Source organism: Peromyscus californicus, unplaced genomic scaffold (assembly GCF_007827085.1).
Source record: "Peromyscus californicus insignis strain IS unplaced genomic scaffold, ASM782708v3 Scaffold_21__1_contigs__length_65335640, whole genome shotgun sequence".
Taxonomy (NCBI): domain Eukaryota; kingdom Metazoa; phylum Chordata; class Mammalia; order Rodentia; family Cricetidae; genus Peromyscus; species Peromyscus californicus.
Genome location: NW_026294514.1, coordinates 8,973,503 through 9,117,190, shown reverse-complemented (window position 1 = coordinate 9,117,190; position 143,688 = coordinate 8,973,503). Strand labels below are relative to the sequence as shown.

The 143,688-nt window shown below is 44.9% G+C and overlaps 5 protein-coding genes across 9 annotated transcripts in view; 2 read left to right on the top strand and 3 right to left on the bottom strand.

The window, feature by feature from the left end:
* Rftn2 (raftlin family member 2) overlaps positions 1-52,911 on the top strand; it is a 58,185-nt gene extending 5,274 nt beyond the window's left edge. Inside the window, exons 2-9 of the mRNA XM_052749476.1 lie at positions 9,947-10,130; positions 11,989-12,103; positions 16,771-17,047; positions 19,433-19,636; positions 28,566-28,687; positions 29,842-29,945; positions 39,515-39,593; positions 50,930-52,911. Of these exons, the coding sequence (XP_052605436.1) occupies positions 9,947-10,130; positions 11,989-12,103; positions 16,771-17,047; positions 19,433-19,636; positions 28,566-28,687; positions 29,842-29,945; positions 39,515-39,593; positions 50,930-51,208 (1,364 nt within the window). The 3' untranslated portion in view covers positions 51,209-52,911. The remainder of the gene's footprint in view (positions 1-9,946; positions 10,131-11,988; positions 12,104-16,770; positions 17,048-19,432; positions 19,637-28,565; positions 28,688-29,841; positions 29,946-39,514; positions 39,594-50,929) is intronic.
* Positions 52,912-70,380: 17,469 nt separating this feature from the next.
* LOC128117522 (MOB-like protein phocein) lies at positions 70,381-118,340 on the bottom strand. 3 transcript variants are annotated; one of them, XM_052749475.1, is made up of 9 exons: positions 118,208-118,340; positions 117,405-117,569; positions 91,132-91,194; positions 82,591-82,691; positions 77,218-77,260; positions 76,944-77,030; positions 75,325-75,404; positions 73,143-73,254; positions 70,381-72,360 (listed from the first exon to the last, which is right to left on the bottom strand). In XM_052749475.1, the coding sequence occupies exons 1-9, from the start codon at positions 118,208-118,210 to the stop codon at positions 72,229-72,231; spliced, it is 786 nt and encodes a 261-aa protein (XP_052605435.1). In that variant the 5' UTR covers positions 118,211-118,340; the 3' UTR covers positions 70,381-72,228. The 3 variants fall into 3 exon arrangements, with proteins under 3 accessions (XP_052605435.1, XP_052605433.1, XP_052605434.1); XM_052749473.1 differs by lacking the exons at positions 117,405-117,569; positions 118,208-118,340 and adding an exon at positions 98,757-98,888; XM_052749474.1 differs by lacking the exons at positions 70,381-72,360; positions 73,143-73,254; positions 75,325-75,404; ... (2 more) ...; positions 82,591-82,691; positions 91,132-91,194 and adding exons at positions 111,658-115,978; positions 116,184-116,273 and having other exon boundaries at positions 118,208-118,339.
* Positions 104,173-105,105, bottom strand: LOC128117641 (MICOS complex subunit Mic10-like). Its single transcript, XM_052749768.1, has one exon. The coding sequence runs from the start codon at positions 104,473-104,475 to the stop codon at positions 104,173-104,175; it is 303 nt and encodes a 100-aa protein (XP_052605728.1). The 5' UTR covers positions 104,476-105,105.
* Positions 118,341-118,351: 11 nt separating the features above from the next.
* On the top strand, positions 118,352-128,032 carry Hspd1 (heat shock protein family D (Hsp60) member 1). Of its 2 annotated transcripts, none has more exons than XM_052749472.1 (12): positions 118,352-118,471; positions 119,893-120,068; positions 121,265-121,517; positions 122,302-122,384; positions 123,095-123,190; positions 123,712-123,805; positions 124,018-124,186; positions 124,587-124,686; positions 125,266-125,511; positions 126,366-126,540; positions 126,970-127,148; positions 127,423-128,032. In XM_052749472.1, exons 2-12 carry the CDS (start codon positions 119,895-119,897, stop codon positions 127,573-127,575), a joined length of 1,722 nt encoding a protein of 573 aa, XP_052605432.1. In that variant the 5' UTR covers positions 118,352-118,471; positions 119,893-119,894; the 3' UTR covers positions 127,576-128,032. The 2 variants fall into 2 exon arrangements, with proteins under 2 accessions (XP_052605432.1, XP_052605431.1); XM_052749471.1 differs by lacking the exon at positions 118,352-118,471 and adding an exon at positions 118,830-118,959.
* A 10,194-nt stretch (positions 128,033-138,226) lies between these two features.
* Coq10b (coenzyme Q10B) overlaps positions 138,227-143,688 on the bottom strand; it is a 19,002-nt gene continuing 13,540 nt past the window's right edge. For both annotated transcript variants that reach the window (XM_052749468.1, XM_052749469.1), the window contains exon 5: positions 138,227-139,275. In XM_052749468.1, the coding sequence (XP_052605428.1) occupies positions 139,108-139,275 (168 nt within the window). In that variant the 3' untranslated portion in view covers positions 138,227-139,107. The remainder of the gene's footprint in view (positions 139,276-143,688) is intronic.

Here is a 143,688-nt window from a genome sequence, read left to right as displayed (position 1 = left end):
TGCTACATGAGACCCTGACTCACAAACAAAGCAAAAACCAGTCAGTGTTAGGAGACAACGCATTTACATTCCTGCCAACTCTATGGGCTTTCTCTGGGGCTTCCTTTCCTACCTGTGTTCCTTATATCAAGTGAGAAGCACTCTGAGAACCTCTGTGCTAAAAAGCTGGGGTACACTATAGAAAAGCCTGGCTCACCCCTGTGCTAAAAGCTGAGGTACACTATAGAAAACCCTGGTTCACCCCTGTGCTAAAAGCTGGGGTACACTATAGAAAACCCTGATTCACCCCTGTTCTAGAAGCTAGGTACACTGTAGAAAAGCCTGGTTCATCCCCTGTGCTAAAAGCTGAGGCACGCTGTAGAAAAGCCTGGTTCTGTGCACTGGAGCAGACTACATCTGCTTGAGCACCCTGTGGCAGGGAAGGAAGCATTCAGCCACGTGTACCACTGTGCCCTGTGATGCAGCCTAGGGCTGCAAAGGCTATGGAAGAAGGGCCTCTTGACCTGAGTGGGCAGGTCCAGAAGGGCCCTTCAGAAGTGCCATCTCATCTGAGAGGTAAAGAATGAATGAGACTCTTGACAAAGGCTTCTGTCCAGAACATTTAAATCACCACTACAAGACAATAAGGAAAAGACAGCCCAGTTTGGAAGAGGAAAAAAAAAAAAAGACAAGAATCTGGACATGTTGAGGGATATTCGATCACACTATGAACCTCGCATTTGCATATGCATCGATCAAATAAAATTAACCTTAGGTCAGGAGGCTGAGTTAGCAACTGGTAGACAGGAAGTAAACATAGAGCATCAGAGGGCATCCGGGAGAGGTAGAGAGACACGGGAAGTAGTTGGGTGGGATTTGGAGAGACACAGGTTTTTCGGGTTTGGTGTAGCAGAAGCACAGGCTTTTCGGAGACACCAGCAAGGAGAGAGTAGTTTTTTGCTACTCAGCCTCTCTGAGCTTGCAGGTTTTCACCCCAGCCTTTGAATCTCGAGACTTATTTATAAATGGAACGACAGAGATTTAGTTAAAGCTACCTTTAGTGGTAGCAACAGAGCCGGTACCTTCTGGAACAGAATTCTCCCCCAGGCTGTGGCCTGAGTGGCCAGGCCGCTGCTAGAGAAGCAGGCCGGTAACTGCAGAGACGCAACTGCCAGCTGAAATAGATTGAGGAGCAGCCACTGTGCCGAAGTTAAAACAGCATGAACAGACAAAATCGGAAATCCAAGTGGCCAAAAGACGTGAAACTATCCAGTCATTGGTGATCAGGAACATGCATGTTTAAACCACTACTGTAAAACACTCAGAACAGCTAAAATTCTGAGACCGTCAATGACAGGTCCCAGTAAAGTGTAATAACCATTTGAAAAAAAAAATGGAATTTTCTACTTAACTGAAGATACACCCAGGGCTCACATATACCGTGTGGTGTACAAGGATGTCCAAGTCAAGCAACTGGGAATTCCCAAGCCAAGAGCATGCTCACACAAGGGACCAGGGGACTGACTGCAGACATCCACTAACAGTTTTTGCAAAGGGCCAGATATAAACATGGTAGGCTTTATGAGCCAGGTGGCCTCGGTCACGCCTGCTCAACTCCGCAGCCGCAGGGGACACACAGCTAAACACCATGGCCGTCCCTTGCTGACTCCTGTTATCCTGCAATGAAAGCAGAACTCCAGAAACACAGCTCACAGGCAAGTCCAGCACTGCGTGTGAGGTGAAGACACACCCTGAGTGAGCACTGTAGGGTTCCATTTTCATAAGGCTCAAAACGTCCACCAGTCAGCCTGGCAGTATAGCCCAGGGGCAGACCACTTTTTTTTTTTTATTATTTTTATTTTTTACATACCAACCACAGTTTCCCCTCCCCTCCTCCCATTCCCCCCCCCCCATCTTCCCCACATCCCACCCTCCATCCATTCCTCAGAGGAGGTAAGGCCTCCCATGGAGTGTCAACAAGTCTGGCATATCAAGTTGAAGCAGCACCAAGCCCCTCCCCACAGCATCAAAGCTGAGCAAGGTATCCCTCCATAGGGAATGGACTCCAAAAAGCCAGTTCATGCACTAGGGATAAATCCTGGTCCCACTGCCAGGGGCCCCACAAACTGCCCAAGCCACACAACTGTCACCCACATTCAGAGGACCTGGTTCAGTCCCCTGCAGGTTCCCCTGCTCTCCATCCAGAGTCCGTGAGCTCTCACGAGCTCAGGTCAGTTGTCTCTGTGGGTTTCCCCATCATGATCTTGACCCCCCTGCTTGTGCAATCCCTCCTCCCTCTCTTCGACTGGACTCCAGGTGCTCGGCCCCTGCCTAGCTGCGGATCTCAGTGGATGAAGGCTCTACGATGTCAGTTAGGGCAGTCACCAATCGGATTACAGGGGACGGCCCATTCAGGCACCCTCTCCACTATTGCTAGGAGTCTTAGCTGGGGTCGTCCTTGTGGATTCCTGGGAATTTCCCTAGCACCAGGTTTCTCCCTAAGCCCATAATGGCCCCTCTATCATATCTCTTTCATTGCTCTCCCTCCCCCAGTTTGACAATTCCATTCTCTCATGTTCTCTCTCTCTCTCTCTCTCTCTCTCTCTCTCTCTCTCTCTCTCTCTCTCTCTCTCTCTCTCTCTGTCTCTCTCTCTCTCTCTGTCTCTCTCTGTCTCTCTCTCTCTCTGTCTCTCTCTCTCTCTGTCTCTCTCTCTCTCTCTCTCACACACACACACACACACACACACACACACACACACACACACACACACTCCCAGTTTACCCAGGAGAACTTCTCTCTTTCCCCTTCCTAGAACAATCCATGCATGTTCCTCTTAGGGTCCTCCTTTTTACCTAGCTTCTCTAGGGTTGTGAATTGTAGCCTGGTTATCCTTTGCTTTATGTCTAAAATCCACTTATGCGTGAGTACATACTGTGTTTGTCTTTCTGGGTCTGGGTCATCTCACTCAGGGTGGTTTTTTCTAGTTCCATTCATTTGCCTGTAAATTTCAGGATATCGTTTTTGTTTTTTTTTTAACCACTGAATAATACTCCATTGTGTAAATGTACCATATTTTCTTTATCCATTCTTCAGTTGAGGGGCATCTACGTTGTTTCCAGATTCTGACTATTACAAATAGTGCTGCTATGAACATAGTTGAGCATGTTTCCTTGTGGTATGATTGAGCATCCTTTGGGTATATGCCCAAGAGTGGTATGGCTGGGTCTTGAGGTAGATTGATTTCCAATTTTCTGAGAAACGACCATACTGATTTTCAAAGTGGCTGTATAAGTTTGCATTCCCACCAACAGTGGAGAAGTGTTCCCCTTGCTCCACATCCTCTCCAACATAAGCTGTCTGCAGTGTTTTTGATCTTAGCCATCCTGACAGGTGTAAGATGGTATCTCAGAGTCGTTTTGATTTGCTCTTCCCTGATGGCTAAGGATGTTGAACAATTCCTTAAATGTCTTCTGGTCATTTGAGATTCTTCTGTTGAGAATTATCTGATTAGATCTGTAGCCCATTTTTTAATTGGATTATTTGGTATTTTGATGTCTAATTTCTTTTTCTTTTTCTTTTCTTTTCTTTTTCTCCCCCCTCCCAGACAGGGTTTCTCTGTGTAGCTTTGCGCCTGTCCTGGAACTCACTCTGTAGCCCAGGCTGGACTCGAACTCACAGAGTTCCGCTTGCCTCTGCCTCCCGAGTGCTGGGATTAAAGACCTGCACCATCACGCCCAGCAATGTCTAATTTCTTGAGTTCTTTATGTAGTTTAGAGATCAGCCCTCTGTCAGATGTGAGGTTGGTGAAGATCTTTTCCCATTCTGTAGGCTGCCGTTTTGTCTTATTGACCGTGTCTCTTGCCTTACAGAACCGTCTCTGTTATGGGAGGTCCCATTTATTAATGATTGCTCTCAGTGGCAGACCACTTCTTAGCACAGTCTCTGCTTGACACTGAACTGTAGAGATCGGGGCTGCATTCCCAATCCCTGGCACTAACTAAGGAAGAGCAAGCAGTGGTTACTGGGCAGTCGAGGTTAGGTGTGATGGAAAGAGAGAACCAAGATTGGAAAGAGTGGACTGAGAGGTCTCTGGAGAGCAGGCCGCTTTCTCATTTTTGATTAAATACTGGTCACCAAAGTTTTGGTGGTTTAAAGTTTATTCATTTCGTGCTTATTTTCTTGTGTATGTTATACCCTCCCTCCGGAGGAAAGTTCAAAGAGTAGGAATGGATGGGGATAACACAAACAAGGCTGAAAGACAGAATGAACAAAGGCCAGAAGTGAGAGGAATTCTGTAAGCTGGAGGCTGCATGGTTCATGAAGGAGAAAGCATACAAAGGCAGGTCACAGGATTCCCAAACTGCCATAAGTCTCTCCCACATGTGTCCAGTGCCAAGCAAGGTGGCACACGCCTCTAATCCCAGCACTCAGGAGGTGGACACAGGATAATTGGCCCCATGTTCAAGGCCAGCCTGGGCTCCTGAGACCCTGTCTCAAAATACAAGAAAAAAAGAAAAAGAAAAACTGCCAGAATGTAACTTCATTTAACTATACTGAGTCAATGTTTTTTACATAGTAGCCGTATTTCTCAATTACTCAAGAACCTCTCACTCGCAGAATAAAGCAGATAATCCTAACAGCTACACATTAAATGGCTTAACAATCTAAACCATAGTCTAAACCAGCGTTCTCAACCTGGGGGTCAAATGACCTTTTCACAGGTGTCGCATATCAGATATTTACATTATGACTCATAACAGTAGCAAAATTAGTTATGAAGTAGCAACAAAAATAATTTTATGACTGGGGTCACCGCAGCATGAGGAATTGTATTCAAGGATCGAAGCCTTAGGAAGTTGAGAACCGCTCATATGGCTGACCTCATGCCTGAACTCACAAATCTTCAACAAACATGCTTCAAATCAATGAAGTTTTCTTCCCTGTGGGCACATGGGTGTCCCAGTTCCCATGTGTTGCTGCCTGGGTTCCAGCTCAGCCTCAGAATTTACTAGCAATTTAGATCAATTCCCTAATCTCTCTCCTTGAATTTCCTTATCAGTCAATAAACACCCACCTTGAAGGGTCTGTAGGGATTAAGAACTGGATGTGATCTGTTCACATAGAACTCGGCACATGTTGGAATTCGTTGCTTATTTTCCTGTTCTACAGTTGCTGAGGAGAACATGCATGTTGTTGGACCATCCCCCTTAAAACTGTGGGGGGAACATGCACGTTGCCAGACCATTTTGATTGTCCTTAAAAGAGATTTAGATATATTTTATAAATACAAACCAATCTTCAGAGTTAAATTGGTGGAAATAATTATATATGGTTTGTGCTGTTTCCACAGAATTGTGTTATTAGAGCAAAATTTTTAGTGTTTAACAAGTTCCCAGCTTTAGAGTAGAAAGTGACTCTTTGTATGTTTTTGCTCATTTGGGTTTGGGAGGCTTGTTTGTTTGGGGTGTTTTATTGTTTTTGTTTTGTTTTGTTTGTTTGTTTGAGGCCTCATGCTGTAGCCCAACCTGGCTGAAACTTACTGTGTAACACAGGCTGCTTTAGAACTTGTCATAATCCTCCTGCTTCAGCCTCCTAGATGTAGGGATGACAAGCAGGAGCCACCGTGTCCACTGACTCTCAGTCAAAGGTTCGAGCTTTGTCGTTGAAGCTTTTTAGCGAAGGAGCATGAAAAGCATCCATGAATATTTTAGTTTAGAAGCTTTGAGAAGAAAGAATTTTTTCAACCCTCCACAAGTCTTAAGTGTCACAATACAAACTCACTTAGCATTTGTATAATTTTAAAAGCAATTACGGATTGCTCCCTTCCAGACGCCTCACAACAGCCCTCTAGGATACAGCCACGCTTTTACAGACCTTGTAGCATTAATGTCACAGTCACCGGCCACACCCACCAAGGCTATAAACACCATTTGTTCCTTCTCTCAAAGAATGTGAGCAGCATCAGGCCGGCAAGAAAGCTCACAGCTGCGACTCACTGCCTGTGCTTGCAATCCGCCGAGCCAACCACCACCTCCCCCTTAATTTCCTGTGTTTAAAGGGCAGTAGAGCCTCTGATATTCCTGCCCGCTGTAAGGACGTCAAATCAAAGGGCTGGCAGAGGCTGTGCCTGCCATGGATATGTAATGACCCACTCTTTGAGAGCAGCTGAAAACTTGCCATCTGTAATGAGATCTGGCGCCCTCTCTGTGTACATAATAAAAAAATTTAAAAATAAAAAAGAAGAAAGAAAACTTGCTCAGTGTGTACTACTCACCAGGAAGAGATTTGAATACCTCACAGCCTTAAGTTCAGTTGAAAACATTCAGATAGAGAAATGCCATGAAAAGAAGTTCTCCACAAAACTTGAATTTGAGGTGGAGAACGACAAGACACACATGGACCTTTACATATATGCACACACACATATGCATATGCACACGTACATGCACATATGCACACCTACATGCACAATGCACACCTACATGCACATATGCACACAAATACACACATGCATGTACATACACACCTAGTAATGACTACCAAGCCAGCCAGAAAATCAAGGCCAGCTCGGTAACGCATTTGGATAAAAGTCACACAACTGTGACTTTTCATCAAACCCTGTCCTACTTTGTCATCCTGTTGCCATAGTAAACACCATGACTAGAAACAACTTGGAAAGACGCAGGTTTATTTCATCCTACACTTCCAGTCACGATCCATCATTGAGGACAGTCACAGCAGGAGCTCAAGGCAGGAACAACCGTGGAGAGGAGATGCTGCCTGGCTTGCTCTCTCTGTCTCTGCTCTCTCTCCTCTACCGTACAGGCCCACCCACCACAGGATGGCGCTGCCCACAGGGGGCTGGGTCCTCCCTCCCGCATCAATTGGGTAGCCATCAGCAAAATGCTCCCAGATGTAGTAGTCACAGGCCACTCTGATACAGGCAATTCCTCAGTTGAGATTTCCTCTTCCCAGGAGTGTCAAATCCTTCAGAGGGTACAGCCCAGGCTGGCTTCAAACTCTCCATCGTCCTGACTATGCCTCTCCAGTGCCAGGATCGCAGTCACATGTCAACGCATATGGCATAAATTGTGCTTTTTTTAAATAGTCGTTCATTTTTATTTTAGGTGTGAGTTTTGAGGGCATGTATGCCTGTGCGCGTGTGTGCAGTGCCTGAGGGGGCTAGAAGAGGGAATCAGATACCATGTAGGTGCTGGAAACCAATCCCAGGTCCTCCGGAAGAGCAGCCAATGCTCTTAACTGCTGAGACGTCCCTCCAGGCCATAAACCATTCTTTGATTTTGGTAAAACTTTGTCCCCAAATGTCTCTCCACATTTCACTCCATATTGAAGCCAGTTAAACCAGATGTTGCTTTATCTCATTATCTTTGTTCTTTGTATGTAACGTGGCTTTTCTTGGGTGATACCATTAACATAGTGTGGGGCCTCATGCTAGAGCTTTCTGAAAAGAACATGACTTTCTGCTCTGGATTCTCACAATGTTCTTTTTTGCTTTTTAATAATACTTTATTTTTATTTTATGGGCATGGGTGTTTTGCCTGCATGTGTATCTGCGTGAGGGTATCGGATCCCCTGGAACTGGAGTTACAGACAGATGTGAGGTGCCATGTAGGTGCTGGGTGTGGGGCGTTTACCCAACCACCCCCACAGTTCCCCAGAGTTTTCTTGAGTACGAGCATCAGGAAATATTATATAGAAGGATTTATTGCAGAGAATATCGCGGAGATAAACAGATAGATAATAAAGGATAGCCTCGAGAAGGCCTGGAACCTATTCCAACGGGCCCTGACTGTCTCTGCCCCAGGGTTTTTATAGAGACACCAAGGGGTGGAGCAAAAGACCTCCTCCCCCAGCACAGCCAAGTGCAGACCATCCCAGACACCTGCACTCAGGCCCGTGGTCTAATCATCCTCTATGTGGACCTGCTGGGTAAAGCCACGAGGAACCTGAGAACGGGCTCCCACAGCTGGGAATTGAACCCGGGTCATTTGGAAGAGCAGCCAGTGTTCTTAACTGATGAGCCACCGCTCCAGCCCCTAACAGTGTTCTTGACCACCCTCACTTTTGTGACCAAGAAGATGAAAGGCAGTTCCTCGGCACTGCCAGGGTTGTGCCGCTTTGCCTTTCTCTACTGACCAACCTGACTTTCATTTCCCCTAGCTGGTAGTGATTGTTTTTCCATCTTTGTTCAATAATTTTACCTCTTTACTGTCCTAACCCACAGTAATTCTGTTTAACATGATGACGTAAGGAACATGTGTGGTACAGAAGGATGTAAATAAGATAGGGAATTCCCAGTGGAACAGCCAGGACAAGCATATAAACAAATTACTCTAACCCAGTGCAGAATGGCCAGCAGAGGAAGGAAGGATTAACACGGGGAGGGGAAAAGGGAAGGGATGAAGGCTTACCGTGGTAAAACAGAGTGACAGGTTCGGAACTCAGAGCTGTCACACGTCAAAGTAAGATGCGCGAGTTCGAGGCTAAGAGGGCGTCTGCGGATCATGCTAACCTCTCCACTTCCTGCCCCATGCCATGTAACCCATTAAATGACTTTCGTTTGCTTTAAAATTATGTACAGTTGGCAAAGTTCTAAAGGTAAGTTTACATTGTGTTTTGTTCCTTGGTCTTAAGAGATTGTTCCACATTACTGTATCGTTTCTCAGCTGCTTTATTTGAAAAAGTCAGGGTTTGTAGACCAAATGCTAAGAAAGAGTCAAGCCAAATAATGACGAACCACTTGCCACACAGACAGGCATGGGATGTTTACATGGAGACCAGATGTTTCTTCAAAGTTCAGAACTGTCCTTGTTTTCGCTCCTATTCATAATGGGAAGAAAATGTATTCGACGTAGGATATTAGTTTAAATCCAAAAGGGACTAAAAACCAAAGGAAATGGATTCATGCTGGCCTACATAACTTTCTGTTGAGTGCCTCATTTTCAGTTGAGAAACTGGCGTGAGCGCTCACTGACGGTGGAATTGTTCCGTCACATGAGTTTCAGGGTCAGGGGACAGGGACTTCCCCCTGACCCTTCTTCCTCATCTGCTTCTTAACCTTCTTCCGGTGCTCCGGCATCGGCACAACTCCGTGCTGGACTCCACTGGCCCTGTGAGTGTGAAGCCAGGCCTGCCCATACCTGGAATTAATTTCATATGCTTCCTATTTCAAAAGACAGGCAATTCCAGGTCTACTTCTGGATAATAATCCTTAATTGTCCTCCATAAAATGAGAAATATGACAGATAATGAAGCTATTTAAATTAATATTTCCATAACTTCGAGGACATTTTCCCCAGTTGCGTATCATTCTTCCTTTTTCTCATCTGGTCAACACAGGTTTTCAGAGTTACAATGGATGTGCCCTCCTTCAGCTGCATAGCAGTTTTGCTTTTAAATTTCATATGCATCTAGTTCTTTTTTTTTCTTTCTTCTTCCTTTTTTTTGAATTTCCATCTAGCAAATACAGTGTCTCCCCTTTTTAGTTTTTAAACTTACATGAACTGTATTTTAAGAAATCATGCATCTTATCTTGCTATTGGCTTTTTGAATTATTATTTTGATGTATGCCTTTATCATCTTTTAAAGACAATATAGTCACTTCAATAAAAACCTGAGTAGTAAAGCCCTTCCATTGGAAAAAAAGGAACTTATAGGGCACTCACTCTAGTTGTGCTTTAGGATGTATTGGCAACATTATTTATCTATCAGTTGTTTAAACCACCTTTGCTGTTGTCCAAAATAGGTTTCCTTTACGGTCATACCACCCTGAACACATCTACTCTCACCTGAAATAGATAACACATAACACATGTTAGTTGTCTCACCCAAAATTAAGCCATGTGGTTGTCTCTCCTGTTCACTACTATTATCTCATATAGATAGAAATAGCGTAGAATTCAGTATTACCAGTATAAAACCTTCTCTTCACTTTTGATATTTCAGCTTCAACAAACCCAGAAGTCATCAAGATAAATTCAGTTCTGGATATAGTTGCCAAGGTGGAAGACTATTATCTTAAGGGCTATGTTGTCGGGGCCATTCATCCGGTTATACAGCCTGTGGGGCAGCGCAAACACCTCCCAGCAAGTCACCTGTACAGAGTGGTGCTGGCTCGCTTGAAAGTGAGGTAAGCTTGAGGAAGTCACTCAGAGGCCCTTCAGAGGGACGCTTTTCTTTTGTCTTGTTGTCTTGTTGGTGTTTCGTTTTGTTTTGTTGGTTGGTTGGCTTTTGGTGGTTTTGGGGGGGAGTGGTTTGAGACAGGATTTCTCTCTGTTGACCAAGCTGGCCTCAAACTCAGAGACCTACCTGCCTCTGCCTCCTGAGTGTTTGGATTAAAGGTGTGTGCCACCACCATCTGGCAGGTTTTCTTTAATCTAAAAGAAAAGGAATTTCGAAAGAGTGATGGAGAACAAAGGATCCTCGGGGATGATTCAAGGCACATTTTTCACAGCTGAACTGAATTGGAATAAGGAGACTCACACCTTTAAAACTCCTGATTAAGCCAAGTATGATGGTTATGGAGGATGCCCGGCACTCAGGAGGGTGAATGAGGCGTGAGGACCTCAACTTTGACACTGCTCGAGTCCATGACGGGACCGGTCCTGGGGACCATAGGACCGTAGAACCTCCATGACTGGGGCAACAGCAGGACATCTGAGAGGCGCCTCAGTGAGGGTCCAGTGATGATGGTGATGATGATGATGATGATGATGATGATGATGATGATGATGGTGTGCCAGAGGCCTTGAAGCAGACCAACAACTCCTTGCAGTGAACATTTGCATGTAAAGCAGAGTGGACAAAGGGGTGTGCTGTGTGACACTCCACAGCTCCCAGTGCCACTAAGACAAACGAGGAGGTGATGGAGAGGTCGGGAAGACAGAGGTGCCAGGTGGGGTTGTGTTGTTGTTGCTGTTGTTAGTTTTACTTTTTTTTTTCTCTTTCAGGGGGTGCTCCAAGGGTGGAAGGACTGGGAATGAGTGGGATTGGGTTGCATGATGTGAAATTCTCCAAGAATCAATTAAGAAAATCATGTTAATTTTTTAAAATTCCAGATGGTAGGTTGGGAGTGGAGCTCAGTTGGTGGAGAGTGCTTGCCTAGCAGGTGGGAAACCCTGGGCTCATTTCCCAGTGCCACACAGAACAGATATGGGGGCACACACCAGTAAATCCCAGCATTCAGGAGGGTCAAAAGATTAAGTTCATTCTCTACTACATATCAAGTTTGAGGCCTGCTTAAGATACATAAGAACTTACCTAAATTTAAAAAAAAAAAAAAAAAAAAAGAAAGAAAGAAGAAAGTTCGGTGGTTTTTTATTTATTTATTTATTTATTTATTTATTTTCACACTAAGGATCAAATCCAGGATTTTACACATTCTAGGCAGGTACTATACCACTGTCTTGTTTTTAAGGGGCAGTAACTGCTATTCATACATACACACTCATACACACACACACACACACACACACACACAAACACACACGAGTGTATATGGACTTCAGCTTTTACTAGAATACAAATGTTTTCAGCTCAAGCCTTACTAAGCACATGTGACATTTTTTTACACAGTAGTAATGCTATGTCCTGATTACAAATCCCATCAGCTGTGATGACCTTTCCTGCTGTAGGTGTTACATAGGCCCAGAAGTGCTAAAACTTGGCAGAAGTTAAGAGATCAGTAAAGAAAAGGGGGGGGGGGGGGGACAGACATTTATCTGCATTTAAATAGGATTGTTTTTTACTTATGCTCTGTCCAATAACAAAGTCTCTTTCATTCACTTTGAATTGGGAATTAAATCGCTGGAAGGTTAGATTAGGAAACATAACAGAAATCACTGTGCCTGTGGCATTCTGTTTGAGATTAACCATTGGGACTGGAATAACCAAGTGACAGCCTTGACCTTGCTTCTGCGTCGCTCATGGTTTTCACATGGACATAGGTGGGAAGCAGTGGTTTGCCTCTGACCTTGTTCTCCTTGCAGCCCCAAGCACTCAGCAGCGCCCGGGGGACCGAGGCATGCCAGGCTTGTGATGGAGGAGTGTCCGCTCACCTACGAGACACCAGCGAACGACGCAGCAAAGGAACTCATGGAAAAGGTACTAAGAAACAACTCCCTTCCTTACCTGAAAACCATACAGAACCCAGGCATGGTGGCACAGCCTGAAATCCTGGCACTAGGCAAGGGGCGGACCATGAGTGCCTGGTCATCCTCAGCTACATACTGAGTTCAAACCCAGCCTGAACCACATAGTGAGTTTCAAGCAGCCTAAGCTACAGTGTAGGACCCAAAAGATTAGGGAACTGGCGATGGCTTATTCTACAGAATTCAAAACGTAAAGCGTGTGAGCCAAGTGCGTAGAGTCTAAAATTCCACTAGTCAGGATCCTCTGGAGGAGGAACAGAAAGGATGAGCATGTTGAAGGAGTGTGCCGGGTTGCTTTACACAGCACAGCCTAAGCAGGACAGCAGTGGCTACCTTCATACTGAGGCTGAGAACCCAGGAGCTGCTCCTTCCACAAGACCAAATGCCTTAGCAGTCCCGGTCAGGTGCCTAGTGCCTCGAAGATTCTGGAGAGACACTGGTCTTCAGTCCATTTTGGAAGGCTCAAAAGCTGGGTTTTAATGTCAGCCAAAAGCAGCAGCAGTCAGTTGCTGCCAGCATAAATGAATTTAGCATCACATGAAGGCAAGCAAGCAGAGCAAAAGCTTTGTGTCTCCATTTCCTTTCACCTGGGAGGCCACCAGAAGTACCACTCACATTTAGGGTGGGCCCCTCCACTGCAGTTGAACTGAGCAAGAAAATTCCTCACAAGTGTGCCCGTTAGCTTGCCTGTTAATTGATTCCAGATCCAGTTAAGTAAATAACCAAGATTAGCCATCACAAAACCATAAATAAAGGCCAATAAAACAGAATAGAGCGAGAAGAAGTAAGTTCTGAACTGCATATAAGAAGTTTACTAACAGCCAGGAGGCGGTGGTGGCACACGCCTTTAATCCCAACACACGTGAGTCAGAGGCAGGTGGATCTCTGAGTTCCAGGCCAGCCTGGTCTACAGAGTTCCAGAACAGCCAGAGCTGCACAAAGAAACATTGTCTTGAAAAAACAAAACAAAAAAAAAAAAGAAAAGAAAAAGAAGGGAAGGAAGGGAGAAAGAAAAGAAAGAAAGAGAGAGAGAGAGAGAGAGAGAGAGAGAGAGAGAGAGAGAAAGAAAAGAAAGAAAGAAAGAAAGAAAGAAAGAAAGAAAGAAAGAAAGAAAGAAAGAAAAAGAAGTTTAGTAGCAAACATGGTAGCATAAAATACAAGAATAACTGTGACTTAGTCAATACTTAGGGAAGTCGGCACTGTTCCATGGAAAATAGATTCCAGAAGTTTCCAAAGAGACAAAGAGGTAAGTTTTTTAAATATGAAAAAAATCTGAAAGAAAACAAAAATAACCATATTCAGTTGTGAATGGAGGAGTTGGCATTAGAAACAAATTATGTTATTTTTAAGAAAAATTAATTGGAAAGAGATCAAGGGAAATTTTGCAATTAATGGATCCTTTGGAAGCTGCATAAATAAAAAGTTGAACACTAAATATAGATCGACTAAACCAAGAAAAACATATATATCCATAAATACTCTAACCTGATGGATTTTTTTTTGGTGGAAGTTGTCTTAGTCACAGCAACCTACTTATAAGTTCTTAGCTTCTATTTGGTTTTTTTTGTTGTTGTTTTTCATGGGGGTTGTTTGTTTTGTTTTTGAAATGAACTTTCACTTTGTAGCCTTGGCTGCCCTGGACTCTCTTTGTTGACCAGACTGGCCTTGTCTCACAGAGATCAGCCTAGCTCTGCCTCCTGAGTGCTGGGATTAATTGAACAGCACCACACCCAGCTAGCCTTTATTTAATTTAAATATATAGGGTCAAGAACCCAAGGCACTTCCTTTCAGGTAAAATGTGTGAGACTAGAGTGAGATGTGCTGGCTCACAGTTACAATCCTTTGAGCAAGGTGTGGTGGTTTATACCTGTAGTCTTAGCATGTAGGAGGCTGAGGCTGGGAGACGAGTTCCAGACCAGCCTGGGTTACAAAGAAAAGAGAAGAGGAAGAGTATAGTTTGTTTCTGTTGCTGATTTCAAGCCATAAGTAACCACTTGTGGAGAAACGTCTATGGTTTGTGTCTCGCCAGTAACAACCGCTAATGATGTTTCCCACTTAGGTACAAAGTTACCATTCTTCTGCCCCGGGTGGGAAAAGTCCAGGAGACCAGGTTTTACAAGTACACACACTGTTTACTGCCACTATTCTGGGTATTTCTTTTTCTGGGAATAAATCCACTCCAGACGGCTTCTTTTGAAAACAAAAATGTAACTACTAATTGAATCTTGATAGATGACCACGGGGGCGCTTATTTTGAATCTGACTCCTGGGCGCAGTTAAAGACCTACTTACACAGGAAAGCACTGTTGTTTCAGCAATTAGAGTAACCGGGACCCTTCTCTAAGTGAAAAGCTTCAGGAAACATACACCCGAAATATCCCAACTGGGCATGAGCAAGAGCGATTGGCGAATGGGAAGTGTTTTTGAACATCCACTTTGTGTGAAGACTTGACCGTTGAACAGCTAGTTTTCAAGTCAAGCTTTAACTGTTAATGTCTTGTCTATTTTTAGTTGGTACTGAGGACCGAACACTCGGCCTCCTGAACGCAGGCATCCACTCTGAGCTGGATCCCCACCCCTGTCCATTCTATTTTTAATATTCAGTTTGCATTTTTCTTCTCTCGGGGTTTTAAAATACCGCATTTAAAAATATCAGAAGCAACCCAACAAGCAAAGGTATGGCTACCGAAGCTGAGACCTGAGTTCAATCCCTGGAACCCACGTGGTAAAAGAGAACCAACTCCTACAAGTTGTCCCCTATGGCACATGCGTGTGCATGTACACACACACACACACACACACACACACACACACACACACACACACAACACACACACCAATAAATAAGCCTAATTAAAATTATTCATCCTCCAAGTTAAAATGGGAAAGACATCAATATAGCTGATCCTAGACTTTTCCTGAAGAAGAAAGGAAGTGCCTGCTATAGTACCAGAGAGTTTTCCTGAATATCTCCACTCAACTCTAACTCCTAGAAAGGACACTGACAAGAAATTTACACCTTTCTACTCGCAGAATGCAGAGCCCTCTCTCTCTCCCTCTTCTCTCCCAGGACACCTGGGAGATGGAAACCGTGTGGGTCTGTCCAAGTCTCCACACAGTGTTAAATCTCAGAATGGAGCTCAGAGGAACAAGGCTGCACTGGCCGTGGTCCAGAGTTCCGGCTCCCCAAGCTCTCCATCCTCCGAGCTGGGTGAAGTGGCCCCTTCGACCACATTGCTCCCGATTTCTCAAGTTCTTCCTGCCTTTGAAAATCTCACCTCATCTGTCGGTGTTCCCATCTTCAACCCCTATCATAACTCTCTCCCGGGTAACACTTAAAATGTTTAGTTTAGAGGTTTGAAACAGTGACCATGAAAAATAATCAACACTGCTGAGCCAGGCATGGTGGCAGACACCTTTAATCCCAGCACTTGGGAGGCAGAGGCAGGGGGATCTCTGTGAGTTGGAGGCCAGCCTGGTCTACAGTGAGTTTCAGGACAGCCAGGGCTGCACAATGTGGCTGTTCAAAAATATTTGGCATATGTCGCCTGTATATTTCCTGTCTGGGGAAAAAAAAGGCATTTCTACTTCTGCATTTATTTAATGAATGTTTATAGTGCACCTATCAACTGATACAATTCCAAGACAGATAAGATACAGCAATTCCCTGGGAAGTATAGCCTGCCGAACCCAGGAGAAGGACACTGTCACAAGTACAGCGGAGAAGAAAACCCTTAGATCTTTGGCACTGTGTGCTTAGAGGAAATAAGATGATAGTCTCACAAGTATTCAGATAGAAACAGCACCAACCGTGAAAATCACGACTGCTAAATCCCAAATGATTTCACTGACTTCTGTCAGATACTTCAGAGCCTATGCACTGACTGAAGGATCAAATCTGAGTCTGTGCATTTGGCCCAGGTCAGACAGAGACATTCACAACTGCGCCATAACCCGGGCTCATGTTTCCTAAGTGCATATTTATAAGAATGGGCCTCTTAACCTCTGGCTTAATCAACACCAAATAGTGCTGCTGTAGCTTTTTGTCTTAAACTAACATCTCCTTTAATAATGGTGTTGTAGCCAGGTGGTGGTGGCGCACACCTTTATTCCCAGCACTGGGGAGGCAGAGGCAGGTGGATCTCTGTGAGTTTGAGGCCAGCCTGGGCTACAGAGTGAGTTCCAGGAAAGGTGCAAAGGTGCAAAGCTACACAGAGAAACCCTGTCTCGAAAAACCAAAAAAAAAAAAAAAAAAAAAAGAATGAGGTTGAATTTGCTTCAGCTATTTTGGGGAGTGCCCTGGAACAGTCTTTACTTTTGCTCCAACTGGAAAGATTATTGTTAACCATCTCCAAAAATCATGCTATAAAATTACTAGTTCTTGCCAAATATGGCGGAATTTCAGAGAAAAAAAATGTGGTCCCATCTTTATAACTTCTAAAGCATTAGTTCTGTTTGATAAATCATGCCGATACTGAGACATGCTCTTGGAGGCGGTGTTCTTTAGAGGTTGTAAGTGTGGCTTATTCCATCTCCGAATGGCCTCCCCTCGGACTGAAGGTTGGTTGGCTGAGTCACACATGGGGTTTACCGTGGTCCTGCCATCTCTTTAAACCTCAGGTTAATGCTGCTGCTAAAAGAGGAATGAAGTTTGTTGGGTTCGTGTCACAGTATCACTTGCCGTCCAAACACTGCAACGGAACCAGTCACGACGGAGATGCAGAATCGGGACTACACAGGAGACACGGTTCTCAGGACAGCCACAGAAGCTGGAGTGAAGGAGACGTCAGTGGACAGTTGTCTGACAGCAGAACGGAGGAGGAACCTCAGCGCGAAAGTGGACGGAAGACAGAAGAAAACAGCAGCCCCAGCTATTCGAAACCAGAGCGGGGAGGAGGTAATGGCATGGATAGAAAGAGAATGTACTCTATGTTCCCCAAACTCTGCCTCTATTTTAAAGAAATAGAAGTCAACTTTAATTTCTGCAGGTTATGCGGACAGTGAACTAATCTAATTTTTGTGGGGTTGTTTTTAAGTCATCATAGCCAGGAATAAGGCAGGGTAATATTTCAAATGTCAGTTCTACTGACCCTGCAAGCCAGTCACATAATGCAGTCACCTAGCCCTCTTCTAAAAGGAAAGGTTTACCTGTGTGCGCCTTTAATCCCAGCACTCGGGAGGCAGAGGCAGGCGGATCTCTGTGAGTTCGAGGCCAGCTTGGTCTACAGATAGAAACAGCCAAGCTACACATAGAAACCTTGTCTTGAAAAACCAAAAAACCAACCAAACAAAAAAGAGACTTGACTGAGAAAGTAGCTTGGTTTACAACTGTCTGGTAAAGAGTGTGTGAGAATCTCAGTGCAGGCCTTTCCCACCTCACGCATGCTCTTCACCTCTGAAATTGATGGACTTGCTTTGATCATCCCTAGAATAAGACAATGGAATGTCATGGTGACTCAGTTATTATAACAATAGTGCCCACAGCCAGAAATAACTGTAGACAATAGTTTTGTTCTTCTCTGCCAAGTCTCAAGTTTTCCCAAGAAACTGAGAGTATTTTTCTCCTTTATTTTTTAACTGTGCAAAGTTTCCTGACATCTTTGCAGGAATGTTTTTTTAAAAGCAACATCAAAGAAAATTAAAGACTCTGTAAACTGGAGTAAACATGGCCTCTGGAGACAAATGCCTGAATTTCTTTCTCGAAAGGGACAATTGCAGAGCCCCCCTCAAGGGGTTGGAAACAGCCCAGTGCCTGGCCCAGCAGAAGCTGTAACAGGCTCACAGCGGCTCCAAACCTTGATCAGCACTGGCCCTGGAGGGCGCAGTGGAGTCCAGGCCTTCGGGGTCCGCACTCAGCATCCTGTGTGTAGCAGAGATCCATTTGAGCACAATCTTCTAGAGAAAGAACCAGGAGATTAAAATATGGAACAGTATACTGTTAAAGTTGTGTTGGTTTTGGGGTTTTATTGTTGTTGTTGGGTTTGTTTGGTTTTGTTTTGTTTTGTTTTTTCCTTTGAGCTCAGGACCAAACCCAAGACCTTGCACTTGCTAGGCAAGGAGGTCTCTCCCCTGAGCTAAATCTTCAACCCTTGTTTAAGCATTTTTTAAATAGTAAAGTAAATGGTAAATAACTGTATATTTAAAAACTAAAAGCTTTCTTGAGAACAATAAATACCAAATGCATTCTAGCGGTTATTTTCAGAGAGCGAAATTGGTAACTGTATGCTGCTAGGTGCACACCATGTAGTAGCGGAATTGGTAACTGTATGCTGCTAGGTGCACACCATGTAGTAGCGGAATTGGTAACTGTATGCGGCTAGGTGCACACCATGTAGTAGCGGAATTGGTAACTGTATGCGGCTAGGTGCACACCATGTAGTAGTGGAATTGGTAACTGTATGCTGCTAGGTGCACACCATGTAGTAGCGGAATTGGTAACTGTATGCGGCTAGGTGCACACCATGTAGTAGCGGAATTGGTAACTGTATGCTGCTAGGTGCACACCATGTAGTAGCCCCCTTTGTGTCCTTTGTCTTATCTCTGTAAAGAAATAATTCAAAGCTAATGTGGCATATGTTAACATTTGATTAAACTGAGTTGGGGGTCGGGAGGGCATAAAGGTAGCTCAGTCAGTACAGCACTTGTCCCACAAACATTGAGTCTTGAGTTTGATGCCCAGTCCCCCCCAGAAAAGGCAGATGTGAAGGGCATGCTTGTAACCCAGTGCTAGACAGGTAGACAAGATGGCCAGATCATGAGCTCTGGATTCAGTTAGAGACCTTAACTCAAAACCTGAGATAAAGAAGGGCTGGGAGCCGGGCGGTGGTGGCGCACGCCTTTAATCCCAGCACTCGGGAGGCAGAGCCAGGCGGATCTCTGTGAGTTCGAGGCCAGCCTGGGCTACCAAGTGAGTTCCAGGAAAGGCGCAAAGCTACACAGAGAAACCCTGTCTCGAAAAACCAAAAAAAAAAAAAAAAAAAAAAAAAAAAAAAAAAAAAAAAAAAAAGAAGGGCTGGGAAAGACACCCAGCATCAACCTCTGATCTCTCTATATGTACGCACACACCCATGTTACATGCATTCACCCAAACACAGGCACACAACACAAACATGTACACAGATATACACACATAAATTTTTTAATTGAGTGGTGGGTAGTTTTATTATTTTCTATATTTATTTGTATGTTTGTAATGTCTCGTGAAGAACAAATTGATTAAGAATTTTGACTGGTAAGATTATGACTGTCCTCCCCCTCCCTTTTCCTGAATGCCTATGCCCAGATCACAAGCTGTACATGGTCTTCAATGCTTTTGACGAGGATTCAGCCTGCTGGACCTACCAGGAAGGTGTCCTGTCCATGAAAGTGACAAGGAAAGGAGCTGTCATCAACACCCTTGAGGCCAACTGGCTAGAATTAACTACGTTTTATTATAAGCAAGGCTTGTCTTTAGTTGACTCTTTTGTATGCTGGGAGACACCCAAAGGTGAGTTTTACATTTATATGTAAATAATCTGCATGTGTGTCAAAACTTCTGAAAGTATTTTTGCCTTTCAAGTTTTGTGGCCATAAGGATGGGTATAACTCTTTAAAAAAAAAAAAAAAAAAACAACGTATCTGAGTCATTGCACAGCTCTGTAGCTTTAATTTAAAAGTGTTGGCCAGTGAGATGATGCAGCCAAACCCAACAACCTGAGTACAATCCCCAGGACCCCAGGTAGAAGTAGACCCGAACTTCCCAAGCTGAGCTCTAACCTCCACATGGATGCAGAGGCGTGCACATGGCACATGTGTGCCCACACACACAGCAAACATACATAGAGATAAATGAAGTATAAATCCTTAACTGGTGTAGAACTGTAATGTAACGTTTGCTATTGTGTAGGAACCCTCAGGAGCAGACACACCATGGGGGGATTGGCCAGTAGAAATTTCCAAGAACAGTGCACTTCACAGCCCAGCAGGAAGCTCAGGGTAGCATCCCATAGTTAATATCTACATTTGATATATTATCCCAATTTGTGGCAGTAGGTACAGTGTATATAGAGAGTGTGTTTCTGGCCCTTTCTATGATTTGTGCAGAAAAGAAATCAGAGGTATGGACCCATTCTCTGTTTGTCTCTCTCTAATCTTTGTTATTGAGTTACAATGTAGTACAAAACCAGTCTTATCTATCACAAAAACAAACAGAAGACTTCCCCAAAAATGAATTTAAGAGAGAACTGTGTTCAAAGAAACAAAGAAAGAGTGGGCAGATGGAAGAGAATGCATCGGGAAGGTGGGGGTTGGGATTACTACAGGACTTGAAGCTCCATGAGGTTGGAGCCAAGAGTGAAGGAGACATCAGACACAATGTCGTGAGACCACCCTGGAGCTCACTTTGTAGACCAGACTGGCTTCGAACTCACAGAGATCCGCCTGCCTCTGCCCCACCCACCCCCCAAGTGCTGGAATTAAAGGCCGCGCCACAGCTACCCGGCTGAGACCACCCTGTTCTTTTTTTTTTTTTTTTTTTTTTTTTTGGTTTTTCGAGACAGGGTTTCTCTGTGTAGCTTTGCGCCTTTTCTGGAACTCACTTGGTAGTCCAGGCTGGCCTCGAACTCACAGAGATCCGCCTGGCTCTGCCTCCCGAGTGCTGGGATTAAAGGCGTGCGCCACCACCGCCCGGCGAGACCACCCTGTTCTTAAAGCAGCTTTCTAACACCTCCCTTGATATGACAGATGGCTGGGTGGAGCGTACTGGGTCCAGGAGTCACATTCCAGAAGATATCCTTTTACCTGGAGCCAAGCCCAAGGCGTGCCTCAAACACCGCTTTTTCTTGCAGAGATGACTGGCACACAGCAGGTGCTCAGCAAACACTCAGTGCTTTCCGGTTACTGGAAACTTCTTCCACTTTGGTCTTGTTTGGAAATAGCAAGGTTTAATGAGAAGGAAGAGGCCTTTAGAGTCTGATGGAGCAGGGTTTAAGTGCTGCTTGTACTTACTAGCTCTGTGATTTGGGGAAATCGGGTGGGCTGGCAGAAGCTGCTTCCTAAAAGGGTATGAAACTCACTCTTGGCCGCCGTGAGAACCGTGCAGGTCAGATGCCAGCACCGTGGCTACAGCGCGGTTCATTTTCTGGTGTGTCTTCCGTCCTGGCACATGTCACGTCACGTCACGTCACATGCAGCGTCCGACGTTCCGTGCGGACCATCATCTGTTTGGAGACTGGTTTTGGGTTCCCCTTGCCTCTCTCCCTCTCTTCCCCTTCTCCCTCTCCTCTTTGCAGGAGTGTCTAAGTTGGAGACTTAACACATTTTGGTTAGCGACAAACGGCCTAAGGAGAAGCGGAACTGCTCTTTTGTCTCTCTCAGGCATTCCTGCCTTGGGCTGGAATAAAATGAGCTGCAGCAGTTGCTCAGCAGACGCCACGTGCGGGCGGCGTTAGTTCTCAGAGCCCCAGGGAGGTCCCCCTCCTTCCGCAGCTCTGGAATGTCCCTTCAGACACGGATTCACACAACCTTTGTGGAACCTCTACTCATCCACCTCAGTCTTTGGGGTCTGGACACCGGTGTGTCGCTAAGACTTTCCCAGGACTGACCAGTGTCTGTCATGGTAAGAAGTCAGTGGGAAGAAGCGGGACTGAATTGGGCTCTCTGTTCTGAATGTGTGATGCCTGGCATCCCAAGCACACAGGGAAACAATGAGTATTTCCTGTGTCTTGCTTTTTTCCTCATCCCAAACACTGTCAGAAATCAGTTCACTATAGAGAGCATAGGACTAGGAATCCAGACACTGCCCAGAAACTTAGGAGCTCCCAAATCACACTGGAGAAAATGCTCCAGAAACAAAGGGGAGGCGACATACTGAAAAGTTACCCACCTTAGCAGGGTGTGACAGTACAGTCTGTGGGATTCCTCTACAGGGTCCTTCCACATGATCTCAGCCTTCTCTGTTTGGAACATTCTCCTGGGGATGCACACACACACACACACACACACACACACACACACACACACACACACAATTTCAAAAGTAAGAAAAATATTCAGAGTACACCCAACAGAATGTTGTGACAAGAGAATCAGGAAAGAATCCACAAGGGACCAGCAAGATGGCTCAAAGGTAAAGGGGAAGCCCGGCCACCTGAGTTCAGCTATCCAGGACCCACATGACAGAGAACTGACTCCTACCAGCTGCCCCTCTGATCTGCACACACCTGCCGTAGCATGCACCCACTCACACATGTGTACACACACCAACACAAACACACAAGCAGGAAGGTGATAACCGCAGCACAACTAGGGAGCTATAGGATGCAGGCAGGTGGGAGCCAGGGTAGATGATCCGGGACAAAGAGCCCAGAGCAATCAAGGAGAACCTGAGAGGTCTGTGTGTCTGGAGCAGGGTATGTAGGGAAAGCTGGCTCTAGCCGAGGTGGGCGAGGTGGGCAGGAGCCATCCAGGCAGAGTCCTGTACATTTAGAAAGCAGTGGCAAAGCTGGCGTGTGTGTCTGACTTTTTCTCTGCCATCATCATCCTAAACTGTGCGTGGAATAACTCGTTTCATCCACACGAGTAATCCTGTGAGAACCCGAGGCGTACAGCCACTAAATCACGTGCCCGCATTGGCACAACGAAGAAGCAGTGTGGCCAACGAGGTGGAGTGTGTGTGCTCGTGTTTTAATTAGTTAATTAATTCTGTGAGTGTGAGGGGTGTGCTTGCCACTGTGCCCCTGTGGAGGTCAAAGGACAGCTTACAGGGATAACAGTTTTCTCCTTCTACGATATGAGTTTTAGGGACTCATATCCTGACGTTCACCAGCGACGCCTTTGTCAATCTCCCAAACCAGAGTGAGTGATCTTCACCAGCATGCAGGATATTTATTTCAATTCATTAGTTGAAAAATTTTAAAAGGACTTCATGATCCGACCTGCAATTTATGTGCATTGGTGTTTGACCTGCATGTCTGTGTGAGGGGTGTCGGGTCCACTGGAACTGGAGTTACAGACAGCTGTGAGTTGCCATGTGGGTGCTGAGAATTGAACCCGGGTCCTCTGGAAGAGCAGCCAGTGCTCTTAACCTCCGAGCCATCTCTCCAGCCCCTGATCCACAATTTAAAAGGACTTCTCTGGCCTTGTGTTGGGACATGGACCACAAAAGGCAGGAGTAGAGAGGCTGGTGTCTTTCTTACTTACCTTTCTGTCACCATGACAGAACACAATGACTGAGACAATCCGTGAATTTTTTTTTTAATTTGGGGCTCACAGTTGCAGGGGTTAGAGGCTGTGACCATCATGGCAGACAGCTAGGCAGCAGGCAGGCATGGCACTGGATCAGTAGCTGAGAGCTTACATCCTTATCCTCAAGTAGGAGGCAGAAAGAGAGCACTACCTGGGAATGCTGTCAATGCCCACCCCCAGTGATACACCCCCTCCAACAAAGCCACACCCCCCTCATCCTTCCCAAACAGTTCTACCAACTGGAGACCAAGTATTCAAATAGATGAATCTTTGGAGGCCATTTTCATTCAAACTCCACAGCTGATGTCTCTAGCAGTCTCTAAAGAGACTCATTTTGATAAGACATACATGATAGAGACACAGACTAGCAATGACCATGCACACCTGCCCTCCACTTCACAAATGGTCCTGGGTCTGCCTTTGGACAGCTAAATAAGAAATAGGACATGTAGACCAAAAATTCCAGAAGTGGAGTGTTGGTGTTCCTCACGTTTACATTAATATCGTTGTCATGTCTAGCTGAAAGGAATATGTGAGATCACATGTCCAGACAGGTAACCCATTCTCAAGGGATCCTTCAACCTCACGCTTTTTGATCCACACATAAGTACCCTTAGGACCTTCCCTCCTGTGCCAGGGAGTATAGCGTTCACAAGGGCACATGTTCACAGGATAAATCTTCCTGGAACTTTAAGAAAGGGGGAAAGATAAAATCAAGTTGGTTTTATTTTTAAGGAAAGGGAGGGGTGGACAAACATGTTATTTTTTAGATACAATGAATGTATTTGTTTCTGTTTTGCGGTGCTGGAGTCAAATCCGGGACCTCACCAATGAGCGGCAAGCACTCTATAACTAAGCTAGTTCCCAGCCTTTTGGGGTTCCTTCAGGGGAGGTTATGTTTCACTCTGAGAAAGGGTATCATCAAGGCACCCAGGCTGGCCTCAAATTCACAATCCTCCTGCCTCAGCCTCCCAAGTAACTGAGATTATAAGTGTGTACCACCCGTAACCAGTCAAGATGAATATATTTAATTTAAGAGACTTTTTTGATGAGGATTGTTGTTTGTTTTTGAGACAGGGTCTCATTGTGCAGCCCTAGCTAGCCTGGGGCTCACTATGTTGACTAGACCGGCCTGGAATTCACAGAGCTCCACCCGCCTCTGCCTCCCCAGTGCTGGGATTAAATTGGTGTGCCACCACACCCAGATAAGATGAATATATTTCAAAGGAATGCAAAAATTGCATTTAAGACAGAACATTGACTTTAAAGAAGCTGAGACTCACTTCCATCCCTACCCAGAAGTAGGACACAAATGCATTTGGCTGGTGTTGGTTGGTATTCAGCAGAAGGAGGAAGACAGACAGACAGACAGACAGACACACACACACACACACACACACACACACACACACACGCACGCGCACACACACAAAGTGAGTGAGAGAGAGAGAGAGAGAGAGAGAGAGAGAGAGAGAGAGAGAGAGAGAGAGAGCGCTGAGGGGCAGTTCTGCAGGCAGAACAAAGATGAGAAAGCTGTTCGCAGTGATCCCTCCTTCCGTTCCCTGGAAGCTGAGTCCTTCCCCACAGCGCCTTCCCAGACACTCACCCTCGCTGCCCCCTCTGTTGGGAGAATGCTTCAAAAACTGAGAACTCCCTCCCAGAACTGAGACTGGGCATCGATGGCCCCAGCTAGTGTGAGCACTGAGAGAGCCAGCTAGGGATTCTAAAGCAAGGACTTCGGATTTAACTGAAGTCCATCGTACAGAGTCAAATGCGTCTGTCCGATGGATGTGTGACTAAAGAGAATATACAGATGCAAGATCCAAACATTCATAGGATTCCAGAAGGCTTCCCATGACCCTTCCCAGGCAAGGTCACATCAACTCAGATAAGCACCCGTCTGTCTCCTCACCACTTGCTCCTGGGATCCTCTTTTGGACTCTACAAAGATAGAATTATTCTACATATTGCACCTCTTTGCCCCACTTGGTTTTTTGAGACAGAGTCTCATTCTGTAGCCCAGACTGGCCTTGAACTCAGCAAAATCCTGCAACCTTAGCCTCACAAATGCTGAGATTACAGGCGTTAGCTCCCGCACACGGCCAGGCTGTATCTATTGTCTGTCTTCCTTTGTACAGCACAGTTTCTCTGAAATTCACTAACAATACTGCATTGCAATGAGCTCAAGTTTTATTTCTGTGTTGTCTGGATTGTACTGCCAAACTTTCTTTTAAACCAGTGGGTTTAGAAGTGGGTCAGTGAGATGGTTGATGAGTAAAACTGTCTGCAGCCATGACTGAGTTCTGGGATCCACAGAGGGAAGAACAGAGTGCTGACTCCCCAAGTTGTCCTGTGAACCCCACAAACACCACGGGCTAGACACACACACACACTACATCACATACACATACACTACACTACACACACACACACACAAGATAGATGATAGATAGATAGACAGATGATAGATAGATAGATAGATAGATAGATAGATAGATAGATAGATAGATAAATGTAATTCTTTTGTTTTTAAAGTTCAGGGCTGAGCGTGGTGGAACACACCTTTAATCTCAGAGGCAGACAAATCTCTGAGTTTGAGGTCAGCCTGGTTTATTCAGCAAGTTCCAGACTACCCTGTCTCAAAAAAAAAAAAAAAAAAAAAAAAAAAACCCACAAAAGTTACAAGTGCCTGTGCTTCCAATATTGAAAGCAGGAAAATTATTTTCACACTGTAAAATCCAAAAGGAAACAGAGGGTACATTGTAACTATAATTACTGCAATATAGAATTATTTCAAAGTCCACATCCCTGTTCTAAAAACAACCTATGAGATCTGTAGCCCTAATTCTCAGCTCTGGCTCTGCCAGTGACTGTGGTCCAACAGCGGGGACCCCAGCCAAAGGAAGTGAAGTGTGTATTGCAAGTAGAAAGCCATTTCAACTGGTCAGTTAAACTTTACTTGTTTCTAGGAACCACCTAAAAACAAACAAACAAAAAAAAAAAAAAAAAAAAAAAAAAACAGGCATTCTCTGTTGCATTCTGCCCTAAATGTAAAGAGTGTTTCAATAAAAGCAAGACAGGCAGGCGTGGTGAAGCACGCCTTTGATCCCAGCACTTGGGAGGCAGAGACAAGCAGATCTCTGAGTTCCAGGCCTTCTTGATCTACAAAACAAGTCCTAGGACAGCCAGAGCTACACACAGAGATCTTGTCACCAAAAAAAAATTAGAAAAAAAAAGCAAGAACCAATTTGCTCTCAAATTTAGTCTCTTAATAAATATTAAACTAAAAATGACATTAAAATTAGTTTTGTCTTTATCTTTAAGCTTAATCATATGAAAACCTTGCCTTTGCCAGCCTTTATTATTCAGAAAACTATCAAACAGGAATTTGTTGTAAGACGAATCCTGTTTAATTGAGGTGGTGACAATAAAATAGACTGTGCTGATAAACTAGAAAATACGTTCCTTATTAAGATACAAACATAAGGTACAGATTACACTTGGATCATAGTAATCAGTGTATTCACCATTCACCCAAGGGGGACTGACTATGAGTACATCATGATGTGAGTTAATTGGAATATCTATTTTAAAATGACAATATTTATTAAAGCTTCTGATGTATGACCACATATTTATAGGCAAAGATAAATTTCTTCATTTTAATTCATTATGATATAATTACAATATATACATATTATAACTGTAACAAAAAAAGATCTGTTTTCTATGACAAACAGGGAAATCTGATGTGACATGCGCTATAAACCCACAATGTTTACCCAGCACATGACCATGAGAAAAAAAATGTCTTCTATTGCAAAATAGGAGACAAAAGAATTTCCATTAAATCCTTTACTTTAGGCCAGATGGTTAATGTCAACTATTCAAGAAAAAAAATCAGAGAGGCCTTCTCTTAAAACTTCCTTCCGGGCAGGAATTCTTGGACAATGACTTCTGTTACAGTCTTCCTGTCGCTGTTGTGGGGGACTTGGGATTTTTTTTTAGTGCACTGAGGTAAAGAATTGTGTTTATGATTCTGTATATGTGATACATGTGTGCACTTGTCCAAGCCTGTGCATGTGGAGGTCAACATCCCATTATCTTTCTCTATCACTCTTTACCCACCCTGTATTGGGGAGCAGGGTCTCTCACTGAACCTGGAGCTTGTCATTTTGTCCAGGCCAGAGGTCAGCACACCCTGGGTCTGCCCGTCCCTGCCTCCCCAGAGCCGGCTTTTATGTGATGCTGGGGACCAGGTCCCTCCCTATGCCTGCACATCAAGCATTTTAACCACTGAGCCTTCCTAGCCCTGTGGTGATCATTCTTAAAGCTGATTTTAATATTATACCTGTAACTTCAAGAATTAACATTTTTTCATGCTTCCATTGGTGGTATAATACAGACCAGAAACAAAAGTTTGGTTTGAAGGTGAAGGTCGTTTCCATATGCTTCTGGGATTGACATTCCATCCGTGCTCATAGTATTTAATCTTGTTTCGGCTATGGTAGTTTCATGTATATGTTTGACTTCATTTCGGTGAAATCCAAAACTGTCTTTACCTATGGGGAAAAGGAAATCTTAAACAAAAGGACTCAACAAAAAATAAATTTTGTTTTGTTTAAGTGGGTTTTCTCGTAAAGCTTCTTTTTTATTTATGTGTATGTGTATGTGTCTGTGTGTGTGCACGCATGTGCTCTCATGTCCTCATATGTGCAAGTGCCCATGGAGTCCAGAAGAGAGTAGGGGATCCCCTGGAGCTGAAGCTATAGATGATTGTGAGCCACTCAGTGGGGTGCTGGGAACTGAACTCCATCCTCTGGAAGAGCCACAGGCACACTTAACCGCTAAGTCACCTCTCCAGCACATTGTGATGTTGTAAACAGCATCTCACATAGCCCAGGCTGGCCTCAAACTTGTTATGTAGCTGAGGATGACCTTAAACTCCTTATCCTCCTACCTCTGCTCACCAGTCCTGGGATTACATGTCTGAGCCACCTCACCCAGCCTCAGCTACCGTGTGAGGCTCGGATGGACCCTGCCCTGGTGCTGCACACACATGAGGAAATAGCTTCCAATCAACCAGCTCTTCTCCCAGCTCACGACAGTTGTCACCCTAAGGATCTTGGTGATGCTTAGAAACCAGTGTCATTTACTTATGACTCTTCTGAATTGTGTCCTTTCCCTGACAGGGGACCATTTGCCTAAATCTCTGGAAGGATTTTTTATCTATGAAGAAGAAGGTTCTGGAGTTCCAGGTTCTAGCAGGAAAGGAAACGACGCCATTGTGGTGGAGCAGTGGACCGTCATTGAGGTGAGCTGCAGTTTCAGAGAACTGCTTTCCTTCTGTGTTTGATTTTACATCCTAAAGATCAGCATTGCCTGGAACACACAGTGTCCCTCAACCCAGATAGTCCAATGTCATCAAAAAAGAATGGACAAAATTCTCCCATACGCTTTACCCGTGTTTTCAAGCATTTCAGTAAAATAACAACAACAACAAAAAAATTGTCCACACCAAAATAAAAGTGGGGCCCCCAAAATCTGAGATGCTAACAACCCCTGAGGCTGAAATCCTTGCTACAAAAATGCCTTGATGATTGGAAATAATAATTCAGTCACAGCTAGTCTTTAACCTCACAGCAATCAACATGATGCACGGTTTTTAACCTTATGAATTGGTTTCTGAAATAAAAACATCCACAGGTTTTCTCACACATGCCAAGCCAGACATGTGCACCCAGCACTGTCCTTTATAATCAGAGATGGCATTGTTGCTGGGGTTGTGCGTTTATGAATTCAGATGTCACGGACCACTGCCCTTGAGGTGGCCAGATACCTTCAGGTCTATCTACTGCGTGTATGAGGCCCTCACGGACAGGGTCTTTCAAGGAAATGCTTTGACTTTCTGGCCTTACAAAGGCCACAGAGGACAGAACTCGTTTGCATGGAAATTGGAAACCCTACTGAAGGGGTTGTGGAAAGGTATGGGTGATAAGTAAAGCTGCAAGTGAGAACCAGTTCCAGTGAGGCAAGAACAGAGACCACACATCCAGGCCCGGTCAGCTTCCCTGCCCTCTCCTGAGACCCCAAGTCCAGGTCCAGTCAGCTTCCCTGCCCTCTCTCATCCTCAAATCCCAGTCCCTAGACTACTATTGCTGAACTTACTTTGTAAGCTTCGTGGAACTGATGCCCTAAGGTGCTTTTTAAAAAATCGCAGTTTCCCAAGCTCCCCACATTAGAATCTGAGAACCATGGCTTTCCCAGGCACAAAGAATGACTGAATAGCCACTGTCCAGCTGCAAGAAGGCGGCAGTTGCAGATGAAGCCCTGGAGGCTGCAGCCCCGGGACACTGTACCACTGGACGGAGAACCACTGCATCTCCCATCCCCCCTCACCCTAGCTCCTGTGTGGCCTGCTCTCTTTGCCATTAGACTGGCAGCTCTCGTGCTTGCTTATTCACACAGGGCTGCGAAATCAAAACGGACTATGGCCCTCTGCTGCACACTCTGGCTGAATTCGGGTGGCTCCTGACCAGCGTGCTACCCACACCGATACTGAAACACGACAGGTAATGCCCACCTATCCTCGCTCACACATTTCATCCTAAAATCCATTCAGCTGTGGCGTAAACAGCCAAGGCTTGTGGAAAGCCTGTGAGAAACACTTCTGGGAGGTCAGCAGACCCAGTCCCTTCGTGACACAGATGTGTACACGGCTGATCTCTTCTCTCTGTGCAGAACCGTCCCCACCACCAGCCAGGCTTCCGGCTGATGGGCTGGGCAGGCAGGAAGAGGAGCTTAGCTGCCTTGCTGTTCCACCAGCCCCAGTGTGGCCGGTTAGCTGTCCCCTGCACCCGTGATTTTGCTTGAATGCCTACATTTTTTTGTTTTGGTTTGGGTTTTTTTGGTTTTCCGAGACAGGGTTTCTCTGTGTAGCTTTGCGCCTTTTCTGGAACTTACTTGGTAGCCCAGGCTGGCCTCGAACTCACAGAGATCCGCCTGGCTCTGCCTCCCGAGTGCTGGGATTAAAGGTGTGCGCCACCACTGCCCGGCCAAATGCCTACATTGAAACCAGAATGCCAGTAGCTCCCAAGTGAGCACTTCCCTTCTTCCCATCCCGTGCTCACTGGCTTGCTTAGGGAAGGTTTGAGTCGCCATACTTTATCGGTTAATTTTTTTCAAGAGGCCGACTGATTCTTGCGTATAAGATGCTTCCTTCACTGTGTATAAGATGCACTTCCCTCTGCCCTCACTGCTGTCCTGAACATGACTGCCCTGGCTGGCTGGGCCAGTGACTACTTACCTCAGGTGGCACAGTGACCCCGGGGGCCTTGTCATCACGGCTTCATGTTCCAAGTGACCAGCGTGTGTGACTAAGAACAGGTGTGGGGACCCCCTGGTCCCTGGTCTCCCTCATCTCCTCCGGTCCTCCTTTTTCCCCTTAGCAGACTGTGATTGACATGGCTTTAGGAAAAACCACACTTTTTTTCAAGTGGATAGAGGTATCAGGGACATAATGAGACACTCAGGCTTAAAGACCACATGAGGAGTGGGGGAGATAAGCAAACAGCTCATCCGTTTTCCTTCCCTAAGATCTGAAGGAACTGTTCTCACGCTGACTCCCTAAAATATTTCCTAACCTTCTTCACCGGCCACACCTGTCAAATCTCAGTCAGCAGTAGCCCTGTGTCAGTTACCAGGAGAGCCCACAGACACAAAGGCTGCAGGACCACCCAGTAGACAGTCAGCAGCTCAGAGGGCGGGACCCTGGTATGTGCATCAACCCAAGTTCCTCAAATCCGTGGACATTTGAGAGATTCGGGGGCTTCCGAAAGACTAAGGAATTCCTCCGCCCAAGCCACGGGTCTGCAACCGTTGTTCCACAGGCACCTTCTGAACACCCAGTGTGTCTGCAGCCCTCAGCTCAGTGTTTGGTTGATGGCTGATTGACTTTTCTCTTCTTTCTCTCTTTCTTCCTCTCTTTCTTTCTTTCTTGTGTTGTTTATTTGTGTGTTTGTTGTTTGTTTTTAAGATAAGGTTTCTCTGTGTAGCCTTGGCTGTCCAGGAACTCACTCTGTAGACCAGGCTGGCCTTGAACTCACAGAGATCCACCTGCCCGTGCCTCCAGGGTGCTGGGATTAAATGTGTGCGCCATCGCCACGTCTGGCTCTTTTGTCTCTTTCAGATGGTTCCCCTGGTGTCAACTGGATGATACAGTTAGAATTACAGACCTTCCAAAACATGTAAATCCTGACCCTCTCCTCCCCTCTTCCCCTAAGGAAAAGTATAATTATTCCTTCCCATTCATTCCGGGACTCCAGCTGGTCTCACTTCTAAGTATTTCCCACAGCACTCTGAATGAATGGGCCGGACATCTGGCAGCCAGCCCACTTGGGCTGAACCACAGAACATAGGCTCCAGTGGCATTTCCTGTATCCGGTCAGGATCAGTTTCGGAATGACAGGACTGAGCCTAAGGGTGGAACTAAAATATGTTGTGACCCCCAAGTATACCTTGATGTGGGGGTAGGGTGTGAAACATGAAGCCACAGTCAGCCATTTTGTGCCAAACTGCAACCCTGTGCTTTGGAGCAGCTGAATGGTAGTTCTGTAGCAGAGGGAGGGAGAGAGGCACCAAAACTCTATATCAAATCTCTCCTGCACCCCAGATCCTCTAGGCATTATGGAAGCATGGAAGTGTGCCTGACTGCCCCACTCAGGAGGGCTGTTCTTTATATACTGTTAGAATGGCAGGGGGGCTAACTGCTCACTAAATATGCATTATCAAAGAATCTTTTCTGTCATAACTGTTAAGGATTTGGGGGCCTGGAGAAACGGCTCAGTGGTTATGAGTACTGCTACTCTTCCAGAGGAGCCAGGTTTGATTCCTAGCACCCACATCTGTGGCTCCAGTTTCAGAGGATCTGACACCCTCTTCTGGCCTCCGCAGGCACTGCATGCATGTGGTGCATTTCCATACAGACAAAACACCCATATATGTAAAATAAATTTTAGACTTTAATTTGTTATGAGTTTTTTTTTTTTTTTTTTTTTTTTGGTTTTTCGAGACAAGGTTTCTCTGTGTAGCTTTGCGCCTTTCCTGGATCTCGCGCTGTAGACCAGGCTGGCCTCGAACTCACAGAGATCCACCTGGCTCTGCCTCCCGAGTGCTGGGATTAAAGGCGTGCGCCACCACCGCCCGGCTGTTATGAGTTTTTAAGCTAAGTTTTAGAAGTATATTAGAGGATAATCCAAATTTCATAGATTTGGAATGTGCCTAGAAACTTTGGAACAACTTCCCAGTGATTCTAGAATGTATTCAGTTCTTGAGACTATAATAGGGAAAGGGGACTTGGTTGCTTTTATTCAGTTTTTATTTATTTTATGTTTTATAATAAATTGACACTCTCCAGTCATTTTTAAATGAAATTAAGAAAGAAAATGTCAGTCTACCAGTGAGAAGATGCAGCGGATCCATGGTGTCTGGTCCTGAAGTCATGTATATGATGGTCAGTTTACATTTCATGCAGTGTTAACACATAGCCAGGGGATTGCATTCTGGTCAGAGCGGCAAGCTTATGAATTCTGTAATCTAATACAGTCATTCAGCATAAGGTACTGCGGTCCAAGGGTTCCATGGGAGTATTAAAAAGGAGAGAGATGATTATGGATATCAAAAGAAAGCTGGACCCCCAAGTCCTAAGGAGATGAAAGAGCAACCTCGTCATGTAGTGGATCCTTCCCAAGATTCCGCGCTGACCCCGGGCAGAAGCGGGTAGGAAATGTGCTTGAACAGCCGTCGCCCTGTGCGGGAAGGCAAAGTGTAGTGATGTCCGGCCCTTGCCTCCTATATTCATTTGTGACTTGGGTCTGAGAACTCCTTTGTCACCGTGGCAGAAACACCCAAGAGAGCCACCGAGGGAGGGCAGACTAGCTTCGGCTCCTGGCTGTAGACCTTCCGGTCCTCGTCACTGCTCTGGTGTGGTGGGGCAGAGCCGCTCATCTCAGGGACAGTGAGGGGACGAGTGTGCCCCGGGACAAGTCAGCCTTCACCCGCAGGCCAGGCCTTCCTTTCTCCGGCTGTGCCCGCCTCCGGAGAGTCCATTCAGCCATGAAGTCAGTACCTTCAGGATGCAGCCCAGCTCCGGTCCCTCAGGACCACCACCTGGGGACCAAGCTTCAACGTGAGCCTTTTCTGGAGAGACTTCATATCCCAGTCACAACAGATACAACGTGAAGATGAAGTGTGATGTTGTTCACTGGTGATGGGGGTTGTTGAGGAAAACAAGGGCCTGCGCACATTAGGCTAATACATGAGAGTTATTACTTAGGGACCTAGTCCTTTAGCAAGACCGAATTCCTGAGAGGTTGAAATCGGTTGTCCAGGCCTGATAGGTTGGCCTGTCCCAAATCAGAGCGTTCCAGAAGACAGAAGGCCCGACAGTCCACCGTGGACAAGAGTGGTGCCCGGGACTCCAAGGCAACAAGTAATGTCACAAAGATACAAGTTGACATCCAGAGAAAGAAGTGTCACACTCTTCCTTTGGAGGTGTGTGCTCACTCAGAGCCGTTGCCGGTCAGAGTTCCCCTCCTCAGATGCAGTATTTCAACTTCCTCTGCTCTTCTGTTGCTGGCGCTGTCCCTGAGTGGCCCCCACAGGACGTTTCCCCTCATGACGTCACGTAAGCATATGCTCAGTGCTCTGAGGGTCGTTACCGGTTCCTAGGCAGTGTTCCACCACCGAGGTTCAAGGCAGCGGTCCCGTGGAGATGGCATGAGCTGTGACCTACCATCCCTGCTACACCTTTCCGGGGTTTTTACAGCCAGCCTGGAGAAGGGCAGAATGAGGCAGTCCCTTCTTTACTGTCAGGGCGCTATCACGCCAGGAGGCCCGATCCTGTTCCTACTAGAGAAGTCAAGGTGAGAGTTACCAGAAAATTCTTCAAGGAAAATAAACGGTAAAGGACCAGGCTTAAAGGGGAGCTATAGAGACGGCTCAGTGGTTAAGAGAACTTAATGCTCCTAGAGAGGATTTATTTGTTCTTTTGAGACAAGGTGTCCCGTCCGTCCCGTCCCGTCCCCCCCCCCCCACGTGTAGACCATGCTGGGCACTAACTCAGGGTCCTCCTGCCTCAGCCTCCTGGGTCCTGGGGTTACAGAGATGGGCCACCATGCCCAGCTTCTTGGTTTTTTTTCTTTTTGATGTACACATATTAATACCAAAAAGCAAATCAGTATCATATAGGCAAAGGGACCGTGTGACTCAGCATCTAACTACAAAATTACAAGCTACAATTTAATTGTGTAAATTGATTTTGTTTGTTTGATTTTTCTCTTTTTTTCTTTTTTCTTTTTTTTCCGGTTTTTCGAGACAGGGTTTCTCTGTGTAGCTTTGCGCCTTTCCTGGAACTCACCCTATAGCCCAGGCTGGCCTCGAACTCATGGAGATCTGTCTGGCTCTGCCTCCCGAGTGCTGGGATTAAAGGCGTGCGCCACCACCGCCCGGCTGTTCGCTTGATTTTTGAGACAGGATCTCACTATGTAACCTTGGCTGTCCTGGAACTCACTACATTATGTAGCTAGCCCACGTGGATCCCAAATTCCCTGTCTTCTTCCCTCAGCCTCCCAAACGCTGGGATTTACCAGAATGTACCACCACATCCAGCAATGAAACTTTTAGTTTTTCTTATTTTGAGTTTGTTGTTGTTTTGTGTGTGTGTGTGTGTGTGTGTGTTGTTGTTGTTATTGTTGTTGTTTTGTGTCTAGTTGTTTTGTTTGTATATTCATTTGTTTAAGACAAACCCTCGCAGTAGCCCAGGCTGGTGTCAAACTGTGTAGCTGAGGCTGGTTTTGAACCACTGAGCCATCTCTCCAACCTCTTTCATTTATAGTTTTTTTTTTTTTTTTTTTTTTTTTTTTGGTTTTTCGAGACAGGGTTTCTCTGTGTAGCTTTGCGCCTTTCCTGGAACTCACTTGGTAGCCCAGGCTAGCCTCGAACTCACAGAGATCCGCCTGCCTCTGCCTCCCGAGTGCTGGGATTAAAGGCGTGCGCCACCACCGCCCGACTCATTTATAGTTTTAATCATGACTGGGCCACCTGGGTTCTTCGGGCAAGTACCTGTTTGAGTCTTTTGCTCACATTGAAGATTGTTTTTATAAATTATTTAAATATAGTAGGTGTGAGTCCTTTATTAGTTATGTGTTGTAACTTTCACCATGTCCGTAACTTGTCTGTTTACTCCCTATTCTATGGTCTGTCTGTCTGTCTGTCTGTCTGTCTGTCTGTCTATATTCCAGGGTTTCAGGAATACTAAACAAGGGCTGCAGCACCAAATACACCTTCAGTCCCATGATACCCCACAAAAATAATTTCAAAATAAGTGTCCCTGAAGGCATTATCAAGCTGTATTTAGGACTTTTCACTTTGGAGGTCTTATATGTGGTGTTCTGCTTTCAAATATGGACATAAAACATGCTATTTACTTTTGTGCGACTCTGAATTCACTTGAATTTTATTTATTTATTTTTGTTTGTTGTTTGTTTTTAAGACAGGGTCTCTCTGCATAGCCCTGGCTGTCCTGAAATTCACTATACAGACCAGGCTGGCCTTGAACTCACATAGATCTGCCTGCCTCTGCCTCCATCATGCTGGGGTTAAGGCCACCATGCCTTTTAAAGCAAAGCCTCCAGTGACTCATTTTTGATACGGTGTTTAAATGTCAGAGGGCGTGAATTTTCTCCTGTCGCCTCTTCCTGACGTACTAACATCAGGACCTGTAAGTTTCAGCGATCTAATTGCCTTGGGGTGGTGAGGTAGACACTTGCTTTTATTTCCTCATTATTCTCCACTACAATGTACTCTACACGTTATAAACTTAAATCTTAACCAAACCCGATGCTAAATGAGAGCCTGGACTGTTTCAGAATAGCCTAAAGTTACCCACTAATTATAAAGCTTTACAGTCAAAAAGCGTCTCCCTTCTTCAGCCAGAGCCTCACGGGGTCATTCAGCCTTGACCCAAAGAAGTGTTGCGGAGTTGTGGAAAGAGTGAGGAGGAGGAAAAGATAGACTCCTTCATTTCATCCTGTGTTCAGCCTTGTCCCACCCTCTAATGGTCTGGAGAGAACCCATGCTGAAGGACTCACTTCCTGCCTTGACCTGTGCTTCTCATCCAAGCCTGGTTCTCGAGTATTCTCCACCTAGAACATTGTCCAGAAATCTGTCTTCTTCCTCCTATGAACTCTTTTCCTTGAATTTTTTCTCTAAAAGATATTCTTGGTTGATATTCTTTTTTTTATAAAAATTATTTTACACTCCACTCCACATTGTACCAAGTGGATAGAGTGCGTGGAAGTGAACACCTTCCTTCTTTCCTTCCTTCCTTTCTTCCTATTTGTTTCCTGTCATGTGTATGAGTGTTTTACCTGCAAATCCTCCCACAGAGACAAGAAGAGATCAGATCCTCTGGAACTAGACTTACCAACAGCTGTGAGCCACCATGTGGGTGCTGGGAACTGAACTCAGGTCCTCTGCAAGAACAGCCAGTGCTCTTTACCACTGAGCCAGCCCTCAGCTCTCCAGCCCCAGGAGTCACACACTGTGTTTCTTTGAGTAGGTGCACAGAGGGAGACTCTTATCCTTCCCCAGGACTTCAGTAACAGTGGAGAACATCAAGGCCATGAGTCTTGGGTTCTGTGACAGGGCTTGGGTCTGAACCCAGGAACTGTCTGGTTCCCACGTCCTGGTTTTTTCCACTGTACCCTGTAACTCCCAAACACAGACCCAGTCCATTCTATATGTTAACCCCTTCCCAACAGCACCTCACAATTTGTCCCCCATAGTTACATCATACAAAGTGTTCTGTTCTGAAAGGAAACTGGACAATAAGAAGTCTTTTAAAAATAAAATTGTAGGGACTGGAGAGATGGCTCAATGGTTAAGAGCACTGGCTGTTCTTCCAGAGATCCTAGGTTCCATCCTTAGCACCCACACGGCAGCTCACAGCTCTCTTTAACTTCCAGTCTCCTGGAAAAGAGTTGAAAAACACCAATGCACATAAAGTAGAAATAAGCATTTTTTAAATAAATAAATAAAAATGAAAGTGTAGCAATCCTCTCATGACACTTTGGGGGAAGATTTATTTCCCCAGTTTAGTGGCCCCGGCACCGTAGTTTGGTGCTCTGCTAGTGTCTGGTTGCCTGCATGCTGTAGGGCCGCCGAGGCTTCCCACAGAACAGAGAGAGAGCTTGGAATCCATTGCAGCCAATAGTAAGGTTTTGTTGCAGTCCTTTGCATAATAAAAGTTGTCACTGAGTAACTTTAGCGGCAAACCCTCCTCCCCACAAACCCAAGGAGGCTGCAAAGCACATCAGAGGAATACCACCCTGAGTGTCTTTGGTGAGGGCTAATTTGCCATGATGACAGCTAAATAAGGAGACTACTGAGGGCCTGGCTACAAAGAGGCTTCGGAAATGAATGGAACCGCCTGTGGCTGGCCTGTCTCCGTGGAAAACGCATATAAATCCCCCACATGTGGCTCCCAAACTTAGATTCTGATTGGACAGTGCATACCAAGAGACTGAAATCATACTTCCTGACCTAATAATCTCATTCCTGAGAACTTATCTTACGGAAATAATTCATGAGAGGAAGATTATGTGTATTTGTTTATGGTTTAGAACTATCAGGAAACTAATTTTCCAAAGGGAAATAGCACATTCCAGTGCCTTCATTCTTTGAAGATCTTAGACATCCATTAAAAATACCATCACCATACGCAAGGAAATGTAAATATACGGCAGACAGAGACATGCAAAACCTGCAGGTCTGAGAAGCTCGGGAGAGAAAACAAAGAAAGAAAAACTTTGCTAAACTGGTGAGATTATAATCAAAATTAGGTTTGGTTTTTGTAATGACGATGTTAAAGGGTGTTTAGTGTAAATCTTTTATTATTTTATTTATGTGTATGTATATGTCTGTGTGAATGAATGCCACATGTGTGCAAGTACCCACCTTGGAGAGAAGATGTCAGATCCCTATGGGCTGGAGTACAGGGGATTTTTAGCCACCTGGTATGGGTGCTGGGAAATAAACTCAGGTCCTCTGCAAGAGGATCCATGCTTTTTAAAATTTTCTTTGAGAATTATTTGAAGGTGTGTGAGTATTTTCCCTGCATTTATGTGTATTGTGTAAATGCACACCCGCAGAGGCCAGAAGAGGGCATCAGATCCTCTGGAACTGGAGTTAGAAGCAGTTGTAAGCTGCCATGTCTGTTTTGGGAATTGAACCCGGTCCTCGGGGAAAACCAGCCAGTGTTCTCAATGCTCAGCCTTCTCTCCAGCCCCAGCAGTGCCCATTCTAATGGCAGAGTCAACCCTCCAAGTTCTTATTTAATTTGTATATGTCTTATTAATATGTATATGTTTTGCCTGTATGTTTGTGTGTGAACCACGTGCCTGCCTGACGCCCATGGAGACTGAAAGAGACATTGGATCCCCTAGAACTGGAGTTACAGCTGATAGCGAGCCACCATGTGGGTGCTGGGAATCGAACCCAGATCCTCTGGAAGAGCAGCAAGTGCTCTAAACCACTGATCTCTCCAACACTGCCCCCCACCACCCGCTTAATTAATTTTTTAATAGGAGAGTTTTTTCTTTTTGTTTTTCCAATGCAATTTATATAGAATCGTTTTCATAATTATTTGGGGATCAGAGGATTACCCTACAGAAGATATATGTGGGCCATCCTAGTCAAATGTAAATATAGATTTTTACATTATAAATATAGAGAAAATTACTAATTCTATAGAACAAAGTGGGATGACACATGTGTACACGGAAATACACAGAAATCCATTTGTTGGTTTCTTAACTTTATTTTTTTTTTTTTTTTTTTTTTGGTTTTTCGAGACAGGGTTTCTCTGTGTAGCTTTGCGCCTGTCCTGGAACTCACTTGGTAGTCCAGGCTGGCCTCGAACTCACAGAGATCCGCCTGGCTCTGCCTCCCGAGTGCTGGGATTAAAGGCGTGCGCCACCACCGCCCGGCTGGTTTCTTAACTTTAAAAAGTAATTGAAAGTTCTCTAGGATTAAAAGACAATTCCTAATTCACAAACACTAACCTTACTGTTTTAACTTGCAGTGAAGGGAATTTGGCTACAAAGCAGGTCGTATTTCTCCAAAGGCCAGTGGTGTGGAGTTCAGCTGCCCAGACCCCAGAAGTAAGTAAAATTCACCAATTTTGACTTTGTGAATAAGACATGTTAGTAAAGCTCTCTTTATCATTCTAAATACGACTACAGAGTAGGCCGTGCGGACCCAACATGTGAACAGTCTCCTAAAGAAGGACGTTAAAAAAGAAACTGGGGGCTGGAGAGATGGCTCAGAGGTTAAGAGCACTGGCTGTTCTTCCAGAGGTCCTGAGTTCAATTCCCAGCAACCACATGGTGGCTCACAACCATCTATAATGAGATCTGGTGCCCTCTTCTGGCCTGCAGGCTGAACACTCACTGTACACATAATAAATAAATAAATCTTAAAAAAAAAAAAAAAAAAAAAAAAAAAAAAAAAAAAGAAACTGACTGGTTCCCCCAGAACCCATTGTAGAAGGAGAAAACTGACCCCCTAGAACTGCCCTCCGACCCACACACATGCCATTGGCCTGCATGCGCCTGCACTCACACACATATGCACTCACGTACAATAATTAATCAAGTAAAATTTTTGATTGTCCTTAAAAAGCAAGGATATATGCCTGCCTACCCTCCGGCAACACGGCTCAGTTCTGAAGACTATTCAAATGCGCTGTTCCAACAAACAGCCCTTGTCGTGAGGACCATTTTGAGCTGTAGACGATCTGTCTGCCCCTTTCTTCTGCCATAGAATGGCGTGTACTTCGCTTTATAGAGGTTGCAGGTTCTCGGTCTGTGTACACATCCGCTCTCTCCTGCCAGAAAGAAGCTGATGACTGGAGACGACTCTCTCTGACTTGAATCTACAAAAACAACCCTTGATAAAATAATCCTAGGCCTCCGTTATTTTCCCATGTGTGCGGCTTCCCATAAACGGCTTCCCTGGAAGCTCAGGCCTTTCCCTTGGCCATTCATTTGCTCCCAGCCCGTCAGCCTCTGTAATGGCTGCCCTGAGCTCAAAGTCTTCCACACTAAACCACCTCCTCAAGTGTTTGCTTCTTTTCTACAAAGTCCCTGTGTGCATACAAAATAAGTCCCTGCTGCTAACCTGTCCTCTGTCCTCTGGTAACTCTACTGCAGTCCCCAGGCTTCAGCTACCAATCCTAACAGGGCAGAGGGAAAAAGGTTTCCTCCATTATTTTCCTAAGTTTTCTGAGTCAAAGTGCTTGAGTTTGCAAAACCCTGCACAGTGCTGGTTATCCTGACCTCTGTCAGCGTGCCAACACTTCTCTACTGTCTCAACTGACATTGTCCAGCCTTTCTTTTTGGGGGGAGGGGGTTGGGAGGAATCAGACAGGGTCTCACTATGTAGCCTTGGCTGTCCTGGACCTCGCTTTGTAGATCAGGCTGGCCTTGAATTCATAGAGATTGATCTGCCTCTGCCTCCTGAGTGCTGGGATTAAAGTCCTGGGCCACCACACCAGGCTGCCATCTGGCTTCTTACTGAGTGGGTTACAGAGGATGAGGTTCCTTATTCTCGTGCTTTTGAAGCTAGGACAGTGTCCTTGACCGGAGGAAGACTGCCCTGATAAAGCTCAGCTTGGGTTTTTCTAATCAGTTTGGAGCAAGGTTGACTGGCTGCATGAGTTGGTAGGGTGAGAGGTAGGCAGTGGGCAGGAAGATGGGGAGGTGGGAAAGGAGAGCCACCACCTAGAAAAGTGACCCCTCACCTCACGGAGGATGATGCTGACTCCTGAGTTTATTACGAAATATTCTGTTGAGAAACAGCAAGGCTAGCTCTGAGAATGGCCGGAAAGGTTTTGTCCTGGTTCGGGTTACTGTTGCTGTGATAGAACACCATGACTATGGCTGGAGAGATGGCTCAGTGGTTAAGAACACTGACTGCTCTTCCACAGGACCCAGGTTCAATTCCCAGCACCCACTGGGCAGCTCACAACTGTCTGTAATTCTAGTTCCAGGGGACCCGACACCCATGGCAAAACACTAATGCACATAAAATAAAAATAAATTAATTTAAAAAAAAAACACCATGACCAAAAGCAAGTTGGGGAGGAAAGGGTTTATTTAACTTACACTTCCATATCACTGTTCATCGTCAAAGGAAGTCAGGACAGGAACTCAAACAGGGCAGGATCCCAGAGGCAGGAGCTGATGGAGAGGCCATGGAGGGAGCTGCTTACTGGCTTGCTTCCCCTGGCTTGCTCAGCCTGTTTTCTTATAGAACCCACCAGCCCAGGGATGGCACCACCCACATGGGCCACCCACTCCCCATCAATCACTAAGAAAATGCTCAGCCAGGTGGCAGTGGTGCACACCTTTAACCCCAGTACTCAGGAGGCAGAGGCAGGTGGATCTGTATGAGTTCAAGGTCAACCTGATCTACACAATAAATTTCCAGGACAGCCAAGGCTACACAGAAAAACCCCCGTCTTGAAACAAACCGCCCCCCAAAAAAAGAAGGAAAGACAGGAAGGAAAGAAGGAAGGAAGGAAGGAAGGGAGGGAGGGAGGGAGGGAGGGAGGGAGGGAGGGAGGGAAGGAGGGAGGGAGGGAGAGAGGGAGGGAGGGAGGAAAGGAAGAAAGAAGGAAAATGCTCTACAGGCTTATCTGCAGCCTGATGTCATGGAGGCATTTTCTCAGTTGAGGTTCCCTCCTCCCAGATGACTCTAGCTGGTGTCAAGTTGACGCAAAACTATCCAGCACAGGTTTCACTCTTCCTTCTTCCACACATCAACTTTATCATCATGTAACAAACTTTCTTTCCTTTCCTATTTCTAACATTCATGTTTATAGAAGGGCCATACTCATTCATAGCCCCCGTGGGATTTGGATTAATGGCGGGCCGTGCAGTTGTGTTTGAGTCCAAGTCTGCGACTTCACAGTCTTTTCTTAGAATTGATAGCAGTTTCTGGATGCCTTGAAAATGCTTAGACTCCTTTTCCAACTAGAACTGAGGATACATCTCAGTGGTAGAGCATCGACCTGGTAGGCATGAGGCTCCAGATTCAGTTCCAAATATTAGAAAGAAAGAGAGAGAGAGAGAGAGAGAGAGAGAGAGAGAGAGAGAGAGAGAGAGAGAGAGAGAAAGAAAAGAAAGAAAAGAAAGAAAGAAAGAAAGAAAGAAAGAAAGAAAGAAAGAAAGAAAGAAAGAAAGAAAGAAAGAAAGAAAGAAAAAGGGAAGAAAAGAAAGAAAGAGAAAACAAGACTTCTGGGTACTATGCTTCTGCAGGATGCAGTAGAGGAGAAGAGTCAGGACAAGGCTCCACTCCAGAGAGATGAGGGAGAGTGCCCAGAGTTCACAGAGGAAGCAAGGGCATCTGGAAAGTGCGGCAGCACGGTGAGAAAAAAAAGGCCAGGGTGAGAGTTAGAAAATCCTCCCTGGGCCTGGCTGCCCCTGGCTGAGTTCCACAGCCCCCTCGCCCCAGGACTTGGGTCTCCAGATATTACAGTCTTCCTAGTGTCCCCTGGGCCCCAAGTACTGCCAGAAGCAAGTGCCAGATAAAGTGAGTGGGCTGGCTCATGGCCAGGAGCACACGGGGTGGACAGAGGCGGTCTGTGGCACTTACTGCTGAAGCTACAGAGAAAGTGTGACATGGGAGCCCAGGGCTGAGGCTCACCAGAGTCAGTCGACAGTGTGAGCACCTCACCATACAGAATGACTAGCCATCAGTCCCCAACCTTGAAATCCTCAACCTCCTGCCTCTCCTGCAGGAGTGCCAGGAGTCCCTACCACTGCTGCCGGACAAGCACCTTCCAACAGAGCTGCACCCCCAGCCCCATTTTCTTTAAGACGTCGAAAACAATTTGTATTAGTAAAACTAGAGAATGTTTAGAATAGACATTAGGGGGAAATGTTCACAAAAGTTAGGAAAGATCTCAGATATAATAGCAAATCCATGATGCATTAAATGTTGATGAATTAGATTTCATCACAATTAAAAACCTGTGCTACATGACTGATACCACTAAAAGAATGAAAAGATAACCCACAGACCACAAAGGAACCTTAGATCATATGGGTAGCAATGGGCTATATCAAGGACGCCCAAATACCAACAGTAAGAAGACAAAACAATTACCAATGGGGACGTGTACAGAAGAAATAGATACATGAAAAGATGCTTTCACCATTAGTTATGGGAGAGCAAATGTACCCATGATGAGATGCCGCCATGCATGTATTATAAAGCTTGAACTTTTAGAATAGTCGTTGCTGGGAGGGCTGCAAGCCATCGGCCACGCTAGAAGATGGGCTGGCCACTTCTTATGACTTCAACACACACACATGACTCAGCAGTCCCCTTCCTGGGTGTTTACACTAGAGATGCACACATGTGCGCACGCGCGCACGCGCACACACACACACACATGTATACACAAATATTTATAGTCATCCTAGTCATAATTGCCCCAAGCAGGAAAAAGCCTATATCTTCAATAGCTAAACCATGATGGTACAGCCACACGATTAAATCCTGCTCAGAAATAAGAAATGAGCTGGGGATAAGAACAGTAACTTGCCTGAATCTCACAGGTGTTAGGCTGAGCAAAAGAAACCAGTCCCCAAAGGTTACAGACTGTATTATTCCATTACATCCTCTACTGTGATGTAGAGAACAGATCAGTGGTTGTCTGAGTTCGGTGAACCGTGTGATGGGAGGATGCGCAGGAAAATTTGGGAGACTGTGGAACTGTTGTGGTGTTCGTTAAAGCTCGTAGAAATGTACAGCTAAATGTCAGTTTTACAGCATAGGCATTTCAAAAAATAAAATCCCAGGCCCAGTGAAATGGCTTAGCAAATAAAGGTGCTTGCTGCCAAGTCTGACAGGCTGCCTGAGTTTGATTTCCCAGGACCCATATGGTGGGAGAACAGAACTGACTCCCAGAAGTTGACACTCAAATGCCATGACATGTATGCAAAGGCACACACACGCGCACACACACACACACACACACACACACACACACACACACAAGTAAACTTACATGCTGGGCATCATAGTGTTTGCTTGTAGTCCCAGTGTCCTGCTTTACTTTCGGCTTCTGTGAAAAACTACTAACCAAAACCACCTTAGGGGAGGCTTACACTTCCATGCCAGTCTATCATTGGGGGAAGTCCCTGCAAGAGTTCAAACAGGACCTGTAGAGACCATGGAAGAACATTGGCTGACTCCCTCTGGCTTGCTCAACAGCCTTCCTTATACATCCCAGGCCCACCTGCCCAGCAATGACTCCCCCAACATGGAATGGGCCCTCCCACATCAATTAACAATTAAAGAAGTCCCCCCTAGACCCTCCCACAGGCCAATCTCACGGAGGCAATTAATTCCTCAGCGGAGGGTCCTCCTTCCCAGGTGTGTCAAGTTGACAGCTGAAGCTATCTACGACATTCCACGCAAACAAACATGTCACTTTAGACCATAACCTTCCCTTCTTATTTGTCCCCAAGATCATGTTAGTAGTAAATATAAAACACAGCACAACTTTGAAAATCTCAGTGTTTGAAAAAGCCCATCACTTAGCTGGGCGGTGGTGGCGCATGCCTTTGATCCCAGCACTCGGGAGGCAGAGGCAGGTGAACTCTGTGAGTTCAAGGCCAGCCTGGTCCATAGAGTGACAGAGTGAGTTCCAGGACAGCCAGGGCTACACAGAGAAACCCTGTCTCAGAAAAACTAATTATCTGTTTCTTTTGGAAAGTCAAATGAAACTCATAGATTTTTTTTTAATTATCTAGAAATATCTATTTCAGTTTTTAAAAAAATTCTGCCTATATCATTTATAAAAGACAAAAGGCCACTTAAAACTATTTGGTTTCTGGGACTGGGGAGATGTCTTAGTGGTTAGGAGCACTGTGCTCTTCCAGAGGACCCACGTTTGGCTCCCAGCACTGCTTTGGGCTGCTTATAACCACGTACAAACTGTAGCTGCATGGAGTCTGGCCCCTTCTTCTGGACTATGTGAACACCTGTACACATGTACACAGAGACATTTGTTTTGGTTTGGTTTTCAAGACAGGGTTTCTCTTTGTAGCCCTGGCTGTCCTGGAACTGGCTCTGTAGATCCGGCCTGGCCTTGAACTTAAAGATCTGCTGGCCTCTACCTCCTGATCGCTAGGATTCAAGGAGTGTGCTACCACTGCCTGGCTATAGAGACATAATTATAAAATAATTTTTAAAAAAGTCTTTAAAAGCATTTGGCTTCTACAAACTCAGAATAGAATTCTCATCCATCGTAGTCTCCAGAGCTGACAGCAAACCATGGAAAGAACTCTGAGGGCTTGAAGTAGGAAGGACAGACAGCGCCTGGTCCCCTCTCCAGGTCTCCATTTCCTTTATAAAACAGGAACTCGGGGAAAAAAAAAAAAAAAAAAAAAAAAAAGCCGGGTGGTGGTGGCGCACGCCATTAATCCCAGCACTCAGGAGGCAGAGCCAGGTGGATCTCTGTGAGTTCGAGGCCAGCCTGGGCTACCAAGCGAGTCCCAGGAAAGGCGCAAAGCTACACAGAGAAACCCTGTCTCGAAAAACGGAAAAAAAAAAAAAAAAAAAAAACAGGAACGACATTAGCACCTACCACAGGGATCTCAGGATTTGCTTTGAAAACGTATCTGAATGTGTCTGGTGCCATGACTGGCAGTATGAGAGGTTGTGATTATTTTTCTTTCAACACCAATCATTAAATTCTGCCATCGGTATAAAGAGACTGGAGAAAACCCAGGAAAGCCAAATGGCCCTGTATTTTCTCCAACTAAAAGACCGTCAGCTGTAATACAGAAATGTAGCTTATCCATCAGTTTTGATGTTCCAAAATGTACACACACCTGTGAAGCAGCAAATATTTAATTAGGTGGTGGGCACTTATTATTCTCTTTTAAATTTTCTACGTACTTGGAATTTTTCGTAATTAGGAAGCTAGGGGAAATTAAGTGAAAAACATCAGTCATCAACAGCATTTTTCCATGTTGATTGTTAATTAGTAAACAACTAGTTACTAAGCTGTTCCAACAACAGTTACGGTGGCCAGTGAGATGGCTTAAGGGTAAAAGCACCTGCTGCCAAGCCTACCAACTTGGGTTCTGTGGCAGTTTCAATGTAACTGGCCCCCATAAGCTCAAAGGGAGTGGCACTATTAGGAGGTGTAACTTTGGTGGAGTGAATATGGCCTTGTGAGAGGAAACGTGTCACTGTGGGAGCAGGCTCTGAGGTTTCCTATGCTCGGGATACTGCCCAGTGTCTCAGTCAACTTCCTGTTGCCTGCAAGATGTAGGACTCTCAGCTACTTCTCCAGCACCATGTCTGCCTGCACACTGCCATGTCCCACTGTGATGACAGTGGACTGAACCTCTGAACTGTAAGCAAGCCCCAATTAATGTTTCCCTTTGTAAGAGTTATCATGGTCATGGTGTCTCTTCCCAGCAATAGAAACCCTGACTAAGACAAGTTCAGTCCCTGAACAGGAGGGAACAGGAAAGAACCAACCCTACAAGGTTACCCATGTCTTCCACAGGGACACCATGGCATGCACAGCATAAATAAACAAACCAACCCCATAAAAAGTGACTCCAACACAGGAGATGACTCTTGCAATATCTAAAGATAGACAGGCAACTCGGGGTGAGGGTGGGGCTCAAAAAACCCCCAAAAAAATATTTAAGAGTGGAAAGTTGTAAGACTTTAGAGATAAGAGACTTTGTGATCAATTGCTTGTGTGGTGGCAGAAGTTGTTACAACCTGAGAGAATTTGGAACTCGAGGCACTCCACCAGAGAGAGGTCACAGCAGCACAGAAGCCGCCAGGACGCAGAGAAGTTTCGAGACTTAGCAGGCATCTCCTATGGGGAGGTGAGGAAGCTCACAAAGTATAGGCCCTGGAGGGCACTAGGAGAGACGGAACAGGCTCCGAGGAGAGACGGAACAGGTAGCTCCAAGGAGAGATATACAACGGTAGCTCCAAGCGAAAGGGGGAACGGAAAAAGCCACAGACCCAGGAGCATGTAGGCAGCTCCTGGGGGAGGTGAGGAAAGTTCCAGAAAGGAGCTGAGAGGAGTCTGAGGGAGCAGACTTAAGTGTTGTGGTAACAAGAATTTCAATCCAGGGCATCCCCAAGTGGACCACGAGACCTGTCAAAGAGAAATGTCCAAAATCACAGAGGAGACGTGTCCCTTCCCACAGGATGGGGGAAGTTTCCTGGCACACCAGTGTGACCTTCATAGTAAAAGCAGACACAGCAGGAGCTCCGTAGTGACATTTACCCAGTAGAAGGGGAGAGACAAGTGGTTAGAGCAGTTAGAGGAGGAAACAGCCGGAGAGGTGCAAGTGTCTTGGTAAATAGAACTGCCCACGTGGTGGGCAGCCCAAAGGGCACAGCAGGGAGATGCCCAAGGGATGGGCAGTCCAGAAAGACATAGTAAGGAGATGCCCACACGGCAGGCGGCCAAAAAGGGTGTGGAAAGGAGATGACCACGTGGCAAGTGGCCCAAAAGGGCACAGCCGGGAAAGGACACTTACTGAGTAGGCAAGCAAAGTGGATGGTTAGTAGAGCGGAGAGAAGAAACAGCTGAAGAGGTGGGTTCTAGAATCAAGTGTGGTGGGTGGCAGAAGCCAGCAGAAGCCAATGATCCGCATACACCTTCGGAGAGTCAGACCAGCAGCTGGGTTCAGGGGGGACGCATGTAAGCCACCCCCAGGTTTTGGCACCAGATGAATGAAAAAAAAAAAAAGAAAGAATAAAAAGGAAAGGAAAAAGGACATACTCCTAGGTATGGTGGAGGAGGAAGTTTATTATAGATAAAAGGGAGAGCATAGTCAGAGGCAAGGATGTCTAGGAGAGTCCAGAGCAGACATGACCAGACTGAGCTGGGCCATGGCGGGAGGGGGGAGGACAGGGACAGAGAGAGGGGAACCAGGTACAGCAGCCAGGAGGCCAAAGGTCAAAAAAAGCTTGTGTTTTTATGTACCACTTATATGCGAAAAGAGAAAGGGAGGGAGGGAGATAAAATATGTCCAGGTTCTGACAGTAGTATTCTTTGGAGACAGTATTATAGATGAGTTTCCTTTTTTAATTTGTTCTACCAGGTTGTGTGTGTGTGTGTGTGTGTGTGTGTGTTATTCTATAACACAAAGAAAATTTTATGTAGGGAACAAAGCCTTGCGTCACTGATCTACTCTTGTTTTATAAATGTGATGAATATACTGTGAACAGAACAGGCAGATGGCTCCAGTGCCAGTGTGGAGCCAGACACTCCATGGCCTTATCCCTCCATGGGGGGGGTCCCTGAAGAATGAGGGACTGAAATGAATGGTCTCCCAGGATGGGATGGGTTCCAGACTCCAACATTCTGAGTTATTAGGACATCACAAATTGGCTGATTGTAAAAAAACATTTCATGTGGGGTGAGGTTGTGTGGGAAAGGCAATACCATTGTGAAAGACATGTTAATCAAACCCCATAGTCTCCTGAAAAGTAAAGGTGTGTGTTCTGAAATCTTTTAGGATACAGTGTTAGCCGTTTACTTATTAACAATTATCTAAAAGTATATTACTATGAATGGCTTATTTCAAGGAGTACTCCGTTTTTATTAAGGAAATTCTCATTGCAGTGAGAGTTGGCCTGTTATCTGACACACAGTAACGTATTGCAAAAGTCACCTTTGTCCCTAGTACAATCAAGGGCTCCGGGGATTCCCTGTGTGAGTCAGAGTGGACGGTTGAGCACAAGCCAAGATCTTTGTCCCTGTGGGAAAGGCCCCTGCTAGCTTGGGCCTGAGGAGGCCCCCACTGACCGGGGTGCTATTCTCAAATCTGGCATCTGAGAGAACCTTTCAGCCCCCACGGCGAGTACTCAGCTCAGCAGGGATAAAGGACAAGGGTTGAAGATCTGATGTTTGCGTTTGGTGAGGGCGAAGGTAAGCCAGTAGAGATGGGAGCAGGAAACTGTTGTAAGACCAGCCAACGAGGCCAGTTTTTCCTAAGGGTTTCATAACTTCACACAGTAATACACAATCTTAGTTCCCAACTAACATTGAAATGAATGCTGAGTAAATAAACTCTTTCTTTGTCAATGGAAAGAATACCGTGACTACTAGTTTGATTTTTAAATCCTTACTCAGCTGTACAGAGCTGAGGTTCTGTGCTCATAGGTGACACATTAGCCATGCTTGTTAAGCAGACCCGTAGCAGCCTGGACGTCCACACGCTGGGCTTGAGTCCTCTTCCAGCTCCTCCGTCACTTGGAGATCTGGTTCTGACCTAAGCTTACGTGGCAGAGACATCATCATGAACTGAACTGTCTCAGTCACTGTTCTATTGCTGTGAAGACACCATGATCAAGGGAACTCTTAGATAAGAAAGCATTTAGTGGGAGCCTTGCTTAAAGTTTCAGGGGGTAATCCATTATCATGGGAGGAGCATGGCTACATGCATGGTTGCTGGAGCAGAACTGAGAGCTACATCCTGATCTGCAGGCTGAGAGAGAGACAGAGACAGAAAGACAGAGACAGAGAGACAGAGAGAGGCATGGGCTTCTGAGATCTCAAAGCCCTCCCACAGTGACATACTTCCTCCAACAAGGCCACACCTTCTCCAACAAGGCCACACCTTCTCCAACAAGGCCACACCTCCTAATCCTTCTAATCTTTTCAAAGAGTACTGCTCCCTAGTGACCAAGCATTCAAATCAAATATATGAGCTGATGGCGGCCATTCTCACTCAACTGCCACCTGAACCGAGGACATTGCCAGCCTTCAGTAAATATTTGTTAACCAGACACCTACAGGTTGTCAGTCTGGCCAATGGGCTGGATCAAACTGCAGAGCAATAACTCTGTCGGTAGCAGGACAAGGAAAGGGGTCTGCTTAGACTCCGAGGACACTCCCGCAGTCCTTCTAAAGGAACCTGGTCTGCCTTTTCCAGGACAAGGAACCCACTAAAGCTGTGTATGGGTTGTTATTGTTTAGAGATGGTTTTCTCTGTGTAGCTTTGTGCCTTTCCTGCTGTTTAGACACCAACTGTAACCAGCAAGAAAAACGCACTCACTAAATTTCTTGCTTCCCTCCCCCGCCCCAAGTACAAATTTAACTCATTTCTCTCCTGAGCAATGTGCCCACAACCCACCTGCCACTGAGAAGGACAAGCCAAGAGCAGATTCGCACGATATGCAGAGAGAGGAGCAGGGCTCTGAGCTGGACCTCAGAGATAAGCGGATCTCCCCCCCAGGTGGGGAGGATGGAGCCAGGACCTTGAGCAAGATAAGCAGGGCTCCACCTCTGAGCCACACCCCAGCTGCTGCAGAGAGCTGGATGTTGGAGAGAGGCGGGAAAGGAAGGGGAGTTTCAGGCAGAGAAGTGCCCCAGAGCAGGGGGGCAGGGCACGCAGCCCAAGCCCTGTCTGACAATCTCTTTCCTCCGTTTCAGAGGAAAGCTAGCCGGCTGCTGAAGGGCGAGGACAGGAACAAGGTCGGCAGCAGCAGGAGCCTCGGCCTGGACACCAGCGCGTCCCAACCCGCAGAGGGCCGAGCCCCCCCTGAGGAGGGCCCCCTCTCCCCCTCCAGAGAGTGCTGGACCAAGGAGGAGCCGCCACAGGCACAGAGTGACAGCTTCTTGGGGTTCAGCAGCAGCGACAGCGTCCTCCGGGAACTGGATGACGGGCAGTTGGACCAGGAAGAGGGCGTGACGCAGGTCACCTGCATGTGAGCTGCCAAGTGAAGCTGTGGGAGGCCTTGTAAATAGTTATTAAAATGACTGCCCGCTGCCTTATTTCACTACTACTACGCACTTACGTAACGTTTTTAACTCCCAGGCTCAGCCTTCCCCTAATCTAGGTAAACTTTGTCTCAGTCTCCCAGACAAGGAAGAATAACCAATTATTTATCAATCTAAAACCATGCTTACATTTCTCTCAACTGTGTAAACATATGTCGCAACTGGTCATTAAGCAACAACCTGGTTCCACTTCCTCATGAATGGACAAGTCAGTACTTCTCCTCGTGCCTGCTAAAAAGACTGACTATCCAAATTATTGTTTCAACCAATTAGAGCCTTCTCAGAAAGCTACAGCCTCGCTTACACTCAAAAACATTCTCTCCCCCATCTCTGTCCCTCTCTCGCATACAGACTATTCCCTGCCGATAATCATCAGTCTGACTGTTGTCTCTGACTGTGGCGTGTACCTACAAACCGAGTCCCTGTTTGTCAAAATAGTCTTCAAAATTCTTTTCCTATGTTTTTTGTTTGTTTGTTGTTCTGGTTTTGTTTTTGTTTTTTGTTTTCTTGTTCTTGTTGCTGTTGTTTTTGTATTTCCCAGACAGGGTTTCTCTGTGTAGCTCTATCTGTCCTGGATCTCGCTCTGTAGCCCAGGCTGGCCTCGAACTCACAGAGATCTGCCCGCCTCTGCCTCCTGAGTGCTGGGATTAGAGGCGTGCGCCACCACTGTGGGGCTTGTTTTTTCTTTCAGGGCCACCACACGGCCAGTCCTGCAATGAATTATTAACTTGGGCATCGCTGATCCCAATAGCCTAGTAACCGGTAACACTAAACAGAAGGAACGTCTTAAGACAGTTGAGAGCCGGCAAGAGGGCTCAAGCCAGTAAAGGCGCCTGGTGACCTGAGTTCAATCTCTGGAACCCATGTAAAGGTAGAAAGAACCAGCTCTACAAAGTTGCCCTCGGGCCTCCGCAAGCATGCCACAGCACTTGGGCCTGCGTGCCCGTGCGCACCCACGCATGTGAACACAAATAATAGAACTAAGTTTGTAAAATGTCAGCTGAAAGAGAGCCCACAATCTCAGTGTGTAAAAGCCATAGTAGACGAAAGCATTTCCATTTATGTCAAGCATGTTGGCACACCTTTAATCCCAGCCCTTGGTAGGCAGAGGCAGGCAGATCTCTGTGAGTCCTAGGACAGCTACACAGTGAGACCCTGTCTCGAAAAAAACAACAAAATTTAACTTTCTTTCTTTAAATGTAAATACCATTGAAGAGGACAGATACCAACTTCAAATGGAAGTGTGCCTTCTACAACTGTTAGGTCTAAATTGTGTTTTTATCTTGACATGGTAAACCTGGAAAATATTGCAACCCAGCATTCTCAATTCTGCCGGAGCGGAGAGGGGTTCACAGCCCACAAGATGTGTGGGGCACCGACCTACTCCAGGCCCGCCACCAGGAGGGTCTTTATCTTGCACCAGTCTTTACCTGATACAGATTAATCTTCTAGAGAACAGGGGACTTTCATTTACGTATGAAAAGCTAACCTCCAAAAGAATTACAGTCGACGGTGCCATTAAGCAACTCACATATTATATATTTTTATTGGCTTGATGTGGACATTGTGAGTCATTTGAATAATAAACTATTTGTTATTAAGCTATTGTCTTATTGAACACAGGTACTCCCATATTTTGTTTTGCTTTACTTGGTTTTGTTTTTACTTTTTTTTGGATGGGGGCGGCGGCAGTGTTGATACAGGGTTTCTCTGTGTAGCCCTGGTTGTCCTGGAACTCACAGATCTGCCTGCCTCTGCAGCCCAAGTACTGGGATTAAAGGTGCGTGCCACCACCACCTGGCCTGCCCTTTGTTTTTTGAGACAGGGTCTTGGTACATGTAGCTCTGGAACTCATAGCGATCCTCCTGCCTCAGCTTCCTTAGTGCTGAGATTACAGGTCTTATGCCACCATACCTGGCTTTCATATGTTGTACATATAGGACAGATACGTATTATGTGCTATCAAATATATAGTGTATGCAAACTAAGCCACTCTCCACGAGTTTCTGTGACGTCACAAGAATGACCGCACATCTGTTGTGTTGAAGCCTGACTGTACACAGGGCATGTGGCTTGGACTTCTCTGTAGACATATCTGTCAGTGCTATGTGTATGGGGTTGCCTTCCTTTTCAGATGAACCCGGGTTACATATCCAGATTGGCAGGTAGGGCACAGTGGTGCACACCTGCAAGCTGAGCACTCGGGAAGCAGACACAGGAGGAGCCAAGCTTTTTGTTGTTGTGTTTGTTTGTGAGGCTTGCCTGTGCTATAATGAACAGCTGGTGGACTTCTGAGGAAAACGTTCATCACTTCAAAACTCTGCAACGTGTCCTGAAACTCTGAAACCTAGGGACGTGCTCAGAAAGACAACGTGGTGGGAGAGAGGCTTTTATACTTCTGTTGGTGTACAGACACGATCCAAAGCATTAAGAACAGAACGTGCAGCAAGCAGTGTGGGCCATGGAAGTGGAGGGCAGGAGAATAAGAATAAATAAGCCTGGCAGTGGTGGTGCACGTCTTTAATCCCAGCACTCAGGAGGCAGAGGCAGGTGGATCTATGAGTTTGAGGCCAGCCTGGGCTACAAAGCGAGTTCCAGGACAGGCAGAGCTACTCAGAGAAACCCTGTCTTGGGGGTTGGCGGGCAGGCATTCCCCAGCACTGGGAAAGTAAGAGATAGCAAGATCCTAAGTTTAAGGTCATCCTCTGCTACATAGCAAGTTAGAGGCCAGCCTAAACTACATAGGTCCCTGTCTCAAAAAAAGAAGAAAAAAGAAAAAGACCCAGGTGTAATTGGTGGCATACCTGTAATCCCAGAACTCCAAAGGCAGAGATGGGATTCAGGAATCCAAGGTTATCTTTAATTATTTGTTAAATTCAAGGCTGACCAGCCTGGGCTACATGGCCTTGTCTTAAAAAAAAGGAACAGAGAGATAGAAATTTACATGTAACTGAAGGAAAACTTAGGAATGTGTCAATGACTTTTATATTTTTTTTTATTTGTACAAGCAGCCAGGCAGAGTGGTTCATGCCTTTAGTCCCAGAACTCAAAAGACCAAGGGAGGCAGATCTCTGTGAGTTGGAGGTAGCCTGGTCTACTTAGTGTAACCCTAACTTAAAAAGAAAACTGTACAAACACACTTTGTTACTTTTAAATTAAACTCAGGATCTTGCTTCTTTTTTTTTAAAGATTTATTATTTATGATGTATACAGTGTTCTGCCTGCACACCAGAAGAGGGCACCAGATCTTATTACAGATGTTTGTGAGCCAACATGTGGTTGCTGGGAATTGAACTCAGGACCTCTGGAAGAGCAGCGAGTGCTCTTAACCTCTGAGGCATCTCTCCAGCCCCAGGATCTTGCTTCTTAGCCCAGGGTGTCCTTAAGCTTACAATCCTCAGCCTCAGCTTCCAGATTTCTGGAACGACGGGAGTGCTCCATCACACCAGGTTTGCACAGTTTCTTTCCTAATTTGCTTTAAGGGCCAACAGGATGGCTCAGCAGGGAAAGGCGCTTGCTGGTGACCTTGACAGCCTGAGTTCAGTTCACAGGACCCTCGTAGTGCAAGCAGAGAACTGACTCTTGCAAGCTGTCCTCTGACTTCCATACATGTGTGCACACACAAAAACACATGAAGTAAATAATATAAGCAACCATTGCTTTTATTTTTGAACTGCCAATCTTCCCACCTACATCTCCCAAGTGTTGGGATTCTTTTCTTTTTTTTTTTTTTTTTTCTTTTTTTTCAAGACAGGGTTTCTCTCTGTAGCTTTGGAGCCTGTCCTAGATCCCGCTCTGTAGACCAGGCTGGCCTCGAATCCACAGAGATCCGCCTGCCTCTGCCTCCAGAGTGCTGGGATTAAAGGCATGCACCACCACCACCTGGCAGCCATTGCTTTTAATCTAAGGGTTAAATATTCCCTCCCCAAACACTGTGATCTCAGTTCCTTGAAAGGCTGAAATGGGAAGTTCACTTATGCCTAGAAGTTCCAGACCAGGCTGGACAACCTTCTCTGTGAGTGTGTGTGTGTGCGTGTGTGTGTGTGTGTGTGTGTGTGTGTGTGTGTGTGTGTGTGTGTGTATTTAGACCTTTATATTGAAATAAACTTGGCACTCTGTTGTGTTCACTGAATTGATCTTGTATATATTTATTCCTGCAGTAATCCTCATCTGAGTGCAAAATATGTATGAATAAATCATGGCCTTGCCAATCTAAGGCATTTAATTATACCTAAGTAGCTCTAAATCCATTTATTAAAAAAAGAATTTTTTTAATTGCGTCTAATTTAGCCAAGCTGGCCTCACACTAATGTGGAGCGGAGGCTGACCTTGAACCCCCGATCCTTTGCCTCCACCTCCCTATAGCAGGGGTGTACCTCTACTCCCAGACTGAGCCTACTTTTTTTTTTTTTTTTTTTTTTTTTGGTTTTTCGAGACAGGGTTTCTCTGTGTAGCTTTGCGCCTTTCCTGGAACTCGCTTTGGAGACCAGGCTGGCCTCGAACTCACAGAGATCCGCCTGGCTCTGCCTCCCGAGTGCTGGGATTAAAGGCGTGCGCCACCACCGCCCGGCTGAGCCTACTTTTTAATAAATGTTTGTTTTAAAGCTGTGCCTGTGAGCCCGGTTACTAAAGAGGACCACAAGTTCAAAGCCTGCCCACACTACAGTGAGCGCCTAGGAGGAGGCTGGAACTCAGCAAGACCGTCCAAGTGTACTGGAGAGCGGATATTACTAAGAAGCTCCAGCATTGCTCTGCCACTGGATCAGGCAATTCACAGCTCCTCTGGAGCTGCCGGGGACCTGACTGGATGCTAAATAGCCAAGAATAAAAGACAGTGAAGTGTCTAGAGAAGACTGTGCTACCACACTCATTATAGGCACTCTTGATTATTTTTTCCCCCAGTACCAAGGATCTGGGGTTTCGACCAAGGGTCTTTTGCATGCAAGTCAAGAACTGTACTACTGAGCTATATCCCCAGGCCCCTAGGAACCCCCACCCCACATACCCTTTTTTTTTTTTAAACAGGGTTTACTATAGTCCAGGCTGGCCTTGAGCTATGTAACTGAACCCCTGACCCTCCTGCCTCTACGTCCCATGTAATAATCCTCTTTTTAGTTTTTGAGACAGTTGCAAAGTTGTCCAGGCTGGCTTTGAATTGCTACACAGACCAGGCTGGCCTTCTACTTGGTAACTCCTTACCTGAGCCTCCTGAGCATGAGATTATAGTCTTTCACCACCTGGCTCAGGCTTAATAAGAGACAGAGGAGGCTATGCCTGCAGCACATTGTTTATTCTCCAAGGTTCTGGCTCTTGTCAGGGGTAAGCCTGAATCCCTGAGACAGGATGCATGTCCACACTCTCACAGACTCACCTATGTAACACACACTAATTGATTCATGGCCAGGTGCTTTGCCAGACACTTTTGCCCTTGCAGAATCAATAGGTTGACTATCGGGAGAGAAAAATATAGTAAATTAACAATTACAAACAAGGCTGGGTGTCCTGGTGCACGCCAATAATCTCAGAACTAGGCAGACAGATGATTGTGCTGCACATAGGAGGCCAGTCTGGTCTACATAGCAAGTCCCAGGCCAGCCAGGGATACATAGTGAGATCTTGTCTTTAAAAAAAAATTAGGGCTGGAGAGATGGCTCAGAGGTTAAGAGCACTGGCTGTTCTTCCGGAGAGGTCCTGAGTTCAATTCCCAGCAACCACATGGTGGCTCATAACCATCTATAATGAGATCCGGTGCCCTCTTCTGGCATTCAGGCATACATGCAGGCAGAGCACTGTGTACATAATAAATCTTTAAAAAAAAAAAAAATTAGCCGGGCGGTGGTGGCGCACGCCTTTAATCCCAGCACTCGGGAGGCAGAGCCAGGCGGATCTCTGTGAGTTCGAGGCCAGCCTGGGCTACCAAGTGAGTTGCAGGAGAGGCGCAAAGCTACACAGAGAAACCCTGTCTCGAAAAACCAAAAAAAAAAAAAAAAAAAAAAAAAATTAATAATAATACAAGCCTGGCATGGTGATGGCAGTGCATGCCTTTAATCTCAGCACTCGGAAGGCAAAGGTAGGTAGATCCCTGAGTTTGAGGCCAGCCTACTCTACAGAGTGAGTTCCAGGACAGCCACGGCTACACAGAGAAACCTCGACTTGAAATTAATAAAACAAGCAGTGATGCCACTTCAGGTGATAAAGACAAGGTAAAAACATTTAAGCACAGATCACAACAGAGCCTTGCATGCTCGGGCTTAGGAAACTTCTGGAAGCAAACAGCATTTGATACATGCAGCCTCTGATGAACATAGTCGTGTTGCAGGGTGAACAGCTAAGAACTTTCTTGCTCACAGGGTCATGGCTGGCACTTTCACAACAGGCAGAAGGGCAGGAGAAAAGCAAAAGCAACCTCTTCAGCAAAGCTTTCTGTGACCCAGAAGCATCCAGAAGTGAAGGTTCAAATATGCAGGGAAAACCGGGGTGCACCCTAAAGCTGATGAAGGAAGTGGGGAACGTTTTATGGACTACGATAGATCGGCAGGTGACAAGCCGGTGAGGTCTTAGCAGGACCTGCTTGTTTGGATCCTTCCTTCCTGTGCGGTGTGGTACAGGCCCGCTTTCGGGAAGGCAGGTCAGAGCTATCCAAGGTCTCGTGGCTGCTTTAGGGGACAGGGACTTCTAGGTCACAGTAGTTGGGGAAGGAAAGGAAAAAACAGAGAACAGAGGTTAAGAAGTAAGAGAAGCCTTGCTTCTGAGGCCCTCCAAGTCTCCTGCAGTTCAAAGCTTTTAGCATGCTATCGTTTGATGAGCCCACAGTGTTACAAAATTACAAGACAGCATTTTAAACACAAGCACCTATGGGATTTTCAGGGCCCACAGTGCTTTTAGACATGAGAAAGTATCTGTGTTGGCTTTCAGATATGACAACCATAAAACTGAACATTTTAATTATATACATTTAAAACATACAGCTTTAAAGCCAGACATAGTGGTTCAGAACCTGTAATCCCTGCACTCAGGACACTGAGGCAGGAGGATTACCATGTTTTGGAGGCCAGCAAGGGCTACATAGTAAGTTCTAGGCCAACCCAGATTATAGAGACTCTATGTAATAAGAAAGGAAGTAAGGAAGAGAGAGAGAGAGAGAGAGGAAGCAAGCTGGGCACAAGGCTCACATCAGATTATAGAGACTCTATGTAATAAGAAAGGAAGTAAGGAAGAAAGAGAGAGAGAGAGAGGGGAAGCAAGCTGGGCACAAGGCTCACACCTGTTATCCAACTACTTTGATAATGAAATCAGAAGTATGTAGAGTTCAAGATTAACCTTCCCTACACAGAGAGTTCAAGGCCAGACTGTGCTACATGAAATGCTCTCTCACAAAACAAAACAGAGAAAGCACACCACGTGCCAAGCTTTTTTGAAATGGACATAGTGGCCTAGGCCTGTAACCCCAGTTAGAAGGAGGCTGAATTGGAGGGATAATGAATTCCAGGTCAATCTGGGCTGCAGAGAAAAACCTCCTTTTTAAAAAGAAAATCTGCCATATTCATTAGAATGTCATTCATTTTGAAAACAATTTGTTGAGCTTTTCTCATTTTAAAGGAACTTCAAAGAATATGTTATGATCAATATCTGTAAGAGTCCAATTCTTTCTTTCTTCTTTTTTTTTTTAGGGGGAGGAGGTAAATTTATTTGTTTGTTTGTTTGTTTTGAGACAGGGTTTCTCTGTGTAGTTTTGCTGCCTGTCTTGGATCTCACTCTGTAGACCAGGCTGGCCTCGAACTCACAGAGATCTGCCTTCCTCTGCCTCCCGAGTGCTGGGATTAAGGGCGTGTGCCACCTCTGCCCGGCTTAAATTTATTTTTATGTGCATTGACATTTTTGTCTGCATGTCTGTCTGTGCCAGGGTGCCAGATCCTTTGGAACTGGAGTTATAGACCTTTGTGAGCTGCCATGTGGGTGCTGGGAACTGAACCTGGATCCTGTGGAAGAGCAGCCAGTGCTCTTAACTGATAAACCATCTCCCCAGCTCCTCAATTCTTTTTTTGTTTGGTTGTTTTTGTTTTGTTTTGTGACAGAGTCTCACTATGTAGCCCTGGCTGACCTAGAACTCACTCTGTAGACCAGGCTGGTCTCAAACTCACAGAGATCTGCCTACTTCTGCCTCTCTAGTCCTGGGATTAAAGATGTGAGAGCCAGCAGAGATGGTTTAACATACAAAAATCTGTCAATGTAATCCACCATATAAACAAACTGAAAGAAAAAAACCACATGATCATCTCATTAGATGCTGAAAAATCCTTTGACAAAATCCAACACCCTTTCATGATAAAGGTGTTAGAGAGATCAGGGATATAAGGAACATAACTAAACATAAGGAAAGCAATATACAGCAAGCCGACGGACAACATCAAATTAAATGGAGAGAAACTCAAAGAAATTCCACTAAAATTGGGAACAAGACAAGGCTGTCCACTCTCTCCACACCTATTCAATGTATTATTTGAAGTTCTAGCTAGAGCAATAAGACAACTAAAGAAGATCAAGGGGACAGAAATTGGAAAAGAAGAAGTCGATGTATTCACAGGTGATATGGTAGTATACATAAGCAACCCAAAAACATCTACCAGGAAACTCCTACAGCTGATAAACACCTTTAGTCAAATGGCTAGGTATAAAATTAACTAAAAAAAAAAAACACACACACAGTAGCTTTCTTATATACAAACGATAAATGGGCTGAGAAAGAAATCAGGGAATCAACACCCTTCACAATAGCTCAAATAATACAACTCTAACAAGCAATTGAAAGACCTGTATGACAAGAACTTTAAAACTTTGAAGAAAGAAATTGAAGAAGATATCAGAAGATGGAAAGATCGTCCATGCTCTTGGATAGGTAGGATTAACATAGTAAAAATGGCAATCTTACCAAAAGCAATCTACAGATTCAATGTAACCCCCATCAAAATGGCAACACAATTCTTTACAGACCTTGAAAGAATAATACTCAACTTCATATGGGAAACCAAAAAACCCAGGATAGCTAAAACAATCCTGTATAATAAAGGAACTTCCAGAGGTATCACTATCCTACTGTCCTGTTGGCTTCTGGACTGACACCTTCTTACCATGGTGTCTCCATATCTGAGAACTGGTATTCAGTTAAAATAATGACTCAGTCTCTCTCCTGCCCTACAAGTTGACATCTTATTCAGAAGCAGCAAAACACGTTCATTCCATGCAAAATTCCCAGACCAATGTCTAACGACTGAATGTCCCACGCTCTAAAGCAGTGATTCTCAACCTATGGGTCGTGACCCCCAAAGAGCATTAGAAAACACAGATATTTATATTACGATTCCTGACAGTAGCAAAATTACAGTTATGAAGTAGCAATGAAAATAATTTTATGGCTGGGGTCACCACATGAGGGCCTATGTTAAAGGGTCACAGCATTAGGAAGGTTGAGAACCACTGCTCTAAAACAGTGCTTGAAGAAACTCTTCAGCCAGGCAAATGCCCATACCCCTTGTGCTCTGGTGGTGAGGCAGGAAGTTCTGATGTTCAAAGCCAGCCTAGGCTACATAGCAGAGGTCTCGCTCAGAAAAAGAAGAGGAAAAAAGGAGGAAAGGAATGGGGGGTTAGAGGAAGGGAAGAAAGGAAGAAACAAAGGAAACATGCCTCTCCTCCCAACTCCTCCAGTCACTGTTAATGACTTGAAATCATATTGTATCAACATATTTAACTGTGTTCAACTATACAAAATAACCACACATAAATACAGTATTAAGCAAGGTGTGGCGGTGCTAGCCTGTAATCGAGTACCTGAGAGGTTAAAGAAGGATTGCCTCAAATTCAAGGCAACCTGGGCTGCAGTGGGAGACCGTCTTCAAAAAAACAAAACCAAAAACGCCAGGCATGGCAGCACACAGCTGTAATCCCAGCACTCGGGAGGCTGAGGCAAGTGGATCTCTATGAGTTTAAGGCCAGCCTGCTCTATACATGGAGTTCCAGGACAGCCAGAGTTACATAGTAAGACCTTCCTAAAAACAAACAAAAACACTGTAGGAAATCTTCATTGACTTCTCAATAGTCAAGTTGTGAAGACATCCATGGAAAACCTTTGACTTGAGTCACTGTCTCCCAATGTTGCTGGCTTAACTAACCTCTTTCTTTCTCAGCTTTCTGAGCAGACAGAACTAGAGGCCCTCCAGGCAAACACAGCACCAGGCTGGAAAACACCTTTGTTTTGTTTATCAAGACAGGGTCTCACTAGGTAGCCCAGGCTGGCTTCAGACAATCCTCTTGCATGCTGGGATTCCAACAAAGGCTTTCTATGGAGAGAAGGACCTAACCCAGGGCACTGCTCACGCTAGGTAAATACTGCCTTGAGCTACAGCCCCAGCCCTAAAAGGGCTTTATTACAGATTATTGCCGAGAATTACAGCTTCTTTGTATCTTGGCATGAGATACCAACATAAGCTACCATTGTAAAATACAACTTACAAGCCATTCAGTGAAACCTCTTAACTTTATGGACAAAAGTAACTAATCTGATGGGGTGGGGGGTTGTGGGGGGCTGGAGAGATGACTCGGATGCCTCTAGTTCAAAATCAACAAGACTTAGAGGAAGGGAGGGAGGAGGGAGGGAGGGAGGAAGGGAGGGAGGGAGGGAGGGAGGAATCATGACTCGGTGGGTAAAGGCACTTGCCACCAAGCCTGATGGCCTGAGTTCAATCCCCAAGACTCACATGGAAGAATCGACTCTTGCAAGTTAACCTCTGACCTCTACATGTGTGCCCAGGGCATGTGTATGCCCTCCCTCCACATGCAATAAGTAAATAAATACATATTCTTCTTGGGGTAGGGGTGGGGGGTGGGGTTGAGTGCACATGTGAGCACAGGCACCCAGAGTCCAGAAGAGGGAGGGCATCAGACCCCCGGAGCTGGCGTGGCAGGTGGATGTGAGTCACCTGAAGTGCTCACTGGAATCTTCCTCTGGAAGAGAAGCAGACATTCTTAAACCCTTTGCGCCATCTCTGGTCATTTGCATAGCTGTTCTCTGACACTTATTTTCAGATTTGGTTCTGAAGTCTGAAGTCTTAATGTGGTCTTTAAGATGTTTTGCATTCATTTACCTATCCTGATGGATGCAAATATGTTCCTACCGAGGGAAAAGCTTCTACCGTGAGAAATCATTCACAGAATACAATGCTCCCGCACTGAAACTACAATGGCTGATTCATTCCCTCGGTCGGATCTGGACCATTACAGACTGGATTTCTTTGGGGCAGTGAACTGAGGCTTCATCTTCATATGAAATCACTTGAGGCATAAACAGAAGGCCAAGTGATGAACAACTTCCATGCCCAGCTCTGACTCAGAAGCACATTTGGGTCCAACTTAAGGAATCACCCAGTCAGGGCTTGCCTGTGTAGGAAGCTCGGCGAAGAATGGCTACATTGTGAAGCTTCTGGCACACTTAGAAACCAGCCAGTGTGAGCTAAAGGCAGATGGGACTACCGCCAGTTGAGGACTGGACTATTTTTAATTTAGAATTGTAAGCAAGAGAATGGAGCTGTTTATAATCAGCCAAAATCACAGTATGATTCAGATAGGCCCTGGAAGCAAATCAGGAGCTTTGGAAGCCCGGACACCCTAGCGCACTTCACTCTGCTGGACTCTCACCTACTCCCGACTCAGAGTGACCGAAGGTTACACTTTGGCCTCAAGGAACACACCGGGTCCAACTAGAGGATCATGTTGTTTCCTGTTGGGATTGCAGCATCTGGTAGAAATGCAAATTAGCTGGAGCTGTTTAAGATTTGAGATCACCTTGATTTGTCTTTGCACTACTGAGAGGTGAGGTCAGACCCTGCATTCTCAGTGTGGAACCCCTCTGAGTTCACGTCCATGCCTTTCAGGGATCTGCAGATCCAGCTCTGCTGCCCGTGCAGGGCAACTTGGTCTACACAGGGAGTTCCAGTCCAGCCAGGGTTACAGACACAGTGTGGCCCCGTCTCAAATAATAAGCAGATAAATAAATGGTGCAGGCCTTTAATCCCAGCACTTGGGGGGCAGAGGCAGGCGGATCTTTGTGAGTTCGAGGCCAGCCTGGTCTACAGAGTGAGGTCCAGGAAAGGCGCAAAGCTACACAAAGAAACCCTGTCTCGGAAAAATAAAAAAATAAAATAATAATAATAATAATTTTCACGAGCCGGGCGGTGGTGGCACACGCCTTTAATCCCAGCACTCGGGAGGCAGAGCCAGGCGGATCTCTGTGAGTTCGAGGACAGCCTGGACTACCAAGTGAGTTCCAGGAAAGGCGCAAAGCTACACAGAGAAACCCTGTCTCGAAAAACCAAAAAAAAAAAAAAAAAAAAAAAAAAAAAATAAGCCGGGCGGTGGTGGCGCACGCCTTTAATCCCAGCACTCGGGAGGCAGAGCCAGGCGGATCGCTGTGAGTTCGAGGCCAGCCTGGGCTACCAAGTGAGTTCCAGGAAAGGCGCAAAGCTACACAGAGAAACCCTGTCTCGAAAAACCAAAAAAAAAAAAAAAAAAAAAAAAAAAAAAAAAAAAAAATAATAATAATAATAATTTTCACAAAGATGAGAAGAGGGAGGCTGAAGGGGCTGAGGCATGAGCCACCACTGCTTGGCTCTCCATTTTTATTTTATTTTTTTGAGATGGTGTCTCCTGCAGCCCAGGCTGGCCTAGAGGACGATGACTTTGAACCGTTGATCCTTGTGATCCACTTCTTCAATGCTGAGGTTATTCTAACTTCCCAATTTACATGGTACTGGGATTGAATCAGGGTTCTGTGCATTCAGGAAGTGGTGGCTCATGCCTTTAATCCCAGCAGGCAAGAGGCAGAGGCAGGCAGATCTCTGTGAGTTCGAGACCAGCCTGGTTTACAGAGTGAGATCCAGAACAGCTAGAGAGACACAGAGAAATCCTGTCTCCAAAAAACAAAAAACAAAAACAAAAAACAAAAGAAAAAAAGAGAAACATTCACTGAAGAAACACACACACACACACACACACACACACACACACACACACACACACACACACAGTTTTCTTATCCTGCCATTAGGATTACTGAATACCAGCCGAACTAAGTCCTTTTAGCTACACGGAAAGTTACCAACACACAAGTGAATGCCTGTTTGGGTTTGGTTTGGTTTGGTTTGGTTTCTGAGACAAGGTGAGGTCTCCCCACGCTGCTAAAGCTTGTCTCAGACTCCCAGACTCCCAAGTAGCTGGACTACAGGAGTGAGCCTCCACTCCCAGTACTGACTTCTGTTTTAGGTTCAATTCCTGCCAAACAGGCAAATCTGGGGATTCAGTCAGTAATGGTGCTTGCTGCCAAGCCTGGTGACCTGAGTTCTAACCCCGGGACCCTCACGGTAGGAGGGAACCACTCCCAAAAGTTGTTTCTGAACTGCCCACGTGCACAGTGGCACACATCCATTCACACACATAAACTAGTACTTTTTGTTTAAAGACTTATTTTGTGTGTATTTGGGTGTTGTGTCGGCCGACATGTGTGTCTGTGCCCCACGTGCATGCCTGGTGCCCACACAGTTCAGAAGAGGGGGTTGGGTTCCCTGGGACTGCAGCTATGGATAGTTATGAGTCATCATGTGGGTGCTGGGAATCAAACCCAGGTCCTCTGAAAGAGCAATCAGTGTTCTGAGTCAGTTCTCTAGCCCCACAAAAACTTTTTTTATTTTTTAAAGAAAGACTTCTGCACAGCAAAGGAGGATAAAAAGACAACCCACAGAATGGCAAAAAATATTTGCAAACCCACACAGCTGATAAAAGGTTAATCTCCAAAATAGATAGACATTTATCGATAACCCAATGTTTTTTTTTTCTTTAATAAGCTAAGGAGTTGAATAGAATTTATCCAAAAACAACATAGAAACAACCAACAGGTGTGTGAAAAATCGTTCAGTGTCATCAGGGAAATGCACCCTCACACTTTGCCGGCGTGGCTGCTGTCCCCAGAATGGAGATGATGTAGAGACACTGGAGCCTCTGCCTAGCTTGGGGAGGGGGGGGTGCACAACACACACTCTAGTACCTATGAAAACAGTATGGAGAAGCTTCAAAAGTTAAAAATACAGCCAGGTATGGTGGAATCCTAGCACTCAGAGGGCAGAAAGGCCAGTCTGGTCTACAAAGTGAGTTCCAGGACAGCCAGGGTAACATAGAGAAACCCTGTCTCAAAAAACTACCAAAAAAGCATTAAAAAAAAAAAAAATAGAAGAGCCACAGGATTCAACATTCCCACTCTGGCATTTTTTTGTTGTTGTTGTTTGTTTGTTTGTTTTTCGAGACAGGGTTTCTCTACGTAGCTTTGCGCCTCTCCTGGAACTCACTTGGTAGCCCAGGCTGGCCTCGAACTCACAGAGATCCGCCTGGCTCTGCCTCCCGAGTGCTGGGATTAAAGGCGTGCGCCACCATCGCCCGGCCACTCTGGCATTTTTATAAAATAACTGAAATGGGGACTGGAGAGATGGCTCAGTAGTAGTTAAGAGCACTGGTTGCTCTTCTAAAGGACCCAGGTTCAATTCTCAGCACCCCCATGACGGTTCACAACTGTCTGTAACTCCAGTTCCAGGAGATCTGGCATCCTCACACAGACATCATGCAGGCAAAATCCCAATGCACATAAAAATAAATAAATAATTAAGCAAATAAATAAATAAATCTTAGGGGGAAAAAAACCTGAGATGAAGATCTTGACGAGAAGGACTGAAGAGATGGCTCAGGAGTTAAGGGAACTGGCTGCTCTTCTAGAAGACTGGGTTGTGTTCACACACTCACACGGTTTCTAACAACCATCCCTAACTCCAGGCCGAGGGATTGGGCACCCTCTTCTGGCCTTCACAGGCCCTGCGTGCACACGAAATACCCATACACATAAAAATAAAGATAAAGTATGTGTGGGGGGACTAAAGGGAAAAGGGGGCGGTCCCCAGTATACAGTAACATGGATGAGCCTGAAGGATGCAATGCTGGCTGAAATGAACTAGTCCCAAATGCTGCATGATTTCACTGAGACATTGATGTGGAATCATCCTCTTGTACACTGTAAAGCTCTGTCACTCAAATCCATTTAACAAAACGCTGATTGGCCAGTAGCCAGGCAGGAAGTATAGGCAGGGTGACCAAACTAAGAATTCTGGCAAGAGGAAGGGTGAAGTCAGGAGTCACCAGCTAGATGCAGAGGAAGCAAAATGAGAATGTTGTACTGAGAAAAGGCACTAAGTCACTAGATAAGAATTATGGGTAAAGTGTAAGAGCTAGTAATAAGCCTGAGCTACGGCCAAGCATTTATAATTAATGTAAGCCTCTCTGTCGTCATTTGGGAAGCGGCTGCTGGGTGTTTGGGAGTTGTTGGTGGGACAGAAACTTCTGTCTACAAGACACCTCGCTCTGGTATGAGGTACCTAAAACTTGATAGACTCAGAGCAGGACAGCAGTTACCAAGAGCCAGAGAAGGGGAACTGTGCAGTTACTCGTCAATAGACAAAGTTCCAGAAACATGAGATGAATATGCTCTGGAGGCCTGTTAACCTACAATACACCTACAATCATCACGTTGTAGATTTCAAAGTTTAAGTGTTTCTTCTCACTGAACTGGGAATGCCCACACCATTCTGAGCTGGGGTCAGTTGGGATTCCACAATGCCAGGCCCACCTGTTGTGGAAGATTTGTTACATTTGTTTATGCTCTGGAACATTTGTTTAATGATGCAAAGATGTGTTGCATTCTTTTTTGTTGCATTTATTTAACTCTGTGAAGCTGTGTTACTGTGCCTGTCTAAAATACCTAATTGGTCTAATAAAGAGCTGAATGGCCAATAGCTAGGCAGGAGAAAGAATAAGCAGGGCTAGTAGGCAGAGAGAATAAATAGGAGAAATCTGGGGAGAGAAGATCTGGGGGGGGGGGGCAGGGAGGAGGATGCTAGGAGCCAGCCACCCAGCTACACAGCAAGCCACAGAATAAGGAGTAAAGAAAGATATACAGAAAGAGAAAAGGTAAAAGCCCAGAGGCAAAAGGTAGATACTATAATTTAAGAAAAGCTTACTAGAAACAAGTCAAGCTAAGGCTAGGCATTCATAAGAAAGAATAAGTCTCTGTGTGATTATCTGTGAGTCAGATGGCAGGCCCTACAAAGTAAAGAGGAAAAAAACAAAACAAAAAACACCACCACCCACCAGTCCACAGAATTTCTTATGGAAAGAGACTGCATGCAGTCAGTCCTCTGGACAGACATCAAGAAAGAATGGATGCTCCACTGAGGTCTGTCTACAGCAGGAGAGTCAAGTTATAAAGTTCCTCTGACAGTTTGCGGGATGTGGCCAATTTCTTTCACCATTTTGGGAAATAACTTAAATGTTGCTATCAGTGTCTGGGAATGCCCACGGACCAGGCTGGAGTTCAGACCTGCATCTGGCTGGGTTACAGTGCAGTCTAGGCATGCTGACTTTGGGTCAGAAAGCAAAGTGGGAGCAACTGTGTATGTGACAACAGTCAATAACAATACAATCATGGATTTCTACTTCTATTTAGACATTAAAATGTTAAGTCATTAAGAATTTAACTGACAAGGCTGGGCATGGTGGTGCAAGCCTCTTATCCCAGCACTTGGAGGCAGAGGCAGACAGATCTCTGTAAGTTCAAAGCCAATGTGGTCTAAATAGCAAGTTCCAAGACTGCCAGGGCTAGAGACCATTTCAAAAAAAAAAAAGAGGGGGGAGAGGGACAGGGAGAGAGAACTGAACTGAGAATGGGAGAAAGAGAGAAACGTGAAATTACTAAATAGTGGTGTCATACAATCCCAGCACACGGGAGGTGGAGGCCAGACAAAAGGAACTCAAGGCCAGCCTGGGCTACATGAAATCATTCTCCAACTCCCCACCTCCCAAAAAATTTAACCAAGAAACTGTTCTAGAAATGAAATTTGGTTTTTGTTTGTTTTTTTGTTTTGTTTTTTTTTTAGACAGGGTTTCTCTGTGTAGTTTTGGCGCCTGTCCTGGATCTCACAGAGATCCACCCGGTTCTGCCTCCCAAGTGCTGGGATTAAAGGCATGCGCCACCGCTGCCTGGTTAGAAATGAAAGTTTAACATCTCAAGCCAGTTAAAACAAAATGGACACACCCAAGCGTGTGCTGCTTATGGGAACATAAATGGTTAAACCAGCTGCTTTCCCCGAGGAGGGAGGGTGAGTTGTCTTTCTTATGCCTGTTTTGCCTGCACATATGTACGTGCACCATGTGTGCAGACTGGAAGAGGGCTCAGATCCCTCAGAACTGGAACTCTGGATGGTTTTGAGCTAAATGGGTGCTGGGAATCAACTTGGGTCCTCTGCAAGTACAAGTGTTCTTAACTTTCTTAACTCTCTCCAGCCCCACCAATATGGTCTATATAAAAAGAATATACAAAGCTTATTTTATTTCTATTTTTGAAAGTCTCACTCTGCAAGCCAGGCTGGCCTAGAGCACACTATATATAGCCCAGGTTGGACTTGGATTTTCAGCGACCTTCCTGCCTCAGCTTCTCAAGTTTAGGGATTAGAGGCATTGAGCCATCATACCCAGCAGGAGGATCCAGCCTTCGGAATCTCTACACAGATCATTAAAACACATCGAGCCTGACTTCCCTTGCACACGTAACCGTGACTTTGCACTTCTTTGTAAGATCAATGTTTGCCAGAGCCAGGCTCGATAACCTTGTGTGTGCACATGAAGGCCAGAGAACATCTTGGTAACGTTCCTCAGCAGCACTTCAGTGTGTGTGTGTGTGGGGGGGGGGGGTGCTGTTTGCATGCGTCACCCGCCAGCAAGCCCATGCGGTGTCTGTTCTGCCTCCTCCACTAGAGGACTGCAAGCACACCATGTGTGCTGGGGACCCAACTCCCGTCCTCACGGTTGCAAGGTGTGGTATTTTATCAACTAAGCCATCTCCTCAATAATCTTTTCAAAAGTTTAAATTTCCTTCCACATATTTCGGGGCTAGCCCATACCAAAGTCTGTGTAGAAGTTGGAGAACAACCCACAGGAGTCCGTTTTCTCCTACTGCCTAACATGTGGCTTCCGGGGACTGAATCCAGGCCTGGCAGAAGACCCTTTACCCACTGAGCCATCTCCTCAGCCTCCCCTCCATTCCTAATTTTTTCTTTCTTTCTTTCTGACATTTACCTAGCTCCATTAATCATTTACTTTTAAAAACTTGCATGGGGGTGGGGGGGAATATGGGTGCACGTACACCATGGCATGCATTGAGGTTTGAGGACAACTTGCAGGAGCTGGAGCTCTCCTTCATACACCCGGGTTCTGGGAACCAAACAGGTCATCAGGCAGCAAACACTTTTAACAGCTCAGCTATCCTACCAGCCCTGTATTTTTTTTTTTTTTTTTTTTTTTAGTTTTTTGAGACAGGGTTTCCCTGTGTAGCTTTGCGCCTTTTCCTGGATCTTGCTCTGTAGACCAGGCTGGCCTCGAACTCACAAAGATCCACCTGCCTCTGCCTCCCAAGTGCTGGGATTAAAGGTGTGTGCCACCACCGCCCGGCTTGTATTTTTTTTTTTTAATGATTTATTTATTTGCATTGGTGTTTCCCTACAGGTGCACCTGTGTAAGGGCATCAGATCCCCTGGAACTGGAGTTACAGACAGTTGTGAGCTGCTGTGTGGGTGCTGGGAACTGAACCCAGGTCCTCTGGGAAAGCAGCCACCTCTCCAGACCACGGCCCTGTATTTTTGAGACAGGATCTCATGTAACCCAGGCTGACCTTAAGTTCAGAGACCTACCTGCCTCTGCCTCCCAAGTGCTGGGATTAAAAAACGTGCCCCACCACTCTGGATCTAGCCACTTTAAAAATACTACTCATGTACATGTGCATTTTCAGAATTATGCAAACAGTATCAACACAGCTGTTTCACGGAGATCTTACCTACTGTAACAAATCAACAGTGCAACAATAGTGAGTGTCCAAATGAACACAAAAGCAAGACTACAAACTGATGCTGTTGGAGATTATTTTTTCTTTTATGATCAGTTTCAAAACACACTACAGGGAGGGGGAGTGAGTAGGAAAAAAACCATACTTTATTTTCCTGTTAACACTAAGCCATATATTCACAAAGTGTTCCAATTACTCAGTCACATCTACAGCCCCAGTCACTACCTTAAATGTTCACTGAGAAATAGTCAAGTGACAGAAATCACTATGAGGCGCCCAACTGGAGAACAGTAACATTGCTACATATAATTTATGAACTTATCCAGTCTCTCAGATATTTACCCCGTTTTTAAAAATTACTAACCCCAGTGGTTATGGTAACAGTAATATAAACACCTGATTTCAGTTGATGTTCTAGTCACTGTGAACATAAAACTTCAAAGACAGTTGCAGACTACGGTGCAGTGGTGACCGTGACCGCAGGCACAGGGTAGGCTGGGACAGGCATCCACTATACACACTCTCAGTATGCTGTCATTTCCCACACTGTTCTGTGCACACTTGTCTCATAATATAAACCATTTCTTCAAATAATTAGAAAAACAAACAAGATGAATGCATTTTTCCATTTCATTTGAAAATAACTTAAATAAAAGAAGTTCCTCGTTTGTTAAAGTCAGTGGAGATGGCTGGCTCCAACTGTCCCAACTGAGGCACAGTCCCATCCCGTCTTACTGCCATCACAGCGTGGCACTGAGACCCAGCATGTTAGGAGAACTTCACCAAATATGTTCTAAATCTGCACTTAAATTTTTAAGACAGAAGAAATCAAAAAGTATGACAATTCATCAACACCACTGGAAGCTGTGAATTATTGTAAATAATCTTATATGTGCATATAGTTCAAACAATAAGCTTCTGGAGGGAGAATAAAATAAATACACTCTTTTCCATATGTACTTAATGCCGCCTAGAGTTAGATGAAAAGATTAATATTACTAACAGGAAGAACCAAACTATATTAAGGACTATTTTCTAAGTAGTTACAACAATTTCCCAAAACAAAGGTAGGCAGGAGCCTATGCAGTACAGACTTCCTGTAGTGTAACATCACTTGCTAGTATGAGGTATGCTCTGTAAGCAATTAATACGAATATAAATAGGGAGAAGCCACCACTAACCATAGGTTGGTAAATCAATGTCTTGACTAATGTAGTTTAGGAAAAGGACCAAGGGAAACAAGAAGGGGCAGGTGTCCATGGGAACATCATGTATGTGCCTTATCATCACCAGGGTCAGGTGTCCATGGGAACGTCCTGTATGTGCCTTATCATCATCACCAGGTAGTCGACAATCCACTGTCACAAAAAAAGATAATGTTTCCAAGTACACTGACCTAGAATATACTTTATGTAGCAGAGTGAGGTTATTTAAGTATTACTAACGCCTCCTTGCATTTCTCTGAACATATACGTAATTGGTTATGCATATCAAAAACTATAAACAGACCTTTTAAACACTTTTATCTCATTTTGGAAAAGTTAGCAGTACAGATGGTATACTACTGAATTTTCTAAAATATCAAAACTTACGGGGTGAAACTAAAGAAAATATCTCTTTAGTAAATGGCCTGTGTGAAACCCAAGCTCACTCTCATAGATTTGAAAGGATTGTGATCCAATGATTGTTTAGCAGCAATTTTACCAAACTGTAAATTCTTTTATTAACAGGCATTATAAACAGATAATACTAAACTTATTTAAAAACCATGAGTGCCACACCAGTGAATATACAGCTCATGAATAACTTAAAATGTATTTCCCATTTTAAAAGGCAACACATAGCATACAAAAACCTATCCTAAACAAATAAGCTATACTATGGATACATGATTGACGTGTCTAAAATGATAGATATATACAGTACATAATTGTTAATTATGTGATCAGTACATTGTTCTACACAACTCCCTTCATGCTTCACTTTCTCCAGAAACTGAATTCTGAACTTCCTCTTCTAAAATTGGTACAATCAGGTTATCCTTCGACATCAAATTATATTTCATCACAAATTTAGTAAACCGATGACATAAAAATGTTTCATTCTGTAGAAAGAAAAGAAAAAAAGTCATTTTACTATCCAAAAACACAAGGCTACAAGGCTAGAGACAGTACCAACACATTATCGTCATCTTGACAAGAATGTATTAAGATAATTACTGACATACTGTGCTGGTTAGCTTCAGTCAACTGAGAAAATGCCGCAAGAGATTAGCCTATAGGCAGGCCTGTGGGGCGCATACACACACACACACACACACACACACACATATATTCTTGATTGATGTGCACAACACCATCCCTGGGCAGATAGTCCTGGGATATATAAGAAAGCAGTCTGACCCTTTAATCCCAGCACTTGGGACTTCTGAGAACTCAAAGCCATCCTGGTCTACATAATGAGCTCCATGTCAGTCAAGGCTATATAGTCTCAAAACAACAAAACAAGCAGGGTAAGGTGTGGTGGCACACACCTCTGATCTTAGCGCTCAGGAGACAGAGGCAAGCAGATCTCTGTGTGTTTGAGGCCAGCCTGGTCTACACAGAGTTCCAGGACATCCAGGGCTACACAGAGAAACCCTGTCTCAAACCAAAAGAGATAAATAAAGAGAAAGAAAGCAGGCAGAGAAAGCCATGAGGAGCAAGTCAGTAAGCCGTGTTCCTCCATGGCCTCTGCTCCAGTCCCCCACCCCCACCCCCATGACTTCCCTCAGGGATGAAATGTAACCCAAGAGTTGTAAGCAGAACTAAACCTTTTCCTATTCAAGTTGCTTTTGGTCATGATCTTTATTGCAGCAATGTAAAGCAAGCTAAGATTTATACTTACTTCATATTCATCAAATATCTGCCGGTGATGAAAATAGGCATGTGAAAATATTCTATAAATCCTACGGCACACTGATCCTAGTTTTGCTACAGATGATTCTTTTATGCTAACCCTAAAAAGAGAAGAGAAACCAGAAATTTACAGGCTGAATAAAACGTTAGACACATATAGTCCAATCTTCTCAATTCCCAAGTGTGGAAACCAATACCCAGAGAAAAGAGTGTCTGGACCAAGGTTACAGTGCTGTAAGTGGGAAGAGTAGGCCGCTCCTTGGTCCTGGGTCAGTGCCCTCTCTACTCAGCCACAGCACCTTAGTTAAATGCAGGGTTACACTTCTGAAACGTTGTTAAAGGATAACGCACTTAAAACGAACCCTTGACACCTCAAAACTTACTAAAACAAAACCAAAACAACCAGACTTTAAAAAATATTTTCCACTATTAATATTTTGTCTAATGCAGGTAATTGAAACTACTAAGAGGACTCATTATTTTATCCACAGAACCTGCTTTTGCTTCCTTTGTATTTTTGAAAATCAAAATATGCATATTTCTAATTCTCTTTTAGAATATGATAGAGAAAAATCAGATGTTTTCTGTGTTTTTTTTACCCTCACAAACTTTAGACAAAGTTTTTGCAGCTAATCATATTTTAAAGGGGGAAAAAACTCGAATTCCATCTACTTTGTAACAAATACCCAATTCCTTAGTAGAATAAAAGACCAATCATGAGCCAGGTGTGGTGCAGACACTTGCAACCCCAGTCCTTACAAGAATTGGCAGGATGATCACTCAAAATCCAAGAACAGCTTAGGCTAGTTCAAGGCTAGCATGGGCTACACAAACCCTGTCTCAAAACACCAGTCATGCTGGGTATGGTTGTACATGTCTTTAGTCCCAGCACTGGGGAGAAAGAGGCAGGTGGATCTGTGAGTTCAAGGTCAGCCTGATCTACAGAGTGAATTGGAGGACACCCAAGGCTATAAAGTGGGACTCAAGTCTCAAAAACAGTAATTTTTTTAAGAACTCATAAACCATGGAAGAAAAAAATCCATTTTCAATTTTTAAAAAGTGGGGGAAAGGAGAACTCATAACCCCACCAGTAATACAATACATGCAGTTTCCCCCCAGATCTTAGAAAAACCTACAAAACATGACATGATATGATATGCCTGTCAAGTTGCCTTCTAAATAACTGTTTATACTGCCAAATTTGGTTTTGTAGGACTCAGAGTAACTACAGAGACTCATAATAGATCAAAATACTGAGAAGAAATGACCATTGAGTGCTCAGTCATAAATGGAGCATCTCTATCACCTCCCCCTTCCAAGCTCAGGGACTATGGAGGAAGGAGAAGTAATAATATAGGTTAGAGAAGGAGAAGTGCAGAATGCTGACTTCCAGGCATGCGGGGGGCGACGCACTCTTGAACTCACAGCACTGTGCTTCCCTGTCGCAATGGAATAGGGAAGCCCCACTCCTCCCTGAGAATCCATACATTGTTAACTGTTGTTGGGGAGAACACACTAGGTAAACTGTACAAGCTCTTGTAAACAAACTCCTTCACATTCCTAATGAAGCTCACTGGGGAACACACGGGAGGTGGGGTAGGGGCAACAGAGGGAGAGGGAGAGAAATGAGCAGAGAGGGAGAAGAAAGCAAGGAAAGAGAGGAGGGTTGGCTGGGAAAAAGAAAGGGATGAGTGAGAGAAGAGAGGGGCATGGAGTGAATAGCATCAAAATATATTACGTATGTAATAAAATGCACGCTATACATGAATGTCATAATATGTTCATTATTATGTGTAATTAAATATATGTTAAAACTTTGCTTAAAATTGCTACAGGCGAAAATAAGCAAAAACAAGCAGCCTCCCTTAAGAAAGTCTGCTCTTTCTCTCTCAGAGCTGAGCCAACCGCTGGTGCAGAGGCCTGGAGAAGGAACAGCACGCAGCAGCAGCAGCAGCAGCAGCAGCAGCAGCAGCAGCAGCAGGGACTAGACCGCTCTCTGAGCGCTGGGAAACGAGTTCTGACATTTAACCACAACCTTCATTGCAAACTCGAATAATGTGAGCAAGTCAACTTATACTTCTAAAAAACTATAACCAAAACATTGTTTTCAAACATCAATCTTGTCAATGAAACCCCAAAAGCTGAATATCACATTTAAAAGTTTTGTTTACCTGCTGGGAAAATATTTATTGCTATTCAGAAGACATGCAGCACCATCAAGTGTGTGTCTTGTGTAATCTATAGCAGGGCACTAGAAAAGAGACAATTGTCAATGCATTGACAAAGAGGAGGTCTATATTACTAGCGCTCCTTCCCACTGTGACCAAATTCCTGAAGAAGCGACATAAAGCAGGGTTGCTTCTAGCTCACTACGGTGGGAAGTCTGCGTAGAGAGGACCATCACCTCATGGCAGCCAGGAATCATAGAAATGGCAGGAAGGGAGCAGGTAAGAAAATGCCCCTCAGAGATGAATTTCCAGTGTTCGTTTCTTCTAACCAAATTCAAGCTTCCAGTTCCCACATCTCTCATCGGGTATTAAGCCATTTACTGGGCCTTCAGCATCTGTGAACACCCTCCAATACACCTGCTTACACTCTATTGTCTCCTACCTCTCTTCCAGGACAGCCAGGGCTGCTACACAGAGAAACCCTGCCTTAAAAAAACAAAAACAGAAAAGGCCCTTCTGATTTCAGAATGACTATGAAATACAGCACTTGGGAGGCAGAGGCAGGCAGATCTCTGTGTGTTCGAAGCCAGCCTGGTCTGCAGAGTAAGTTCCAGGACAGCCAAGGCCAGGCTACACAGAGAAAGCAGTTTCTGTCTAAAAAAATAAAAATAAAAAAAATAAATAAAAGCTTGGTTATTGGTGAATTATAGTGTCAGGCTTCTAAAAGACAAATTAACTACTTTCCCAATTTCATTCCCAACACTGAACCTAAAGAACACAACATTTAGGAACAGAAGAACACTGGATTATCTACTCTAGTGCTCAGCAGAACTGGAGAAACAGAGGCTTTGAATGATTAGTGACTTACATGGGTTATAGTTAACATACAGAGAGAAGTCTGACATCCAGACAGGCACACACATACACACACATATAAATGAATAAATGTATTTTTTAATTACGTTCAGTAGTTCTGGACATCTGGGGAGATGATCAGTGGCTAAGTGTAAGTATGAGGACCTGAGTTCAAATCCCAAGCACCCACATAAAATGCCAACATGACCAGACACCTAGAACCTAAGTATTGTTTGGGGGAGAAAGAGGATCTCTGGGACTTGCTGGCTGCCAGCCTCGCTCCACGTTCAAGAGACCCTGCCTCGTAGAAGTAAGGTAGGGTTATAGCATCCTCTGGTTTCCACAGACACATGTACACACCTGCACACACAAGTGCATATAAAAGCATCACACTCACACATATTAAATTCAGCAGTGTTACATATACTCATAAAATTATACAACTATGTCCACTATATTCTACAATGTTTCTGTCCCAATATGGATATGAAATGTCCCCCAAAGGCTCGTCTGTTGAAGGTTTGGTTCCCGTATGGTCTCTCAGGGAGTGGTAGAAACTTTGGAGGTGGGGCCTAGATGGAGGAAGTAGCCATGGGGCAGTGTCTTGAGGGGACACTGGGACCCTGGCCCCTTACTCTCTGTTCTCAGATGCCATGTAAGCAGACTTGCTTCACCAAATGCTCCCTCCCTTCTGAGAGCTCTGGCCTCACCTCAGGCCCAGAGCAGTGGTGTCAAGTGACCAGGTACTAAAACCTCCCAATCCTCACCTCTTTTGGAGTTTTATGAGCTGCACAAAGAAAAATCCACTGTTCAGTTGCTGTCATTTGAGTACACGTATCTGGATGGCATTCACTCTGTTAAAGATAATTAGATTGTTTAAATATGTAGAATAATGAAAGGATTCGTCATTTGGGTTACTACATTTCTATATAAAAGGTAAAAAAAAATTAGAAACTTTGGGTAAATCTAAGCATACGAAATTACTTTCAAAAATCAGAACTTGAAACTATAGTTCTAACAACAACAACAACAACAAATTACCTGAAGTTTGACAGCAAGTCCATTTAGTTCAAGACAGAATTGCCTAAAAATGCAAAAATCACATTTATTATCCAGGCTTTGTTTATTTTCTTGTTTTAGTTCATAAGGCTGTCAAGCTGGTTATCCTCTAGGAATTGGTTTAATTTTTCTGGAAAGTAGCTTAGAAATTTCACCAAGCCTCTAGGAAAGCATGTACTTTTTGAGCAGTCAGTCCTCTGAGATTCAATCTATTGTAATGCAATTGTCAGAACTGTGCACAGTTCTGTTACAAAGACGCTCACATTAACTGTGTACACATGAGAAAACTTCTGACTATGACTGACAACTGGAAGGTAGTAAGTTGTTGATATGCATGATGAGACATGAAAGAAGTTTCATTTATGTAAAAAATGTACTTATTTTTATATACAGTTACACAAAAAAAAGACTAAACATTTCTGCAAACTAAAATTTCTTTCTTTCTTTTTTTTTTGTTTTGGGGCTTTTTTATTTGTTTTTTAGACAGGATTTCCCTGTGTTGCCCTGGCTATCCTGGAACTCGCTCTGTAGACCAAACTAGCCTCAAACTCAGAGATTCGTCTGCCTCTGCCGAGTGCTGGAATTAAAGGCATGAGTCACCACCACTGAGCTTAAACTAGAATTTTTAAACTTTACTTTACGTCTTTAATCTCAGTACTCCACACTGCTGTGGAATGTCGTTCTGTATGCTGTGAATGTGTGTTGCTCTGATTAGTTGATAAATAAAGCTGTTTGGCCAGTGGTGAGGCAGAATAAGGTTAGGCGGGACATTCCAACTAAAGAGAAGGGCAGAACAGAAGAGATGCTGCCAGCAGCAGCCATAAGAAGCAAGATGTAAAGTACCAGTAAGCCACAAGCCACGTGGCAAAATATAGATTTATAGAAATGGTGGCGCACGCCTTTAGTCCCAGCTCTTGAGAGACAGAGCCAGGAGGATCTCTGTGAGTTTGAGGCCAGCCTGGTGTACAGAATGAGATCCAGGACAGGCACCAAAACTACACAGAGAAACCCTTTCTCAAAAAACTGAAGAAAAAATAAAATAAAATAAGAAATGAGTTAATTTAAGATGTAAGAGCTAGCTAGTGAGAAGCCTGAGCCATGAGGCCATATAGTTTGAAAATAATATAAGCCTTTATTTGGGTCTGAGCGGCTGCAGGACCAGGTGGGACAGAGAAAACTTCCAGCTACACTACACCTTTAATCTCTGTACTCAGAAGGCAGAGGCGGGTAGATACCTGAGTTTTAGGCTACCCTAGCCTACAAAGTGAGTTCCAGGACAGCCTGGCCTACACAGAAAACCAAAAGTGAATCTTTATACTTACATATGGTTTCCTTGTTTTATTTTGTTTTGATTTTTTTAATGAATTATTTATTTTTTTAAAGATTATTTATTTAGTTTATGTTATGAGTGCTCTGTCTGCATGTACAACTTTATGCCAGAAGCAGGCATCAGCTCCCACTACAGATGATTGTGAGCCACCATGTGGGTGCTGGGAATTGACAGGACCTCTGGAAGAAAAGCCAATGCTCTTAACCACTGAGCCATCTCTCCAGCCCCTACGTTAGTTATTTATTTTATATACATTGGTGTTCTGCCTGTATGCATGTCTGTGTGAGGGTGTCAGGTCCCCTGAAACTGGAGTTACAGCTGTGAGCTGCCATGTGGGTGCTGGGTATCAAACTGGGGCCCTCTGAAAGAGCAGTCAATGCTCTTAACAGCTGAGCCCTCTCTCCAGTCCTTTGTTTTGTTTCTTGAGATAAAGTTTTTGCTCTGTAGTCTGGAGTAGCCTGAAAATCAGTCTTCCTGCATCAAGCTCCCAAGTGCTGGGACAATAAGCAGGCACCTTAAGGTTGCTTTTGTCCTAACTACAATCTTATACTTTTTTTTTTTCAAGACAGGGTTTCTCTGTATAGTTTTGGTGCCTGTTCTGGAACTCACTTTGTAGACCAGGATGGCCTCGGACTCACAGAGATACACCTGCCTCTGCCTCCCAAGTGCTGGGATTAAAGGCGTGTGCCACCACTGCCCAGCCTTATACTTTTTCTTAAAAAACAACAACAGAAAAAAAAAAACACGCTTATTTTTATTTATGAGTATGTACTCAACTGTGGGGCTGGGGTGTCAGATCATCTGGAGCTAAATAGTAGTGAGCCACTTGATGTGCATGTGGGGACATAAACTCTAGTCTAGTTGGCTCAGCAGTTAAAAAAGAGCTTCTGCTCTCAGGGCAAGAGTTCAGTTCCCAGCACCCACATCGAGGAGCGCACAACCACCTCCAGGTCCAGGAACACCAATGCCTACTTCTCCTCCAGCACCGGGCAAACAGGTCATATAACATACATGAAGGCAAACATTCATACACATAAAAAATAAAACTTAAAAAAAAAAGAGGTGGGCATGGTCATTCAAGCCTCTAACTCCTAGCACTCAGGTGGATCAGACTGACCTATAATGAGTTCCAGAACAGCCAGGGTTCCAGGGTGACATAGAGAGACCCTATCCCTAACCCATCCCCTAAAAAAAAAAAAAAAAATCAGGACTTAGAACACTCAATGAGCAAAGTGCCTGCTATGAAGTGTGAAGACCTGCGTTGCAATCCGCAAAACCCATGTAAATGCTGGTGAGCACGGCAGCCCACGTGCAGTTCTAACACTCAAAAGGTGGACGACAAAGGGGATCCCCTGAGCAAGGTTCAATTGAGAGACTCTGCCTCAACAAAGAAGGTGGAGAGAAATTCTTGACATCAACTTCAGCTCTCCACATGAATATGCACATCCAAACTCAAATACACATAAACATGCAAACAGGCATACACACATGAATGCACAACACACATGCAAAAAAGGGTAACAACAATAGATGGTTCCCTGTATATATGTGTGTGTGTGTGTGTGTGTGTGTGTGTGTGTGTGTGTGTGTGTGTGTGTGTGTGTGTGTGTGTATCTCACGAGGGAACATACACCACTACACAGAAAATAAACAGTCCGGTGGCCCCAGCAACAATGAAGTCTGGTCTGAGACAATAACTCAGAGGTAGAACACTAGCGAACCTAGTATGTACAAGGCCCTCCGTTCAATTCCCAGTACAACAAACACAAAAAGAGCAGAGGAGCTTCAAAAGCTATCTGATACAATGTACAAAATCTAAATCCTCCATTTCACTACCTTCTCCAAAAAGACACTGTTTACATGAACAAATTAAAATATACTGGGATCATAGCCCATGTAATTTCCTAACTTTTCTTAGAATTTGGTGCTTTTTTTCATGAAATTCTTTTCTCTGAAACTAAAAATTGTAAGGTCTATACAATGAAATCCAGTAAGTACTCTTTTTAAAAAACAATGTTTTTTGAGATTGTCTCATATAGCCCTTAAACTCGATACATAGCTGAGGATGACCTTGAACTCCTCATCTCCTGTCTTCACTTCCCAAGTTCTGGGACTAATGATGTGCCAACTATGCCCAATTCTCAATATTTTTAATAGAGTGAAAATAAAGGAAATTATACTGACTGCCATACAGTTTTAGACAGACATGTGATATAAGACAATTCTTTGCAATAAAAATAAATTTATTTTACAGTTGTTAAAATACTGAATGGGTTCACTCTAAAAATCCTACCTAGGGTGGGTATGGTGACATACACCTTTATTCTCAGCACTGGGAGGCAGAGGAAGGCTATCTCTGTAAATTCAAGGCTGGCCTGGTCTACAGAGTGAGTTCCAGGACAGCTAGGACTACACAGAGAAACCCTGTCTTAAAAACAACAACAACAAAAAAAGAATTTAAAAAAAATAAAAATCCTACCTAGTGATATGTATTCCACTATATCAAGGTAGATAATCCTGTTTCCTCATCAAACAGAAACACCTTGGTTCCCCCAAACATACAGTACTAAAAAAGCCTTATGTTTAGGAGATGAAACACGTACCAAAAAAGAAATAAAAAGGAAAAGGACACATATGAAACTAATTACCTAAAGACACTATTTATTTAAGTACACTTTCATTTATTGCTTTGCTGAGATAGGTTCCTACTATGTAGTCCCAGCTGACCTCGAACTCACAGAAACCTGACTTTGCCAGCACAGAAGAAAACAAAAGGCAAAGGATAAATTTTCATTTTCCTGTGATCTACTTCCTTTCCAGGGGCTGGAGTACCACCACAACAGAGGAACTATTTCTGAATCACCTGCCACCTCCATTGCTCCAGGTCAGTAAACTATTTTATGCAATTCTGAGTGACTGTTCACTGAGAAGCAATAAAGGCTGGCGATGATAAGCCATGGCTTACCTATCCAACTAACTCATCTGACAGTGAGTGCTGCAGCTACAACACGGCAACTTCAAGTTCATCTACTACAGAGCTGCATGTTGTGGAATAGTATTTTAACTGCGCAGACATGTTACATTTGTTTTGCTGCCGAATAGTACTTTAACTACGTGAGTATGTGTTACACTTGTTTCTTCTGCCTTTGTTAACAATGTAAAGCTGTTCTATTTGTTTGTTCTGCATTTGTTAATTATGTAAAGATAGGTTGCATTTGTTTCACCTTGCCTGCCTAAGGCACCTGATTGGTCTAATAACAGCCAATAGCTATGCAGGAGAGGGGTAGGTGGGGCTGGTGGGCAGAGATAAGTAGGAGGAGAAATTCAGGAAAGAGGGGGGAGGGAAAGAGAGAACAAGGGAGAAAGAGATGTCCGAGGCCAGCCTACTCATGGAGTAGGACATATAGAAGGTAAAAACCCCAAGAAAAAAACGTAGATAAAGAGAAACAGGTTAAGTTATAAGAGCTAGGAAGAAATGAGCATTCATAACATAATAAGTCTCCATGTCATAACTTGGGAGCTGGTTGGTGACCTAAAAGAAAAAGCCTGGTACAGCTACACAGTGAACACACAATCCAGAGCTAAAACCCACACATCCTGCCATGGGATCCAGCCTTTCAAAGGGGCACTGTCTCCTAATCACAAAGATTCGGTAGGAGCTATCAGCGATTTGAATCAACTTATGACTAAGTCAGAATGAACAATATTTTTTAATCAATTGCATGCTTGTTAGTCTACTTCTCAGGAGGCTGAGGCAGGAGAACTGAGAGCTTGAGATCAACGCTAGCTCTGATAACGCTTGTCTCAACCCCAGCATTTAGGTGGAGACAGGTGGATCAGGAATTGAAGGCCTGACCTACTACATAAGACCTCTTCTCAAAATAACCAAAAGACACAAAAGCTGTAAAACCTGGCATTCTGATTTACCCAAATTTAATTTGACTCATAATTATCATTAGGAGGTACTTATTAGTATATTCTTACTAGAACTGTTAGTACTATTCTGAAATTTCATAAAGACCTACCTTAAATGTTCATACTTCCATACACCTTCATCTTGGCCTTCAGGTGGTTCAAGAATTTTGTCAATATTGGAGCAGTCTGCCCTTATATTCTGCTGAATATACTATAAAGAAAGAAATCTTATGGTTACTTAAATTTTACTGAATGCTAAATATGTCTAATATTTTTGGTGTTTTTGAGACTATGTAGCTCTGGCTGCCCTGGCCTCCAACTCACAGAGATCAGTCTGCCTCTGCCTTCTGAGTACTGGAATTAAAGGCATGCACCACCAAGGCTAGCTCAAACATCAATTCTTGGCCTTCTTAGTGATGGAATTATAGGCATGTGCCAAAACATTGGACTTGAATTCCTATTTAAGCCTCTTGTATTGTGGGGGTTTCGGAGAAGGGAACGAGTTCTCACTGTGTTACCCAGACTGGTCTGGCAATCAAGTCATCCCATCTACCTCAGCCTCTCAAGAGACTATAATATAAGCACAAGATGACTGGAATTTTCTCACATTTTTCCCCCACCTCATCCTAATGATCTTAAGTTTTTTTTTTTTTTTTTTTTTGGTTTTTCGAGACAGGGTTTCTCTGTGTAGCTTTGCGCCTTTCCTGGGACTCACTTGGTAGCCCAGGCTGGCCTCGAACTCACAGAGATCCGCCTGCCTCTGCCTCCCGAGTGCTGGGATTAAAGGCGTGCGCCACCACCGCCCGGCTGATCTTAAGTTTTGATGTTCTCAAATAAATGCAACTAATCTTGGACCACTTCAAATTCCACATAACAATTCTTCCCAAATCACTCCCTCCACCAACATATACTTATAATACATTTATTTTTTATTTTTTGATATTATAATAAAATTGTATCATTTCCCCCATCCCTTTCCACCCTCTAAGCCCTCCAATATGCCCCTCCTTGATCTCTTTCAATTTCATGGCCTCTTTTTTTAACTAATTGTTGTTATATACATATTTGTATATTTATATATATTCCTAAATACATACATTCTGAATAACTCACTTTTGTTGTACTTTACATTATTACACTTTTCAGTCCTGTGGGTTTATTGCTGCTGCTGCTGCTGCTGCTGTTCTAACAAGTGAATGTGGCTAGTCTCAGTGTATTGGCATCCTTTCTCTAACAGTAGTTATATACTTTCTGTCTTGTCTCTGCATTTTCATTATTATGTCCGTTGCACTGACCTGTGATCAATGATCTTTTGGTGTTACTATTTTAATTGTTTGGGGAGGCACGATGAATTATGCTCATATAAGATGGCAACTAAAATTAACAAATGTTTTGTGTTCTGAATATTTCATTGGCCAGCCATTCCCCTATATCTCCCTCTCCTCAGGTCCCTAAAAGATAACAATATTAAAAATGGAACAATTAATAATAGCCTCTAACTATTCAAGTAAAAGAGGAGTCAACGATCCATCACTTTTAAATCAAAAGCTAGAAATTACTGAGTTTCCTGAGGAAATCTTTTGAGAAAGCGGAGGCAGACTAAACGTCAGGCCTCCTGTGCTGGTCGGAGTCCCATCATGAATGGAAGGAAAAGTTCTTGAAGGACTAAAATGGTGCCCAAGTGAATACATCAGTGAAGCAGTAAAATAAGCTGGGCATGCAGTCAGTGGTAGAATGCTTGCACGTGCAAGGCCATTCTAGAGTACACTGACCACAGCCTTTAACATTCTAATGCATCCCTATTTAAATATACATCTATATATGTTCATTCTATCAGTCTGTTCTTTAGAAAACCTTGACTAATACAGTGTGTGATGGCTAGTTTTACCTCAACTTGATATACCCTAGCCTCAATTGAGAAAATGCCTCCATAAGATCAGGTTGTCAGCAAATTTGTAGGGTATTTTCTTAATCAGTGATTGATGTGGGAGGGCCCAGCCCATTGCAAGTAGTGCCACCCTTGGGTGTGGTCCTGGGTTCTGTAAGAAAGCAGACTGAGCAAGCCATTAGGAGCAAGCCTTATGTAAGCAGCTCCCCTCCAGGGCCTCTGCATCAGATCCTGCCTGCAGGTTCCTGCCCTGATTGAGTTCCTGTCCTGACTTCCTTCTTCGGTGATGGACTACAGATATGGAAGCATAACCCAAATAAACCCTTTCCTCCCCAACTTCTGAATATGGTGTTTCATCATTGCAACAGTAACTACAATTAGGCCAGTGACTGAGGAGACTGAAGAGAGTATCAGGTTCCCTGGAACTGGAGTTACAGGTGGTTGAGCCACCTGATGTGGGTCCTGGGAACTGCACTCTGATCATCTTCAAGAACAGCAACTCTTAACCTCTAAGCCAGCTCTCCAACCCCAGGATTTAATACTCATTAAATATGCTACCAAAACATTGATTATTCTTGGTAAGCCACAAAGTCATTTGTTACTAATTCTTAAAGTTTATTATATTAATACTATGTAATTAATATAAGAAAATTATCTGTAATCAAAACCACTACTATTCTTAGTATCAAGACAAAAACAGTCATCACAGCCAGGCATGATGGTATACACCTGTAATCCTAGTACCCTGGAGGTAGAGTCAGGAGGATCAGAAGCTCAAGATCCTCCTCAGCTGTGTATCAAGTTTGAGGACAGCCTAGGCTACAGTGAGACCCTTACGCCCCCCCCAAAAAAAACTAAGAAAACTGTACTTTCAGACTGTTGTTACGTGTGGGTGCTGGAAACTGAACCCAGGATCTCTGCAAGAGCAGCAAGTGCTCTTGACCACTGAGCCATCTCTCCAGCCCCAAGAGTTTGGGATTTTTTTAAAGATTATTTTCATGTGTATGTGCCTAATTTATACAAACCATATGCGTGGAGGGGCTCTTGGAAGCCAGTGTCACAGATACCCACAAACTGAATTACAGGTGGTTGTAAGCTCACACACGGGTGCTGAGAACCTAACCTGGGTCCCGCTACAAGAGCAGTAAGTGGTTGGGTTTTTTTTTTGTTTGTTTGTTTGTTTGTTTGTTTGTTTGAAACTAGCTTTGGAGCCTGTCCTGGATCTCACTCTATAGACCAGGCTGGCTTCAAACTCAAAGAGATCCACCTGCCTCTGCTCCCAAGTGCTAGGATCAAAGGCGTGCACCACCTCCACCCGGCCAGTAAGTGGCCTTAACCACTGAGTCGTCTTTCCAGTCTCTATTAAGAGCTCTTTAAGTGATGTCGTGGGGGCTGGGAGATGGCTCAGTGGTTCAGAGCACTGTCTGCTCTTTCAAAGGACCGACATGGCAGCTCACAACTATCTGTAACTTCAGTTCCACTCTCACATACACACAGGCAAAACACCAATACAGATTTAAAAAAATTTGCAGTAGGAAAAGGGGTAAGAATGAGTAGGCCATTTAGGTAGTATTTAGGTAATAATTTTATTCAGGTAGTAGTTTGGGTATTTATTATTTATTTAGGTAGTAATTTAGGTTAAGAATGAGTAGGTTACTAAGGTAGTATTTAGGTAGTAATTTAGGGTATATAAATGACAAATCTGGTAGGAAATCAAATGGAGTTTTGTCTTTTTTTTTTAAAGGTAGAACATCTTTCTTCTTGTTATATTTAACCCTCGAGCTATAATTATAATGACCTATACTCTATGTGAGACTTTCTAAAGCAGTTTTTAGAAGTAATGAGGCCACTAAGCAGATAATCTAACTCATACAAAATTATTTTACTGTGTGCAGTTTGGGTGACGATGGAATGAAGGCGTACCACCTTCTTTCCAAACTGAATAAAAATTACCTGCACAGACTATCGGGCTCAGCCATGAGTTCTCTGAAACATGAAGAGCAGAAGAACAGAGCACCACTCAACTGCAGTAAGCTTGCTAATGACTGCTCTTTCCAGTATCCCCTCCCCAAAAACTGACAAAGGTTAAAACCCCAAAGTGAATACTACGATGCTGAAATCAGTCTAAGACAGCAGTTCTCAACCTGTGGGTCGTGACCCCTTTGGAGGTTGAATGACCCTTTCAGAGGGGTCACTTGAGACTGTCAGAAAACACAAATATTTACATTATAATTCCTACTAGTAGCAAAATTATAGTTAAGAAGTTTTATAGTTTGGAGTCACCACAACATGAGGAACTCTGTTAAAGGGTCACAGTATAAGGAAGGTTGAGAACCACTAGTCTAAGGACTATTTCCAGTTCTGGCTCAGGAGTGAAAAAAGCACTCCTTACACATGTGGGTAAATTCTCTTCTGGTTTGAATAGGAATAATGCCCCCAAGAAACTGAGTGGTGGGGTTGGGGATTTAGCTCAGTGGTAGAGTGCTTGCCTAGCAAGCGCAAGGCCCTGGCTTCGGTCCTCAGCTCCGGAAAGAAGAAAAGAAACGAAACTGAGTGGTTTAGTGACCCTGGCTGCCATCTAACCCCTTCACTGACGCACAAAGCCAATAGGTCCATCCAATCTCAGACTAAAACCTGCAGAACCCCCAGGCGGCGGTGGCACACGCCTTTGATCCCAGCACTCCGGAGGCAGAGGCAGGTGGATCTCTGTGAGTTCGAGGCCAACCTGGTCTACAAATCGAGCTTCAGGACAGTCAGGACTACACAGAGAAAAGCTGTCTTGAGAAAAAAATAAAAAAATAAAGTAAGACCTCCAGAATTATGACCTAAATAAACCTTTTAGACTCTAAAGCATTTCATTGTGGCAATGCTGAGTAATAGAAAAACTAAAGGAAAAAATTCACATGACCTATAGGATTCAATTAGCCACTTCTTTCTCATCAAAAACTATGGAAGCGGACCAGAAAGATGGCTCATCCACCTGACAAACCTGAGTCTGATCTCTAGGATCAACAAGCTGGAAAGAAAGGAACAATACCCTTCAAGCTGTCCTCTGACCTCCACATGTACCCACACATCTCCCCCAGTAACTGTGACTTTACAAAATGAAAGGAGTACTAAGAGAACTGTCAACCCAGAATTCTCTATCTTCCAAAATACAAATAAAGATATTTTCAAATTAAAGAAAACTAAAGGCTGAGGTCACAGTGTTTGCTGGTATGTGCAAAGTTGTGGATCCCTCCCAACACCGAAAGGCAAACAAGCAAGCAAGCAAAAGAAAACCTAAGATTAGAACCCCTAGACAGCAAACTCTGCTAAAACAAAAATCACTAAAAAGTTCTTCAGAGAGAGAAAGACAGAGAAATTTGAAACATCAGAAGTAACAGAAATACAAGGCAGGGTGGTGAAAACCTTTAATCCAGAACTTGGAAGGCAGAGCAGGATGATCTCGTTTGAGACCAGCCTGGTCTACACAGTAAGCTCCAGACCAGCAAGGACTACACAGTGAGAACACATCTCATCTCAGTAAAATAAAAGTAACACTGAAGTTGGGTATGGTGCCTCATGCCCCTAATTCTAGCACCTGGGGTCAAAATAAGAGTGCCACAACGTCAAGGCCAGACTATGCTACAGGATCAAACTGTCTCAACAAGCCAAAATAAAAGAAACATTGTGTCAGTGAAATGGCTTGTTCAGTAAAGGTACTTGCTTCACAAATCTATACTGTGAGTTCAATCCCTGAAACCAAAAGAAGGTCAAAGGGGAGAACCAACTGTATAAATGTGTCCTTCTGACCTCCATACATGAACCATGGCCTACATTACCTTTACCCACACAGATGTATATACACACACAGTAAAATCATAATCTTTAGAAAAAAGTGAGCTAGGGATATACAGTTCAATGGTAGGGAAATTGCCTAGCATCTGTGAGGCCTTAAATTCAATGTTCAGTGTTACCAAAAGAAAATACCACTGTCTGATTGGGTTTCAATGTCTGTCTACAGTTATATAAGGCAACAAGGAGGAAGTAAAATGGTAAGGGTAAGGGCTTTCAACTCTAATAACCAAATACTGATTCTGCTTAAGTAGACTATGTAACATAAGACTTTAGTAATCTCTGCAATCACCAGAAAATCATAGACACAGTCAAAACTATAATTAAAACACAATCCTAAAATGTTCAAACACCCTTCAAAGGGAACAAAGGACTGACTAGAACAGAAAGACAGACACAACATCGTGCGTGTAGCCCTGCCCAAGTTCAGAACCTAGCACTACGTAAACCAGACAGAGTTGCTGCATACCTCTAATGCTAGTACTAGGAAGGTGGAGGGTTGGTCATCCTCGGCTATATTTCAAGATTGAGATCAGCCAGGCAAATGTGAGAGCGTATCTCAAAAAAGGGCCCCTAGTTCCCAACTCCAGCCCCATTTGAGTAGACTCAGTGGCTAAGAGCACTTGCTGCTCTTGCAGAAGAATGGGTTCAGTTCCCAGGACCCACATGTGGCTGACAAATGCCTATAACCCCATTTCCAGGGGATCCAATGTCCTCTTAAAACCTCTGCAGGCTCCTACACCATGCACATGGTGCAATCACACACCCTCAGGCACACAAACACATACACACAAATAAACTGAAATTTTTAAAAAAGAGAGAACAAAAACAAGTAATAAAAGCTAACCTAAGTCTATTATATTAATCTTATATAACGTAATAGAGACATAGACAGAGATGAATAAAATGAAAAATATGACCTAGTTCTATGTTGGTTATAGGAAATTTACTTCAAATATGATGATAAAAGTAGGTTAGCTATAAGTCTGGGAACAGCTCAGTATAGAGTGCTTACTTAGCATGTGTGAGGCCCTGGGTTTCATCCCCAACACAGTGACCTCCCCAGGCCCCTAAAAACAGTACAATAAAAATGTGACGTACCCCATACCTAATCTAATCTACTATTTCAGACCAACCTCTTTGGGTTTGCTGTTGTTTTTGTTGTTGTGACTTTATACTCATCTCTTTCTCTTTTTACTGCAGTGCTAGGGAATCACATAGTTCCTCAGGCATACAACCCAAGTGCTCTACCACCGAGCCACACCTCGTGCTCCTCTATATCCCAATTTCTGCCATTCTTTTATTATTTATTTTATTAACTGAGAACTTCATACAGTATGTTTTGATTTTATTCACCCCAACTCTTCCCAGGTACAACCCATCTCCTTACACCCCCACTTCACGGCCTCTTTTTAATTTAATAACCCATCAACTCCAATTTGTGCTGTCCATATACTTCTGGGTGTGGGGCCAGTCACTGGATATTGGCTGAACTACCTGAAGCCACGGCCTTAAAGAAAACTAACTTTTCTTCCCTAGAAGCTATCAATTATCAATAACACTTAAGTTAGGGGTAGGGTGCTCATGAACCCCTTCCTACTCCATGCTAGAGTACTGACTGGCTTGATCTTGTACCAGGCAAACACAAAACAATTAACCCCTCAATGTTGTTGTTGTTTGTTTTTGCTCTTTTGGGGGGGCCGCCACCCAGCTCCCAAATAAATCACACATGGAGACTTATTCTTAATTATAAATGCTCAGTCGGGCTGGAGAGATGACTCAGAGGTTAAGAGCACTGGCTGCTCTTCCAGAGGTCCTGAGTTCAATTCCCAGCACCCACATGATGGCTCACAACCATCTATAATGAGATCTGGTGCCCTCTTCTGGCCTGCAGGCATACATGCAGGCAGAATACTGTATCCATAATAAATAAATAAATCTTTAAATAATAATAATAATAATAATAAATGCTCAACCTTAGTTTGACTTGTTTCTTGCCAGCTTTCCTTAACTTAAATTATCCTGTCTCTCTTTGGCTCCTGGGCTTTTCCTTTTCTATTCCTGTATACCTTTATTTTGTTTCTTACTCCACTGCTTGCTGTGTAGCTGGGTGGCTGGCCCTGGGTCCTCCTCCTTCTTTGGCTACCTCTTCTCCTCCCAGATTTCTCCTTCTATTTATCCTCTCTGCCTGCCGGCCCCACCTATCCTTTCTCCTGCCTCACTACTGGCCGTTCAGATCTTTATTAGACCATCAAGTGTTTTACACAGGCACAGTAACACAGCTTCACAGAGTTAAACAAATGCAGCATAAACAAAAGTAACACACCTTAATTTGATCTTTAACAATTAACCATGAATAGTATTATTTTCACCAAGTTCCTGATTCTGTTCAATATGAAAGCACCACCATTTTTTTCATTGGGGTTGGGGGGTTGAACCTAACACAGTATATTAAGTGATTCTCAACAGTGTCTAGCAACCTCCTAATATGCTATCACACACACGCCATGCTATGGAAGCCCCTCCTTGGAAATCTAATGCTGTCTGCAGTGAATTATGTAATAGTAGTAATGAGCTAAAGGGAAGCATCTCAGTTTTCACATGTACTGAAGGTGTGAGTTATGAAAATCATTATAAAGATATAAATCTCAAAAGCATGTTATCAAAGATTTAGTCACCAAATTAGCATTTTATTTCTATTTAGTTATTCTAATTTGTCATTCAATTAATTTTAATTTTAATTCATTATACACTCAAATTTCATAACATACTAAAATAAAATGAGGCTTGATTACAGTATTAAACGAACATTCCATTAATCCAGGGGAATCTGGTTTGTGCTCCCCCCATACATAAAATGGGACTATTTAATATACCAAAGATATAGAATGCTTGTTATGAGGGTTGTAAAAGAAATTGTTATTACCTGCTGAACAGCAAGTGTACTGTCCATTTCATCAAATGATTCATCAGGCCAATTATAGAAATCCTATAAAAGTAAACTCATGGTTAAAGCACATACAACCTTACAAGGCTACAGTAATGCTACTATAAACATCATTCTTAATAAAGATCCAAAGCTTACACCAGAGTAGGAGAAAGACTTTACAATGTGATTACCAGCAAAATAATCTTAGCCAATATTCTTAAATAGACTCCAAGATTGTATTTAATTGAACTACACATTATTTTTTTTGCAACCACAAATCCCTCAAATACATTTCTTACTAATCTTTCATGGATTATTTAACTGGAAAGAAAAGTTCATCACCTTTTTTTTGGTTTGTTTACAATTGTGAGATAATACCGCTAAAAGTCGCACTGGAAAAATATGTCCAAACATAAAAAAACTAAATCAAATTTTTGAAGAGTTAGCATTATCAGTAAGCAATTTATAACCCCATAATATTATTTTAAACAAACAGCATAAATTACTATTTATTACAAATAAAGTTTAAAATTTCTAAATAGAAATATGACTCCCATCAAAAATAATTTATCCAGGGGTTGGAGAGATGGCTCAATGGTTAAGAGCAACGACTGCTCTTCCAGAGGTCCTAGGTTCTATTCCCAGCACCCATAAGGCAGTTTACAACTGTCCAGTCCTCGGGGACCCAGTGCCCTCTTCTGGCCTCTGTGAGCACCACATGCACATGGTGCAGGCAGCTGCCCAAACACTTTACAAAACTAATTAAAAACTGTAAATGTTTCTATGCAGAACTGAATGAAATGGAACAGCAGACATGTACAAATCCCTGGAGTCATTCAATGTTTTTTTGTTGTTGTTTGTTTCCAGTTTGTTTTTCAATACAGGGTGTGTGTGTGTGTGTGTGTGTGTGTGTGTGTGTGTGTGTGTGTGTGTGTGTCTCCTAGCTGTCCTGGAACTCAGAGACCTGCCTGCCTCAGGGTGTGTGTGTGTGTGTGTGTGTGTGTGTGTGTGTGTGTCTCCTAGCTGTCCTGGAACTCAGAGACCTGCCTGCCTCCTCCATCAAGTGCTGGGATTAAAGGTGTGATTAACCGGGGATATTTCTGTGGAGCACCTTGCATTGGTCTCGAACTCCCTTCTATCTGTAGCAGCAAGGTTTACTTACATATCTCACACGCCTTCCTTTTCCTTGTCAGTAATGGAATGAACCTAGGGTCTTACATATGCTACCATTGAGCTGTATTTCTGGCCTTTTTTATACTTATCATTATCATTAAATGTTACTGACTGACCTTGAACTTGCAATCTTCCTACCTCAGACTCCTCCATAGCTGGAATTACAGGCCTGTGCCCAGACATGGCTCCTATGTATCTTTAATAAGCAGCACAGTTCCTGGCATAGAACTGATCCTCAACCAATGTCTCTAGAATAAAATGTAGGGGAGGGGGGAGTGTAATTAAGCCAATGACCTATAAACCTTTACTAACTAACAAGTTAGCGGAGGTTGGGGAAAAAAAAAGAAAACTCTAAGAATGCAGTGTATAACACCATGTGATTAAAGTTTAAGAAAATGAAAAGTGGGCCGGGCGGTGGTGGCACACGCCTTTAATCCCAGCACTCGGGAGGCAGAGCCAGGCGGATCTCTGTGAGTTCGAGGCCAGCCTGGGCTACCAAGTGAGTCCCAGGAAAGGCGCAAAGCTACACAGAGAAACCCTGTCTCGAAAAACCAAAAAAAAAAAAAAAAAGAAAGAAAATGAAAAGTGGCTAGGTAGCTCATGTCTGTAATCCCAGAACTCAGGAGGCTAAGGCAGGAGAACCACTGTTCAAGTTCAAGGCCAGCCTGAGCTACAAAGTGAATTCCAGGCCAGCCAGGACTACAGTGTGAAACCCTGCTGTGGGATGTTCTGTATGGCAAATGTGTTGCTGATTAGTCAATAAATAAAACACTGATTGGACATTGGCTAGGCAGGAAGTGTAGGCGGGACAAGGAGGAGAATAGAGCTGGGAAGTGGAAGGCTGAGTCAGAGAGACACTGCCAGCCGCCATGATGAGAACAAGCATGTGAAGATGCCGGTAAGCCACGAGCCATGTGGCAAGGTATAGATTAATAGAAATGGATTAATTTAAGCTGTAAGAACAGTTAGCAAGAAGCCTGCCACGGCCATACAGTTTGTAACCAATATAAGTCTCTGTGTTTACTTGGTTGGGTCTGAGTGGCTGTGGGACTGGCGGGTGAGAGAGATTGCCCTGACCGTGGGCCAAGCAGGAAAACTCTACCTACAAAACCCTGTTTCGATTCCCTCCCTCCCTTCCCACCTACCCCTCAAAAAAGGAAGAAAGGAAGATGGAGAAATGACTTAGTAGTTAAGAGTACTGGCTGCTCTTTCAGAGGACCCAGGTCAGATTCCCAGCATCCACATAATGGCTCACAACTGACTGTGATTCCAATTCCAAGGGATCTGATGCCCTCTTCTGGCCTCCTCAAGCCAGTACAGAAATGTGGTGTACAGGCAGAACACTCATATACATAAAATAATCAACTTTTTTAAACTTAAGGAAGGGCCACTTGGTGGTGGCACATACCTTTAATCCCAGCACTCAGGGAGGCAGAGGCAGGCGGATCTCTGTAAATTCAAGGCCAGCCTGGTCTACAGAGCTAGTTCTAGGACAGCCAAGGCTACATGAAGAAACCCTGTGTGTTGGGGGGAGGGGGGAGATTAAGGAAGGAAGCACATTTATGTATATAATGCATATATTAAGCCATGTGTGGTAGTGAACATCTAAAATCCCTATACAGAAGAAGCTGAGACAAGAGACTGCCTCAAGTTGGAAAGCCAGCATAATTTAGATCAAATACCAGGCCAGCTGGGGATTCACAGCAAGACCGTCTCAAAAAACCAAACAATTCAGGCATGGTGGTACACGCCATAATCCCAGCACATATACATAAAATATATTGGAAGGGGGAGGGCAGACGACCAGGAGTTCAAAATAATCTTCAGCTACACAGATAGTTCAAAGCCAGTCTGAGCTATGTAAGACTCCATCTCAAAAATGAGTTGGGGATGAGGGAACACATATAGTAAAAAAAAAAAAAAAAAAAAAAAAAAAAAAAAGAAAGAAAGAAACAATTGCAACACGCAGTAGTAATGGTAGAGACCCGTAAGTGATAAGAATAAACTGAATGCTCAGCCATAAATGGACATCTATCTATACAGACCCTCCAGTGCCATACATGGATACCTCTATCCTCCGTCCAGTGCCATAAACAGGCATCTATCCCTATCACTCCCAATGCTGAGAAAACTTCATGGAAGAGAAAGCAAAAAGAATCTTAACATCTAGCCAGGGGGTGGTATCGAACACCTTTAATCACAATACTCAGAAGGAAGAGGCAGGTGGATCTCTGAGTTCCAGGATCTAAGAACTGGAGGAAGGAGTGGACTGTTAGGGGACACTGTCCTGGGCATGATATGGCCACTGCTCTCTTAAACTCAAAGCATGGTCTGTCATGGCGAAGGCTTCCAAGATTCTTCCTCAACCAAGCCCCAAGTCTACAGGCAGTTGTTGGGGGTGAAGAGACATCATTATCTTCAGTAGTATAACAACTGTTAAGGTGTCTACAATCAGTAAACAACCCTAATGAAACTCATCAATCACATACACACACACACAGAAGAATAAGAATGAAAACTTAAGATATGAAAGTAGAAGGGGGACTACTTGGGAATTAGAGTGGATGGAAGGTGAATACATTATATATGTACGAAAATGTCATCAAGAAACGCATTATTATATACAATTAGTATTTTACTAATTAAAAAATGTAAGAGCTTGGGAGATGGTTCACTTGATAAAGTCCTTGTCATGAAATCGTCACAGAGTGAGTTCAGATCCCCAGTACCTGTGTAATAAAACTGTGCACACTGCTTATAAGCGTGCATGTACTAGGGAGACAGTAACATGAAGATCTCTGTAGACTGCTGGCCAGCCATTCTAGCAAAATCTGTGAGCTCCAGGTTTAATGACAGACTCTGTCTCAAAAAGGAAGGGAGAAAGTGACTGAGGATCACAACAAAGTTAGCCCTCTGGCCTCAATACACACATGCACTCTTAAATCTTAAAATAACTTAAAGCAAATTAAGAATGTTCACATAATTTAAAGCAAATAAAAATCATTTTAAAAATTTTAAGATTCCAGGGACTGGAGAGGCTCAGTAGTTAAGAGCCCTTACTGCTCTTACAGAGGACCTGGGTTCAGTTCTGGCACCCCTATGAGGTAGCTCACAACTGCCTGTGACGACAGTTCCAAGGGATCAAACATCCTCTTCTGGCCTCCATGGGCACCTGCGTTCATGTGGTACACAAACACACACACACACACACACACACACACACAGAAATAAATAAATAAATAAAGAATAATTTTAAAAATTTAAAGATTATAGAGGACTTGAGTTGGAATCCCCAGCACCCAATTAAAAGGAGGGGGTGGGGCATGATGGTACTGGAGGAAGGCAGAGGCAGGAAGATAGATCTGTGAGTTCAAGGCCAGTCTGATCTGCATACCAAGTTCTGGGTAAGCCAAGACTACATAGAAAGACCCTATCTAAAACCACAAAACACTAGGCTTGGTGGCTCATATCTTTAATCCCAACCCTCAGGGGGCAAAGGAGGTAGAACTCTGTGAGTTCAAGGTCAGCCTGGTCTACACGGTGACCTGTAAAGAAGACAGAAAGAGACTGGGAAAGACAGAAAAAGAGAGCACCGAGCACATGGGCTAGCCAGTCAGCCAGCCACAATGCCTGTAATTCCAGCATGGGCGAGTGAGGCAGTTCTGGAAGCTTCCTAGCTAGTCAGTCAGCCTTTCTAATGAAACCATAAGCTCTGGGTTCAGAGACCCTGTCAAAAGCAATAGGCAGAGAGGAAGAGCTTTCTCTGGTCTCCATGAACACATAGAGAAGACATCTACACATGCACACACAAAAAACTTTTACAGATTAAAACTATAAGCGAAAATGAAAATATTAGCAAACCAGGAGTGATGATACATGCCTGTTACCCCTTCATTGTGGAAGCTGGGGTAGGATTATCAAGAGTTCAAGGCTTACAGGAACTACATGGTGGTTTCCAGGACAACCAGGCTTCTATCTAAGGCCCCGCCTCAAAACATAGTCAATAGTGTTGGCCCATAGAGGAAGGAGGACAAGGAATTCAAGGTCATCCTTGGATATACAGAGAGTTTCAGGCCAGCCAGGACCACATGAGACCCTAAATAAATAAATAAGCAAGCAAGCATGCATGGTGTTTTTTATAGATAGATAGATAAAAAAGGGTGGGGAAGCTATGGCAAAAGAATCAAGAATTCAAAGCCAATCTAGACTCCACAGAAAGTTTAGGCTGGCCCAAGATATAAAGCAAATTGTCTCAAAAATAAAAATAAATTAGCTCATAATTAAATGTTTTTACACATAACTGTACATTCATTAGACACTTAGGGGGAGAACAAAATCTAGCTTAATAAATGGACTCATTTAATTCAGTCAATGCATGCTAAAAACCAACCATGTATTGTCTATGTTCTAGTCTAACCAACTTTAAAACGTTGTACAGCACACGCCTATGACTAGCACTCAGGAAATGCAGGCAGGATGAAAAGTTCAAGGTCATTCTCAGTCACTTAACTCCGTTCAACATAATATATATCATTTCAGATCTATTTCAATGAAGAAGAGTTGTGTGATAAACAGGGAAGGTTGCTTAAAAGCAGGGGTTTTTTTCTTTTTTTTTTCCTACCTCACTTTTCCTACTACATTTTACTTAATCTTAACTTATAATAAAGTGGGGAAATGTAAAATTGTTCACATGTGACCTCATAAAAGCATAGCAAAAGGACATGTTGCTTTATTTATTCAAAATAATTTTTCAAATTTTTAAACTTTCATCTAAAGATAAAGCTGAGAGACAATGCGCATGCTTAATTTACCACAGGAAAAGTCTTGGATTTAATCCCAAGCACCAATTTTTTTTTTAAAGGAAGTGATCGCTTAAGAATTAGGAAAAAAAATGTTGCCTATGTACAATAATAGTTATTTGAAAAAAGAACCCTTAGAAAGAAAAGTTGTCAAACAGTAAAAAGTATACATAGTATACAAATTTCCAAAAAAACGAAGACAAACTGTCAGTAGAAGGAACTGACAATTCATGACTCCATAATGGCTTCCAAAGCAATTCTCTAGGGCTAGGGATGTAGCTCAGCTGGTAGAGAGCTTGTCTAGTAAGCACAAGGTCCTGGGTTCACCATTCCCCCATACTGCATAAACCCTGCATGGTGGTATGTTCTGTAAGTCCAGCCCTGGAGTGGTGCAAACAGGAGCACCTGCGAGTCCAAAGTTATCTTCAACTACACAGTAAATTCGAGGGGAGCCTGATTTTGAGACCCTTCTCAAAAACAACAAATAACAATTCTCTAAACCGGACGTGGTGGCCGGCCGCAGAGGCAGGCGGATCTCTGAGTTCAAGCCAGCCTAGTCTACAGAGCTCCTACCAGGGCAGCCAGAGTTACACAGGGAAACCCTGTCTTGGGGGGAAAAAAAGGGCATAATTATCTAAAACTCAGTAGCATTAAGTATCTTGATTTTCACTTCTCTTAAAAATTACGTTTTCAACAGAAAAGGTTTACTCAGTGCACGGTAAGAGGCAGCAGGCTAGGCAGCAACAAGGCTGCTAAAATTACATTTTAAACGCATCTCTTCTGATTTTAGAACATCTACACTCCGTGACAGACCGTTTCCGCTGGCCGATTAATCCTATCAAGTTTCAACGTCAATTCGCTGTTATACCGGGAAGCATCCCACATTTGCACATCCTAAGCGGCACCAATTCACTCCCCTAATAGCCCTACCAAAAGGGCTATTAGGGTTTTTGAGGGTTTTTTTTTTTTCCGGTATATTATCAGCTCGCTCCGACGATTGTCCACACGTATTAAGCAAGGAAATTCGCAAGGAATGACATGTAACAAGTCGCAACCTGGTCGGTTAAAAACTTGCTGGACCAGTGCAGGGGAGCAGGAGGGAGTGGTGGAAAAGACAAACCCCGGGAGGAGAAAGCAAATCCTCGCCACCTGCATCCGGCTAGACCAACTGGATGGAGCCGATCGGCAGGTACGTCACCGGCCAAGCCGGCGCGGAGTGGAGGTGGGCAGTGTTTACAGCCCTCGACGCCGGCGGTCCCGACGCGGGGGCACCCCCCACCCCACCCCGGCCCCGCCGGTCCCCAGCTGGCCCACTTGACGCCCCGGCGCCGTCAGCTGCCACTCACAGCAGGCAGCGCCGCCGCCGCCGCCGCCGGTGACAGGCTTCAGCCCTGGGCCTCGGCGGGCACGCCAGGGCCCGGCTCCTTGCAGGCCTCCCCCGGGGGAGGCCGCCGCCGCCGCCGGCGGCTCGGCAGCCTCAGGGGCCGCGCGGCTCCGGAAGCGCAGGCCGGCCACCAACCACGGCCCCGGGCCACCACCACCCGCTCGCCGCCCCGGGCCGGGCCTCTCCCCGGGCCCGGCCTCCCGCCAGCAGGAGCGCCTGGGCTCGGCCCCGCGAACCCCGGGGCAGGGAAGCCACGGAGACGATACCTGCGCCTTCGTGCCTGGCCTGTTCCGCCTCAGCACTGCCGTCCCCTCCGCCATGACCATAGTGCCAGAGTCTGGGCGGCTGGCGTCGGTACCCGGATGTGGGGGCCGGCGGCTTGCGCGGGGGGCGGGGCGCGGCGGCGGCGGCGGCGGCGGCGGCGCTCCGTGCGGCGGGGAGGGGCGGCGGCCTGCGGAACAGCCGCCGCTGAGCGCGCGCGCGGGGCACGACGGGAGGAGTTGCCCAGCAGGCCTCCCCGGCCGGCGGTGGGAGGGGCACACCCGGGAACAGCCGGAGAGGTTCCGCCCGGGCTGAAAAGGAAGGTGCGACCGGAAGCTGGGCTCCAGAGCCGCTTTCGAGGTCTGGGTCGCGGGTTAACCAGAGCCTGCGTCGCCCGTGGGTGTTTGTCCTTCGACCGTCTGTACGCTGCAAGGGCCGTTTGCACAATAGTGGCCATCTCGGGAAAAGCTGTGTGAGAGCCAGTGCCTCCCCGGAGAGCCCGATGCTGCGAAACCACCCCGGAAGTTAAGGGACAGCACATACCAGACAGTCTGGGATGTTTTCACAGAACCTTCATGGAATTAACCCCAAATCAGATTGGCTGGGGCGGTTAAGGGTGCGGGGAAGACAGGAGGCACTGATAAACGTTGCTTCTGTGGGCCTCTCGCTTAAAAGCCAAGGACTCTTCCAATGACAAGTTGGTTTCCGTAGATAAAAGACCCAGATTCTAAATTTAAAAAAATAAAAAGATGCCCATCACGAGATAGAAAGTGCACATTTGTTATTGTGCTTTAGAAAGGGTTCAAATTAGCTCGGAAGCAGGAAACAATGGCTAGTCCTTGATGGGTGTTATAAATTTGTATATATTAACAAAATTCCAATTCCGTTTTTAAGCATTGTGGGTTTTTTGTTTACTTGTTTTTGTTGTTGTTTGCTTTTTCTTTTTTGGGACACAAGGTCTCATTATGTAGCCCTTGCTGTTCTCGAACTCTGAGATCTGCCTGCCTCTTCCTTGAGTGTTGTCCCACCACACACAGGCTTAAAGGTTCACATCTGTAGTCCACCTCTGGAGTTCCAGGTGATCTGACACCTTTTTCTGAACTCCTTGACACATGCAGATAAAAAAACTTGTACACATAAAATTAAATAAATAAGCAAGAAAAAGTTAAAAGAATTCTTTAGAATTCAAAACCAGCACGGTCTACATAGAGTTCTAGACCAGGCTGAAGAACCTCTGTCTTCTCTCACTCCTCTCCAAAATAATAAAAATAAAAAACCCACAGCACTTTTGCCAGAATCTATCTTTTTTTTCCAGAGAGGAAAGGTTTGGGCTTACAGTAGCAGGGGATACATTTAATCGTGCTGGGGAAGTTGTGGGCACTGGGGAGACTCCCTTTATAACTGCAAGAGCATGAGGTAGACAGATCCTCACAACGTGACAGCCCGGAAGCAGAGGGCTGGAGCTGGAGCCCGAAGTTGGTATCACCACCAAGGCCCACCCAAAGTGACCCACTCATTACACAACCTCCGAATAGCATCTCAAGCTGAAGACCAAGGGCTCAAACACAGGAACTGGCCAGGCATTATGGTGCACACCTTTAATCCCGACAGACGCAGGCAGATCTCTGTGAGTTCGAGGTAAGCCTGTTCTACAAAGAAGACACTATCTTTTAAAAATAAGAAATCAATGGAGGAATTGCCTCTCACTGTCCTATGGGCATGTCTGTGGAGCAGTGTCTTAATTAATGACTGATGTGGTGAAAGGACCAGGCAGACGCCATAACAGACTGCTCAGTCCTCTCTCAGAGATCAGGCCTCAATTTCAGTTTCCTGAGACTTGAGCAAGCAGTTTCTGAGAGGGCTGTGAACAAAAGACATAGTCCTTGCAATAGCTCCCTTTCTGCACGTACTCTGACTGTTCAAGGTTCAACCAGTTGTTTACTGTCTGGGACCCCTCACCAACTTAGAGCTATGTGCATGAGTCAATGTGAACGTGCGAGGCCACCCAGCCTCCATGGCAGCTCAAGGACAGAGCCTGGGCCACTGAGTCAGCCCCCATAGTCAGTATGTGCTAGGTCAGCCAGCCCCCATGGCTGCTCAAGGACAGAGCCTGGGCCACTGAGTCAGCCCCCACAATCAGTATATGCTAGGCCAGCCAGCCCCCATGGCAGCTCAAGGACAAAGCCTGGGATTTGTCCAGACCTGCCCCCAAAATGATAACTGTAACCCCCAACCAGTAAATTCAGAGGTTACACATCCTCACCCAATCATATGACACCAAGGCTTGTACCACCCTGCTTGCGGTTTTTCCCTTTAAAAACCTCTCACCCTGAGAGTTCAGGGCTGTCCTCCTCCACCTGATGTGTCAAGTGTTGGACAAGGACCAAGCCCGGGCTTGCTTGTTATCAATAAACCCCTGTGTGTTTTACTTTGGATATCAGCTCTGTGGTGGTCTTGCTTGAGGGTCTCAAGATGTGACCACAGCAGTGAGAGGGCCCAGCCCACAGTGGATAGTGCTACCCCTGGGCAAGCGGCCCAACATTGTTTGAGAAATTTTATAAGCTGAGCAAGCCATGGGATGAGGCCAGTAAGCACTGTTTTTTCACAGGCTCTGCTTCAGTTCCTTCCTCCAGGTTCTCACCTTGAGTTCCTGCCCTGCCCTCCCTCAGTGATGGATTGTTACCTGGAAGTGTAATATGAAACAAATCCTTTCCTCTTCTAGGTTGGTGTTGGTCACAGCAACAGAAAAGCAAGCCAGGAAGTGTGTCTGTGTGTGTGCCATGTGTGTGCATACAGGTGTCCTTGGAGGCCAGAGAGGGTGTCAGATCCTCTGGAGCTACAGTTGCAGGTGGTTGTGAGCTGCCTGGTGTGGATGCTGAGAACCAAACCCAGGTGCTCCAGAAGAACCAGGAATCACCAGTTCTTACCACTGGTGCTTACACTAATGCACTGGGAACTTCGGACAAATAAAACTTAAATATCGTCTCTCTACCAGAGACAGAGGAGGGGTCTGTAAGACAGCAGAGGGCTGCAGATGTCTTCCATCTTTAGGCAATTCCATTTCACTCCTAGTATTAAGTTTAAAATTTTAGGATTTATCTATACGCTCCCTGAGTATAGATAGCAATTAACTTACAGTTGAAGATCATCTTAATGTTTTCTCTCTCCCTCCCCCCTCTATGTATGTTTGTTTTTGTTTGTTTGTTTTATTTTGAGAAAAGGTTTCTCTGTGTAGCCCTGGCTGTCTTTGAACTCACTCTGTAGACCAGGCTGGCCTCAAACTCACAGAGATCCATCTGCCTGCCTCTGCCTCCCGAGTACTGGGATTAAAGGCGTGCGCCACCACTGCCCAGCATCTAAATGTTCTCTTAATTCCAGGTTTGTTAAATGATTTCAGCCCATTTAAAGACAGAAAGAGAAAGAGAGAGAGAGAGACAGAGAGAGAGAGACAGAGAGAGAAAGAAGGAAGGAGAGAGAGAGAAAAGAAAGGAAGAAAGAAAGAAAAGAAAGAAAGAAAGAAAGAAAGAAAGAAAGAAAGAAAGAAAGAAAGAAAGAAAGAAAGAAAGAAAGGTATATAGTAAATGTTAAATTCTGGAGCACATGCTATTTGGGAGGAAGAGGCAGGAAGATCAGGAAAAGTGCAAGGTTACCCTGGGCTAAAAGAGACTGTCTCAAGACAATAAATTCAGTTCATTCCCTTTGAAAAGTCCACTAAGTTTGCATGGTGATGTCAACCGTGACCTTTCTCACAGAGCCTTGCTCTTTGGAGTTGGCTGAAATGTTTCTACTTCATAACCTTCACATTTCCATTCCTGTCAGTCTACAGATAAGATCTCCACACAGGAAAAGTTGACAGCAGAGTAACTTGAGGGAAGGAGAGGAGAGAACTATAAAAAGAATGAAGTCAAGGGTACAGGTACAGCTCAGTGGAAAACCAGGGAGGCTGCCTTGGGGTCGATCCTCAGCAATGAAGAGAGAGACAGGGAGACAGAGAAGAGAAGAGAGAGCGGGGGAGATAAAGTAAAAATTATCCTAATCATTCATCAAGCTAGAGAGCTAGCTTAGTAGTTAAAAGTGCTTACTGCTCTTACAGAAGACTCAGCTTCAGTTCCCAGCACCCACAAGATGGCCAACAAGTGCCCATAACTCCAGCTCCAGAGGATCCAATGCCTTCTTCTGGCCTTTATGAGCACCTGCAGAAGCATGCCCATACACATACACACAGACACGCCCCATACACCCTGTCTTAGTGTTATTATTGCTATGGTGAAATACAATGACCAAAAACATTACAGGCAGGAAAGGGTTTATTTGGCTTACATATCCTGAATCACAATCTACTGGGGGAAGCCAAGGCCAAAACTCAAACAGAGCAGAAACCTGGAGGCAGGAGCTGATGCAAAGGCCATGGAGGGGTGCTGCTTACTGACATGCTCCTTGTGGCTTGCTCCGCCTGTTTTCTTATAGAACCCAGGACCACCAACCCAGGGATGGCTCCACCCGCAATGGGCTGGGCCCTCCTACATCAGTCACTAAATAAGAAAATTCCCTATAGATGTGCCTACAGCCCATCTTATGGAGGCATTTTCTCAATTGAGAGTCCCTTCTCTCAGATGACACTAACTTGTGTGAAGTTGGCAATAAAAACTATCCGGAACATGCACACACACATGAATAAAAATAAAATAAGATCTTTTTAAAAAATCCTGATGTTCATGCCTGTTAATAATAGTTTGAAGAGACTATTAAATGTTTCTTCATTTGTAATGAAGATTGTGTTCAGCAGTTCTCTTCCTCGTCTTGTGGAGTATGAAAGCAATAATTAAACATTAACGGAAATTTAGAAATGTTTATAACAAACCACACCTGACAGAAAACCAGGGCGGCTGCCTGCAGACCTCTCTCTGTTCCCCCAGATCCAATCCCTCTATTTCATCCCCTACTCTGCTGCAGAACACCCTTGGTGTCATTCCCTGCTCCTCTGTTCCTATTTTCTGTTGGTTTTCATTGCTGTGAAGAGAAATCATGACCACAGCAACTCCTACAAAGAAAACATTTAATTGAGATGGCTCACTTACAGTTTCAGATGTTTAGTCCATTATCATCATGAAGGGAGCATGGCATTGTGCAGACAGATGGTAGCTGAGAGTCCTACATCTTGAAGGCAACAGGAAATTGACTGAAACACTGGGTGGTATCCTGAGCACAGGAAACCTCAAAACCTGTCCCCACAGTGACATACTTCCTCCATGAAGGCCATACCTATTTCTTTTGGGAGATGGGGGGCTTCCCATTTTTAATTTATTTAAAATCACCTCCTTACAATTTCCAAAGAGAAAATACAAAAGAAACAGACCTGGTTTCAAACACACAATCAGTGGCTGGAGTTGAAAGTGTTGCTGATGGTACTGTCATAGGACGTCAGCACACTCCAGGGCACTTCAGTATTCCTGAGGAGTAAACATGGTTTCTCTTTCCTGCCACTGGGATGTTCTCAGCATACGTCACTGCTCTTTTGACATATTTTCTATGTAGAAGATACGGGGCCTGCAAGTCATGCTGACAGTTGGAGTAGGCCACGCCAGAACCGAAGGCTAATGGCCACATTCTTCTTTTAAAGAAGGTGAGAGAGAAAGCAACTCCTAATCCAAAGCCTGTACCTAGCTTCACCTCCACCTCCTCCATGCACCGGTCCCACTTTCTGGCGAGGTCAGACCCTGACATGTTCCCCACCGGCAACTCCAGAGCTCCTCATGCCCGCACCCGCCCCCCAGCTGATCTCTCGGCCATACCTATTTCAACAAAGCCACACCTCCTAATAGTGCCACTCCAGACGAGATTATGGGGGCCAATTACATTCAAACTACCACACCTGTGGATCCCATAGCTCTCCCCCCTCTAACCTTCCTCTCCTCACTTGCTGCTTTGTCCCAGACCCGAACCAAAGCAGGCACTCCCTGCTAACCCAAGGGATGCTCCTCCCAGGACAACAAATAGGCTGAAGATGGACCTAACCTCTCCGACTGCTCCTGAGATCCAATCCCCCCAGCTCTGGCACAGAAACTTGCTGTGGTCTTCCTTCCCTCTCTGACCCCATCCCCGAGGGATCACAAAGACCTTCTTCCCCAACTCATCCCAGGATCTCAGCCTCCAACATCAGCAGTCAGTTCCTGTTAACACACCAGATAAGCAGGCCAGAAAACAGGCAACACACAGACATTACACTCTCCAAAAATCGGGAGAGGAAACAGAAACCAAGGAACAAAACACCCACCCAACAAAGACAATCCAGAAATCAGCATCTACACCAGTAATCACCCCAAATCGCCCAGAACTGGAGTTACAGACAGTTGTAAGCTGCCATGTGGGTGCTGGAAATTGAACCCAGATCCTCTAGAAGAACAGCCAGTGCTCTAAACTGCTAAGCCATCCCTCCAGACTCCTGAGACTTATTAATTGTAAATGCTCAGCCAATAGCTCAGGCTTGTCACTAACTAACTCTTGCTTTTTTTTTTTTTTTTTTTGGTTTTTCAAGACAGGGTTTCTCTGTGTATCTTTGCGCCTTTCCTGGAACTCGCTTGGTAGCCCAGGCTGGCCTCGAACTCACAGAGATCCGCCTGGCTCTGCCTCCTGAGTGCTGGGATTAAAGGCGTGCGCCACCACCGCCCGGCCAACTCTTGCATTTTAAATTAACCCATATCTATGCTCTGCCACGTGGTTCAATACCTTTTCTCAGTATGACAAGTTCATCTCCTTCTCTCCTCCTTCGAGCTTTCTTTTTTCTGGAAGTCCTGCCTAACCTCTACCTGTCCAGCTATTGGTCAGTCAGCTTCTTTATTAACCCAATCATGGTGACACATATTAACACAGTATAAAGGAATATTCCACATTCCCCATTTTTGTCTAATTAAAAAGGAAGGTTTTAAATTTAACATAGTAAAATTATATACAACAAAACAATCATCAAGCAGGAATTACAGCTACAATCTCCAGTCCATTTGTATTTGGAAAAATAGAGAAAATACTCTATCAGCTGTCCTCTCCTGAAGAGTCCAGAGTTTTGTATCTAATTTACTTTCTACCATTATTAGGGAGAACTGTAATTGTTATTATCTAGTCTTCTATCTCATCAGAGACCTGAGAAGGACATACTATTACCTGAGTAAACATGAAGTGCAGAGCAACAACTTCCAAAATTAAGAGATGACAGAAACAGTTGGCTGCCTGGACAGTCACCCAAAATTCTTCTGTAATGTTGAGGCATCCAACTTTGGTCTACAGGCCTAGAACATCTGACAAACTTTTCTGTGAAGCAGGAAGTTTTGAAGGACTGTCCTACCCTGTCTTGGCAAAGTTCAGCAGTTACTTTTCTTTGTGTCCTACTTGTTCAGTTTGGACAGTATACTGTCAGCAATTGAGGTAAGGGCAGTGTGCCCAAATGGCTTTTGCCATAAAAGAAGGAAACTCCACACAGAGGCTCTTTGATGCCCATCATCCTTTTTTGAAGTAGATTGGTGCTGTCAGGAGCAGATGTGTCTCACTGTTATAAAAGCCTTAGGGTATTAAATATATTAAATGCCATATTCTGTAGGTCTTTGAAGTGTTTGTATATTTCTATCTAAATATATTTATATATGACCTTGAAAACATACCTAACATGACTATAATTTGACTATTATAGATGACTATTAATCTGTATTTTTTAATTATACATTACATTTTTTTGTTGTTGTTTGAGACAGGGGTTTCTCTGTGAATTGGTCCTGGCTGTCATGGAACTCACTCTATAGACCAGGATGGCCTTGAACTCACAGAGATCCACCTGCCTCTCTGCCTCCTGATGGCTGGGATTAAAGGCGTATGCCACCACCACCTGACTACATTACATTTTTAAATGAGCTGCATAAACACAATACCCCAAACAAGAGTAGAAACATACATACAGTATAACAGAATTAACTTTAAATTTGTATCAATAAACCAAAATCTATACCAATGTAAAATATTTTGATATTAATAGTTGTTTTTTGGATTAAAGTAAATTTAATAATCTACCCTTTCCCCCCATCATTTCTATATCATAACCCCCTTTTTCCTATAGAAAGAGATCTTTGAATTTCACTCCTTTGTTTAGTTTTTTTTGGTTGTTTTTGTTTTTTGTTTTGTTTTGTTTTTTTACTATGACCAATAACAACTTCTAACCAATCTCCCTTAAATGATAACAAGCATCCATAATCCATCTTTTTGTGAATGTGGGCACTGTATTCTCTCGACTGCTTCCTCTTGTCTGGGGTTGCTGGACTCTTTGGGGAACCTTGAGAAAATCGGTAATTGTTAAGTCTTGACTGGGGTAGCCTGTGAGGCCGCATCATCTCAGCCAGCAGCCTTGAAGTTGTTCTGGATACTGAACCACCTGAGCCATCATTTTCATTGGTGTCTGGTCCCCTTGCTCTGAAACTACATAAACTTTTAAAGGCAACGTACATACCAGCATTAATACAAGTATATACTGTGCATTGTACAAAAGTCAGCCAAACATGATTTTTTTGTTCTATGTTTGAGCAGGTAAAATATACATCACCTGTTTCTTAGTTTTTCTAGGTTTATTTCTTTATGTTTGCACTCAGGATTTTCAGGGTGTCTTCCCAGATCAAACCTCATCCATATCAACCTGAAACAAATCTAAATGGAGGTACTAAGGGTTGGGGAGATGGCTCAGCAGTTAAGAGCACTTACTAATCTTCCAGAGGATATATGGGTTTGGTTTGCAGCACCCACATCAAGTGACCTAAAACTCAAAATTGCCTGAAACTCTGGTTCCAGGGGATCTGATGCTTTCTGGCTTCTTTGGACACCTTTGTGCGAGTGATGCACATAAACAAATAAAAATGAATAAATGAGGGGCTGGCAAGATGGTTCAGTGGGTAAAAGGGCTTGTGCCAAGCCTGACCTTGGTTTGATCCTGGAACTCAATAGTAGGAGAGAACCCACACAAGCAAATTGTCCTTTGACCTCCACACAAGCACCATGGAACATGGATGCACAGACGCACACCCAATGAAAAGATAATAAATGAATAGTTAAAGGAGATACCAAAAGAGAATGGCTCCATTTTTCTGTCACTAGACATTACTGTCTGTTACTGCAATAACCACCTTGGCTTGACAGTGGCCAGGTGTTAAATTAAGTTTTCCTGGGGAGAGGTGAGCAGATGTCTATTCCTACTGATACAGCATCAACAACAGACCACAGAAACAGTTCTACCCATGTCGGGTTTGGTGAAGCAAGGAGTCTGGTTGAGATTCCCTCCAGGTACCTGTATGAGAGGTTACCTGCAGGAGTATGGGCAGATGGCTATGCCACCATAAAGTAGAGCCACCTCGAGTGTTAACCAGGTATGTGCACTTGGAGTGGGGCAGGGCCTTGTGTGTCCTCATCCTCCACAGGAAACTGTTCATGGCCCAGTCCTGTGAAGGGTTTGTGCAGGTAATTTCAGCTGCTCCGATGGCAGCACAGCCATGACCATGTTACTCCTGGTTGCTAGAGTTCCACACTCCAGGCTTAAGAGCAGAGTAAACTTACTGTAAACAGTGCATGAAACTGTTGAAACAGAGGAAACATCACTGTAGACTGAGCAAAACTGAAGAGGGGAAACATGGGAATGCATGTTCACAGTGAAATCCATTAGGACCTAAATGTTTTTATACAAATTCAACAAATATTTCCTTTTTGTTGATGTTGTGGGAGACATAATTTTGCATTTACAGAGTATGTAAATTTGACTGAAAATGAGTTATTGAACCCTCCTGGAAACTTTTATAACACTTAGCAACTGTGTTAGTTTGAATGAAAATGGCCCCATAGGCCCATAGGGAGTGGTACTGTTAGGACGTGTGGCCTCTTTGAAGAAAGCATGCCATTGAGGATGGGTGCTGAGGTTTCAGAAGCCCAAGCCAGGCCCAGTGGCTCCCTCTCCTCCTACTGCCTGTGGATCTGGATGTAGAACTCTTAGGTACCATACCATGTCTGCCTGCATGCCACCATGCTTCTCATGAGGATAATGGACTAAACCTCTGACACTATACACAAGCCTCAATTAAATGCTTTCTTTTATAAGAGTTGCCATGGCCATGGTGTCTCTTCACAGCAACAGAACACTGACTGAGACAGCAACAGTCTACAAGATTTGATATTAGTGCTATGGGAGCCAGGCTCCAAGTTGGTCACAGTGATGATCATCTTCTAGTATATATGCCCTTTTGTGATTATTTTCCACCCTGACTAGAACCAATAGGATAGTGTGGAAGTAACTGTGTCTTGGTTTTGTTTGTACTGATACATGGGCTCATATGTAGCCCAGGCTGGCCCTGACCTCTCAGCAATCCTGTTTCAGCCTCCCAGCCTCTGAGCTTGCAGGCCTGGGGTTCCATGTGTGATCTGTAGTGTCAGATCCTAAGAGAGAGACAGTGTAGCTTCATCTCTTCCTGTGTGAAAAGCTGACAAGAAGGACATTCAAGTGGCCTTAAGGGGTATATGTGTAATAAGAACCGAGACTTGCCCAGAGGTGATGGTGCATTCCTTTAATCCCAGCACTGGGGAGGCAGAGGCAAGTGGATCAGAGGCCAGCCTGGGCTACAGAGCAAGTTCCAGGACAGCCAAGGCTACACTGAGTAAACCCTGTCTCCAAAAAACAAAAACAAGAAAAATTTAGGCTTTTACTCCTTTAATATCAGAACTCAAGGCAGAGGCAGGTGGATATCTATGAATTCGAGGTCAGCCTGGTCTACATAGCAAATTCCAGGATGACCAGGACTGCAAAGAGAGACCCTGTCTCAAAAACAAAACAAGCCGGGCGGTGGTGGCGCACGCCTTTAATCCCAGCACTCGGGAGGCAGAGCCAGGCGGATCTCTGTGAGTTCGAGGCCAGCCTGGGCTACCAAGTGAGTTCCAGGAAAGGCGCAAAGCTACACAGAGAAACCCTGTCTCGAAAAACCAAAACAAAAAAAAAACAAAAAAAAAACAAAAAAACAAAACAAAACAACAACAAACAAACGAAACAAAACTGAGGCTTTCTCCCAAATACAAGTATCAACATCCCATCATTAAGAATACACCTTCTTTTTTCTTTTTTTGGTTTTTCGAGACAGGGTTTCTCTGTGTAGCTTTGCGCCTTTCCTGGAACTCGCTTTGGAGACCAGGCTGGCCTCGAACTCACAAAGATCCGCCTGCCTCTGCCTCCCGAGTGCTGGGATTAAAGGCGTGCGCCACCACCGCCCGGCTAAGAATACACCTTATTTTTTCTGTGCCTGAAATGTATACTTTTAATCTAGGGAAGTAGAGGCAGGAAGTCATCTCATCTGTGAGTTCAAGTATAGCCTAATCTACATAGTGAGTTCCAGACTAGACCAGCTGCATAGTGAGACCCGGTCTCAAAAAAAGAATATTTAAGAATAATATCTTCCAATTCAAGTAATACTCTCTGATAATGGTGGCTTCGCATAAGAGCTCCAAATTATGACTATCTCGTGAAACTGCTACTAACTTCTGACTTAGGTTTTCCTAATTTTTGTGCTGGATAGTTTTATGTCAACTTGACACAAGCTAAAGTCATCTGGGAGGAAGGAACCTCAACTGAGAAAATGCCTCCACTGTATCAGGCTGCAGGCAAGCCTGTAGGGCATTTTCTTTCTTTCTTTTTTAAATTTATTCATGTATCAGTGCTCTATCTACACGTACGCCTGCAGGCCAGAAAGGGCATCAGACCCCATTACAGATGGTTGTGAGCTGCCATGTGGGTGCTGGGAATTGAACTCCGGTCCTCTGGAAGAACAGCCAGTGCTCTTAACCACTGGACCATCTCTCCAGCCCTGTAGGGCATTTTCTTAATTAGTGATTGATAGGGGGGAGCAGCCCATTGTAGGTGGTTCCATCCCTGGGCTGGTGGTCCTGGGTTCCACAAGAAAGCAGGCTGAGCAAGCCAGGAATTAGCACCCCTCCATGGCCTCTGCATCAGCTCCTGCCTCCAGGTTCCTGCCCTGTTTGAGTTTCTGTCCTGACTTCCTTTGACGAATGAACAGTGATATGGAAGTGTAAGTGAAATAAACCCTTTCCTCCCTGAGTGGCTTTTTGGTTATGGTGTTTTAGAAATCTAAGACAATTTTTAACTTTTTTATTTAATGTGTGTGTGTGTGTGCATGTGTAGGCACGTAGGTGTCATGGTGCATGTGTAGAGGTCAGAGGGTAATTTGAGGCAGTCAGTTCTCTCCTTCCACCATGTGGATCAGCAAGGATTAAACTCAGACCACGAGGCTTGTTGGCAAGCTCCTTTACCTGCTGAGACATCTCAGCAGCCTCCTGACCTATGTACGTATTCTGTGTGAAATGTTTACTGTCCTGTGTCTCAAGACAGGGTCATCTTGTACAGCCCACGCTGGCCTCACTCTGGTCCTTTTGCCTGAGCCTCCAGAGAATGGGGATTACAGGCATACCACTACAGCTGGGCTCACTTTCCTGTTAGAATGAATACACGGGAGGCTGGAGATGTAGCCCTGTGGTAAAAGCCAAGGTTCAATCCCTTGCACCAGGAAGAAAAATGAATAAGGGAATGGATCCAACTCCTCTATCCTTTTACAGATTAAGTTAAATTTAAATCTCATAAAGAACTAAGCTTTAACTGGGCATGGTAGAGGACTCCTGTGATCTCAGGACTTAGGAGATGGAGGTAGGAGGATTGGGTTTCAAGGCCAGGCATGACTGCTTAGTTTGAGGCCAGTCTGTGCTACATGAGAGCTTCTTAAACAAAACACCACCACCACCCTGCCCCTCCCCCACAATGAAAGAAAGAAAGGAAGGAAGGAAGAGAGAAAGAAAAAACAAACAAAGGAAAAGAAGCTTTGAGGCTTTGAGTGTTATGAAATACTTTTAGTTTTATTTAACTTTAAGGTATGATTTGGAAGCTGGGTACAGAGGCCCATGCCTGTAAAGCCAGCACTCTGGAGGTAGAGGCAGGAAGATCACTCACATTCAAGTCTAGCCAGAATGGCCAGGGCTACAGAAACCATATTTCTCAAACAAAAAGGAGGGGGAAGGGCTGGAGAGTTGGTTGAGTGGTTAAGAGCACTTGTTATTCTCATGGACGACCAAGGTTCAGTCCCCCGCCCGCATGGCTAACAACCATCTGTAACTCCATGTCTAGGTATCTGAAGCTCTGTTCTGACCTCCGAGGGCACCGGGCACACAGGCAAAACACTCATACACATAAGCTTTAAGAATCACTTTTTTTTTTTTTTTTTTTTTTCGAGACAGGGTTTCCCTGTGTAGCTTTGCGCCTTTCCTGGGACTCGCTTGGTAGCCCAGGCTGGCCTCGAACTCACAGAGATCCACCTGCCTCTGCCTCCCGAGTGCTGGGATTAAAGGCGTGCGCCACCACCGCCCAGCAAGAGTCACTTTTTTAAAAGCCCTGGAAAAATATCAATAGGTATTGCTTGGAGAGCTGGAGAGATGGCTCAGTAGTTAAGAGTACTGGCTGCTCTTCCTAACGACCCATATTCTAATCTGATGCTGTCTTCTGACTTTGTAAGGCACTAGGCACACATACGTACAGACACACAGCCTGGCAGAACACACATACACATAAAAAAAACAAAACAAGCCGGGCGGTGGTGCATGCCTTTAATCCCTATCAGATCCCCTGGAACTGTAGTTAATAATAAGCTAACATGCTGGTGCTAGGAACTGATTCTAGGTCATCTATAAAAACAGCAAGCACTCTTAACCATTAAGCTATCTCTGCAGTTCCTAAAACCATTTTTTTTTCCCCGAGACAGGGTTTCTCTGTGTAGCTTTGCGCCTTTCCTGGAACTCACTTGGTAGCCCAGGCTGGCCTCAAACTCACAGAGATCCGCCTGGCTCTGCCTCCTGAGTGCTGGGATTAAAGGCAGGCGCCACCACCGCCCGGCTAAAACCATTTTTAAAACACATGCCACTCACTGTTTTAAGCAGTGGTAACATAAAGTTGATAAAATGAGAAAACACAGAAACAACATTATGAACCTACCATAAAAAAGGCCTGGTGTGCTAGCGTAAGCCTTTGATTCCACAACTTGGGAGGCAGAGGCATGTGGATTTCATACTGTGAGTCTGAGGTCAGTCTGGTGTACATAGCAAGTACAGGACACCCAGGGCTACTTAATAGAGACTCTGTCTCAAAACAAACAAAAAAACAAACCAAATCAACCAACCAAACAACAACAAAAACTGTAACATCCGGGTGGCGGTGGCATATACCTTTAATCCCAGCACTTGGGAGGCAGAGGTAGACGGATCTCTGAGTTAAGGCCAGCCTGGTCTACAATGCAAGTTCCAGGACAGCCAGGGCTGTTACAGAGACACCCTGCCTCGAAAAACAAACCAAAAACCCCCAGAACATACCATAGTATTAGGTGCCCTATTGAAAAGAGAAATGGCGTCACTGTATTGTTATGACTTGTCTCTTCTGATCACATCCTTCCTCTCAGAAACTATTTAATCTACTAATGCATACAATTCTACCCAAACACGATGGTTTAAAGACTGGAGAGATGACTCAGCAGGTAAAATCTCTTGCTGCCAAGCCAGATGACCAGAGTTCAAGCTATAGGACCCAACTGGTAGGAGAATCAACTCTGAAGTTGTCCTCTGACCTCCACATGAGCACTACGGCACAAACGTACAAAAACATGGAAATAGTAAAAACCAGCAAGAGTCAAGCACCATAGCACGTGCCTGTAATCTATCCCAGCCACTCAGAGAATGAGGCAGAGGAGAGCTGAAGGCCAAACTGGGCAATGTTGCAAGAGAATTTGAAAAGAAGAAATTTCAAGGGTCTGGAGCCAGACGTGGTGGTGGTGCAAGCCTACATGTAATTCCAGCACTCGGGAGGCAGAGGCAGAGGGGCTGAGTTTGAGCAAGCCTGGGCCACTGTTTACAAAAAAGTCTCAAAACAAAACAGGAGTTGGGGAGTGCTTTGCCACACAAGCATGAGGAGCTGAATTTGAATCCCAGCAGGTGTGACAAGCACGTGTGTAGCCTAGCGCTGTGTGGGGCCAAGACAGGAGTGCTGGGGGCCAGCGTGTAGCTCCAGGTTCAGGAAGCCCCTGCTCAGAGCACAAGGCAGAGCTCACAGCCTAGACCCCATCGCCCTCCTCTGGCCGGAGCGTGCATATACACAAATGCCAGAGACAAACCGAAGGAAAAAGCTATCACAAAGCAAAAACTGACTTAGGTGTGATTTGCTCACGGTGGTGACTAGTAACTACAGAAGCATCGAAGCTTTCCTACTACTGCTATTAGTAAACGTTTTGAGATCCAAGGTTTCGTTCTAAAGCTTTGATTTCATTCCCGGAATGACTCGGTATACTTCAAGGCCCCAGCCACCCCTTCTAGAAGTGTTGGGCCCCTTGTGATACTTGCCTAGAATAACTGCTAAAAAGACCAATTTTATGAGGTTATATTGGTAACAGAAAAGAACTGTCATGAGTGAAGGGTGAGCCCAGTGTAACACTATAACCCAAGCACTCAAGGAGACCAACGCAGCGGGCCCTGTGTATCTGCACAGTGAACCACCGAAAAAACAGGGCATGGAGAACATGGGCCAGCGTTCCAGACGGAAGGTTGCTGTTTATCTTTGTCCAAGAGGAAAATAGAGAACTACAACAAAAGCAGCTAAACATAAGTACACACACAGCTTTAATTCTAGCACTCAAAACACACACAGCTGACTTAGGTCCCACCTGGTCTACACAGCAAATTCCAGGCCAGCTAGGATTGTGCTAACAAAATTAATTTGCAAGTACATTGTTAGCTACATCTCAAGTAGAACATAAACACTGATGACCCAACTGGATACTCTTAAGATCCAAAGTCTTTTTTCTCTCTTCTAAGAGTTTTATTTGTCTGCATTGGTGTTTTGCCTGTATGTATAAGAGTGCCAGATCCTCTGGAACTGGAATTAGTCAATTGTGAGCTGCCACATGGGTGCTGGGAATTGAACCCAGGGTTCCCTGGAAGGGCAGCCAGTGCTCTTAATTGCAGAGCCATCTCTCCAGCCCCCAAAACTTCCTATTTTTTTTTTCTATCTAAATTTGATAATTAGGCCATGGCATATCAAAAGCAATCAACACGTAAGCATCAATACACATACATATTGAAAGCACACACTACCTCATGGATGGGGGTTGTGACCATTTTTCACCCTTGTGTTCTGAAATCAACTGCACTCAAATTATGGAAAGTCTACTGTAGTGGTAGAAAGCTTCCCTCGCACACAAGAGGCCATGTTAGATCACCCGAGAACCTCAAAGAAATGAACCCCTGGAGTGGGCTACCACCCAGGTTCTGTGAACCAAATCTGGTAGAACAGCCAGTGCTTTTAACCACTGAGCCATCTATCTGACTTCCTGTGCTGTTTTGCCAAAACAAACCTAATTTTGGTGTGAGATTTAGAAATTAAGACATGCTCAGGAAATACAAAATGAAGAGGGTAAGAACCACACACCTCTGTAACAGAGGAACTGCACCAGTTATACTTGTTTTACAATGTTGCTAATGTTTGCCAGCTTCACACCAGCTAGGGTCACCTGCAAAGAGGAACTGCAACTGAGAAGTTGCCTTCATTAGGAAAGTCTATAGTGCATTATCTTTAGGACTGATGTGGGAGGGCCAGCCATAGTATGGTCCTCCCACCCCTGGGCAGGTGGCCCTGGGTTGTGTAAGAAGGTAGCCTGAGAAAGGGAGCAAGGCAGAATTAGAATTCCCTCTATGATGAACTATGAACTTGAAGCTGAAACAAACCCTTCCCTTCTCCAAGTTACTTTTGGTCAGTGCCTAAGTGTAAGTCCATGGCTTTAATATCACTCACCTATGTAATAATGCCAAATTCATCCGGAAAACTCATTTACCTAGAAACACCTTATTTCTCAGAACTCTAAATTACTAAAGACTGCCCATTCATTTACATTATTTTATTTGGAAATGTTTACAACAGTACAGTGAAACTAAACCCGAGACAATTGGCTGTCATTAGTTTGGGCATCATCAGTTTATTATAAAAGGGAGGCACGGAAATTATTTACATGATGAATAGTTCAGACCGTCAACGGAATGGGCAGCTTCATGTGACACCATTTCAACAGTGATTTCATTCCACATACTTTCCAAGAATGTCACCATCTCTAAATAAGAAGTAATCCTGTGAATAAAGAAGTCACTGGTTAAGACAGTAAAAGCAAATACACACAACTTATCTATCTATTTTTTGTTTTTCAAGACAGTTTCTCTGTGTAGCTTTGGTGCCTGTCCTGGACCTCGCCCTGTAGACCAGGTTGGCCTCGAACTCACAGAGATCCACCCCACCACCGCCCAGCTAACTTATTTAAAATCACAGCCTTACTCACCTTGTCGTCTAGAACTACTTTGGTGCCTCCGTATTCTGGGAGAAGAACTTTGTCTCCGACTTTCACACTGACTGGCTGAATCTCTCCACCCTTAAGAAAATAGTTGCGGATTAGCCAAGGCATCTTGTTCACTAGATACACAGTGAACTGTTTCAGTATGTACACCAGGAGCCTCCTGCCTCAGCTTTTCAAGTGTTGTTAATTATAGGCATGCATCAACCACACTCCGCTCTACAGACAACTTCTAAGTCACCAAATGAAACGTGCTCACTCAGATCCAGTATGTTGTTAGGTACCTCATTAGTGGTGAAGCAATATAATTTACATTAGATGTAGGTCATCACAATGTAAGCATTACTGTAGTTAACAAGGTGAAATAAACACCGTGGCTTACACTAAAACCACAGCTAAGGCTGGCTAACTTTTTAATTGTTAAATATTAACACACCCTGCAGACCATGTGAAGTAAAGCAGCTTTTCATACCAAATAGTAAATGGTTATGTATAACTTATTTCAATGAACGAAAACTTGGTATTCGTTTCAATATATTTATTGATTTACTGTCCTTGTCCTGAAGGCACAGACCTGGTCAGGTTACAACACAGCTACCGAAGAACTCATTTTGTGAGGTTCGGTTTTTCCTTTTTTATGATACAGTCTCACCCTGACCTTTCTGCTAGCCTAGAAGGCTCTACAATCCTCCTGCCTCGGCCTCCAAAGCACCAGGGCCACAGGGCATGAGCCACCATCATGGCAGGCACGTTTTACTATCTGGAGAGCATGGCACCGCAGAGAAAGCCCAGCGGGTAAACGGACTTGCTGTGGAAGCATGGGAATACCAACGCTAGTAAAATGGCTGTCACCCCGACATACTGAGGGCTGGAAACCAGGCTAGTTCAAATCAGAGACCTTGTCCCCAAAGAGTAAGGTGATGACTCTGCAAGCCAGCAGACATGTGTGTGCGCGCGTGCGCACACGCACACACACACACGAGAAATACCCGTGTGTATTTTTTGCCTTTTTTAGAGTCCCTCTCCATTCCTTATAAAAATAAAAAACAATTCTACAATCGTTTTCCTTAATGCAAGGTTCTCCGTAAACTGAAATTATTTCAAAGACACCCGCTATTTAAAAAAGCCACTTCTGATAAGCTAGGACTGACTTCCTTCCTTCCACATCACACATTAATACTCGGTACCCCTGTCGTAGCTCCAAGTTACCTTGCCTTTGGCGCCTGATCCCACAGCCACTACTGTGGCTTGCAATACTTTTCCTTGAGACTTTTCCGGAAGCATGATGCCGCCCTTGGTCACGGTTTCGGCGGCACTCCTTTCAACCAAGACTCTGTCAAAGAGCGGGAGAAACTTTCTGAAAGCCTGTCCAGCCTGTGGAGAGAAACGTGTGTTCAAACAGTGAGTATGTATCACTTAACACACTTAAACGCCTTAAAACACTTAACAGGTCAAAGCGTCCCAAACCGACAAGAAAACCCAGGCTAGGAAATATTCTTGCATTTTCCACTCTATATAAGCCAAGTTGAATTTCCACTCCCTAATTATTGTGTGTGTGTGTGTGGGGGGGGGGGTCTTCATTGCTCATCAGCAACCACACTACCTTTAACCACAACCCTGGTCCGCTCCAAGGTCAAATGTCTTCCTTCTTTAGGACTTCTTTTCTTTAATTCCAGTAACGCGGGGAGGAGGGAGGTCAATTTTTGAGCCTGGGTGCTATGTTCTCCACCATAGTACCCATCCACTATAGCCTTGCCAGGGCAGGTGGGCTCCTGGACCGTGCATCCGGGTCCCCGCCCCCTGCCCGGGACGCAGGCCTTGCACACACGTGCGCGTGCAAAGGAGCCATGGTGGAGAAACGCGGGCAGGCCTCGCTGCTGCGGGAGCCGGACGCCGCAGAGGCCCCCTCTCCCTTGTCCTGCCAGTCCTCAAGCGGCCCCTGGGGCACGCCGTGGGTCCCCGCGGGCCGACCCCGACCGGCGGGCAGGCTGGCAAGCCCCGGGACCACTCACCATGACTCGTGCCGCCGCCGCTCGGACTCTGCACCCGCCGCCGCCGCCGCTGCAAGGAGAGTCCTGCGGGCCGGGCTGGGGGGAGACACGTGAAGAAAAAAAAAAAAGGGACCGGGCAGCGCGCAGGCGCACTCAGCGCCGGAGCGTGCGAGGGGGCGGCCACGGCAGCGCGCGCGCCGATTGGTGGCCACGGCCCCGCGCAGGCCGCGGGAGGCGGAAGGGAAAGGGGCGCACTTTCTAGGCTTTTCCAGGCGGCCGGCCGAGGTGAGAGAACGAGGCCTTCCTCCTCCTCCTCCTCCTCCAGGAAGTGACGCCACCTGACCCTTGGCCCGCCCGCGGGGAGCGCGGCGCCTTTCCGGAAGGTTCTAGAAGGGAGCCCGGCCCGGGAACGAGCGTGCGGCGGCGCGGAGAGGGCCGAGCCCAGCTCGGGGCCGAGCCTGCTCGAGGGGCAGGGGGCGGGGCCGCGCGCGCGCGCCGCCCGCCGATTGCCGGGGCCCGGGCGGGAGGAGGAGGAGGAGGGGGCGGGGCTTCTCCTCCCCCCTCCCCTCCGCGCGCGCGCACGCGCACACACACACACGCACGCACGCGCGCGGGGCCGCGGGGCCGCGCGGCGGGGCGGGGCCGCGGAGGGAGGGGACTCGGGGCTCATTGCGGTGCGCGCCCTGCGCTCGGTCCCTCACTCGCCGCCGACGGCCTGCCTCGCCTCGTGCGCTCCCGCCGCCGTCGCCGCCGCCGCCGCCGCCGCCCCGCAGGTACGCGAGCCTCGGCCGTGCATGCTCGCCCCGGCCTGCTGCTTCCAGCACGGGCCGAGCACGGCGGGCCAAGGGTTGCGGCAAGCCTGGCAGCCACGCCGCAGGCTCGGCCCGGCTTCGGCTCGCCCGTCCAGGCCCCGGCGGGGCCACGCGGGCTCCCATCACGTGCGGCGGGGACCACGCGACCCAGGCCAAGCGCGGCGGGAGCGAGGACGGGCTAGGGTGGGGGGCCGCTGGGGCGGGCCGCCGGCGCCCGGCGCACCGCAGGACTCCGCTGGAGGGGGGTCGCGTTCCCTTCTGGCCCCCCCTCGGGCTGCGGGGATCCGGCGCCTCCACTTTGACCTTGTCGGGAAGACACGTGGGGCCGCGCGGCTGGGCTGAGCTGCGGTCCTGTATTATTATTATTATTATTTTTTTTTTTTTTTTTGCGGCCTTGCTAGCTGCTGTGCCCCTGTATGTAGATCGGAGTGGATACCTGGCGACACTTTTCCCCAGCGGGGTTTTGCACCGTCATGAATACTTGTACAGTTCCCTGTGCACTTGCATTTGGAACCTGCCTCGCTTACGCCAGCTTGATTTTTTTTTTTTTTTCTTCTCTCTTTCCCTCTCTCGGACACTTTTGGAGTGGGATCTGCTCCCAAGGCCGCTTTGGCAGTGAAAGATTAACTCGCGATGGCAGCAGGAGCGGGTGGCCATGGGGAAGAGCTTTGTGCCGGTGCTGTAGGTCAGGCCTGGGGGCGGCCTCTTCAATCCTCTGTTAGCAAGTGGTGTCCTGAATCTGCAGCGCCGTGGGTGGCCCAGGCGTGGCGGTTAGCAGAGGACAGCGGAGCACTGATCTACCTAGTCTCCATGTTCTGAAGCACAGGTGGACAAAGTTTGTCCTTAGCTAGTAGTGATCCTTTGCTTTTTCTTTTTTTTTTTCCCCTCCCCCAGAAATGCTTCGACTACCCACAGTCCTTCGCCAGATGAGACCAGTGTCCCGGGCACTGGCGCCTCATCTCACTCGGGCCTATGCCAAAGATGTAAAATTTGGTGCGGATGCTCGAGCCTTAATGCTTCAAGGTGTAGACCTTCTAGCCGATGCTGTAGCTGTTACAATGGGGCCAAAGGTATCAGTATACTTACAACCGTGTTAATTAAAGGATAGTGTTCTGTAGCTGCAAATTAGTATTTTGCTGTCAAGTTTTGTGAAAATCTGATTTGGATGTGGTACATGTTAGTGTTTGGGGGTGTTATTTAGGAGTTTTGTTAGTTGGTGGCCTTACCTGCAGCTGATTTGGAGGACTTTGGTGCAATGTGATGTGGAGAATAATAGCTCAAGGGGGGTTTCCAGACTTGAGGCGTAATTAATATTCTGTGCGTCCTGGCATTAAATTTTGGATCCTTTCCCAGTAACTAGAGGGTATAGAGGGAAGTACAGCTCAAAGTCCAGTAACACCTCAAGGTGCATTGTAGATGTGAGGTTTTACTTATTGTACTGAAATGTTCCTGTATGCATAAAGTAAACGCACTAGCATAGAGTTTAGATTTATTTATTTTTATATGCATTGGTGTTTTGCCTGCATGTATATCTGTGAAGGTGCCAGAACTGGAATTACAGTTGTGAGCTGCTGTGGTTTTGGGGTTTTGAGAGAGTCTCAATAGCTTAACTCCCATTGTGTGTACCAAGACTATCCTTGAACTCCTGATCCTCCTATTCCTACCTCCCAAGTGTAGGAGTTGAGCATACTGCTCACCTGGTATTTATTTGTTGAGACCGGGTCTTTAGCCATAGCTGACCTGGAACTCCTGTAGACCAAGCCAGCTTGAACAGTGCCGAGGTCAAAGGTCACACTAGCTGTGTGGTTGAAAAAGGAGCCATAGTACTTTGAGGACATCATTGGCTATGGGGCACGGTCATTTTAAGTTGATGCTAAAGCGACCTAAAGAGCTGCACACAGTGCTGTTTTATATAGCTCAAGACAGAATGGCTTGGTTCAAATCCAAGTGGCCAGTACTGTTGGGGCCATTTTTGAAGTTCTGTATTGAGTGAACAGGAAACTATTCTTAACTTACTGGCTGATGTTTAGTGAATGAATGTTGAAGTAAGTCATACTTTAAAAATAACAGTTCATACCAAAATTCAAGTACAATTGATGTGAAGAATGTTCCAGGATTTGGTGATTGTTACCTGTGCTTTCTTGTTTTATAGGTGGCATCGGTTAGTGCCAGGGTTTTTAATCTCCTGTTTTTGAGGTTTCATGTTGCAGGACTGTGACAACTTTGGGCTTATCACTGAGGGGTGCTATATTCTCTGTCATTGTAGGGAAGAACAGTGATTATTGAACAGAGTTGGGGGAGTCCCAAAGTAACAAAGGATGGGGTCACTGTTGCAAAGTCAATTGACTTGAAGGATAAATACAAAAATATCGGCGCTAAACTTGTTCAAGATGTTGCCAATAACACAAATGAAGAGGCTGGGGATGGCACCACCACTGCTACTGTTCTGGCGCGTTCTATTGCCAAGGAGGGCTTCGAGAAGATCAGCAAAGGGGCTAATCCAGTAGAAATCCGGAGAGGTGAGAGTACCGTGTCACTGACCCTACAGAAAGGAGAAATGACAAATTCTCATCTTTGTCCTTTTTTATTACATTTGCCATTGTGTGTGCACAGATTTGCTGGAGGGGTCCTCTCCTGCCTTTGCCTCATTGAATCAAAGTGAATATACTCGGGTGCCATATTGGAAACAAGAAACATGATTGGATTAGTATTAACTTACAGAGAATGAGTTGAATAGTGGGTTTTTTGTTTTATTTCTAAGAGTTCATTATTTTTATGGGCATTGATGTTTTGCCTGCATGTATGTCTGTGCAAGGATGCCAGACCCCCTGAGACTGGAGTTACAGACCTTTTTGAGCTACCATGTGGGTTCTGGGAATTGAACTCCGGTCCTTTTGAGGAGCATCCTGTACTCTTAACCACTGAGCCATCTCTCCAGCCCACAAGCAGTAAGATTTTTGAAACTATCTGCATTTTCTTACTTCATTCACTTCTGTTAAGAATGAGTGACTGTCCCTCGTAGCCCTCCCTGGTTTGGCCCCCTATATAACCCATGCTGGCCTTACAAGCAATCCCGCCTCAGCCTCCTGGGGGTTGGGATCACAGGCGTGAGCCACCGCTCCACATCTTGATCACGTTTTCACGAGCTTATGGTTTTCAGCTTGTGAAATTACAGGGGGGTTGAGGGCATGCCATGTCACTTGGATCCAGTTAGGAGGGTGTGACAGGAGAGCTTGCATATAGATGTTAGAGTGAGTCTTGAGTTTACACTCCACGTTATAGTAACATGCATTCTTGAACTAGGTGTCATGCTGGCTGTTGATGCTGTAATTGCTGAACTGAAAAAGCAGTCTAAACCTGTGACAACCCCTGAAGAAATTGCTCAGGTAAGGGTTTGATGTCCTGTTTGGAAAGAATTGAGCCACTAATTTTAATTTGGATCTTCTTTGGCTTTTCAAGACAGGGTTTCTTTTTTGTAGCCTTTTGGCTGTCCCAGAACTTGATCTGTAGACCAGGCTGGCCTCAAACTCACAGACATTGGCCTGCCTCTGCCTCCCAAGTGCTGGGGTTAAAGGTGTGTGCCACCACTGCCCAGCCAACTGATTTGGATCTTAATAGAGCCTTTAAAAAAAATGATTGTAAAATAAAAATTGTGTGGTTTGTGAAGATGTTCTTAGGTGTGGTCAATGTTCTTGTCCTATATGGGATCAGTCCTAGTCCTTGAAGCATAGTAGGCAAGTAAAATAAAGTGTTTTTTGTGTGTGTGTGCCTGGGTGTATGTGTGTGTTCCATGTATTAAGAACCCATAGAAGGCAATGTTAAAACAGTTGCCAGCCACTGTGATGCTGGGTACTGACCTGGACAGTAAGTCACCTTAACACTGAGCCATCTCTCTGGCCCCTTCCGTATATTCTTACTGTGCCAAAGAGCGGAAGGACAGGACGCCGCTCCATTTAACCAGTACTTCATTAAAACTGTTAACTGTGAAATGTCCCTCCCTCCCCTGGGTGGAAGGATCGGTTTAGAAGGTCGAAGGGGAAGAGGATTGAAAATACCAATCTTCCCATTTAATTTTGAAGTAATGTGGTTATTTCAGGTTGCTACAATTTCTGCAAATGGAGACAAAGACATTGGAAACATCATTTCTGATGCAATGAAAAAAGTTGGAAGAAAGGGCGTCATCACAGTGAAGGCAAGTGTGGGATTTGATGTGTTTTGATAATATCTTCAGTGAGGTGTTTGTCAACTTAGTTGTTTTCCAAACAAAAAGCTTGACCAGCAATTCATTCTGTGCCGAGTATGGCGCTTACTATTGTCTGAATTGGGAGCCTGGCCTCCCAGGATGAATCCGTCCAATTAAATAAATAATGAGCTCTCAGCTAGGTGTAAGTAGGAGGGAGGATGAAGCTACTCTCGCTTTGTAGCCCTGGCTGGCCTGGAACAGTGGGCCTCGACCTTAAAGAGATGGCATTCCTCTGCCTTCGCTTTGTTGTGGGGACTAAAGGCATGTGTGTATGTGTACCATGTGTGTGCCTGGTGCCTCGAGTCCAAAAGAAAATCTCTGGAACTGCAGTTGTGAACCACCGTGTGGGTGCCTAGACCCTCACCAGCAACAGCAGCAAATATTCTTAACCCCCGAGCCATCTCCAGACTTAGCTGTCAAGTGTTGTTTCTTCCCTGAATCCATTCATCGAATCCTTTAACTTTTCACAGGATGGGAAAACACTGAATGATGAATTAGAGATTATTGAAGGCATGAAGTTTGACAGAGGATATATTTCCCCGTATTTTATTAACACATCAAAAGGTAAGAGCAAATTAGTAAATGAATCTTAAAATACACTTTGAAGGTATCTGTCACCTGTAGGCAGTGGGTTAGTGAAATATGTACAAATTTTTTTTTTTAGGTGAATGGTTCAGTAAATGAGAAAAACATGAGTTACTGGTTTATTTGTGGAAGTAAATTGACGGTTTTCTCAGTACTGGTAGGATTTGGTTTTACTGCTCACTGTTTTACAGGTCAAAAATGTGAATTCCAAGATGCCTATGTTCTGTTGAGTGAGAAGAAGATTTCTAGTGTCCAGTCCATTGTACCTGCTCTGGAAATTGCTAATGCTCATCGGAAGCCCTTGGTCATAATTGCTGAAGATGTGGATGGAGAAGCCCTAAGCACACTGGTTTTGAACAGGTGGGTTGGGTGGTTCATGTTTTGAGGTGGGAGATGATTTGTGTTGCTGTGCTTGATCTACTTGTGTATCTTAGGGTAGTACATAGTAGTGCTCTGCGCATTAGGACTCAGATGCACATACCCCTTCAGCCTCTGCCTCCCACAGCTTCCCAGAGAGAACTATCCATGTGTCCTTTAACACTACAGCTGTCTGTCTAGAACTTAAGGAAGTAGGTGATTGGCTTGGAACAGATTTATTAGATGAGAGCCCCATCTCATCTTTCTTCAGACCAGAACTTGCTGGGGGAGGAGTAGGGCTCCTGAGTAGTTCGGGAGTGCCAGAACTTCCTGGGAGCCAAGCTAGACATTGTCTCCCAACTGCCCCTTCAGTTTAAATCTCACAGTTACATGTTCTTCACAGGCTCAAAGTTGGTCTCCAGGTTGTGGCAGTCAAAGCTCCAGGGTTTGGGGACAATAGGAAGAACCAGCTGAAGGATATGGCAATCGCCACTGGTGGTGCGGTAAGTCCGTCGCTGTGGTGCTGCTGTGCTCGGTGATGCCTGGGCTTCCGGGGTGCAGATACTAGGCTGTGCACTTTACAGGTAGATGAGGCAGCTTTTTTCTGTTGGATATCTGGAACACTAGAGATTAGATAGGTCGCATTGCTAATTTGCTGAGTCTGGACACAATTAAAGTTTTTCTCAAAATTCAAATAAACTAGCTCCAACTTGTATAACGGTGATTTTAATCAGACCTTGTTCTGGGATACCAGTGGTCTTAACATCAAGAAAAATAGCGTTGGTTTTTTCTGGATTTTTTTACTTTTTGTATATGAGTGTTTTGTATGCACACCAAAAGGCGGCATCTGGTCCCATAGGACGCAGTTAGAGACAGTTGTGAGCTGCCATGTGGGTGCTGGCGGGGGGGGGGGGGGGGGGGGGGGGGGGGGCGCACCTGGGAGAGCAGAGCAGCCAGCCAGTGTGCCATCTCCAGTCCTGAGAGGCAGCATTTCAAGCTGTTTCTCCTCACAAAGTCCCTGTGTTAGGTGCAGTAGTAAGCTTGCTGTGATGGACGGCGCTGATAGCACGCTGCTCTTACAGGTGTTTGGAGAAGAGGGGCTGAATCTAAACCTTGAAGATGTCCAAGCTCATGACTTAGGGAAAGTTGGAGAGGTCATTGTCACCAAAGATGACGCCATGCTTTTGAAAGGAAAAGGTGACAAGGCTCAAATTGAGAAACGCATTCAAGAAATCACGGAGCAGCTGGACATCACGACCAGTGAATATGAAAAGGAGAAGCTGAACGAGAGGCTCGCTAAGCTCTCCGATGGAGTAGCTGTGTTGAAGGTAAAGCTGTAACCTTGGCGGGTGGTGACCTTTCCAGGCTCTGAGCCTAGTGATTTTGATTCTGGGGTATTTACAATAGTAACAAGCAGGTACCTTCATTCCTGAAATCTGCAGCTGTGTCTGTGTGTGCATGTGTGATTGGACTGGCGCACTTTCCAAGGGGCACGTGTAGCCGTCAGGAGCAGCTATCAGGGGTTGGCTGTTCACCTTCCAACTATAATTTTCAAGGATTAAACTCAGGTTGTCAGGCTTGCAAGGCAAGCCCTTTGACCCACTGGGGCCAGGGCCTGAGTCTAAAATAGATACCTATCCCTGACCAGTATGAAGCTTGAGATGGATACTGCTCCTTGTCCTGTGTAGTTAGTGCAAGCATCTACCACCACCACATTTCCCAGCCTTGCTTTTTCTCTGTGTAGCCCTGGCTGGCCTGAAACTCACTCTGAGATCTACCTGCCTCTGCCTCCTAAGTGCTGGGATTAAAGGCGTGCACCATCCCCCGCTGGCCAGCATCCTTTTCTTTTCTTTTTTTTTTTTTTTTTTTGGTTTTTCGAGACAGGGTTTCTCTGTGTAGCTTTGCGCCTTTCCTGGATCTCGCGCTGTAGACCAGGCTGGCCTCGAACTCACAGAGATCCGCCTGGCTCTGCCTCCCGAGTGCTGGGATTAAAGGCGTGCGCCACCACCGCCCGGCCAGCATCCTTTTCTTAAACTACAGTTCAGCTTGTGCTGTGGGAAATTGTGGAAAGGATGTTTTGTTAGTGGGATATGTTCATCAGAAGAGGCAGCTTACTATGACACTTTATCACAGAGGACTAGTCACTGGTAACACATAACCTCAGAGTTCTTTCCATCTTTAGGTTGGAGGAACAAGTGATGTTGAAGTGAATGAGAAGAAAGACAGAGTTACAGATGCTCTCAATGCTACAAGAGCAGCTGTTGAAGAAGGCATTGTTCTAGGAGGGGGCTGCGCTCTGCTTCGGTGCATCCCAGCCTTGGATTCCTTAAAGCCTTCTAATAATGATCAGAAAATAGGTAAAAATTATCTTTCAGATGAGTTTGTGGCATGATTTCTTTCTGTTGAAAAGTAGTATTGTTGGTGCCAAAGAGATAATAATGTACCACATTTTTTAGGGGTAATTCTTTTATCTGTGGTAGGATTGGATGAGTCCTCACACAGACTGGGCTTTTTTGTGTTCTCGTTTAATTTGTGTGTGGGGTATTTTGCCTGCATGTCTTGTGTGCCATGTGTGTAGTAGTACTCTCAGAAGCCAGAAGAGGGCATCAGATCCCCTGGAACTGGAGTTAATTAAATAATTAAGACTGGTGAGCCACTACATTGGGTGCTAAGGATCAAATCAGGTCCTTAGAAAGGGCAACCAGTGCTCTTAACCATTGAGTGATCTGGGGTGCCCCAAAAAGGAAAAACCAAAATAAATTTGTGAAAATGTGTTTGCTTTGAAGGTATAGAAATTATTAAAAGAGCACTCAAAATTCCTGCAATGACTATTGCCAAGAATGCAGGTGTTGAAGGATCTTTGATAGTTGAGAAAATTATGCAGAGTTCCTCGGAAGTTGGTTATGATGCTATGCTCGGAGATTTTGTGAACATGGTGGAAAAGGGAATCATTGATCCAACAAAGGTAAATAATTCAGCATTTCTTTTTTTTTTTTTTTTTTTTTTTTTTCCGTTTTTCGAGACAGGGTTTCTCTGTGTAGCTTTGCGTCTTTCCTGGGACTCACTTGGTAGCCCAGGCTGGCCTCGAACTCACAGAGATCCACCTGGCTCTGCCTCCCGAGTGCTGGGATTAAAGGCGTGCGCCACCACCGCCCGGCTCAGCATTTCTTAAACGTAGATGGTTTGCCCTGTGGTGTGTAATTTTCATTAGTTAATCATTTTACAAAAATTTTTTCTAGGTTGTGAGAACTGCTTTACTGGATGCTGCTGGGGTGGCCTCCTTGCTAACTACAGCAGAAGCTGTAGTGACCGAAATTCCTAAGGAAGAGAAGGACCCTGGAATGGGCGCCATGGGTGGAATGGGAGGAGGTATGGGAGGGGGTATGTTCTAACTCCTAGAATAGTGCTTTGCCCTAATCAATGAACTGTGACAGGAAGCTCAAGGCAGGTTCCTCACCGCTAACTTCAGAGACGTCACCTGAAGAAAGTGACTGAAGAGAGAGAAGGCTGGCTGATCACTGACCATCGGTTACTGGTTTCCATTGATGATCTATAATGGTTTACTGCTGTCATTGTCCATGCCTACAGATAATTTATTTTGTATTTTTGAATAAAGATATTTGTACATTCCCGATACTGGGTGCAAGAGCCATATACCAGTGTCCTGCTTTCAACTGAAATCACTGAGGCATTTCTACTATTCTGTTACAGTCAGGATTGTAGCTCTGTGTCACCAGATGAGAAGTTCAGAAGCAGCCTTTCTGTGGAGAGTGAGAATAATTGTGTACAAAGTAGAGAAGTATCCAATTATGTGACAACTTTTGTGTAATAAAATTTTGTTTTAAAGTTCCTGGTTGTGTCATTGTCTTAAGGATGGAAGACGTGAAAGCCAGTCGAAGAGGAGTAAGTACAGTTGAGTGTAGAAACAGCACATATAGTCTGTATCTGCCCTTCCTTGGAGATGAAGTTATTTTGATGATGAGAGTTTCTACAGAAGGCAGAACCCTGATTGGTCTGACTAGTTTCCCGGGGAGTATTGAGACCTACCTGCCCTCAGAGGGGAACATGGTACTTGAATCTGGGAACTGTTTGTTATGCTGGCAAGGGTACCAGAATTTGATCCCCAGTGCTGAGGTAGAGAGAGATCCCCTGCAGCTGGGTAGCCAGCCAGTCTACACAATTGATGAGCTGGGTTCAAATTGTGCTCTGGCTATGGTGCTTGCATGCCCGTGTCATTTTAATTTTTCCTGAGACAGGGTTTCTCTGTGTAATGGTTGATTCTAGGCCACCACCTGGCTAAGTAAGCACCTATTAACCGGCCTTCAGTTCTTGAATGCTTAATTGAGTCCAGAATTAGCAGGGATCTACCCAAATGAATAGGTAATGTGAGGCCCTGGATTGAATCCCCAAACCCCACTTCACAAATATCCCAAACAGTGACAGCTACATTCTTTAGTGTGAAAAAAACAAGATGGCTAGAGTTAGAAGATGCCAGGATGCAGGTGAAGCAGGATAGTGCCTCAGATTCCAACCCATTGGCCATTCTGTGAGAACAAAAACTGGTAGTTTTCACAAAGGGTTTATTTGAACAAAGGATGGAAATTTCCAGAATCAGAATGAATCAGAAATGGAAAAGGGGAGCAAACACTGGTCCAGTATTTAGGTTAGCTGTGGAAATGTACTTAGTTGTACTTGGAAAATGAGTAACCCAGAGAAAGGAACCCTGCTGTATAGTCACCCTGCCATCAAAAGGGAAAATCAATGGTGTTTACACTGGCAGAGGGAGCTCCAGGTAGTTAGATGTGGGCAGGTCCAAGACCCCTGCAAAGCAAATACAGGCCCGACCCTCAAACAGCTGTGGCCCAGTCTGGCGAGTGTCGGTGTCAATGTTGAAATAACAGGAAATGCTTAAGAAAAGGCTTTGTGTGTGTGTGTGTGTTTAGAGAACGGGTTTCCCTGTGTAGCCCTGGCTGTCCTGGAACTCTGTAGACCAGGCTGTCTCACCCTCCGGTTGCTGGGATTAAAGGTGTGCCACCCCTCAGTTTCGGGTCAAATTCCTAAGTACTATTATACTTCATGTTTTACTGGCAGATAGCTTCACTCTTCAAAGCACAAGGAGCTACTACTGACTGAGCCCAGCATTTTAAAATTAACTCTTGGTTACAGTTCACCAGTAAATCTGGGGTTTTTTACTCTAAGAGTGTCAGGTGTCCCCGTCTTTCCTATGTGATCAGTAATAGTGATGGTGCACTCTGCATCTTGTTGGCCATAAATGAGGACCTCAGATACTTTGGACAGACAATTGGAGTCTTCTATATTGAAACCCCCTGTACCATCACTGCCGCATGTGTTTTATAATGAAGCCAACTCATTTGAATCCATAAACATGTCTTGTTGGGGTGTAATGATGGTGGTAGAAGTGTTAGTGGTGGTGGTTAAGATGTTTTTTTTCCTTTTTCAAATATTCAACGAAAACCACTAACACCTCACATGACCATCACCATGTTGAATATGCATGTTGGGTGGTGATGGCACACGCCTTTAATACCAGCACTTGGGAGGTGAAGGCAGGTGGATCTCTTGAGTTGGAGGCCAGCCTGCTCTACAGAGTGAGTTTCAGGACAGCCAGGCAGGGCTACACAGAGAAACTAAAAAAAAAAAAAAATCTCAGTCTGGGACCCCATGGGATAGCACCTTCCACATTCAGAGTGAGTCTCTGCTAAACTGTTTTATAGGCTGTGAGAGACCCACCCCCACCTTTTCCCCCAGGGTACGCTTGAGGAGTGAGGAATTGGAGATTTAGATAGAAATATAGAGGGGAGAGAGAGACAGAAAACACAGGATAGCCCCGGGAGGGGCTGAATCCTTATTCACCAGCCCCTTCTGTCTCTTCTAAAGGGCTTTTTAAAGGAATGCCAAGGGGTGGGGCAAAGACCTCCCCCTAGTTCAGCCAAGTGCAGCCCCTTCTAAACACCTGGTAACCAGGCACGTGGTCAACCCATCCCCTTAAGCAGCCCTGCTGGGTAAAGCAAGCTCAGATCTCACTAGGAAACCTCCGTGGGTTCCCACAATAGGCACACCCAGAGTTGTGTTTACAATTTGATTCTAAATTCCGTAAGGGCTGGGGATGTGGCTTAGCTGGTAGAGTGCATGACTGGCATGCACGAGACCTGGGATTTGATCTCCAGCAGCACATACAGGAGGCAAGGTGCACACCTGTGATCCCAGTACGGGGGAGGTAGAGGTTAGGAGGATCAGACATGCAAGGTCTACACAGTAAGTATGAGGCTGGAGAGCTGGAAACTGGGCTAGGAGACACCCATCTCAGAACCCCACAAGAACCAACAAGATGGCTCAGTGGGTAAAGGTGGGTGCCAGCAGGCCTTAGCATCTCAGTTTAATCCCTGGGACCTACAAAGTAGAAGGAGAGAACTGACCGTCGTAGGCACTTGGGATGCTCCCCACCCCCCCAATAAATAAATGGAAGACTTTTATTTTGGTGGTTGTTTTTGCTTTGTTTTGATTCCCAAGACAGGGTTTCTTTGTGTAGCTCTGGTCATCCTGGAACTGGCTCTGTAGACCAGACTGGCCTTGAACTCACAGATCTGCCTGGCTCTGCCTCCTGAGTGCTGGGATTAAAGGCGTGCGCCGCCACTGTCCGACTTAAATGTAAGATTTTTAAAGACAGCACAAGCTGTCAGTTTGACAAGGTAACACACACGGGCTTGTGCGCACGCGCGCACACACACAGAGTCTAGCGGCAGAAGCAGTTAACAGCAGTGTCACCGTGCTCATCACGTGCACCACAGAAACTGTCCTGATGCCACATGAAAAAGAAAAAGGACTCCTTACTTGTGTATTTGTCTGTGCCTTGGGACATGAAAAAGCGTTAGGAAATCAGGATGGATCCTGAACACCCAGCTGCTGCCTCACAGCAAGAAGGTTTTAACATCCGGATAAACCCAAGGCAGGGGATTCCCACAGAGGACAGCTGAGTATCAGTGGCAGAGCCAAGGGTCCTAGTGGCACTCTGAAGAATGAGTGTCAAGAGAAAGGCCCTGCTGATGGAGTGCTCATGTAACCCAGGACTCCGGAAGGGGAGGCAGCATTGCTCCGTAAGAGGTCAGCCTGGGCTGCCCATGCCTGTCCCCAGGAAACAACTGGTAAATCCTCTGTGTTAGTGTCTTTACTGATAGGAATAAGCAGGTTACGGCATGTCCGCTCTCAGTGCTCCTGTGGGTGTACATGGAAGAGTGAAGTAAGAGTGGAGTGAAATGGAGCACCAATTGGAGAACTCCTTCCACTCTTAAAACAGGGGAAAAAAGCAGAACTCTACAAACATGAGCTGAGCAGCTTCAGGAGGCTGAGGCAGGAGAATCAAAAGTTTGAGGCCAGCTATGGTTAAACAATAAAACCCTGTCTCAGAAAATATAAAAACAACCAATACTCCCTAACCAGGCAGAAGGGGAGTCCAGGAACTACCTGCCATTGCCATGAATAATCAACTGAAAACTGTCCAGAGCACTGAAGAGACATTCACCAGCTAAGGGCACTTTCTGCTTTTCTGGATGGCCCAAGTTGAGTTCCTGTGGCCATAGACACCCCACAACTGCCTCTAACTCCAGATTCTGGCTGTCTGTGGGTACCTGCACGCACACCCACAAAACCACGCACATATGCATAAGTTAAAATAAATCATCATCATCATCGTTATGACTTTCGTTTTTCAATACAAAGTTTCTTGGAGAGATGGCTCAGCAGTTAAGAGCACTGCTCTTCCAGAGGATGAGGGTTCAATTCCCAGCACCCACATGGTAGCTCAAAACTGTCTGTAATTCCAGTTCCAGGGGACCTGATACCCTCACAGACATGCAGGCAAAACACCAATGCACATCAAATAAAATTAATAAATTATTTTTTAAAAAAGACAAGATTTCTCTGTGTAGCCCTGTCTATCCTAGAACTCACTCTGTAAACCAGACTGGCCTCAAACTCAAGAGATCTGCCCACCTCTGCCTCCCAAGTGCTGGGATTAAAGGCGTGCACCACCACACCTGGCTAAAAATAAATTACTTTTAAAATGTAATAATAAAAACAAATAAGTTATTGTTTATTTTATGTGTGTGGATGTTCTGTCTGCATGTATGTCTGTGCACCACAAGTGTGCCTGGTGACTTCTGAGACCAGCATTAGAACTAGATCTACAAATAGTTGAGCTGCTGTGTGGATGCTGGGAAATTGAATCCAGGTCCTCTGGAAGAGCACCCACTGCTTTTATTTATTTATTTGTTTGTTTATTTATTTGTTTGTGGTTTTTCGAGACGGGGTTTCTCTGTGTAGTTTTGGTACCTGTCCTGGATCTCACTCTGTAGACCAGGCTGGTCTTGAACTCACAGAGATCCGCCTGGCTTTGTCTCCCGAGTGCTGGGATTAAAGGCGTGCGCCACCACCGCCTGGTGAGTGCTTTTAATAATTGAGCCACCTCTCTAGTCTTAAAGCAAATTATTTTAGAAGTCGAATAGTGGGTTCCAAGATGGTAGATTATCCAAATTCTGAAAGAAAGCTAACTTTCAATAAAGTTAAGCTTTTGAGTATGAAATTAAGTATATTAAATTAAGTTAACATAAAATAACAGAGTTAGGCACTGAGAACCACATACTTCAATGAACACTGCATTTCAGCCCTAAGAGATGACTGTCTGCAGGTAAAGGTGACTGCTAAAAGCCTGGTGGTGGTGGCACATGCCCTTAATTCCAGCACTTGAGAGGAAGAGGCAAGCAGATCTTTGAGTTCGAGACCAGTCTGGTCTACAAGTGAGTTCAGAGCAGCCAAGGCTACACAGAGAAATCCTGCCTCGAAACAAAACAAAAACAAACAAAAATGTGCCTCGATAGGATCCCCTGGACCCATATGGTAGAAGCTGTCCTGCAACTTGTCCTCAGACTAGAATATGAACTGTGGCACGTGGGCACAATGCCCTTATACACACACACACACACACAAACACACACAAAAAATGTGATTAAAAATGTAATTTATATATGTGTGTCTTAGTTTCTATTGTTATGAAGAGACAACATGACCATGGCAACTCTTACAAAGGAAAACATTTAATTGGGGTAGCTCACTTACGGTTCAGAGGTTCAGTCCATTATCATCATGGTGGGACATGGCAGTGTGCAGGCAGACATGGTGCTGGAGAAGGAGCTGAGAAATCCTACATCTTGCAGGCAACAGTCTCACTGTCTCACTAGTTGGTATCTTGAGTATATATATGAGACCTCAAAGCCCCAAGATGATATACTGCCTCCAACGAAGCCATACCTCTGCTCCAACAAAGCCACACCTCCTGATGGTGCCACTTCCTTTAGTGGCCATTCTGTTTCAAACCACCACAATGTGTAAAAGGAACAATGCATTTCCAGGAAGGAGACAAAGTTCCTAACCCAGCTCCTTCATCTTCTACAGGACTAAGGTTGAAGTCTTTGTGAGAACCAAAGTTACATTTTAAGCTGAATTTCTAGGTCTTATCGATCCATAGAACAAAAAATGCCTCTGACCCACAAGCCCCTTGCTCAAGGACAGATAGTTTCTGAAATGTTGGAGGCTACTGTTTTTGGGAGATAACAAGCTACATGTTTTCACTCCCCTAAACAAGTTTGACCCATCTGCCCCGGATGTGCAGAAGGTTCACAGGCAGGAAATACATCAGCTTGCCCCTGATTGGATGTAACCTGGAGGTAAACCAGATGTATGCTTGCCTCTGATTGGGCCTGATGGGAAATTTTGTGAATTATGGATTTTCCTTCTTAAGCCCTTGACATACTTGATTCTGGACCATTTCCCAGAAACCTGGGTACGGACCTGGCCAGAGCCCATCCACCTGGCCAGTATTAATTAAAGCTTGTTCAAATTTGCCTTTAAACTGTGGTAGTGGCCTTATTCTTGATCAGTGGGATTAACAGTCTTGAGTCAATTCCCTCCCACTGTGATGGTTAATATTAACAACTTAAAAAAAAAAGATGCTCAGTAGCAGTACATGCCTTTAATCCCAGCACACACATGGCAGGGGCAGGCAGATCTCTTGAGTCTGAGGCCAACCTGGTCTACAGAATGAGTTCCAGGACAGCCAAGGCTACTCAGAAAAACCCTGTCTCAAAAACAAAACAAAACATTAACAACTTGACAGGGTATACGATCAACTGAGAGACAAACCTCTCACATGACTGTGAGGGGTTATCTTGGTTAGGTTAACAGAGGACCACCCATCCTCTGGTATACAGTACCATCCCTAGGCTTGGGTCCTAGACTGCATAAAAAGGAGAAAGCTAGTTGAGCATAAGTATTTATCATCCTTTGCTGACTGTGGAGATAATGTGACCAGCTGCCTGAAACCCCTGCTCATGACTTCACCATAGCCTTTACCCACAAACTGTGAGCCATAATGATCCCTTCTCCCTTGAGCTGCTTTTATCTGAGTCAGTAGAGAAGTAACCAAGCATCTGTAATGCCCAGAAAGGTATAAAAACTGCCCTAGAAAGGCAACCTTTGTAGGCTAAGCACAAGGTGAAGTAGGAACTATGGTGGATTGAGTAAAAGAATGGCCCCATAGACTCATGTTGGAATACTTGGTCCCTGGTGGAACTGTTTTGGAAGGATTAGGAGGTGTGGTCTTGTTGAGGTATGCAACTAGGAGTATGCCTTGAGGTTTCCAAAGCCATATGCAATCTCCATTGTGATCTTTGCCTGCTGGTATGCGGTCACTCTGTCATTAGACACTAACTCTCTGGAATTGTGAGCTTTCTTTTGCAAATTGCCTTGGTCATGGCGTTTTATCACCACAGAAAAGTAACTAATACAGTAACTCATATTCTATCTACACATAAACATGTTGGCTATTTTCATAATCAGGGTTCTGTCCCAAAAATATTTAAAGCCCCAGTGGTGGTGGCACAAGCCTTTAATCACAGCACTTGGGAGGCAGAGAGAGGCAAATCTCTAGGTTCAAGACCAGCCTGGTCTACACAGTTCCAGGACAGCCAGGGCTACATAGGAAACCCTATCTCAAAAAACAAAACAAACAAACAAACAAACAAAAATTAAAGCATTCAAGAGAATTTGGTATATTAGACTTGAATTTTTACATTTTTATTGTTTTTGTTGCTGTTTTGTTTATTTGAGACAGACCTTGCTATGTAGCTTGGCTGGCCTGGAACTTGCTAGTAAACCAGGCAGGCCTCAAACTCAGAGTTCTGCCTGCCTGAGTGTTGTTTGTTTTGGCTCTTTTGGGGGGCTGCCACCCAGCTCCCAAGTAAACACACACGGAGGCTTACTATTACTTATGAATGCCCGGCCTTAGCTTGGCTTAGTTTCTAGCCAGCTTTCCTTAACTTAACTTATCCCATTTACTTTTTGCCTCTGGGCTTCTCCCACTCTCTTCCATAAATTTTACTTTTACTCTGTGGCTTGCTGGTTGTGTAGCTGGGTGGATGGCCCCTGGAGTCCTTCTCTGGCTCCTTCTCTTCAATTCTCCCTCTATATATACTCTCTGCCTGCCAGCCCTGCCTATCCTTTCTCCTGCCTTGCTATTGGCCATTCAGTTCTTTATTAAGCCATCGGGTGTTTTAGACAGAGATAGCAACACAGCTTCACAGAGTTAAACAAACACAACATAAACAAAAGTAACATACTTAATATTCTACTACATTTTCCCCTTTTTGTCTAAATATAAATTAAAGGGTTTTAACTTAAACATAGTAAGACTATATACAATAACAATTATCAAGTAAGCATTACATTCACAATATTCTGTCTATTTGTAGTTAGCATATTCAGAGAAAATAATGCATTATCTATCCTATCTTGGTGAATCTTAAGTTTCATACCTAATTTGCTATCATAACTAAGAAAAACTGCAACTATAACTATCTAGTCTTCAACTCCATCAAAGACCCAGAAGGATGTAACATTATCTAACAACAGACATTTGGCTGCCTGGATAGTCACCCAAAGTTCATCTGCAACGCTGGGACATCCATCTTCAGCCTACAGGCCTAGAGTATCTGACAGACTCTTTTATAGAGCAGGAATTTTGAAGGACTGTCCTGTGGATGATGGAATGTGGATGTCCTCCATCTTGTGTAGCTGTGGATTCCTGAGAGCAGAGGCCATGTCTTGTCCAGACATTCCTTCAGCACGCCTCCCCATCTCCCCCCATCAATCTTTCCACTCTTTCTTGTAAGATATTCCCTAAAGCCTTGGAGAAGGTAATATGTATGTCCCATTCAGGGTAGGGCACTAGTCACTTATTCTCAGCACTCTGAAGTTATGAGTCTCTGCATTAACTACCACCATGGCAAAAAGCTGCTCTGATAAAAAGTGGCACAAATCTATAGGTAAAAACAAATATGTAGAAGGCAATTTGATAACATGTCTATTTAGCAAAATAGCAGTAGGCTGAAGTATCAGTGGGATACTCCCCCAGGGCTGGGGTGATGGCTCGAAGGACAAAGTGTGGGCAATACATAATGAGGATCAGCATTCGGATCTCCAGCATCCACGTAAAAAGTCAGGCGGGAGGGCAGCACCTGTAATCCCATCACTTGAGAGGCAGAGGCAGGTTTCTCAAGGCATCCTGTCTAGCTCGACTAGCCAGAATCTGTGAGCTCCAGATTCAGCAAGACTTACAATAGCATGAAGAGCCCTTAGGAGAGACACTCAATGTCAACTGCAGACCACCATATGCACACATGCACCCAACACACACACACACACACACACACACACACACACACACACACACACACACACACGCATGCAAATCCATAAAAGTAGCAACAATAAAACGAACCCACACAGGTACAGAGGCTCACATCTATACCTTCAGCATTTGGCAAGATGGACAGGAGCCTCAGTCATAATAACATCTCCTGTGCCACATAGTGAGTTCCAGGCCAGCCTGGGCTAATGACATCCCATGAAAACTGAACCAAATACCAAAACCTAAATCAAATGCAAGGCACACGATTATATGCAGACCACTTTGCTCTGGACATGTGCCAGTGGGAAGACGCTGTTTTCCTTGTTAAAAGCACAACTACAGCCACATGAGTAGATGTGAGCTCCTCACAGCCGCACAGCCAGGGCCTGAGAGTACGGGACTCCGCAGACGACCTAGCAAACTGCCACAGCAACCATTAAAGTTGAAAGCACCACGACTAGAGGTTTAGGAGGAAGAGGTGACTGGGGCAGAGTGAAAGGGGGAGTTGAGAAAAGACAGAGTGAGTTTAATTCACATCTGTCAGGCTCTACGGAAGGATTGCTGTGGTTTGGGCAGTGCTGAGGATCAAATCGAGAATACTACATCCATGAAGTAATTTTTTAAAAAAGATCTATTATATATAGTGTTTTGGCTGCCTGTAGGCCTGCAGGCCAGAAGAGAGCACCAGATCTCATTACAGATGGTTGTGAGCCACCATGTGGTTGCTGGGAATTGAACTCAGGACCTCTGGAAGAGCAGCCAGTGCTCTTAACCTGAGCCATTTCTCCAGCTCCATGCAAGTATTTTTAAGACATGAAATTCTATAGTACTATATTTCTGTTGCTACAGCTGACACACACCCGAGAAGAGGGAGTATCAGCTGAAGAACCGCTGCCATCTGACTGGCCTCCTGAGTATCAGCTGAAGCACCGCTGCCATCTGACTGGCCTTCGGGTTCACCTGTGAGACACTTTCCTGACTCCTACTTAATGTAGGAGGTGTCACCCTGGGGCAGGCGGGTCTTCATCTCTAAGAAAGCTAGCTGAACAGGAGCTAGGGACGATCGAGGAGCAGCGGACCTTCTCAGGCCTGCTTCAGTTCCCGCCTCTCGCTCCTGCCCTCGATTCCCTCTGCGATACACACTGTGACCTGTACGCTAAGTGAACACAATTCCTCAAGTGCTTTTGCTCACAGGGCTTGCATCGCAATAGGAACGTAAACTTGGCCATCTGTCAGAACACATATGGAAACAATACAGAAAAGATTAACAATCAAAGTCACTATACAAAAATAAACCAATTAACTTTATTCAGTCACGACTTCAGCGCTTACATTGATTTGTTTAAAAAAATATCAGTTTAGAATATTACTGAAAGTGAATATGCACAATAAATAGAAAATGGGGTGTACAGTGCTGGAGGCATATTAACTAACTTATCTGTTGCCTACAGTGGCAGACAAGACTCTGACAGGCGACCAGCATTTTGAAAGCACAGCTGAAGCACCCAAGGGGAGGTTTCAAATGTCTAGAAAAGTAGCTCGGAGCTCTGGACCACTCACCAAAAACAAAAACCAAACAAAAACCTACTCAGTGTACCTGGGAAGTACCTGTAACTTCCCAACAACACTGAATTATCTACTATTACCCATAAGAACAACTTAAAATACCAAAAGTGCTAAGACTTCATTAGCAGTACTTTAAATCAAAGTTTGAACATTAAATATATGATTACTCAAATATCCTAAGCCATATGGCAGACCCAATAACAATAAGTTACAAATACTCTGCACCTAATAACTTAAACATGATACGGTTAATATAGCACACATTGTATCTCAGCTAACCTTTCATGTAAGGTGATAACTAAAAGACGTGTTACCTTCACTCTGCACTCAAACGAGGGATGCAGTATCCTAGCAACAGTGATGACACCATTATTACAAAGGCAGAACCTGCAAATGTACACATTACTTTGAGTTACACTTGATTGAAGAAGTAATTCTATGTACACGTGGGTCCACATTCAATCTGCAAATTTTCAATGGAGCGGGCTTAGAATCACGGCACGCTTAACGAATGCTCTGACTTCTGAATAGGCGGGAGAGGGCTTCCTAAAGTCAACACACTAGTCAAGAGGAGGTGGTGTGGGTTCTTATTTCCCTTTCAGGTATGGTGAACTTCGTGAAGCATTAACTCCCGAGGTATATTTGTTTCTGGACCGTAGAGTTTGCACGCTCTTCTTTCAAAGGCGGCCACCATCTGCTTCACTACTTCATCGAAGAACAAGGTAGCGAGCTGAGAGTGCAGAAGTGAGCGGAATTCAAAAGAAACCTGCAAGACAATGGTCACAATCATCTACACATATCCAGATGCTGAGCATAGTGACACACGTCTACAATCCGAGCATTCAGGAGGCTGAAGCACTGGAGGCTGAGGCAGGAGTACAGGAATTTAAAATTTGCCTACTACACACAGCAAGTTTCAGGACAGCCTGAGCTGTAAAAGTAAAGGGCTGAGCCAAGCTAGCCTTGGTGGTGCAGGGTTGTAATTCCAGTTACTCGGGAGATCCAAGTTCAAGGCTCGCCTGGGCTGGAGTGGTGCAAGGCCTCTTTTAAAGGTCTGGTGATGTAGCTCAGTGTTAAAGCACCTGTCCAACATGCACAAAACCCAGGTCCAACCTCAGCACCACAGGAAAAGGCTATATTTCCACTTCAGAGTTCAGCTATGAACTGGCTTTCTAAGGTGGCGCTGTGTGGGTTACCTCTGGGGAGACCTGACACCCACTGGAAGAAGGGGTCATTTTATAGTAGCCTCACAACAGCTGTCACAATGAGCCTAAGGAAATAAGGCCAAGGAAACTTCCTTTTTTTTTAAAGATTTATTTATTTAATTTATGTCTGTATGAGGGTGTCAGATCCTCTGGAAGTGGAATTACAGACAGCTGTGAGCTGCCATGTAGGTGCTGGGAATTGAACTCAGGACCTCTGGAAGAGCAGTCAGTGTTCTTAACCTCTGAGCCATCTCTCCAGCCCCCTTCATACAGTTTTTAAAAGGTCCAGTGTAAAGTGCTAAGGGCTTAAATCTAGCTCAGTGGCCTTCAGTTCAGTTCCAGCTGTTATTCTGTTATTTTCCCAGTGGCCTGTTTTACCGCAGCCACGTTTTCCAGTCTAACATTGTAACACTGACCCTGAAGACAACCACAGCGTGTCTCAGCGTTGGTGACACTGGCCCTGAAGACAACCACAGCGGTGTCTCAGCATTGGTGACACTGGCCCTGAAGACAACCACAGCGTGTCTCAGCGTTGGTGACACTGGCCCTGAAGGCCAACCACAGCGGTGTCTCCGCGTTGGTGACACTGGCCCTGAAGACAACCACAGCGGTGTCTCAGCGTGGTCCTCCCAGCATCCTCAGTGTATGCTGTCAGAAATAATTCTAGTCTAAAGTTATCCCAGAAACCATACTATGTTTGCCCGTCTCTCTCGCGGAGTGGTATGAGCCAAGGAACCTTCTTTAGGGCAGAGAGTTTCACTGGCTTCTTCAGGAATGAAAATTTTAACTTTTTCCTTTTTTTAGTTTTTTGAGACAGGGTTTCTGTTTTGGAGCCTGTCCTGGAACTCGATCTGTAGCCCAGGCTGGCCTCGAACACACAGAGATCCGCCTGGCTCTGCCTCCCGAGTGCTGGGATTAAAGGCGTGCACCACCACCGCCCAGCGAAAATTTTAACTTTCACATTTATTGTAGGGAAATTATGCATGGCACACAAATGGAGGTCAGAGGTCACCTTCAGAGTTGAGGTTCTCCTTCCTCGCGTCACTGCATGTACCTTTACCCTCGAGTCACCCTGCCAGCTGCACTATCAGTCTACTTTAGGAGGGCATACGGAGAGGTCAGAGGACAATCTCCTAGAGGAAGTTCTCTCTCCACCATGGAGGTCCTGGCTGGCGATTGAACTCAGGTCTCAGCATCTTGCCAAAACTCTTCTGATGTCTTATTAGCACACTTGGCTTTACACGCAGCCTTCTTCACAAGAGGAAGCAGGAAGTGACTGCTCTGAGAGCGATCATTCCTATGGGAAGTAACGGCAGGAAGTATCAACTTCCTGTGTATGCACATGCATGTCTCCCACAAACCAGGCAGCCAAAGAGTTAGAACTTTAGTAATGCCCTCTGTTGTTCGGGATAGAACTCAAGGTAGTTACTGTAAACAACAGTACTGTAAGGACCCGGTATCCTCTGAATTATGACAGACTTTAACTTGCCTCTATCAGCTGACTGATGCTGGGGTTGAAACCGAGAGCTTCCATGAGCCACGTCCTAAGTCCTAACCTTTTTTCCCTTATCCTAGGACTCGATACTCGGACCTCTCACATACCGGACAAGGTCTCAAATTTTCTATTTTGAGATAGGGTCTCACTAACTTATCTAGGCTAAATTCAAACACACTGAGTGCAGGCATCTAACTCATGATCTTCTTGTCTTAGCCTCCTCAGTAGCTGGGATTACAGGCCTATACCATGTCTGACTCCTAACTTTTTATCTTTAAATAACTTTTTTAAAACAAGGGCTCCCTATGTAGCCTTGCCTTTCCTGGAGCTAGCTATGTATACCAGACTGGCCTCGAACTCACAGAGATCCGCCTGCCTCAGCCTCTCCAGTGCTGGAATTAAAGGCGTGCACCACCACACCAGGCTAAATAACTTCTTTATAATTAAAAACATAAAATTATATGTGCTGAGATGGCTCAGTGGGTAAAAGTACCTGCTGCCAAGCCAGATGACCTCAGTTTCATCCTTAGGACCTGTGGAATATTCCTTTACACTATGTGAATAATGTCACTATGATTGGTTTAATAAAGAAGCTGACTGGCCAATAGCTGGACAGGTAGAGGTCAGGTGGGACTTGCAGACAAAAAGAGAGTATGAAGAAGTAGTGGAGGAGTCTTGAGAATCGAGAGGAGCCATGGAGAGGATGATGAACTTGTCGTACTGAGAAAAGGTACCAAGACACATGGTAGATCGTAGATAAGAAACATGGGTTAATTTAAACTGTAAGAGCTGATAACAAGCCTGAGCTATTGGCTGCACATTTATAATTACTAATAAGTCTCAGTGTAGTTATTTGGGAACTAGCTGGTGGGACAGAAAGGTCCACCTACAAGGACCTACATGGTGGAAGGAGACAACTAACTCCCTAAAGTTGTCACACACACAATAAATGAAAATGTAGTAATAAAATAACCTCCTATTTGTTAAAAAAAAAAGTAGCAGAAACAACATAAAGGAGTTTCACATGCTCATCACCCAAACTTTCCTATTTGTCTTATAACAATCTAGCCACAGTACAGTTGTCAAAATCAGAAAACTACCAGCTGCTAGGTAACAAATGCTAAGATCTAAACTGTAGGCTGTTTAAATTGCCAATTGTCCTATAAACATCAAATTTTAGATTGAATCCAGGGCTTTATATATGTGATAATTAGTAATTTTGTTTTTGAGACAGGGTTTAACTGTACAGCTTTAGTTGGCCTTCAATTTGTTATTCTTCTGCCTCAGCCTCAACAGTGTTAGAATTATAGGCATGCCCTGGTTCCCATTTTTTAATGAAAGTAATTCAAGAGCTGAAAAAAGAATATCATTTACCTAAATTACCACCATTTCTTATGATTTAATGCCTGAATCACAAGCACAGAGAGAACTCATTTCCTATTGGGAAAGCAGTTAGAAATGGCTTAAGTTTCCTACAGCAAAAGTGATATGAACAAGACAATTAGGAATCTCTAGGTTATTTATTTATGTATTTTTATGATATAGGGTCTCACTATGCAGTCTTGGCTGGTCCCGACCTCACAGAGATCATGTGCTTCTGCGTCCTCAGTGTTGGGATTAAAGGTATGTGCTACCATACCTGGCAGGAGTTTCTAGATTCTCTTTGGAATTTCATTTCTGTATCTATTATGTAATGTACGGATTTAACTTGGTACTAATTTTAAACCTCTAATGGGCTTAAATGTCTTTAGTACTGAACAGACAGTGAAATGATAAATGTTTGGTTCGGCTGGTTTGTTCTCTAGTGCTTGATGATTATCCACCCAGTCTTCATTTTATAGGTAAATCTGTGCGCTTTTGTTGTTGGCAGAAAGCTCAATGCATAAGAGGATCTGAAACACTCAAAGACATAGGAACATACTGTGCAGTGAATGGTTTTTTTCCACTGCTGAATCCACACTGCCCTAGCGTTAAAAATACACTAGTTCACTAATTGAGCTATCCTGAAGCCATGATTATCAATTCCTGCATTCAAACAACTATTGGAACTGGGGAGTGGTGGTGCATGCTGTTGATCCCAGCACTCAGGAGGGCAGAGGCAAGTGGATCTCTGTGAGTTTGAGGCCAGCCTGGGCTACAAAGCGAGATCCAGGACAGCTAGAGCACATAGTGAGACTCTGTCTCTAAAAACAAAGCAAAACAACCAAACAAGGATGTTACCAGCTATGTGTGGCAGTATCTGCTGTAATCCTAGCACTCAGGGGGTTGAGGGATGATAGTGAAGCTGAGGCCAGCCCAAGCTGTGCAGTAGACTGCAGTCCAGCCCAGGCTACAAAGTAAAACCCTGCCTCAAAAACTGCGTAACCTGGGGCTGGGAAGATGGCTCCATGGCACTTCCCACCAAGCCTGATTTGACTGACAGGAGGGCAGAAGAGACCTTTGAAAACCGTTCTCTGAACTCCACCTGCGTGCTGTGGTG

Coding starts and splice junctions, on each gene's coding strand:
- LOC128117641 (XM_052749768.1), bottom strand. CDS start 104,475: ATGTCAGGGTCTGACCTCGCCAGAAAGTGGGACCGGTGCATGGAGGAG.
- LOC128117522 (XM_052749475.1), bottom strand. Junction 91,195..117,404: donor GATCAGGCGCCAAAGGCAAG/GTAACTTGGAGC, acceptor TTACTTTTATAG/GATTTCTATAATTGGCCTGA. Junction 77,031..77,217: donor GACTTGCTGTCAAACTTCAG/GTAATTTGTTGT, acceptor TATCTTTAACAG/AGTGAATGCCATCCAGATAC.
- Hspd1 (XM_052749472.1), top strand. CDS start 119,895: ATGCTTCGACTACCCACAGTCCTTCGCCAGATGAGACCAGTGTCCCGG. Junction 123,191..123,711: donor AGGGCGTCATCACAGTGAAG/GCAAGTGTGGGA, acceptor AACTTTTCACAG/GATGGGAAAACACTGAATGA. Junction 123,806..124,017: donor TTTTATTAACACATCAAAAG/GTAAGAGCAAAT, acceptor ACTGTTTTACAG/GTCAAAAATGTGAATTCCAA.